At 38.4% G+C, this 144,179-nt stretch overlaps 1 protein-coding gene across 1 annotated transcript; it reads left to right on the forward strand.

Annotated features, from left to right (window-relative positions):
* The first annotated feature begins 15,927 nt into the window (after nucleotides 1–15,927).
* KHDRBS3 (KH RNA binding domain containing, signal transduction associated 3) lies at nucleotides 15,928–104,686 on the forward strand. The gene is made up of 10 exons (XM_030965945.1): nucleotides 15,928–16,423; nucleotides 42,484–42,602; nucleotides 51,788–51,904; nucleotides 53,979–54,125; nucleotides 60,302–60,441; nucleotides 69,535–69,727; nucleotides 81,762–81,844; nucleotides 96,975–97,033; nucleotides 100,342–101,927; nucleotides 103,941–104,686. Exons 1-9 carry the CDS (start codon nucleotides 16,336–16,338, stop codon nucleotides 100,431–100,433), a joined length of 1,038 nt encoding a protein of 345 aa, XP_030821805.1. The 5' UTR covers nucleotides 15,928–16,335; the 3' UTR covers nucleotides 100,434–101,927; nucleotides 103,941–104,686.
* The last annotated feature ends 39,493 nt before the right edge of the window (nucleotides 104,687–144,179 follow it).

The raw sequence follows: 144,179 nt of genomic DNA on the forward strand, positions 1-144,179 counted from the left end.
AAGGACCAGCTCACCAGGAGCCAGCAGTGAGCCCTGGCAGCCCAGAGGGCAAATCCCATCCTGGGCTGCATTAAACCATTAAACACAGCACAAGCAGCAGGAAAAAGAGAGGATTATCCTGCTGTGCTCAGGGCTGGGATCACCAGGTGAGGATGTGAAGGTTCATGACTGTATCCAGAGAGTAACAAAGATGGTGGTGGGGCTGGAAGTGATGTCCTGTGAGGAGCACCTGAGGGCTCTGGGCTTGCCTGCTTTGGAGGAGGCTCAGGGCTGACCTCATTGCTCTCTGATAGCTTCCTGAGGGGGGAAAGGGAGAGGGAGGTGCTGAGCTCTTCTCCTTGGGATCCAGTGATAGAACATGTTGGAATGGTTCAAAACTGTGCCTAGTTCAAAACTGTGCCTGTGCCTGTTTAAAAACTTAGACTGGACATTAGGAAGCATTTCTTTACTGAGAGGGTGGTCAAACAGTGGAAGAGGCTTCTTAGAGATATGGTCATTTCTCCAGACCTGTCAGTGTTTAAGGGGTATTTGGACAATACCCTTGAAACTTTAATTTTTGGTCATCTCTGAACTGGTCAGGTGGTTGGATTAGATGGTTTTGTAAGTCCCCTCCAACTGAAGTAGTCCATTTTGTTTAGTTCTATTCTTGTGATTCACAGACAGTGATTTAAAATCAGCTCTGTCCCCTCATTGTGCTGAGAGTCCCCACGAGTTTGCTCAGGAACCTGTGATGACCTCTGTGTGTGTTTTCATTCCTGTGCTAATGAGAGTTAACAATATTACAATCTATTTTAAAAGCTGCCATTTCCAACGCTGATGTCAGAGGTAACCTGCAGGTAGGAAATAGTTTCATTTGTTTTATTAAACAATTTATTTGTTCACTTAGCCTAAGCCTTCTGGGGTTACAGGTAACCAGAACAGCTTTCTTGAACAAGTTGCACCCAGAACATCATCAGAGAGCATTTATAAGGTTCTATTTCAAATGCTGTTGTTACAAATTAAGCCATTCTGGGCAGATAGTTCCAGAAAAATCTGGAATTTGACCAAATGAAATTCACCTACCTTCATTATTTGGAAGATTAATTTGTACAGGACTGAGGATTCTTTGTCCTTTTTCTTTTTCCCTAAAGGAAAATATTGTTTCTACAAGCTGGTGGGAGTAGAAAGCTATAAACAACTGCTGATAGGTTGTGAACTGAATAGAATAGTCATCATAATTAATAACTTAGTAATATTCACTACAATGTCATGATCTGGCAGAAACTTTCATCTATAATTAATTATAGTCCTCATTTTGGATAGGCTGTTTTCCTTTTGGTAGAAAAAGGCATGACAGTATTTGTGCTTATCTATTTAACTGCTAACATGAGTCTAATTTCATTAGCAGTGAAATTTTGGGTTTGATTTGCAACAATCAAAATATAGTTGCATAAGCCCTGAACATTCCCTTAAAACTAACTAAAGATTTTATTGCTTTTACCAAGGTAGAAACTTAGATTTTTTTTTCATATAAAAATAAGTTGTGAATATATGCACTTGCATACACTTATTGTCTGGAAATTGCTGACCATTTTTTCCAAGTAGATAATGTAGCTGTTAGAGCTAAAAGACAGGCTTGGAGGACATTTGTTTTAAAATTTACTCCATGGAGAGTTCCAGGATTTATATGCTTTTACATGGGAAAGGGCAAAACAAAAACAATGTTGAAAACTAGGTTATATAAATAGAGCATGCACCTAGTTATGTACTATAAATCATGCAGATGAGTATTTTTAACGGGGGAAGGAGACACAAGAACAATGAAGAAATATAGATGTTCCTTAACTCGGAGGTGATGATATTCTGTTCTGAACACACCAGAAATGCTCATAGACATTGAGCTTGCTTCTCAAAGAGACCTGATAAAGAGGAAAGGCTGTCCAAGGTGTTCCCTTAGGTTCCCTATGTTTAACAAAATCAAAAGTACTCTTCAGTAAATGCTTTTTCCTCTCATCTTTCCTCAAATAAAATGAATTATGCACAAAGATTGTTTATTTCAATTTGGATGCTTTGGAATTTCTGTTGTAATAAACAGGGCTCTGAGGACTGCTCTGTAAATGCTTTTCCTGTTTATTTATGTCATTTTTATCAACAAAAACAATTATCTCAACCCCAACATCTTATGTCCCTCCCAAAAAAAAACCCCACAAACCCAAATATTATTAGGTTGGAGGCACTGAGATATGTTTAAATTGCTGCCTCTCTGCATCTTTCCATCCACAGAACAAAATGGAACAGGAAAGTTTACCTTCCTGCAGGATTGATAGTGAGATTTCCTTTACATTCATTATATACTTAGAAAATGGATTCTCTGGCTGTTTAAGTTAATTTTATAACTAAATTAGCTGTAGGATTTAGGAATAGTCATGCACAATTAAAGAGAAAAGTGCAAATAAAAAAAAAAACAACCTGAGGATATTTCTTTATGGTAAATATGGCTTTTTTTTTCAAACAGATGTAATTCTGTCTTCTTTCCCTCACAGCCCAAAGCATGAGCTCTGTCAGGATCCAGAAAATATGTAGAGCAGTGCCTAAGATTCAGACACCCAGTCTGGAAGGTGTCTTCTGAGAACAGTTAGGAGACATATTCAGAAGGACAAAAGCTGCCAAAATACACTTGTAACTTTTTTCTTTATAAAACCTGAGCTGCAGCAGTATCTGTCATTATATTAGCCCAGTATCCACAATATTTACCCAGAAACTGTTGAGAACTAACTTGTATGCTTTGGGAAGATTTTCTCTCTTGGAAAGCTACCCTAGTCAGCAATTCACTCTTTTACATCCATTCTCCCCTTGCCATATGAATGCTTCCTCCTTTTCAACACAGGCAAACACTTTGAATGTACCCACAGGCTCCTATGTTTTGCATTCAGTAGACATTGGATTTAAACAAGAAATAATCTTGAGGGCGAGTTGAGGCTCCAGGACTCCACACTCTAAATTCAAGGCATTAAGCACTGGTGTCAAAGGATTTCTGATTGAGTGTTAGACCCGGCAGAATATTTTGCACAAGAGCATCACAATGATTTTAGCACAATTTTTTTTCCATTTTTTAGATTAGACATCATCCCTCGCAACTGGCTTTGACTCTGGACTCTCAGAAGGCTATCTAGGATGTCCTTAACAGAACTCTGTATGGTGCCTAAATTGCAAAAAGGACAGAAAAAATGATTTCTCCCACACAGAGTTTTCCACTGGAAACTGCTGAGGTACCAGCAGTGCCCTAGTGAATCTGATTGTCTCCTCAAGGGAACTAGTTCTTCCTGGAGCATTGCAGAGAAGGCATATGGTAGGCTCTGGCTTCCATTTCTTGGGACCAGGCACCTAAAAAAAAAAAACATTGGAAAAATCACTGCAGTCCTTTATCCATCTGTGTTTAGTGTACTGGTGTGAGACAATTTCACTCCAAGTTGTTCGTACTGATGGAGTCCTACTTAACTGAAGTACTGCCATAGAAAATAGCTGAGCAGATCAGCTCTTCCTCGATAACGTTGCTCACTGAAGCAGATGATAGTCATCCACAGACTTCCACAATCTTGAGAAAAGCAGGAAGACACAGAAGGTTCATTTCAGCTAAAATTTTGGTGGCTCTCTGTTCCCATTATAACTGTGCTCCTTAGAGTCCATCATAAGAGGCCGTCACATATGTTTGAAGTTAAACATCTACACAACCTTTTGCACAACAAGGTCATTGTTATTACCAGCTTTGCTGGTACTTATTTTTATCTGATCTCATCCTAGTTTGTTTATAAGAGGCTACCAAAGAACTGTAATGTCCTTAAACACCATCCAGACATGAAAAGCTTGCTGGAGAACTTCAATCCCCACAGAAAAAAAATATGGCTAAGCCACAGAGGAACAAGTAAACAAGTATTTATATTTTTTAGACATTTTTGAAATCACTAGCCTTACAGAGTAGACTTAATCTGTGAGAACAAATCATCTTATGATAGATTTGTTTGGGGTTAACATCAAGGAAACATGTTGCCATTGGATACACCTCAGCCATTTAGAGGAGAATAATTATTGTCTGAAATCCATATATTTCTGTCCTTCACTAAGATGAGAAATCCCAATCATTCCAACCATTTTTGTCTGTAAAAGGAGATGGTGTTTTTCAGGGATTTTCCATGTGCTACAAAGAAATTCTCCATGGATGGGAAAGGGTTCAATTCAGTTGTGGAAGCACAAGCACCTAGTGCTACTAAATGCTAAGGTGTATACAGCTGAATAGACATAGATAGATACGTATATATATATATATATATATATATATATATGCACCTTAGGGAGCGCATATAAATTATATGTATATATTCCATAAAGCTGGAGGTCAGGTGTGCTATTCCAGATTTGTCATGTCACATCAGACACATGTTTGGTCCCTGCCTCCCTGCCAAATGAATACTGTGTCACCTTTATGCTGAAAGAGAGCCCAGTCCTTGCTGTGCACTCAGTGCTGAAGCACAGGTGGTGACCTCGCTGCCCACCTTTACTGATGGTCAGTAATTTAAACAAAAAAGCCAGAACTACACCCATGATTGTCAGCAATTCTTACTTGCACTCTATTCTCCCTCCTTCACCTCTATGTGTTAAGATGTTAGCTAGAGGTAATTTTGTTTTCCTATACAAAATTTGAGGTATACATTTTTATTTCTCAGACACTGTTCATGCAAAACCCAGTTTAGAAATGAGTGTTTTTATTTAAACATCCATTACAAGACTCATATTGACAGCAAAAAGAATTCACTGAAAATTTCTAAAAAAAAAGTCACATTGGTGATCCTGTTAGAAAACGTAAGAGATTGCCGTTTCACAAAGTAAACAGCAAGTCTCATTTTCCTAGAAATTCTCCTCTGTTCAGATTCAACACACTAAAATTGTTCTCCAGTGGCAGAGCAGCACCTGCCTGCAGGGGCGCATTGCAGGAAGCTGACTTACATGTTGTACTAAAACCACACCCTGCAGACAACAGAGGGGTATAAACAAAAGCTGTATCACCTCACTGAATATTGAAATAATGTCATAAAACTGAGGATTCCAACTACTACTACCAAAAAAAAAAAGCAAAAACCAAAACCCACCAAACCCCCCAAAAAGCCACCTATCTTAAACAAGAACTCAACAGATGATTTATTGGATGTTGCTCTCAGACCCTATTATGAAGGAAATAATGAAACCCAAACCAAATGTTCCTACATAATGTTAACAAAAAAATGTCTTCTTTTGTTGCAGTGCAGAAAGAAATCAAAACACAGGCTCTAAACCCACCAGAAAACCCAGACCAAATGGACCACAAACAAGGTTATGGACCCTTGTTGCACTCTAAGGCTCCCTTGCTCATGCTGCAGTTGTTAACTGTAAGACACAGTTTTACCACACACTACCAACTCTTCATCTCTTTTTTCCCAGGGTGTTAATAAGGTTTAATTTGCAAACAAATGCAGTAGAACTGCATTTCCCAGAGTGGTCTTCTTTTTGCAAAGCAGTTATTTTTCAATACCTGTCAAGATCCATATAACAGAGAACTTTCTTGTTGAACCTTTGTCAGGGAATGGATTTTAAGACCCAATTGAATCAGTCAATACAATTGGTATTGTAGAGCTATTCTCAATTCAGGGTTTTCAGGTATTTGCAAATGAAGACAAAAGATTAGGTTCTAACAGGGACCCTATCTTGTCTCAGCTTACTCCACTGTTGCATCTGTACAATGTTTTATACTATAACTGATTACTTCATAACAAAATTTAAAAGAGGAATAAAATTTTCTAAGAATTTCCTCAGCTCAGGAAGTGTTAAATGACACGTGGCACAGGAAACATCTAGGGCTACATTGTGAGCTTTTTGGGGGTGCCTTAATTTTTTTTTAAAACACACAGAGGATTTTTTAATATGAGATAGTATTATTTTTCACATTTTTAATGCATATTAACATTTATTTCTTCCAAAATTTCTTACATTGGTGCTAATGCCCTTTGAATTAATTTCTGCTTCTCCAACCCACCACCTTTATTGGTGGGTTGGAGAAGCAGAAATTAATTCAAAATTTCAGGGCTTCTTTTCTCTCAATTTGGATAAAGAAACACATTATAAAAAGCAATAGCTGTGTGTGAGGCCTTAGGGTTTTGTGGGTTTTAAGGGTGGACGTTGATAGCTTTTTTTAAACCAGGTTAGAAATAATTCCAGTAAAGACTCCTGCTTTGTCAGCAGATCTGGATAAAAGTAATCAGTACAAAATGATGTATAGGTTTCTTTTCTTTAATAAAAAACCCATACCAAACCAAACAAAGCCCCAAAAGAAAACAGAAGTTGAGAGTTCAATGTAAATAAGGAAAAGCTACCTGCTGCTGCACAAATGAGTGGTCTAGGTTCCTTAAAGAATCACCAGCAAGGCATCAGCAAAAGCAGGTTGATAAAAATTTGCAAAAGCATGACAAAGTTTGATGGCAAGGTTCACTCTACTACTTACTATATAAATAAAACCCACAAATAAAAAATGGTTGAGGAGTAACCTATGAAGACTTTTGCTGAGACCAGGGACACAGATGGGTAAGGAGGGAAAAGAGTAAGGGATGCAATGGATAACAGAGATCCTCCTGTTGATTCTCAAGGTTCAGAGTGGATGCCCTTGGCAAACTTAGCCTGAGACTGGATCAGCATTTAGATCTAAAGGATTTAGCATAATGAGACTACAGAAAATATTTCCCATATATAGTGAGGGGTACTATAGAGGCAGGTAAATTTAGGCTTTTATCTTTAGTTTGCTATTAGAAAGGGTAACTAGGCACTTCTAGGTTTGAAAAATATCACATAATTGTTCACAATCTTTAGGTTGGGTGAATATTACCAAGCAAGATGCAAGATGCAGAAAATCACCCTGCATAGCATGAACAAGTGGGATAAACTTTATTGTCTTACAGCTTCAGGGCAGAATCTCAGGTTCTGCAGTGAGCTCTGTCCTGGGGCACTTGCAGCCCCCCATGCTTTACACAAAAGGAGATCTGAAAGTGCAAGGGCAGGCTGCTACTGGGGGTATTGTATCCAAGCTTTGGCATGGCAGTTTAGCAGATATTAGTGTTCCCTGGACTCTTTCCTTGGGCAAACTGTTGGATCAGATGACCTTGTGGGGTCTTTTTCACTCTCCTCTTCTTTGGTTCTGTATCATGCAGCTCCCTGTAAGATTGTGCTGTTTGTGCTGTCAAGAAAAAAATATTCATGTTGATATTTTTCCTGCATGTAAAAGACAACAGCATCTGGCAAAGCAATGTTTCATAAAGCTGCACTTGACCACTAACCTGTTATGTTAAGGACATTTGAATAGTCTTCCATATTGAAAAACCAGCAAGACTTTTAACACCACTGTAGATAAATACCATAATCTTGAAATTAAAGCATATGTTTCTTTCACACATTCCCACTTCTATGCTTTAATTTCTCCCAGCCTACCTGAAGTGTTTTTACTGAAATTAGATCTGTTACTAGTGTAAAATTATAGCTGTTCTATTTCTGTGATATAAAAAAAAAGAAATAGAAATGTATCTGGTTATACTTAGAATTGGATATTTTTAGTATTGTTTCCTAATCTTGCTGTGGAAATCTAATGCAATACAGAACATAAAAGATCACATTATTATACTTATAGCTACAATATAAGCAATCAGAAATAAAAAAAACCACAAACCCAAACAATAATGGATATTAAAAATCTAATTATTTGTGTCATTTAGAGAATAGTATTTGTTTTATAATACAACCATGAATATGACACATTTGTGTAACACATTCTGTTTATTGAAAAACAAATCCAAGATGAGATAATTTTAACTGCATATGGTATCATGGGAGCAGGAGATTTGTGGCAAAACACCAGGAAAAAAAAATCACAGTAATGAATGAAAAAATCAGTGGCTGAGAAACTTACAGCAAGGGACCCATTTGTTCTTTAGGATTGTTATGCTAATTTTTGGGACTTGCTGGAGCAGCAAAGTAGAGGTTTTAGGATGAAGGCATCAATTACCAAATACTAATGCTATAAAGATATCATTCCCTTCTCAAGGTAATTTCAAACACCCATTCATATCCTACTTTTCAAGCACTGCACTTTTACTTGAACTCTGTAAGAGGTAAAACTCTTCAAAAGACAATAAAACTTAACAGTTTTCTTATGAAAACAAAAGTGGTTTCCTTGGGAAATATGTTCTAATCCTCCACTAATTTGAAAAAAGATAATAAAATATCTAGAGGCCCCTAGATAAGACCCAGGATTGAGATATTAGACTACTGAGGTATTATTTTTAAGGAGATGTGTGCTTGGATACATTTTAAGCCTTACTAAGCACTTCTTACCTGAGTTTACATTTGGGGCTGTTCACTGCCAAAATAAGGCAGGGCATGAATAAAATTCAAACTATAGATTTTTAGTAACTTATTTTGACAAAAAATTATTTCTCAATGTAAGTCACATAACTGCATTAAGTCAGAATCCCAAATTAATAGGGGAAATGATGGGGAGGGAAATGAGGGAGGGACACTGCATCTAATGAAAATATTCCAGCAGGAGAGCAAAGATATATATTTGCCTTAACATTTCACTTTATACATTGATCTATAATGAAATAGTCCTGCTATAATGAAATTGTCCTGCTTCTTACTTTCCCTCATTTTGCAAAAACGTAATAAATAGATGGGAGTGCTGCGATACTTGGGAATGTATGGTCAGGACTATTTCCGTTTGAGTTCTAAATTAAAAATCTGAAATCAGGCCATTATCACCCATTGAATTCTCAGGCACAGTTTATAGAAACATGTGTTTGGGGGTTTTGTTGGATTTTTGTTAATTTTGTTTTGTTTTCCTAGTGACTCCTATTTTTCTTCTCACAGCCACATTTCCTTTAACATCCCCCAAAGCAACAGCTCTCCCAGCTCCTCTTGCTGTATCTTGCAGTGCCAACTCTTCTTGGGGTGTCCTGTGTAGGGCCAGGATTTGGGCTCAATGATCCCTTTGGGTCCCTTCCAACTTTGAACATTCAGTGATTCTATCATTCTGTCTATGTACTGTCTAAAGCTAAAGAACTACTAACTTAAATACATAGTTTACTTACTGCAAAAATTTCAAGTATATTTAAGTAAGTAAACATTTGATTTCAAAATATAGGACAAAACCACAATGATTAGAAGTTTCAATAGAAATTAATCTAAATTTATGTGACAGATTTAAGGAACAGATTTCTTGTGAGATAAAATTCATAAATATAGAAGGTGACAAAACTCTGATTTGCTGTCCAAGGTATTTTTTAAAATTATTAGCATTTACCAATGTATATACAGCTGAAATATTTTTTAAAAACAACTGTTTTGCATATATCTTCTACCTGGCATTGTGATATTAAAAAATTGAGCAATGAGATACATATGCAACAGTCAGATCAACATTGTGGAGATGGTATTGATGAGTAGTTTGAAAGAACTGACTTTAGAAAACATTAGACCTATTTAGAAACATTTAGACCTATTTTGTGTTATAAGTGCAAATGACACTATTTGGAGCTGGACATAAAAACACAACATCCTTCTCAGGAACTGCTGGAGAGCTGAGCAAATCTCTCATGGCAAAGACTGATGATTCTCTATGTTCCTTAACTCTTTGCATTACAAAAGATAGCAAGGACGGGATGCTGAGAACATTTTGCACTGTTTGATCCTTCCACTGTATCCTGGCAGAGTGGGTGCATGTATAAAATCCACGTTTCACAGACTGATCTGCAAGTGTGCTTTGGGTAGGAGCTGAGTCCTGCTGTCTTACCTGGTGAGTTCCTCTGTCACGTGTTGCCTTGTAGAAGGTACACAAGGAGAATGGTTCCATTTCTAAACACAAAATACTTTATGCCTTTTTTTGTTTGTTTTCTCCCCCCCTCCTCCCCCCAAAACTGCTTCTTTTGGGGGTCTCCTACAGCTGCTGCTTTGCTTCATAATCTCACTTCAAGTATGCAAGGCCGCTTAAATGCAGCATTACTTTTGTACCCACTTTGGTCTCAACATAGTCTGCAAAGTTTTCATGAACTATGTTCTGGCTCACCCTCCAGCTTTTTAAACAAGATTTTTTATTCCAAGAGAAAAATGGACATTTTACTGCTAACCCTCCTCCCTCTTAAGAGAAGCTTAAGAAACGCTTTTTCTAAGACTGCTTTACTATTACTGTGTAGAGCTAAAGTTTAAAAGTAAATACAATAAACCACCATCACCAAATGGCCTCTATTATATAATAACTTTAGTTTACTCTGACTCTCTGAGGATCTGAGCAGTCTGAACAGTGTTATTTTCTGATATATTATCAGAAGAAAAGAAACTGTGGTTTTCATGCACAATAATGAAAGAAATAGGCCATGGGTAAATCAGAAATGAAATATTACAGAAAATAGTGGTATATGAAAGATATCAAGGCAGCAGATTTATTTCAGGGTTGGAGTAGCTAATATTCTTCACCTTGGTTCCAGTCGGTAACAAGGAAAAAGGCACTGATATTTTCAAAGCTCAATTATCCAGTAAACTCATGCAAGCAGACAGGAAAACACAGATTGTAATTTTGAATTGAGTTCTGTTTCTTTTTCAAGAAAACATCACCATACAAAGATAAATGTTGGGAGCCACATCACAGTCTTACCAAGACAACAGATAACTTATGGCTGATGAAGCCTTGGTATTCAGAAAGGCAGTCTGTGAGAGACAAGCTTTTAATGGATTGAATATAAGAAGAAAAAATTAGCCACAAACAATTTCACCCTGTAAAAAGCTGTCCCAAGAACAAAAGAGAACATTCATTAGCACACAACACAATGTGCTAAAAGATGTGAAAGCAGGAAGAGGACAGGTATAACAGAGATAAGGGTGTGCTGGGTTTGGCATCACCCACGTTCAGAGCAATAAAAGAGGTATGTGGGAGGACCAGATGCATCAAGGTTTGTAATACACGTTGATTGTCCCAGCACAAGAGAAGGCAGTCACAAAGTGCTCAAAGCAAACCACTTTTGTAAGTGTACTACGCAGGAATATAGGAAATTAAAGAGTGTAAAATTTTGCAAAAACTCCTAGCAGAGGAATTTTGCAATGGTACAACATTCCTTTGTAGCTACAGTGTAAGATCAAGAAAGGATTACTAAAAAAGTATTTATATTCAAATATGATACAAGAGAAAAATACTATCTAAAAAAAGTTTTTTTGCCACGATAACGTTGATATCCTTTGCATCATTAGAACTATAGGAAATGTGTATTAGCAAGTACGTAATAGAAAATGACAAAAATCTAGATTTTTAACAAATACCTGTACAGAACAAATAATGGGCTGTAAAATCATTGCACCTTATTTAAAACAAGATTAGAAAAGATCCTTTTAATATTACAAAATGCTTCAGAGCAGAGAATACAAAGTTCCTCAAGATGCCTACAGGCACATCATATGACCAAGGCACGTGTCTGCAACTCCAGGACTACACTGCAGCTCCACTGCTACAGCTGCCATTAGCAAAATATCTACAGGAACGAAAAAAATCCTTCAGATCATGGCGTACTTGAATATAATGACAAAGGTGGTGAACTCACTGCAATGTATTGATTCAATTACTGCACTAGAAATCAGAGAGACTGCTCTGATACAGTGTATTAGACCTAGAGAGAAAGTAAAGTAGAATGATAAAATTTATCTGCTCTAGATGATGTAATTTTTTTTCTCTACAGGTCTCATACATTCTATGTACTGTGTTCTACCTTAACTTGGCTGATTACCTTGATTAGGTGTAAAAAAAAGCCTAAATTTGAATTATGAGGCAAAAGGTATAAAAGAGAAATATGAAAACAATTTGTCATGGATGTTTTGATATGACAGCACACTCATTGATTTTTTTCATATTTTGAAACACATGCAAGTTAAAAAAAAAAGAAAAGAAAAAAGCCACAGGAATATTGGAGAAAGGAATGCAATGGTACTTTCATCACGCCTAATAGAAATTGGCAAGTAACAGACTGCAATATTAAGGAAGCCAGAACCCACTTAGCAACATGCTAGTCAGAACTGTGGTGAGCCACATCAATCACTAAATGTGGTATTTGTGACAAACCATTTATCCAAACAGACCCTGCTTCTACAGGTCTTCAGCTGTTTGCACTTTAGCGAGTTGAAGTCTAAAATAAATAATGATTCTGTAACAGTCTGTTGTGGCCTGAGATTTAAATCAGGAACTCAGGAGTTAATCAGAGGCAAGGACTACATTAGAGGCATGTAAAGTCTGCCACAGAATTGAAAATTCTGTCACCCTAGCAGGGTGACAGCCTGTGGGTGCAGTGCCTTCTGTATCTGAGTGAGGGCGCTGCAACAGGCCCCCCTTGATCAGGTGCCTTGTAGCAGATCCCAATCACAAGGTTGATTTTGTCTAAATTACTGCCCACTATGTTCGGTTTCTCTCCTGTGACAAGTGCTCCATCTATTCAATGGTCACACCAAGCTGCCACTGACTGCTGTGCTCAAATCCCACAGAGCCAACCCTGTCCTGGGCAGCTCAGTGACAGAGGTGACTCTGCCCCTCTGCTCTGCTCTCATGAGACCCCACCTGCAGTGCTGCATCCAGCTCTGGGGTCCTCAGGACAGGAAAGATATGGATCTATTGCAGCAGGTCTAGAGGAGGCCACCAAGATGGTCAGAAGTCTGGAACACCTGCCCTGTGAAGACAAGGCTGAGTGAGTTGGGACAGTTCAGCCTGCAGAAGAGATGGTTCTGGGGAGACCTTATAGTATTTTAGCACTTAAAGGGGGCTTATAAGAAAGATCAGAACAAACATTTTAGCAGGACCTGTTGTGGTAGGACAAAGGGTAATGTTTTTTAAGTAGAAGATGGTAGACACAGGTTAGATATAAAGAAATTCTTTACAATGAGCATGGTGAAACACTAGACCAGGCTGTCCAGAGAGATGATAGATGCCCCATCCCTGAAAACATTCAAGGTCAGTTCTGATGGGGTTCTGAGCAACCTGATCTACTTGAAGATGTCTCTGCTCATTGCAGGAGCAGAGTTGGACTAAATGACCTTTCCAACCCAAAGCATTCAATGATTCCAAGGAAATGACAAATATTTAGTTGTACTTGCAATATTTAGAACAAAGACTTTGGTGAAATTACTGCTTGTAATCACTGCTTGTTATGCTGATCCAACAAATAAAGAAAATGTAAGTGGATTAATTTGTACAGAACCCGCATTTCAGAGAGAGGATACAGCTCATTTCTGCCTCTTTACACATGGTCCCCTCACATCCTGCTGGTACAAGAAAGTGAATCTCCTGAGAGGGAAGATACCAACACATCCTAATGCTTCTAGCACATATGAGTATTAATTTTGGCACCTACAGTTTTAGCTTATAGATAGACATACTGTCAGGTCAGATAACTGGTGCTAAAAAGGGAGCAATGTATATTAGTCTGACATGGTTCCTGATTGATGTCCACCTACCAAACTAACTTCCTGAGACTACCACATGCAATAAAGAGGAAAGTAGATGTGTATTGTTAGAGAGAAAACACATTTAAGTCATGAGTTTTAGAAGTTTGGACTCATGGCTTTTCAATATTCATGAATCCCACAGCTAATACTTACTGGGCAGCTCCTTGAGCAAGGCTGCTTTTCAAGCTCTGCATAGATTTCAGCAGTAAAAAAGCAATCAATGCTTAAGAAGATGGTGTTTCCTGCCTTTCCTGGACAGTAAAAGTGATGCTCAGCAGGCTTTTCCCAGCTAACCACATACCGGGCTGCTTTCTAGGGCCCAAGGCTTGTAATTTACCAACCTTTCTGCCCTTGTCTTATTTTATTGCATTCTAGTGAATTTCATTGGAGAAAATAATATCCTATATTTGTACGTGCAGGTTTGAGTTTGAACAATAGGGTACAACATGGATAATTTTATAATTCCTATATTATTACAGACCTGGAGAGAACCAAGTCTTCAGACTTCCAGTAAGTCTTTCTTTGTTGGAAGCCAGAGGGAATTGGTATAATATGGGAAGAAATACTGTGGTTTCTTGAAACACCAAATGTTTGTTTAATCAGTTACCAGGGAGAATAAGACTCTTTCCAAGAAAGGTGCATTGTTTTTTACACAATTTGTAATAACTACCTTTCTGTTTGAGGTCCTGCATGCTTTAGCACAACTTTAAGTACATTTAGGCTTAACTGGAAAAATAAGGATTTTTTTGCTCCAGGTCACTCAATAAAGATTACACTCCTACATATTGTTCTGTGTCAAGAGTTGTATGTGCCTGCCTGCTTCACAACAGATGGCTGCATTTCAGTACTTTCATATAGAAGATGTATATGGAAGGTTGAAAAAAACATTCATTTTAATTCAAATTCTTCCAGCTGCTTGTATGCTTTAGTTCTATCCATTGAGCTTGATGTCATGCAAAAGAATTTTTTAAATAGAACTTTGCAAATTTGCTCCTGTTCATTTTGGATCAAGATTTATTTGGAATGGTTGTACAGAGAGTATAAATCAAGTATGCTTCATGTTGTAACATACCAGACATTTTTTCATGGGGCATTGCAATCTGTGAAATGCAACAAAGGATAAGATACCTTAAAATACAGACTTCTGGTTTTCAGGGTCAAAGAGCACTCACAGTTCTGAGAAGGGAGACTTAACCTCTGCTTCCAAGCTTTGAGTGAGCATTTCTCATGCTGGTTTACTTTTACAGAGCTTTCTTCTTCCCTGTATTGCAAGGATATGAGTAAGATATATCACAGATTTTTTTTTTAAATGAAATACAGAAGTAAACATATGGTTACTTAATTCACAGACATAAGAGTATTTTTTCGTGGTCTTTTAAGTCTAGATCATCGAAGTCCCTTATTGGCTTATCCAGTAAACACCGATTTAAAATGCTACTTTATGGGTTTGGCTTCAGTGATTTAGTAATTTTCCTCTGCTTTGCCCTTGTGCTCTGTGACAGAGAAGAGCTGGCCTGGCTTCCTCCGGGGTTTTGTCACCCAAGATTCATTGATGAGACACCTAAGGACTAATAAGGAAGCGATGTAAAGCCTCAAAGATAAAAAACAGAGCCAATCATGACCTAGTACATAACATGCATCCTCTGAAAAAGGTATTTTTAAGGTCGTAAAGGTCTCGCAAGGTCTTTTAAACTTTGTTTGTCTCTCCTGGTTTAGAACAGGGTGAACCGCAAACCCACTTAGAGCCGCACATCTGGGCATCAGAGATACGGCGTTTTGGCTGGTATTTATGAAGTGGTTTGTATTACTAGAGGCAAAAGCATAGAACGCTGGATAGAGGATACACTGTTTGTGAAGGGGGAAAAAGAAAATAAAATCGCGTTTGCACTACTTTCAACACATAGATCTGCCCTTCTCCGTAAATGTGACGGGGACGGAAAGGACGCCGTCCTGGATCCCCGACCCCCCTCACAGATCCTACGGCCCCGGAGAGGGCCCCGAAGGGGACCCCTGTGTCGGAAGGGCCGCTGTGGGGTCTGAGGGGGCTCTGTGAGTCTCGCTAGTGCAGACATTGCCCCCCTCCCATCCCACTCCCGCTCGGCTCGCCGTGCGGAGCCAGTCTGGCAGCGCCCCGCAGCACCGGCCCCTCACCGACTGCGGGGAGGCGGGGCCAGCAGCAGCGACAAATGAGAAGCGGCGGCTCGTTTCTGACTGACAGGTCACTCCATCCAATAGGAGCCTTCACTTGAGCAAGGCGGGGACACTTGGGGGGCTCTGCTATCCCCGCCCATTGGAAGGAGCAGGGGCGAGGCATCGCCCCTGGGCGGGGCTAAAGGCCTCGAGGGGGCGTGGTCTAGGGCGGTATATAAAGCTGGCGCGGCGCGTTTTCCCGGCTCAGTGGGCGAAGTGTTGTCGGTGGTGCGGTTTGTCGTGTTGGTCTGTACGCAGCGTCTGCCGCCGCCTAACAGTCTCTTTTATTGTGTGCGCGGCTCCCGTCTTGCCTGGGTCAGCGGCTCCCGGGGCGCGTCTCTTTCCCTTCTTTTCCCTTGTGCTCTTCCGTAGAGCGATTTGTCCGCGCCCCTTGTCCGCTGAGGGGGGCGTCCCCCCAGCCCGCGCCCCTTTTCTCCCCCTCCTGGCCGGGGGCTTGCGGCGCTTCCTTCTGGATGCGTCCCCGCAGCCCCGGGCGGGAGGCGGCCAGGGGGAAGCGCTGCCTCCGAGGATTTACCGCTGCCTGGGACTCGGACCCGCTCCTTCCCCGCGGGCGCCCCCGGCGCCCCGGCTCCGCTGCCGCTCCGGGCCACCGCCGCTGCCATGGACGAGAAGTACCTGCCCGAGCTGATGGCGGAGAAGGACTCGCTGGACCCGTCCTTCACCCACGCCTTGCGGCTCGTCAACCAAGGTGAGGAGCGGCGGGGCGGAGCGGGGCTCCTTGTCCCGCCGTGGGGACGGGCCGGAGTGAGCGGCGGCCGCCGCAGATGCTTTGCCCGAGGTTCTCCTTTCCTTATTGCACCGCCTGGAGAGGTTTGTTGTGTTCCGGCTCCCGGTGACGTTCTCGGTGTGGGGCTCACCCTTGCCTGGCACCGCCTGGGGGGGGTTTGTTGTGTTCAGGCTGTCGGTGTTTGCCGGCTCTGGGCGCCTGCCCCTGCCGGGCAGCATCGCCCGGGCAGCCGCGCACGCTGGGTGCCCGCCCGCATTGCTCCTCTTCCATTTCTATTTTCTCTGCCGTCGCTCCCTACTCGAGTTATAGATTATTCCGAGTTGAATGGCCGTGTCTGCTGTGCTCTGCTCGGGCTGCATGTCAATTAAAACCCCAGAAGGTTTTCTTATTTTACCCCGTTTGTGAACAATGAACAGCCAGCCGATTGTTTACGTGTGTGTGAGCCTTCGTAAGAACGAGCCTGCTGCCGATGGCCTTTCCTATAAACTTTGGGCTCTGCTACATTTTAGTAAACCTTTATAGAAATACAACGCATATTTTGTTTTGCAATTATATAACTCTAGATAATAAATTACTCCCATCCCTTCTGCATCTGTCAAGTCAGATGTGCTTTAAAGTGCTAGCTTTTTGTTTCAGTGATGCAGTACTGACTAGAAAAGTAATTCTGTGTGAATTAAAGTATGATTTAATGTACATTTGGACATAGTGTATAATTAGCAGGCGACTTTCAAGGACAGCTCTGGAGAGACAAATGCTTGATCTAGTGCTTAGGATGCTCAAGTGAAATAAGCTATGAACTGATCCTCTAACACACCAAAGATAGTGAGAGCCAGCGTGATTTTGGCTTAAATTGCAATGATTACAAAGCCGTGCTTGGTGTGCTTTGCATTCTATAAGAGGAACAAGTTTAAGTTGATGTGAGTTCTTCTAATATGTTGTAGATTTTGATGTGTAGTAGATGCAAATGCCTGTCTCAGAATCAGAATGAGAATTGCTGTTGTCTGAAATACTCTGGAGTTAGGGGTAGCTGTCAGTTTCAACTGAGGAATGCATATGCTAAGTGAATTGAAGGTCCATGTCCATGGCTGGTTGGTATATTGCATATTTCTCCAAACTTTGAATCTGTAAAAATGTCCCTGTTGATTGTGGGAAAAGGAGAGTTATGTTAAAAAAGCAGTTATTTGCTCTGTTTGCTGTAAATGAAAAAACTTGTAAAAATTAAACTTGATGGCTATAAATTATTGAAGTTCCTCAATAGTAGTAGGTAGTGAAGAATCTTTTTGCATGTGTAAATTATTCCAGGGAGTTACAGAACCATGTGATTTACTATTTTGTAAACAGTGTTAAAGAAAGTTAATCTGTCCTTTTGGCTGAGTTTATGATATTTTTTGAGGTTCACATTGAAATGATAAATTGGAGGATGGAAACTTTTGCCTTTCATCACGGTATCTGCATGCATATATTCAGCTCCAGAAAAAGAACCTATATTTTCAGTGTAAAAATGTAGATATATGTGCATCCAACCTCTGTAATCTAGTAGGTGTCTTGATTTTTTGTTTACTTTGAAAGTGAAGTCTTGGATTATATCTGAAGTGTTCCACACATTAGAGGTGGAGAAAAGAGAGATTGAGGGTGACTAATCAACTGGTTAACTCCAGTTTAAAATGGAAATTTGTATAATGTCTATGTATAATAGTTTAATTGTAGAATCACCAAAGAGCCAGATCAGATGAAGTCCCTGTATAATACAGATGGGAAATAGGACTTCAGGAGGGGATGTTTTACAAACCCATCCTGCCATGACATTAACTTTATCAGGGATTGTTTTTTTCTCAATTGTAGTAATTCTATGCACTTAAATGAATGACAATTATTAGTGCAAATGTATATGTAGTGGTTTTGGCTTGGATTTTGTATGCCAGGTCTACTGAGTATTTTCTATATTAGTTCATGGGGAGGTAAATGAAATAGCATGTCTAATTTTTTAACTGGGTTTATCTTTTAAGTTTAGAATGAAACAGGTTTCTAAGTTTGGCTTCTTTTGGGTATCTGTGAGCAAATGTCTTAGCAAGGGTTTTAAGTGCTTTAAATAACCAGCTTAATTATGTAATAGCATTTTGGTGTCTTAGTGGCATTAAATTTGCTATCTGTATTTACTTAAACTGAAATACTGTACATCAGCTGGCTTTCTACAGAAACTCAAGAGTAATTAGTAAGAGTTGTATGGATGAAGTAGAATCCTTTTGAGATGCTGAAGTAATTGAGGTATGTTTGCTGCTTAGACAGAAAAGCCAAATGGCTAACAAATTTCCAGTCATGTTGAAATTTGGTTTCTAGGGAAAATCCTGGGTCTAGACTTCTGAAATGTGGTAATTACAGTTTTCAAATGGAAGTGGATGAATTTGCATATTATGCTTATAGTTACGCATTATAATTTGTGTACACACAAATTACATAATTTTATATTTAAAAGGTGAAGCTTGACCTGCTTCAAGTTCCTGGGTAACATTTAAGTTAAAAAAGATCAATGTGGAAATAGCTAAGATTCTGTAAGAATATTTTCGTGGGCAGTGTTATTAATCTGTCTTTCTGAATTAAGATATGAGAGGAGTTTCTCTGCCTTGAAACCCTGTTTTGAAAGCGCTAAAATCAAATATTAGTATCCTTCAATGTTCCTGCATAGCAAGTCCTGATTTTTCTTGTTGAGAACTCTGTTCAAGGATTCGATGCCACGTTTCCTTGGGACACAAATACAATACTTATTGCTTAAATTTTTTTTAAATAGTCACTGAAACATTTAGCTGCTGCTTAAATTTTAGAGCAGTGGGAGTCTTTTCCAGTAGACTAGACTTTATCCCTTGTTCTAATTAAGAAGATGTATTTGTATACTTGAACATTAAGCCATCCTAAAAAGAGGAATTTTTTGCCCATAAACCCTTAAGCATGTTATAGATTGGAAATGGACTTATTTGCATGTGTGGTAAGATGACCATGCTACTAGGATTAATTTGCAGCTGGTATCAGACACTGGGAACTGGAATTTTGTCCAGTTATTAGTTTATAGTAAGCTCTATAAATGAGGAACCTGGGGAAAGATGGGCTTCTATGAAGAAACAAGAGCTTAGTACTTTTGTGTTTTCCTATTTTCAACTCTCATGTGCTCATCTTTATGTGAAATCTGAAAAATATTTGTCTGTGGGAGTGATGGTAGTTCTGAAATCAAGCCTTATTTCGAAGGCTGTCTTTGCAGTTGTGGTTGTTTGTAAATGTTGGTAAATGTGCAAGTGTAGTGTTGATTCTCATAACTTGGTTCATGAGCGATGCTCTAAAAATACTGAAGATCCATGACAGAAAAGTTGCTTTACCTTCTTTCACGTTTATTTATAGTAGGGATTCAAGACGAGCAGTTAGTGAATGTTGAATAAAGTATGTGAAACTGCAGATGGAAGAAGCAAACTGTAAATAAAACATGGTGATACCAGACACATTTCCAACAGGGGAGATGTGAAAATGGGTGCTTGGCAGTTGTTCGGTTTGTGTGGCTAATTAAATGTGTACATAACGAAAGTTAGAGTTACTTCCATTGCTGAAAGACAACTCTCTTGTGCAGACTGGACCTCTGGAATATTTCCTTATAAGCTCATTTTAGCTGCTTTGAGACTTGTAGTATCTGAAGTTGGCAAAGCTTCCTTTAGAATGTCGATGAGATGATGTACAGGAATACCAAGCCTTCCTATCAGTAGATGGCTGTATGTGCTAACTGTGTTGAATGGCTTCCCTGAGCCACGTGGCTAGTGGTGATCAGCAGGGGCTTGCTGTTTCTTGTGTCAATTTTGCTTGGGACTTCAGTAATCAGATATGCACCTCCCTAAATATCAGGGAAAATGGACTGTGAGGGAATGTACTCACTTTCTGCTTTGTGGAGGATATTAGTGGTCTAATTTTTTTTTTCTTTTTAGCAGAGATGGATTTGTAAAAATGGTTGAAGTAGGAGCTAAGCAATAAATTAAGGTTCCATATATATTACTGATTTTTGTTGTGGTTTAAGCTCAGTTTGCTTGGTAGGTACTGTGCAGCCACACACTGCTTTTATCCCGGTGGAATCAGGGAGAATTGAAAAAAGGTACAACTTGTGGGTTTAATGACTGAAATAAAGTAAAATATAGTAATTATACTGGAAACTAAAAAGAGGACTGAAACCCAAGAGAAACAAATCGTGCATAATACAGTTGTTTTCCATCTGCTGACTGATGCCCAGGCTGTCCCTGAGTAGCAATCAGTGGCTCTGAGTCAACTCCCCCCAGTTTATATACTGGACATCCATCCTGTGCTGTGGAATATTCCTTTGTCCAGCTCAGGTCACCTCTCCTGGCCGTGCTCCCTCTGGGCTACTTGTGCACCTGCTGCCCAGCAGAGTGAGACATTGCAAAGCCCTTGATTTAGAGCAAGCACTACTAAGTAACAACCAAAACATCACTGTGTTGTCAGCTCATACTGAATCTGAATCACAGTACTGTACCAGGCACTAGGAAGAAAATGAACTCTATCCCAGCCAAAACCAAGATAACTTTCAATAAATCTGTCTAAGCTTGTGAGGGATTTTGTGCTTTTCTTTAATTTGTCAATAATAAATGTGATTGTGGAGTGACATACCTGTGTTGTAATGTAAGTAATCAGTTTGCCACTGAAGCATCCACTTTCCTGTTTTGTGGCATGGCACAGACACATGGTGCTGCTCATTCAGTCACTAATGGTGTTGAATAACCATCAGTGTAACCCCAAACTCTCCTTTTTGTCATTATTGTATCAATCACAGAAACAATACTTGTTTCAAGTGTCCTACTCTTTGAGGATTTCAGAGCACTTCATGAAGGTTATTTTGAAAATGAGATATGGCTGTAGAAAGCTGACTGTGTTTTAAAATTACTCGGAGCATCGTATGAAATGTAGTAAGTTTTGTGCTCCTTAGATTTTTTTCAGACTGCTGGTCACTTTTAGTTGCTATTCTTAGAAGTTAACCAGAAATAAACTCTTCTGGGTTTAGTCTGATTACTAGAAGACAATAGTCTAAGCAAAATGTTTAGGTGGAATTGGATATTTTCCAGGCCAAGTGTGATGAGAAATTCAAGTGGCAGTAACAGGAATGGATATGATGTAATGGTTGCACCATGAAACTAGGAAGGCTGACTTGGGGTCTATTTCTGTTTTCTTAAAGCAGCATGAAAAGTAGTAAGTCTTGGGGGGCAGAAGGGATATTTCAGAATCTCAGCTCTCTCAGTCTCTCATCTCAGCTATCTGTATTTGGTAAAACTTCAGAAGTTCACATTTTTGTTATGGTCGCTCTTTGCTTTTACTACAGTGAAACTGTATTGGAGCAGTCAAAGGGCTTCCTAAAAGTTAGATTTCAATCTTGCTCTCTTAAAAGGCTGTGGAAGTGGTTTATCAGATATTCCAGTCATGTTAACAGGGCTTCTGCAAAATGCAGCTGAAGATAATCATACTTTCTTCACCCCTGGGCTCATATGTTCTGAAGCCTGACTGAGCCGAGAGCCACTCACTGCAATCACAGTTAGTGTAAGACTGACTCCTAATTCACTTGCACACTCACTTTGGCAGTCAATGAGAGAGATTGAATTTAAAGGTTTCAAATGCAGGCTGACATGGTTTGTCACTTTCAATCCTTTTTGACACCAGCCATGCAAATTAAAGCTGTAACCTTCTGAGTACTTATTTACTGGGGAAATCAGAAAGAAGGTCACAGCACTGTTCCTCTGGCCTGTGGCTTGTTTGACTTTTCTTGCATATACTTAAAATCTATATATGCGACCTTTCTGCCCTCTGACTTCAAGTATAATTAAGAAACAAAAGAATTTAGGATGCACTTTTGTTTGAAAGAATCAGGTATCAAAGTTCAGAGTTGAGAAGAGTCTGTAAAGTATTTAGTGTGGTACTGCATGACTTTTTAATTAGTATTTAGCAGGGTTCAGTAAAAAGCATGTTTAAATAGATTAACTGGTAACTGACACACCTAATATTTTATGGTGAATTAACTGACTGTTCTTAGCTGAGCTCTGCAGGAATCTTGCAAGCTTAATGTTTACATTATTAATACTGTTTTTCAAATAGAAGATAACAAAGGACAGGGCTTCTATACTGGGCATATGGAATATCTTGATAAAGCGGAGTTGTCTATCTCTGGGTCCTGGGAAGGCAAGTCTCACCCATGCCATGGGAACTGTTCGATAGGGGTGGTGATAGTTCTGGGAATTATTTTAGAGCCATGTATTTCTAGCCAAGTGTGATTTTTTTCCAAGTGTAGCAGTAGCTAGAAAATGAATATCTTTATGGCCTTAAGCTAAGGCCATAAGGGGCATATGGACTTGGGAATTTAATTTTCGTCTGACATTCAAGTAAATTAGAAGTCCATATGTCTTAATCTTTGAGGAAATCATGGAAAAATACAATGCTTTGCAAGTTTGAGAAGGTCTGTAGGCCTCTTGCTAGTCTGATTGGTGTGTGAAAGGGATCTTTGACCTGTGCTTTGAGAGCCTGACTGCCTTCAGGAGTGAATAAAGGTGCAAAGAGGCCCTGAAAGCTGATGGTGAAATGTCTGGCCAAGAAGTGAAATGAAAAAATGCACAACTCTTTAACGATAGATGATTAACTCTTAAACCAGATAAAAGGACTGGTAGATTTTGTGTGTCTTGACATCTTTGCCTCAGAATGAGTTGCATTTATGGATATTTGATCCCTGCTAAATTAAGCTCTTTGAACTGTCAATGACTTGGGCTGTACAGTAGCTGCAGGTAGGCTGTTTATGCCAAGGAGCAAATCAAAGAGCAGTAACTGGAGAGAGAGCATGAAGAAGCATTGTTAGACTGACTGATGTATTTTGTACCTCCACAGCTGAGCAGTGCATGTTTTATTCTTTGTGTGTTTATCCTATCTTAAAATTTTCCTTTGCCTAAACTTGCCTTTGTCATATTTATCACTTATGGTTCTTTTATGTTGTGTTGTTGTTTTTCAGCATTTTTCCTTATTGTCAAGGCAAACTTATTAAGAAACTAGGCAGTTAAATGGATTTCCTTTCTGTTTTCCATCTCCAGTTGCTATTTGCTGGATGCCTTTCATTTCTTATTTGAATGTGTTTATCAGACTTTTGGCTGCAGATAGCAACACAACTTCAGCAAAGTTGCAAGGCAGCAAAAAAATGTCAGTTTAATTCTTGTAGATGGTAAATCTTTCACTTTTTTGGCTTGTATAGGTGTTCTTTTATAGGTCTTTATTTTCTAGGAAGAATTTGTTGACAAAGTAATTGGAAACCTAAAAGATTAGAAATCATTTCGGTAAACCCATTGTATTTGATCCAACAGAAAATTTGTTATAACAGCTGCTGCTGTACTGATCTTGGTATAATACAGTGTCAGTGAAAACCTGAAGTTGCAAATCCTTTGAGGATTTACTGATTTTCTTTGGCTTTAATAATCCATCAGGATTGTTCAAAATGAGCAGTCTGAGTAAGATGCCTTTATGTGGACAAGACAAAGAGTATAGGAAAGTGTCTTAAGTACTGTGTGCAGTTTCAGACCCAAAATATAAATCACAATATAGCAAAGATGTAACACTAGTAAAGGGTGTTCAGAGGAGGACTATGAAGATGAGTGGTCTGGAGGAGAAGCCATCTGAGATGTGGCTGAGGTCACTTGGTCTGTTCAGCCTGGAGAAGAAGGGACTGAGGGGAGACCTCATTGCAGTCTGCAACATCCTCATGAGGGGAAAAGGAGGGGCTGGCACTGATCTCTTCTCTCTGGGGTCCAGTGACAGGACCTGAGGGAAAGGCCTGAAACTCTGTTAGGGGAGGTTTAGGTTGGATATTGAGAAAATGTTCTTCACCCAGAGGGAGTTTGGGCGCTGGAACAGGTTCCCCAGGGAAGTGGTCACAGCACCAAGCCTGACAGAGCTCAAGAAATACTTGAACAAAGCTTTCAGCCACATAGTGGGATTCTTGAGCTGGTCTTGTGCAGGGCCAGCAGTTGGACTTCAGTCCTTGTGGGTCCCTTCCAAGTCAGGATATTCTATGATTCTTTAAATTGCTTCTGCTCTCACTGCTGCTGCATTTGTTGAATGCTTGGAGAAGAAATGTGTCTGTAGCCTTTTATTGCCTCAAACCATTCAGTAGCAGTACTCTGGGAAGCAGATGTGTTTGAAAGCAAAAGGTTTTAGATGTTGTCAGCCAATTTTTCCTACTGCTTTGGGATAAAAATGATGATTTTTCAGATGTAGAAATGGAAGGACTGCTTCTAATGTGGTCATTCTTCCTTTCATGCATCTTTTTCTGTTTGCTGGTAGTGGACAAAGGTTTTTGTTACTGGCTCATTTTGATCCATGTCCTAATTAACTAGAGGTGGTCAATACCAATCCTGATGTGCCCCTGGTAAGAAGCCCAGTTTCTGCTCCCTGCAGTATTTGGGGGTTAAGGAGATTTTTGTTGCCTTTCTTCTGCTGTTAAGCAGAAACGTTGTGGTGCCCTCTATGCTGACTTCAGTGATACAGCTCCATGGGGCAAAGCAGTGAAGTAAAAAAAAATCACCCTTTCTTTCTCTGTCCACCTCCAGGCTAATGCTAAATGATAAATTTCACTTCTGTTAAAGGGAAAGGCACTATGGTTTTCATATCTCTTTGGTTATTTGACATTTTATGGTGTTGAACTATACCCCATCTCCCTTCCTGAGCTTGAAGGAAAGCAGATTTTTCTCAACTATAGAAGCACAGTTTGAGTATCATGTCCTTGATCCATTTGTAGAGTCATGAAAGTTCAGAAAGCATTTTTTCACTTTATTAAGTATCCAACTGCTTCATGACCACTTCCAGCCTATTATTTTAGGCTCAAGAAGTCCTAATTTTGAAGAAACTTGCTCACAGATCAGTTTTCTGCCTTCCTTTAAAGGATTCCCCAAAATCTTTGTGGTAGTTGGAGAGGTTTCTCAGAGGAAAAGTGTTTGTTCTTAATGATTGTTTCAGTTTCTCCATTTAAAGCCTGGTGTGTCTGGAGGAGCTAAGGTGTTTCACAGCAGATGGGCTGCAGTGATACCTTTAGCCCTTGTTAACTCTTGTTCCCTATGTAGAGTTATCCCAGTAATATCCTAGGCTGGACAGTCTGCAAGGTGAAATGCAGCACCTTGGTACTAGATCTTAAACACTGGAAAAGGCTCTTGTGGTCCAATTTGTCTTGTGTTACACAGATTAGTCTTAAAGATTCTTTTTGCTTATCATATACCCTTGACCTTTTTATTACACCATGCATCCATGGTCTGGAAAAGTGATTAGGTTTTTATTGGCCTACTGTATAAAAGCATACAACGAAAGATTTACCATGTTTTTAAGGCTTGCTTTATCTGTTCTTTAGACCCTTTTGTTTCTGCAGACCCCTGAGTCTTCACAGAAGCCTGTTAATACCATGTGAAACAAATGCTGGGAATGATATAAGTGTAGTCATAAAGTGCTTGTGAGAGATGTGGTAGTTTTGGCCAGGGTTAATTTTTTTTCCCGGTAGCCAGTGTGGGGTTGTTTTGGATTTGTGATGAAAACAGTGTTGATAACACAGGGATGTTTTCATTACTGCTTAGCAGAGCTTACACAGAGGCCTTTTCTGCTCATTCAAGGCCTTTTCTGCTCCTCACCCGGCTGGCGAGGAGGCTGGGGGGGAACAAGGAGTGAGGTAAGACACAGCTGGGACAGCTGACCCCAGGACCCAAGAGATGTTCCAGACCGTATGGCATCGTGCCCAGCATATAAAGCTGGGGGGAAGAAGGAAGAGAGAAGTTTGGAGCAATGGTGTTTGCTTTCCCAAGTCACCATTATGTGTGATGGAGCCCTGCTTTCCTGGGAATGCCTGAGCACCTGCCTGGCCATGGCAAGGGGTGGATGAGTTGTTTTGCTTTGCTCATGTGCATGGATTTTGCTTTACCTACTATTAAACTGTCTTTATCTCGACCCATATAGTGTATTGTCTTTACCCTTGTGATTTTCTCCCCATCCTCTTGAGGTGAAGGGAGCACATATGTGGGGCTTAGCTGCTAGCTGGGGCTAAACCATGAGAGAGGATTAGTGACCTCTGAAGAATTTTTCCAGCCTTATATCATCTGTGAATTTTAGGATCTTGGGCGATTGCGAACTATTAATATGAGCACACTTTGGAAAGAGCAGAAGCATTCCAGTGGGTTTTCCTACAAGATTCTAATACGGCACCTTACATGTAGTGATGCAGAGCTATTGAAGATGCAGCTTTTGTAGAACGATTTTTGAATGCATCTTTGCCAGGCAACTCCATTACGATTAAGGCACTAGTTACTAGAGAAGGCATTGTCTATGTTTCATTTTTGGGAGAGCCGTTTCGGGAATTATTTCTGGAGCGGTGCCAGGAGGGGGCGACAGCGGCCTGGCCCTGCGGGGCTGCCGGGATCGGGTGGGATCCCCCGGAGAGGCGGGATCGGGGCTGTGGGATCGGCTGTGATCCCCAGGAGGTCCGGGAATCGGGGCTGTGGGTGGGCTGTGATCCCCGGGAGGGCCGGGATCGAGGCTGTGGGATCAGGTGTGATCGCCGGGAGAGCCGGGATCGGGACTGTACGAATGAGTGTGATCTCCCGGAGAGCCGGGATCAGGGCTCTAGAATCGGGTGTGATCCCCGGGAGAGCGGGAATCGGGGCTGTAGGATCGGGTGTGATCCCCCAGGAGAGCCGGGAATGGGTCTGATCCCCTGGAGAGCTGGATCGGTGCTGTGGAATCGGATGTGATCCCCCGGGAGAGGCGGGACTGGGGCTCCCAGGATCGGGTGTGAGCCCCTCGGGAGGTCCGGGCTCGGGTGTCATCCCCCCGGGGGAGCCGGGATCGGGTGCCAGCCCCTCTGGAGAGCGGGATCGGGGCTGTAGGAACGGGTGTGATCCCCGGGAGAGGCGGGATTGGGATCGGGTGCCAGCCCCTCGGGAGGGCGGGTTCGGGGCCTGGCGGGTGCCGGTGCCATCGGTGTTCGTCTGTCGCAGCAGCTCTCGCAGCCAGATGTGTCCTGTCTGTCCCTGTCCTGCTGTAACCCCAGCCCCTGCGAGGGAATGGGGGCGGGAATCGGAAGAGTAAAAACTACAAAACTCTGGGCTGAGAGAGGATACTTTTATAAGCGAGGTACAAGATGCGCACGCAAGCAGATGAAAACAAGGAGTCTATTCTCTGCTTCCCATGAGCTGGCAGGTGTTCAGCCATCTCCAGGAAGGCAGGATTCCATCACACCTGACTGTGGCTCCAGGAGACAAATGTTTCCACCTGAAACATCCTCCCCCTTCCTTATTCCTCCCACTCCAAGTGTTCACCACTTCCTTCTGCCCCTCTCTTTATATATTGATGATGACACCATATCGTACACAGGTATGGTTTTAAACTAGAGGAGGAGAAATTTGGATTATATATTAGGAAGAAATTCTTCTCTGTGTGCTGAGGCACTGGTATAGGTTGCCCAGAGAAGCTGTGGAAGCCCCATCCCTTGGAGTGTGTTCCAGGTCAGGTTGGATGGGGCTCTGAGCAGCCTGGTCTCAGGAAGATGTCCTTGCCCATGGCAGGGGGTATGGAACTAGATGAAATTATGGTCACTTCCACCCCAAACCCTTCTATGATCTGAAGTAGCTTTGACCTGTGTTGCTTTCTTCATGTATGCTTGAGCTATTAAGACTGCCATCAGTCCAATTTGAAAAATCTTGAATAAAATTTTAAAAGAAACTTTTCCAGACTGCTAAATTTTAAGCTCTTAAAATATTCCTTTATTATCAGCTGATTAAATGGAGAGTACAGGGAAATTACCATGATGGTATTTATAAATTATTTATTTATAGATGCACTTATATAGTTTCCAGACCTGAAATAATAGGCCTTGTTTGAAACCCTAAGTAACAGTTCACATAGTTCAGTATAACATTAATTAAAAATGCTGGTGTGTATTTCATTACCACAGAGGTGGCAAGTAGCTGGCTGTGGGATCAGGTCTATAAAGAACTCTAAGCGAATTATCCTTTAGATTAATGCCCTGATAGTGGGAAATGGATGTAATTTACTTTATTAACTTTTAGATTATAGTTTAGACTTCACCGATGTGCTGAGCATTGGGCTAACATAATGTATTTTCTGCCTCTGAGTGGGTTGTAGCTCCTGAAGGTACCAATCCCTTATTCCTGTTCCTGTGTTCAAAGCAATGACCAAAGCTTCCAGTGACTGCCTGGGCTAGGAGGCTGCTTGCTCTGATGCCTTGCATGAGACTGATGCTGAGTATTTATTTAGGTACTCTAGGCAATAGCTGAAGTACTCAACTTGCTGGATAGCCTCCTGCTTGGTAATTTTTCTGGGGAAAGCAGTGAAATAGATAGGAAAAAAAAAACCTGAATCAAAAGTACTTTTTTTTCCCCCACTTGGATAAAGTATAAGGTAAAACTGTAGGTTTAATTTTTTGCTGTTATGTCAGACTATTTTGCTGAACTTTGTATTATTGCACTAGAGTAGTAGTAACTGGCTAGAGCTCAACCCTGTAGCTTGTATTTCAGTAAGTGTTTTAGCGCTGACTTCATTATTTCTAAGTCTGTGCAAATGATGCTAATCACATAAGTATGTCTTGTCAGCATCTGTATGAGGTATTTTTTGGCTTCTCGTTTGGAAAGATTTCATTGCTGTTATCAAAGGTGAGATTTGAAACTTTTCTGCAGAGTCATTGGAAAAGAGCTGAGTGGAGGGAATGCAGAAAGCAAATGTAGTTCCTTTATTCAGTTTGGTGCCTTAAACATGGCTGTGCATACTGTTAGTAATGGATGTCAAGCTGTGCTGTAATAAAACAAATGTTAGCATTATTTTTCTTTCATTTTATTGATGACTAATCAGCTGTTTGAGCTGTATCAATAATAGTCAATAAACTTTTTGTAATAACACCTTTTCCCCTTACAGTACTTCATCCTCGAAACAGCCATCCTGACATGGGAGAAATTTTACATGTACCTAATTGAAATCCTAACAGAATGGTGAATTCAATTTCAATTTAAGCCACAAAAATGAAGAAATAAGAGCAGATGGCCCCTTCAGAAAAATAGATTAAACAGAATAGATATTCCTGGCCAGCTACATAGTTAATCTCATGCTTCTTGTCAAGGGGTACTGCCAATATATAGTTATTATGCAGGGATAAAGTCAAAGCTGTATGAATTTAGTGATAAAAGCTTTCTTGTATTCCCAGCTCTTTCTGATAATTTAGTGTTATGTTCATATTTTTAAAGTTACAGTTATAGCAAGTATCAGTAGTAATCTATTAAATTAGTTGTGTCTTGCTTTAGAAAGGGATCTGTCAAAAAGAGCAGCTCTGGGAATGTAGCTCCATTTATGATCTATGAAAATTCATGGTAGCATTTCTGGTATTTTCTGGCTCTGTGACACACTGATGATTGAGTCTTTAAACCTACATGTCAGATTTGGTAGAGGGATTTGTGAGTGTGTCTCTCCTGTTGGCATGAGAAAGAGTTTTTATTCCCTGTGGTTGTGTTCTTTTCAGACCTATTAGTGGACAGTCAGATTTTTGGTTTCAGTGAAGCACCAACACATTCCAGCCCCTTTAGGTGGTTATTCTGTATGTGACTGGACATGTTATTCCTGCCCTTGCTCTAAGGTCAATGAATGGAGAGGGGGAAGTGAGATTGGAAACTCAGGAACACATGACCTTTTCTCTAGGAAGACTTCAGGGGTGCACCCATTGCAACTGAGTTTCTTCCCAAATTCTCTTTTTTTCTTTGTTTCTCTCAAGTAGCAAGGAGCAATAGAAAAGTCTACCCTTTTAATTGGTTATTGCTGTCTCAGCTGTCCTTCATCTTTTAGGTACCCAGACTCTAAATTTCTTAAGCTATTGTATTTTTTAAAAATTCATTCTCTTTGTCCTCTGCCACATCTAGAAGATAACTTCATTCTGTGCTTTTGGAAAATGAGCATCAACATTTTCTTTCCCATATAAAAGCAATTTAAGCATCACTGAATCAAGAAGTAATGGCACCTCAGGTAGTTTGCGTTGGCACTTTTCTTATTGTTTCTTGGCAGACAGAAGTGATGAAGGAGCAGAAACTTGAATATATGGGCCTGTGAAAGCAGGTGGGGGACAGGCAGGGCAGGTGTCTGGTTAGAAGCAGCTTCTGCAGGTTCCCAGCATGACTGTTAAAAATATGACTGGTTTTGTTTTTGCTGTCTCACCTTGAATGTAGGTGAACTTCCCTGGCTGTGAATTGTTCTACTGCACTTAAAGGTGTCAGCTGTTTTGTGCCTGTGACACTTTGTAGTAGTTGATTTTCATTGTATAATCTGTAGAAATGTACTGAAATATGCTATTTAAACTATTGAATATAGGAATTACTCCCCTAAGAACCCACGTGCTCATTACTGGGAGAAAGTGTTCAGTGAAAGTTTGCATTCTGAAATTAGCTGGATGAAAACTAAAACAGTAACATGTCTAAAGTTAATTTATCAAATAACTTCATGACATAATTTGGCTGCAGTAAAACTCTGGCATCACATTTTAGATTTCTATATAAGCATTTGATTTTAAACTGTCTTCAAAACAAACCATTAAGACAAATGAATTTGCAATGTCTTGACTGCTGAGTCGTTGCACAGAACATGCAGTTTTCCTGATTCTTACAGTTATACCATAACCATGTCTGTTGGAAAGAAACTTAGACCTTTAAAAATACTTTTTACTGAAGAAAGATGCTTTTTGTAAACAAATTTACTAGGTCAAATATAACTTAACCAGAGCTAACTGCTTAGTTACATTAAAGGTAAACATGAAGATAATTTCTTTAGAGAAAGATTTTGAGTCAGAACTGTTTCTTACCACAAGTAAACCCACACCATAATTGCTACTAAAACTGTAGTGTATTTTAGCTTTGTAAGGTGTGTTTCAGCAAAAGCTTACTGGCATAATTTGGTAGTTACTTCAGATATTTATGCAGGTATAAAACATGGTTTGTTTCAGATTTTCTTAAATTTGGAAAGATGCATAATGTTCTACTAGGTCAATGCTAGAAATACTAGTTTAAGAAAAAAAAAACACCTTTTCTTCACAGATGCCATGAAAGTTGGAAGATTGCCTTCCTCAGGGAAGGTGCTGCATGGACAGGCACATGGTCCTACAGAGGCAGAGATTTATTGCAGCTGTAGATGTGGCTGCTTTCCTGCAAAGACTGGTCTGTTGAAAGATCTTTGGTCCTTTCCTTAAGATCTGCAGCTGGATTGAGTCCCTAAGATGGACTTTCAAGTTTTATAACACTTATAGGGGAGTCTGATCTTGTTCTACAATTCTGCAAAGTGATTCAAGTGATTTCATGAAAATAAGTTTAATAGCATAATATTTGGAAAAAAAATTTGAATGTGGCAGCAATATGCATTATTCTGTGTAATATGTCTTCATACACAGAAAATAATTTGGATTTGTCTGCTATTGAGCACGTGAAAGGGATTGTAATTAATGTTTTCCCTCTGCTAGTTAATATTTAACTTGGATGTTTGAAGTTTTTAACATCCAATTTATGTTGAAGCTCATACAAAAAATTACCACACAAATTTCTTTAAGCTGCACCTTCCCGTAGGAGAGTAGATGTGCAAGCTGCCTTTTCCTGCCAAGTTACATTACTGCAGCCCAGGACTGTATTGGGTGACGAAAAATAAAAGTACTGCCTACAATAATTTTGTCAAAAGTGGTTCTTTACCTCTTTTATCTGCTGGCAGTGGAAGTCATGACCTTCTGAAGGAACCATGAAATGGTTTGGGTTGGAAGGACCTTAAAGGTCATCTGGTTATAATCCCTCCTGCCATGGGCAAGGACACCTTCCACATACAAGGACCAGCTTGTTTAAAGCCCAAAGCCCATCCAACCTGGCTTTGAGGTTAGAGAATGAGGGTTGTGTTAACCTAATCCAGGAAGGTGTGTTGGAATTAGCCCCTTCTCTTTTACATGTGCCAACTACAGTCCGTGGGTTTGTTTCCTACATCTGTGGGTCAGAATGCACAAATTCTTTAGGATGCTTTTGGCTGTTAACCTTTTTCATAAATATTATGAAAGCATTTTTAAAATTTGTGATTTTTTTTGTTGTTTTGCAGAGTAAAATATGCAACTCATCTATTTTATAACCCAAGACATAGACATGTTTTTGTGGTTTTGTGTTCTTTCTATACAAGATTACTTTTTCACAGCTTACTTTCACATCAATAGTTTGTGCTTTAGTGAACAAAGTTTCAGACATGTAATTTCTCAGGATTCTGAGAAATTTACATCAAAGGAGCAGGAAGCTTGTGTTAAAATCAGCAGTATGAGAAAATTACAAACAGTAGGTTGAAATAAGATTATACATGAAGATTACTCCAGCCTATACTGTTTTCAGTGGTTCATCTTTTAGAGGCTCTAAGCAGTGATTGCATTCACTTTCTGAGTTCACTCAATTACTGCAATGCCACTGAATATATAGGTATTTTTTATCAATTCTGTAGTAAAGTTGAGGTTATACTTGTTGGTAGAGTTATGTAGGATCAGTGGGTGTGAGTTTAAGTCATAGCAGTGTCTGGTGCTAACTCTGAATTTCACTGAATTAAATATAAGAATTTAAAAGCACTACAGATACTTGCAATAGCTTTATCTCTGTTCCTTTCCCTAACCTTGTGTGAAATATGGACAGTGACAAGTTTTTATTGGACAGAAAATGCATTTTTGACAATATTGCATTCTGGGAAGGAAGCAGTGGGAAGAGCTGCATGCTGTGTGTATTTTCAGCCATGCACAATGGAGAGGGAAAACAATGGGCTGCTGTACCGTGGGTCTGTCCATATCTGTTTCTCTGGACTGTTTTAGCATTTCTATGATGAACAAATAACATTGATTTCTACCATGCTTTCAGGTAACAAATCATGGCTTTCTATGTTCCAGTATGTCATGAGAAATAAATCTTGGGCTGGGGTAAGGATTTATTAGAACTAGTGGTTTTTTTAAATACCAAAAATGGAACAAATCTTTCCTCCAAAAAGTAATTTCAAAACTCTTCAACAAAACAGCAGAAATTAAGACACTTGCTAAAACTTGCATGGGAGGAAGGATCACCACTTCCACAGTGCTGGCAGCGCTGTTCTGGTGCAGCCCAGGTGCTGGTGGCCTTTGCAAGTGCGCCTTCCTGGCTGGTGCTCAGCTTGTTTGAGCTTCAGGTCCTCTTCTGCAAAGCTTCTTCTGGTGTTTGGTTTCCAGGCATGGGGTTCTCTTGCATGGGGTTGTTCCTCCACAGGCACAGGACTTTGCCCTTCCCTTTGAGCTGCGTAGGATTGCTGCCTATTCCTCCACCTCTTCCAGGCACTCTTGAGTGTCATCACAGCCCTCTGGTGTTGGGATCACTCCTGGTTTTCTGTTGTGTAAAGCTGCTGAAACTGCACTCTGTGCCATCAGCCAGGTCACTGATGAACATGTTAAATATCATTGACCCTCAGAGCTCACCACTGCTGTCTGGCCTCTGGCTGGCCTGGTTGTGATGCCCCTGTCAGAGTCCTTTGAGCCAGGCAGGTCAGTTTTCAGTTCTCAGTCTGCCTCATGTCTCTGTCCTGTGCCTCATCAGTCCACTTGAGGGGTGTGGGAAGCCTATCAAAAGCCCTACTAAGATGAGGTGGACACATCAGCTCTTGTCTCATCTCACATTGTTCATAGTGTTGTTTAGTGCACATGACTTCCCTGCCATAAATACGTGCAAACTGCTCTCATCTTGGCCTTCTGTGCTTGGAAATGGTTTTCAAGAGCTGTTTACTACATCAGCTTCCAAGAGATCAAGGTGAGTCTTACCTTACTGTGGTGTCCCAGATCCTCCTCTCTGCTCTTGAAGATAGGACTGCTTTGCCTCAGGCATCAGTGACATTCCCTGATGACCATGACCTTACAAAGCAGTGGCCTGTTGATGGCATCAGCCAGACCGCTCAGTATTTGGGCATGTTTCCTGAAACTTCTGCTGTAGTGATGGTTTCGAGTAAATCGTGACTTACGGAAGCTGTAAGTTGTGTTTTACTGATATTTATCAGTGGGATATGACACGTTCCTGAATTAAGGATTGCCAGAGTGTGAGGCTCTACCCTGGCCTTCTGTCATTGAGATGGAGGCTCCTGGCAAAGCTCTAGTTGCTTAAAAATGATTTTTAGAGAAGTAGAAGATAACACTTCTTGGTCTTGCTGATGGCTACATAAGTCTTGCATAATGCTAAGTAAACAGCTGTACACTTGTGTAACTATCAATCATACAAAACACTGGTATCACTATAGGACACGAAAGAACACAAGCACACACTACTGTTCTCAAGGTGAGGAAAAAAGGGCAGTTTATTTTCTGACTCTTAACATTTATAGTTTTCTAAAAGTGACAGCGGATTGGAGGGTGGCAGTGATACCTCTCCAATGACACTGGTCAAACTAACAGTTCATCAACTCTCTCTTCTTCTATAAGGGAATACAAAACAATGAGTTATTTACCGAAAGTGTGTGAGAAAGTTCACTGCAAGAATGTCAACGTCAGAAGGCTTAGAAAATCTTAAAAAACCAGGGTGACACACACGGATGTGTTTTGTTAGCATAGCTATCTTCTGGTATTAAATATGGCTTGTTTGAATCTGCTGGCAGATTTTTAGACTGCAGTCTTTGTCAGTGCCTTAAAGTGTGGTCTTAATAGTGCTCAAGTCAATCTGTTTCAAGGGTCAACAACTGGATGTGCTATGGCTACTACTTCACCTTGGCAATAGTTTAAAATGTGATATTTGCGTATTGAGAGCTCCAGGTTGTGTCCATTTTTCAGCTGAGATCTGATTTACACCTTTTCTTGAAAGTTGTCAGAGGAGTCACAGAAAGTTTGTAGTACTCTGCAGTGCTACATACATGATAAGGAAGATTATAGACCCTTCTTGATGTCTCACCAAAATGTCAAGTGAAATCTTGTGTAAGAGCTACCTGGCTGTGTTCAGATGCTGAAATGAAAAAGGGGGAACAGCTGCTTATAAGGACTCTTGATACAGAATATTAATTTCATTTTGCCTGGGTCCTATGCACCAAGTAGTGTTAAGATGCTCTGAACATTGGATTTTATTTTTAAGTTAAAGAACAAATGAGTTGACTTTTTGTGGTTGGTGAATGCCGAACCTTGCAAATTTAGAAATATTCATGCTTAAAGAAAGATCTGCAGTAGTTTAATGTACAGGAGGTACAGTGGGTAAATCATGCAGCTGATTTTAGCATTTTGTTACAAGTTGTCTTCTCATGAGATAAATAATTTTCAGTGGAGTAGGTTGAGGATATGGGACTGATGTCTACATCTTGTTTTCTTCCTGAGCAAGACTGATTAAACATCTGTTAATACCTTATAGATGATTTTGACAGTTCCTACTGTGGTACTTCCTCCCTTACTGCTAATATTAATCAACTCAAACAGATTTTAGTGGAGTCATTTTTGATGTGAAGGTAATAGGTGTTCATTTAGTTTTGAATTGCTTAAATAAAAAAGGCGCCTTCAAAATATTTGTCATATTGGTGACTGAAATGTATTTTCAGATCAGTGCAGATAGTAGTACCTAGACTGTAAAATAGAACTTATAATGCCTGTGAATGCAATTTAAATAAAGATTGGTTTGAGTCCTTCAACAGGGATATTATTATTATTAATTTGAGGATTCTGAATGCTGTAGACATCATTCTGGCATGAACTGCTTATTTTATTGTAAATTGAAATTAGATTCATTGTCAGTTGCTTTTACAAAATTAAGGTGACATATGAAAGACAGTTATTTGGAATTCAACTATTGTAATAATGAGCATTAGTTGAAACAAATTAGTGTGGTTTTTTATGCACAATTCATACTCTTAATGCATTACTTTCTCTGCCAGTTCAGAATTAGGACCTATTATAGATGCAAAACTTGCGATTTTTGAAAGGACTTTTTAAAGGATTAAAATGTTGGCTGAGGAGATTAGGTGAAGTTTTCTGAGGCTTTTTAAAGGAATGGGGGTGGGTACATTAATAGAAAAAACAGCATTAAAAATTGAAAATTCTGTTGAATTTTTTGTGTTTTAGACCCATTCAGGATGAGTCTAAATGTTGCCATTCCACATATATTTAGTTTCCTTATTTTATTTTGATTTTCCCTGTTTCCCTAATTTTCCCTCTTTTTTTTTTTTTATGAAGACACACTAATTAGTATTTACTTCGGAAACATCCTAGAGGGTAGAAAAAGGAATATTTGTCTAAGCATTTACTCATATCAGAAAATGTTTAGTTGCTGAACTTAATTGTGTGTTTTTCTGGGGTATTGGGATGCCATATACAGTTGAAATTGGGAAATTCTGCATTTTTTTTGTGTCTACACAGGGAGACTGCTTTGAAGCAAACTAGACTATACTAGACATGTTTTAAGATACTCAAAAGTAGGAGGCTAAGGTTGCCTCTTTAGTGCAGAAATTGGGAAGGTTGTGCATCTTCATGCTGATCAAGAGGACAGGGAATGAGTAGTAGGTCTCTTAGAGGCTGATGTAAGGAAGTCTATGAGGTTTATTTTAGCAAGCCTTTTGGAATGTATTAAAGACTTGGTGTGGTGATTCTAGTTCAAGTTGGTGCTGGGCAGTGCTGTTTTCAGCTCAAAAGATGAGGTATTAGTTGGAGAGGTGCTGATTCAAAGAACTTCTAATTATCCTCTACTAGGACAGAGAATAAAGGAGTCCAGGGTAAAAGATGTATAATCTAAAGCACAATCAAGACTATTTTACTACAACAATAATGAGATTAAGCTCTCATTAATTTAATTAAACTTAGAATTGTAATTGGGTTCACCATCATGTGTACTCTGGGTTTACAGAACTCCTGGAAGGTCTGTGGGCAATTAGTCAGCAAGCATCCAGCACAGCAGACTTCTATGACTTGGCTTTGTTGGGAAAGTTTTCATAATTTTTTTAAGAATAGGTATTCTTAAAATGTGTCTTCTTGGATAAATTACGGGTTTTGCCACAGTGAAAATTTCCAAATAAACAGTATGGAATGCTGATACTGTCAGGTTTTTTTTTCCATTAAGGAAAAACTATATTTTTTTTTCTGAAATTCCTCTACAACTGACTTGGAGCCCCCTTTTCCTCTGGGAGCTTGTCTCTTACCAGAGCTTAACTGTGTTCCTTAAAGGGGGTCTTCATAAAATGCAAACTACTAAGTTAAGATCTGTTTTTTGTAGTACCGTCAGTTTGATTTGTTTCTGATGTGAAACCAAAAGGAATAATGCTGCCAGGGGAAATGGCCATCGAGCTCAGTGTTCTGTCTCCATCAATGGGCAAAAGCAATGAATTTTCAAGAGCTAAAAGGACAGGGGAAATATGTAAAGATACTTAGCCTTCAGTTTGACTTGAGCTTTCTGAATTGAGGAGGGTGTGACTTTTCTAAGTCAGCTGTGAAGTTGTGAGAATTCACTGAGAAATCTATTGCTGTTGGGCTATGCTTCAGTAGTTGTACAACATGCTTGATTGAGTCAGTCTAAATTTTGATGTTTCCTTTTCTTAGATACAAGGCAATAAAATTTTCCAAATAAAGCAAAATCTATTGCTTCTATTGTATAATGTTAGTAATTTTCAAACCCACTTGATTTAGGAGTATTTTTAAAGGATAATGTAATTCTTAGAATATTTTCACTTTCAAAATGAATGTGGAAACTACTTCTAGTGCAATTGCAGTGCAGTTCCATCAATGCCCTGTTCTCTTAAGCTGTGATCGTGTGGCTATCCTTGAATGAGCTTTGCATTTTTCACTTTTTCTTCCATCCAAAGCAAGAAAAAGTTACTACAAAATTATTTGGATGTAATGGCGTGTTTGGTAAGACATCTGAATCTCAGGAAATAAAGTAGAAACTTTCTTAAGGATTTGCAGGCAAATTGACCTGGTTTCTGTTTCTCCTGATCTTGTGTAAAGGAAATATTGCCTTAAGGACAAATGCAGTAAACATTTCTGTTTACTTTGAGGTTGACATTAGTTCTTATATTTATTATATTGATTTAGTACAGACAAATAGGGCATCACTTTGCTCAGCATTAAACACAAGTATTTATATTGGCTTAGCTGAGGGAGCTGGAATCCTGGATTGTACTTCTGCCGCAGGAAGATTAATTCTAATTGAAGAATAATATGAAACAATTCTACTTTGTCATTATCTGATGTATCTACCACTGTTGTTTGGTGAATTAACTGAGGACTAATCATTGCTTAGATGTCTGCTATGATTAAATCTAAAGAAAAAATCCATCCATGCAGTTGTTACTGCATGCAGTTAAATTCCTGTTGCATTAGCTGCATCCTTGGTCTGAGAACATGAGATTTTAATCTCTAGTATTATGGGAAGCTTTAATCACATGTTTATTTACTGTTTGTGATCTAGGAAATGGCATTGCTTCATATAGCAAAGCAGTGCAGAATGTAATCTAAGGATTAAGAAAAGGCAAATCTTCCTATCCATTTGACCTTGAAAATCTGATTGGATTTCCTGTGTGATCTGGCATGATTTTTCCCTAATTATCTAAAGCTTGATGTATGTGAATGATATTTCAAGAGCTGTGCAGATATGGATAAAATTATAATGCTTAGCTGTATTTCCTGTTCATTTTAGATTTCAAGTGCAAAGAAAAAAAGTAAAATCTGAGATAAAATGTGATCAGTGGACTGGACTTTGTTCATACAAAACTGAAGTCTTTTACAACAGCAATGAAGAGGCAGAAAGTCTTAAATCAGTTTGATTAACATTAGACCATAGCAGTAAAAAATTACTTAATCTTACTTTGTACTGCTTTGGCAATGGGCTATGGCTGTTTGTTAGTAATTTGTCTTTAAAACAAATGGGGAAAATTGTGATCCATTTTGCTGAGAGCTGATTTGCAGCCTCTTAATGGGTTTCAGTAGTGTCTTCAAGCAAAAAAAAAGTTGTTTAAACAGTGCAAGTAAAAGAATAAAGGGTTTTTGCTTAAAATGATCAATAAAGTGTGTAGATACTTGGGGTAGGAAAACTGATTTAAGGAGTAAGTAATGTGTTTCTTTTAATAATTACTTTAGTGACTTGAAGTTCAGTATCTACTAGAGCAAGAAGAGAATGGTGTTTTTATGTTTTTTATCAGTTCAAAGTAGTCCCATATTATGAGCATATTTAGCATTAATCACATTGTTGCAGCCAAGTCCTTCAAATACCAATTCAAATAACTTTTCTGAGCTAAAGTATTTAGGAAATACAATTAGCACTGTATTGATCTCTTAAGGGATTTATGCAGCTGGCTCAGCTGAAGAATGTTACTGAGGTAGAACTCTGTGCTTAACTCTTCAACCACATTTTAAGTGCATCTGAGGTGTCTGAAACAACTCATTTCCAGGTGTAATATTTTTTTGGCAATTTCCAGGAAGTTCCTTAAGCCACTGCTGATTCATAAAGTTGTGATTCTCACTTTCAGGTGGGCAGGGGGATTGCAGTGTATGCCATGCTGTGCATTTGGAGATAACAGCATATGGCTCAACATGAGAAAACAAATTTTTAACTTTACCAGCTCATGAAAACTTGGTGGGTTTTGATGTTGAAGGTATTTTATTTTTGTAAGTTTAGATTCTTCAGGAAAAAGTCCTTTACTGTAACAGTAATTACAGTGACTGAGAACTCATAAATATCTTGCATCAGACTGGGATCAGTTGAACTACCTGGGAGGTCTTGGTGCACTGCTCTGTCACAAAAAAATACAGCAAAATGCATTAATTGAATTTAATATTTAATGGAATTTAACTGTGCTTTTCTGACTTAGAAAAAATTTTAGTCCCAACATTTAAAATCAATACTAATTCAAATCATATCAAATTTTGTTGCAACTGCATTTGCTTCAGTATTACAAATGGATGTATTTTTATTACATTTTAAAAATCAGCATTTCATGGTGTAGAATATTGCTAAAGGTTAGCAAATTTCTGTCAGTTTTAAGCTTTGAATGTTTATACTAACAGAGTAGTAACAACAGCAGCCTTAAAATTTAGTGTTGTGTTTCTGCTTGTATAACATAAAAGCTTCTAAGTACCTAATCTTGTTTTTCAAGAGAAATCAAAGAGCTTTGTCACTGCTGCCCTTTTTATATGAGGAAAGAGCAGTGTTAGAGGTACATCTGCATTTGAATGCTGTGACAGTATTATGCTTTTACACCTGAATGTGATATTTGGAAACTTTGACTTCTAAATGGTACCAGTCATCTGATTCCTGAGTGGAAACATCACACTAATCACACTATAAAATTTTAGTCTTCATTTCACCTGGAAATGAGTTCCAAATTAAATTTGTTTAATCGCCCATAATTCCCTAGTCTGTAATGTGGCATTTCCAAATTTCCATTTTTACCTAAATTTTGAATATTGAAATATTTTTGAATATTGAATATTCTTCAGTTGTTGTTAGCTGGTGGGATAGTGGTGCTGGCGACTTTATTTTTTTTATTGAGCATGGTGAAACAAAGGACATGCTGGAGTAAGGTTGCTTTGATAGGGCTTCTCCAGAATTCTTACATTCCTACAATCCACAGGAATCAAAAACTTCATAGAAACTTGACAAGAAGTTTTGAAAGTGCAGCTGGGGAATTCTTTTCCTTCAAGAAGCCTTCAGATAGTCTCAGGCTGGTTTGACTTTCTTAGTTTTCAGGGACTGAACAGTAACTTAAATTGTTTATTTCCTCTTTTGTTTTAGTGAAGTTAAAACTTGCATGGAAGATAAGTTTCAGTTATTAAAAAGACGTTGGTATGTTAATTCTGTAGTGGTAAATTGAAATGGTCTGGTATTCGTTAAACAAATCTGCTAATAATGCCTGGATTTTTTTCCATAGTTAGAAATGTGTTGGTTTATTCTGTTTTTCATTGGACCTAATTTCAAACCAGACTGTCTTTGAAAGTGTATTAAAGTCTGGTTTGTCCTATATTTTTGATTGGTTTCTTTGCATTCAAGTTTTCGTTACAGTCTCCTCTCAGCCTACGATCACATTCCCCTTAAAGGCACTGCAGGGTCTTGATTGAATGTCCTTAATTTCTAGTGGTCCAGTAGAGTAGAAGGGTGTTTCTTGTTGTAACAGATGAACAAGATATATGGAGATACTTGTGGAGGACAAGTGCTAGATTCCCACAGGACAACTTCTCTGGCACTTGTGACATGTTTTGGGTTTTGGTGTGGGCTAACATCTTTAATGCTGCAGCATGATGGATCCAACCCAGCAAAACTGCTTCACTTCATCTCCCTGTATGCTCCTCATGAATCCTCTCTAATGAAATGAAATCTGCAGTTTTTCATTAGCACACTGGAGAGTCAATATTTGGAGAAAAGTATAATCAAGAGTCAGTTTTTTGTGTGCCTCTGGAATGAATTGAGTCATGCAAGCCAGGGTTTGAACTTCTAAATCCCATTCCTAATAATGTCATTGTTGGTATAACACTAATCTCGGATTTTTGGGTACGATCTGTGTACCTCAATTACATTTCTGAAATTCCAAAAGATTAACTTGACATTTGTTCCTAAGTCCACTGTAGAAAGCCACCATTAAAACTGATTCTTTATTTATAGAAGAAGAATAAAATTGTTGAATATTAAACTATGCTATGTTTTTTAATTTATACATGCTCAAAGGTATCTAGGAATAGTTTTCACTAATTGAGCCATGTAAAAAAATGTATCCTAAGTGTTAAGTGAGTACAGTGTTTGCAATGCTAATTCAAGGTGCTGGTATGAACATGAATGTACCAAAAAGGGAAACATGCTTTATCCTATTGGCCTTGTATAACCAATTACATGTATTGATTACGCAATATGTCATAAGTATGCCATACAGTATTAGCTTTGAAATTTATTCATACTGAATTTGAAGATTTTTGGCTTTTAGATTGTTGCATTAAACTAAAAAAACCCAACTTTTTTCTTTAACAGAAATTGAAAAATTCCAAAAAGGGGAAGGAAAGGAAGAAGAAAAGTATATTGATGTAGTCATCAATAAGAATATGAAGTTGGGACAAAAAGTTCTGATTCCAGTAAAACAATTCCCTAAGGTAAGCCCAGTTTTCATATTTGATAAATTTTAGTTCTTATGAAAGATATTTCACTAGTATCTTAACTATTCTTTAATGTAACATTTGAAACTATTACCAGTCACTACTGTTACTCTTCTGCAATCTGTTCTGTAAGAGCTCTAAGGTAGAAGTGATTCTACCTTAGAGCTCCTACATTCTTCATTTGTTGGAATAAATGTGCAGGAAAGTGGTGGTGGTCACACAAAATAGTATATTGAGAGCAATAATTGAACCATATTTTTGGGATAGCAGGATCCTCCTCTTCCAAATATCAAAAGGAAAAACAAGTTTTGAAATTGAATCCGATGCCAGACTTTGAAACTTTCTTACTGTAGCTGGAAGTGCAGCTTAAAATGTACCATTAAGGAACTAATTGTGAAAATTTTCTTCTCATCCTCTTAAGTTTCAGCCATTGTTATTCTTGAATGAATTATAGCTTGACTGCTAAATTATGCAGTCTGTTCTGGAGGGGTAGAGACTGCTTCATTAATATCTTTGCCCACCATGAATTCTTAACACTTCTTTACTGCCAAGTATTACCCTGCACTAAAATATTGCTGCCTGGAAGCATTTATGCAACATTCAGTAGGCTGTGGAACTTTATTATTTTGGTGCTGCTTAAAATTTTAAGGTTAATGTTATGACAATCAGATTAGCATTTTTTAATTTGTTTGAAATGGCTTTTTCTTCCTACTAGAAATTTCAAGACTATCTGTTCATGGAGGAAAAAAAATCACTATTCCTCCCTCCTGTTTAGGAAAACCTTTTATTTTTTTTTTCCTGCACATTATCAGTGTTTTTCTCACAGGCCTGTGCAGGATAACTTGCAGGGATTTCTTTGCTGCTGTTCAAAATTTCATTATATATTCCTTGAGTTAGTGCAAGGCTGCACATCATGTGGGCATCTCTTTGGAACTCTGACTTAAGTCATCTTTATGACTAAGTAGAGCTGTATACAAGCATGCAGAAACATGAGGATGGGAAGGTCAAATATGGGAACCCCTTATTCCATGGTCAGTGTTTGCAAACAGGATGTTTTTCTTCTAAATGTTGAGATGTAGGTACTTGGGCTCAGGGACAAGAAAGGCAAACTGGCTATTAAAAAGGGAAACACTGCCTGCTGAAAGACACTTCTGCTTCTTTATCTAATGTCAACTTTCCTTATAGGACTAAACACTGAAATTATTTAGGATAGCTAGCAGGAAAGCCCTTGCCATATTTTGAATGGCTAGAGATGCTCTGCTGTTTGTTTCTGACCCATAAATACACTGAGCTGGAATAAGGCCTGGTGTGTGCTATGGAAGGAAGCCTGAACTTATGTCCAGGCAGGTCCAGGGCTACAAAATAAAACAGCTGTGCAGAACAGACATGTCATGTGAGTTCCTGCATCTCTACTAGGACTGCTCCACAGAAAGGAAAATATCTCTATTTGCATAAATCTACCTTCCGCCTGAGTGGATAAAATCCTAGATACTTAATGTTTGAGAATATTTTTACCCCAATATTTGGGGGCTCAACTACTCTCAGAAATTTCCATTTTATTGCATATAGATGGATTTTTGATAGAGGTTGCTCATTAAAGGTTCTGTATAGTCAAAATGAACAAAAATTTCTCACTGTATAGGGAGTATCAGTTCAGAATTATGATAGGTACTCCTGATACTTCTGAAAAGCGCCTGCCCTAAACCACAATGAGTCACTGCAATTTGCTATCACTTGGTATTAGAACCAGGCTTGTGGTTTTATTTTTGAGATTTAATTAATTATGATACAATGTATGAAGTGACATAGCTTCAACATGGCAAGCAAAGAACCTTATCCTGGGATACTGTGGTCTGCAGTAAGTGGCATGAGTTTTAGATGCCTGAACATGGGAGAACAAAGGCTTTTTGCACTAATAAATTTTTGAAGTGCTAATCCTGTTTCTATTTTATATGTTTAGAGGAGGGATCAGGAGTTAGAGATGCTTTTTCAGGATTTTTGGCATAGATATAGGGTTGTTCCAATCATCCTGGTTTCCCTGAACTGTATATGGAGTGCATGTGTTGGAATTTATCCATGTTGGCTGATTGGTGACAGCCAAGGTGGCTTCACTAAGGACAAGCTGTGCATGACAAAACCGGTGAACTCCTTTGACAGAGTTGGTAGATAATTATTCCTTTGTTTATATATGCCAGGGATGACTCTGGGAAAGAAAGATGCCTCTGCTATTTATGTATATTGATATTTAATTAATCCTATCCTAATTTTTTGTTATAAAAGATGTCTGTGAACCAAAACAACCCATCAGTGCCCTGCCCCCGAACAAGACAGCTTGCTAGACCTGAAATGTATATTACATTGCCTTTTCCTTCTTTAAAACTTTTCTGTAACTCTGATTCCTTGAATAAATCATAATAGCCTCAACACAGGTCAGGCAGTGCAGGCTCTGATCAGATCCGCCTGGCATGGTAATGCTTGCTCACATTTCCTGTCCTGTCAGATCCATTCTCATGAGCCCATGGCTGGGTCCTGTGCAATTACCTCTGACAGCCCTGCAAGGTGACAGGTTAAGTGCAGCAGAAGCTCTTCAACTAAAGTGCAGAGCAGCTGGGTTTCTGTTGGAAAAGAAACTGGTAGACCTCTCATTCAAAAGTGTGTATTGCACTTTTTTGGGCATCTCTGCTCACCCTGACAAATTATGAGTTTTTGGTCTTTTGCTTAGTGCACAAATAGTTGAGTGTTTCTGATGATGTGGTTGATTGGCCTCCTGCCTAAGAGATCTTGGTTCTTTCTGTAATACTCTGTAATTAAATTTAACTTTAACTGGGAACCTTTGTCTTACTCAACCTTTGGCAGTGTTAGTTAACATGCTTAATCCTATGCTGCTGATAGTTGGTCTAAATGGAATTTTTCTTGCCTTGATGGAAGGTGATGGAATAATCAAGACATGAATTTTTTCTGTGCTATGAAATAACTCAAGATTGTTAGTCCCAGGAGCTATGTTCAGTTTCTCCTTGAAGCTGGTTGTGCATTTGAATAAATTTCCTTGTGTTATTTACAGACTCCTGTAAAAAAGTCCCTGATTTCTTATGTCTTGATATGGTAACAGATAGTCTTACCTGGTAAGAGAAAACCTTGTGGAAACTCCTCTATAGATTGCAGGCCCAGTCACATCTTTTTCAAAATGTGGTTGGGCAGGGTCTTAGAGTTTTTTTGTTTGGTTCAGGTCTGCAGATGCCTCCAAGAGGCCTGAAGAGCTGTGATACAGAAATTAATGTGAGGTATTTAGGGGAAGCTTAAATAAGCTTTGATAATGCTATCTGCAATCCTGTTGTAACTGGGGCATCTTCTACAAGTAAGGATTAGAGAGGCTGGGCTTTTATGCAACCTTATAGGAAAAGAGCCAACTTTTTGAGGTAGAACAGATTTCTAAATCAAGTTACCTATAGAAAGGAGTCCATATGCATGCTGGGTGTTGAAACTGCAGGTAGTGGAATGAGATCTTGTCAGCTTAGGGCATTGAGGTTAGAATGACTTATCTTTGATCTGCTGAATACTTCAACTGACTCTGTGTTGTTTGTGAGAAGGTGATGCTTAAACCTGTATTTCTGTTGAAAATAATCTTCAAACTTTCACAGACTTAAAGGCATGTGAAAGCTCACCCTAAAAGGTGAGCTGGCCACTCAAGAAAGGTCCTGATGCTGTTGTGGAGGGACTCTGGATCTGTCCCAACTCTGCTATGAAGAGCCATCACGTGTGAAAGGTGTTTTAGAGCTTGTTGTGTACTTGTGAGGCAGGAAGGTGTTACCCTCCCCCATACATTTAATGAATATGCATTGTGAAGTAGTTTAGTCTCAGACCCCTGATTTTGCATTGACAGTTTGCTGAACTTGGGTGTTCTGAATTAGGTGAAAAACATAGCTTCTATGGATGGTAAATGGAATCATGATGGTTTTCCATGAGATGGATCAAAACTGTGGGGAATAGTTATTTCCATTTTGACAGGCTACCATTTTAAAAATTGCCCATAGATCTACACTTAAATACTGGGTAAATCTCAGAAGTTAGGAAGAAATGGTCTGTTGTTCCCCGAAGTGATACTTTAAATGTATTTTCTCAAAAGTTACTGACTTGTGGAACTGGTATCCATTTAAGCCTTTTAGCTCAACTTTTGAATTGAAAATACGTGTTTTAAAATATCATTGTCATATACAATATATCTGTCATTGTTATGTAAAGTCATGGAGAGATTAATATTTTAATCACATGACTAGTTAGAAAGCAATTTTTCATAATAGCTCATTTCTTAAAGAGGAAATGAGAAAATGTCATTGCATAACCAGAAGTAATGTGGAGGAACAAGCATCAATAGTAATAGCAGAGATAACTTTTGAGCAACTTTATAGCAAAATTGACCAAGCTTTCTGCTATGAATAAATGTTTAAAGACCTATTACCATGTTACATGAAGGAGAGTAGTTTGTGGTGTAACATTGATGCTTGAAGTACTTACCTTTCTATAAAAACTTTATCTTTCTGAAATGAATAGGAAAAACCTTGAAGCTTGCCTTGTTTCAGGTCATTCTAGGGGAAAGTGCTCTGAATCTTAACTTTTTTTTTTCTAGTGACCCTGTCACAGAGAAACCATTGCAGAAAACTAATATGTGAAGAAAGCTTTCCATGGCTTTAATAACAATGGAGTGCTTAAAGCTTTACAGGAAAGCATTTGGTCAAGCATTTATACTTTCACTAAGTGTTTTAAGCTGGATGAACCATTCTTAGCAGACTTGCCTTGGTTGGGGATAAACAAGGATTACTTTTTCTATTATATCCCCTTTTCTGTAATATATACATTTTAAAATGCTGTAGCACTGGCATTAGTTTTTTTTTGTGGTTTTTTTGTTATAATTAATATAGTAGATCAAATGGTTCTGAAGAGAATATCATGTTCTTTCAATGTTCTTTGTAACTGTGTTTCTCCAGAAATGTTTTCAGGGAATAGTTTCAAGCAGTGCTGTGGTAAGGAAGCAAATCTCTAGACAACTGTTCAACTCCTGTTTTGATTTGGTGATTCTGAGGAAATGGGTGCTACAAAGTGATGCCCATAATCTCCATTGTATGATAACTGAAAAAATCCTTCTTAAAATGAGGATTTATGAACAGTTAAGAAAGGAGACAATTTTGAAGCAAAAACCTTATGTATTTTTTTCGTTGCTTCCATTGTGAAAGATGTTTTATATTTAAGATGTATTTTAAATTGGAGATTTTTGTTATAGATTTTAGGATAATCTGTAAAAGGGAAACAGTTGCACTCCTTCAGTACAGTTAACCAGTGTTTGCCAGCTAATGGACACCATGGTCAAGAGAAAAATCCAATGTCCCAGGAATTTGAGGAAGAGCTGTTACACTGCATGGTGTATCTTTACCCACCAAGTAAACCAGTTCTCAGATTTTAGGAATAAGAACACCTCTCAAATCTTGCATCCTTTTGCTCAAACAAATATATTATCCGGTGACATTTTGTTCAGAGGGTACCATTTTTCAACAGCAGAATATTATTTCGTTAGAAGTGTAACTGAGGTGCTAATTTTTCCCATTTTATCTAATTGTTTCCTCCCAGGTCTGTTAATCTGAGTCTTGATACTGTTTTTGCAAACATATCTGTAATTTTGCTTGAAATACCTATTTGCCAAATCCTTCAGATCCTTGCTCTAGAAGCAAATTTGAGTTGGGGATTTCATCTCCCTTTTATATGCCATTGTCCATAGTTTACTGGAACTTACCTAATACATTAGAAGCTGTCTTAGTGCATAGGCAATTCCTGATTTGACAGAGGTGATCCAGTGTAGAGTGATATTTATGGTTCTCTTAAGAATTCATCTGTCCTGTAGAACTGAAAACTTCACCAGCTTGCACTGGAATACAGTGTGACTGCTTTTATACAGTGTTAAGCTGAAGTTGGTGAAGGTGAGGACAATTTTTGGTATTTACAGCAGTTTGGAGGTGATTGTGCTGTTTGAGAGGGTTGAGTAAAGAGGGGAGTCTGGCATGTCTGATTCTGATCCAGCACTAGTGAATGTGACTGGTCTGACCCGGGCAGAACTGCTTAGGTGTCTGTTTGTTACTATCCACTGTATCTAATTCAGAGATAGTTTATAAGCTTGAGTTCAATAATAAACCTGAATTTTATTCTTTGCTCCTGTGCTGTTGGGGCAAATAAACCCTAAATGTGGAACATGGGAAGCAGCCATGCAACTTGTATGTGAGCAATCTTGTGTAAGAGCTAACCTGGATCCGCCAGGCTTACTTGCTTCTGTAACACCAGCGGATAAACAGGGTTTGTTAATTTTGTCAGTAAGATTTCTTTTACTGTGTGCTGGATTTGTACCTTTAGGTTTGAGATATTCTATTATTTGATTGAAAGCAGTGTATAAGTAATAATAGTAACTTAGTGACTGATACTTTGAGTGTTTCTGTATCTATGAAATATCTCAAACCTTTGATCAGATGTTTCCAATTTGATGTAAAAGGAAGATAAACCAATAGTTTGAACAAAATGCATTACCTGTTCAAAGTAAATAATCTGTTTTCTACTGAAAGGATTCCTTCAATATCATAAATGGGTTTTATTTATGGAATAATCAACTGAAATGTTCCAAGGCCTCTCAGTTTTGTTATGTGGGAGCAAAAATGCTTTGTGAGTGTGTTTCAAGCCATATTTTACTAACCTTTCTTTGTGCTTCTAAGCTATGCCTAGAAGCATTGTGCTTTTAAATTAGCAGAATTTCAGACTTGCAATACAAGTTTCTTATGCTTCAGACTTGTCAAATCAAATATTTGGAGCCTCAGTGCACAGAAAAGAATAGTTCAGTGGATCTCAGGATGCAGACAATACATTTTTATGTTCATTAAATGTGTCTAGAACATATCATCTGTGCAGTCCTTGTATAGCTTCTGTAGCGTCTGACTTTGGCACTAGAGATTTCATGGTTTTTAAAAGATGACAACTTTTAGAAGTATTTAAGTTTGGTATGTCAAGTTTTAGATTTACACAACATTAAACTACTTGGTTTTAACTGAAAGAATATAGCTGCAGTAAAGAGTAAGGGTTTATTTTTGTTCCCAGTAGCTTAAAAGGCTACTATAAGTAGACATAAGTAATCTTAAGTAATGCTTGAAAAACTGAGGTGGTGTTCCTCTACATGAAAGCTTTACTTTGAGCTGAACTGTGAGCTTCCTTTAAGGAAACTCTTGATAAGGAGTAATTGACATCTTGAGGTTCAAATTTGATACAAATTGTTTCAATTGGTTTGCTTTCCTTAGTTCTATCTTCAGAAACAATAAAATCAGAAGTCCAAGTTAAAGGGAATCTCCAGAGAACATCTGTGCCTTCAGATGTTCAACCTTCTGTTGAAATAATGATTGTAAATTAAATTGCATAGGACCCCATCAGTGGCCTTGAGTCCTGAATATTCTCAGCAAGGGAAATTTCTGCCTGTATCTGTTCAATCTTTCTGATTAATATTTTTATTGACTGTATCTTAGGACCTATATGAAAAAAATGGACAACTCTAATAAAAAAAAAAATCCCTGAGAATTTTTTGATGTGACCTGATAATTTCAGAAAAGACTGGTTCATACAAGGCCTTAAATTTAATAAGCTCTATGGACTTTAGTAATCTGTAAGCCATTTTCTCAATAGTATTGTGTCAAATCTACATTGGGAACTGAATTTTCAACTAGTAAGGGTAATAAACTTATATTTCCATATTTAGTTGATCTTTAATACTTGTTTTCCTTTTTGTCTAAAGCTGAAAGAAATAAACTGGAGCTATAGACTTGCTGCATTGTAGGCTGAGTGCAGCTGGGCCTTTGTTCCATCAGCACTTCCAGTGCAGCAGTAAGAGATTTGGGACTGCCATTGCCCCGTTGTTAGGTCCTTCCAAGTAACTCCAGATGAACAGGGAGATCAGTGCAGCCCATCTGAGCTCTTCAGTGACATGGTGGTAGAGGGACAAGCAAAGTACTTCCAAACTGTTTCATAAATTTAAGGCCATAAGGCTGAAGCTTGTTTGCTGTTCAGCATCACTATATTTTATTTCTGCCTAAAACTGTCTTTTTAATATAATTGTATCTCTTCAGTTCTTGAGTACCTCAACCTTATCTGTTGTAACCAGTTTTCCAGCATCGTTTATCAGGGCAAAGGGGGAACAATACCTTCTTTACCCTTCCTTTTCTGGGTAGGACATCTGGAGAAGCCCTTTCTGTTGCTCTTTGTGTCTTTTGCCAGATTCAGTTTCAGCTGTGCTTGGGCCTTCCTCACCCCATCTCTACACAACCAGGCTTCATCTCTATACTCTTCTCAGGTCACCTGTCTTAACTTCCCACTGTCTGTGTATTTATTTCTTGCACTTTAGTTGGACCAGCCTGTCCCTACTCAGCCACGTGGGTCTCTTGCCTGAATTCTTGCTGCTGGGAATCACCAACTCTTGTGTTCAATAGAAGACTTGCTTAAAGATCTGCAAGCTCTGTTCCACTCCCTCATCCCTGAGGGTGCTCTCTCAGGGGATCCCACTGACTAGCTCCCCAAAGAGCTGGAAGTCTGCTTCCCTAAAATTCATGAGCCCAGCTTTACTCTAACCTTATCCACATCCAATGCACTCCAATCCTGGTGTCCCCATTGAGCTCGTTTGCCTTGGTGACCAGCAGATCCCATAATGCCTCCCCTCTGGTAGGTCTGTCTGTTACCTGGGTCAGGAAATTGTCCCACATGCATTCCAGGAGTCTCCAGGGTTGCCTGGGGCTCACCTTGCCGCTTTTCCAGCAGGTGTTGGGGTGGTTGGAGGCCCTCAGCAGGACAGAAGCCTTGGGCATGATGCCTCCTGTTAGCTGGAGCAAGAGGGCTTTGTCAACAGGCTCCTCTTGACCTCGCAGCCTGTATTGGACACCAGGTTACCCTTGAGTTCAGATACTTCTGTGTTGCTGGAGCCACTGACATTCTATTAATTGTACTATGTGATTGTACTTAGTATTTTTTAATTTATGATCTAATCATTTGCACCTATGACCAAAAGCTGTTTCAGCAAGATATCCCTTTTAATTTACTCATTGCTCATTAATTTACAATTAAAAATCCAACAAGGTTAATGTGTTGTTTTGTCGGCTTTTTTTGTTTTCTTACAGTTCAACTTTGTGGGAAAACTTTTGGGTCCACGTGGTAATTCTCTAAAGCGTTTACAGGAAGAAACACTGACAAAAATGTCTATTTTGGGAAAAGGTTCCATGAGGGACAAGACAAAGGTAAGGCCTGACTATATCAGTGGAGTTTTGATACTTAACCTTAAATTTTTGAGGAGGGGAACAAACCTTGTAATGAAAATTGGAACAAATAAAAAGCATAGGAGATCCTAATATTATTGATTATTGGTTAATGTCTCTCTTTGGCCAGTCAAGCCAAGATTCCACATGCAGTGGAATCAAGCCAATAGATATCACATAATGGAAGGCAGAGATTTTATGGGAGCTAAATTGCTGTCAAAGAGGGATACTGGAATGGGAACAAGTTGTGGCTTTTGTGTTGATCTTCATGGGAAATGAAAAAACTCCTGAAATGCATAATGTGTTCCCAAGGTTGTGAGATGTAGGCAGTGAGTGAGTGAGCTCATTTTCATTTGTGTGCTGTTATAAGAGTTTTAGCGTGTAGTATTTTCATGGAATTACAGAATGTCCTGAGCTAGAAGGTGCCAACATGGATCATCAAAGTCCAACTTCTGGCCTTGCAAGTAATGAAGAAATGGAAGCATTGCCAAGTCATGTTACAGAACTAAAATAAAATACAATAATAAAGTGAACTTAGCTAAAAAAGCACAGAGTGACCTTAAAAGTTTCATTATGGGAATGATCTAAAAAAACCTGCATTGAAATTCTGTATGTTTTGGTGAAGGTGCTGATTAAAATGCTTTTTTACCAGATCCTATGCAGAAAATGGTGACTCTTCTATTGCTTATTGCTTTTATCAGCCAACTTGATTGATAAACAGAGGAAGGAAGTTTCTTAGCACTCTGTTTTTTCTGCACAAACTAACTGCACAGTGATTTTTTTTCCACTTTAGGAGAAAAGGACAGGGAACGTGTGGTGCAAGTATATACTAAAAACCAGTATATGGGGAACTCCACTATCTTCCAGGGCTAGTGACTCATATGTTTTGAGTAACTGTGCTTAAAGTATGTAATTGAGAAGCAGTTCCTGTTAAAACTAAATATTTGAGCTGTGATGTTTACATTGGGTTACTTTCTAGTTTTATGACCTCTTATTTTTATTGACAAAATAATGATTTTACTGACGGAGTCTAATCCTGCTGAGTGACCTCTTAATATTCTTGGTCTGGGTGCTCTAACAGTGATCTAGACTGGTTTTTTTTTGTTATTTTTCCTGTTTTAAACATCTTCATAGTTAAACACAAATCATGTTGATAAGAATGTTATTCATGAGGAGCAGAAATGGATTGTCACATATAAATTTCAGCCCCTAATTAGGGTTGTGCAGGGGAGATTTCAGCTATCATTGCAACTAACAATTTCAGTAATCTTAAGGGTGAGGTGCTTACCTGGTGCTTGCCAAATACAGGAAGCTGCAGGGGAGTGTTAGTTTTTTAGTCAACAGAAGTGCTAATTATTTGATATAATGTTATCTGGTAAAGCAATGAAACTATTTTTAGTCCTGGTTTTATCCCTTTGGAACAGTCAAGTACACACAGGTGAAGGGCAGCCTGAAAAAAGCAAGTGCTGCCCTTTTGGTCTGTGAATATTTTGCATGTGAATGTCAGTATTTGAGAACTGAGCTCTGCTTTACTCCATTGAACTTAGCTTTGCAGTCAGGCTGAAGGAAGATGAAAGAAATAAGCTTGCTACTGGAATAGCTGGTGAACTCTTTTTGCTAATGTTCTCTTCCCTCATTTCATATGCTGTTAGCTTTATGTCCAAATAGCACAGTTCTGTGAAGGATGCACTCATTGGATAAAAACTTCAGTGAGAACAGCACAGTAATACTGAGATTGAAATAATATTCGTAAAAGAAGCTTGCTTTTGTGGAATATTAGGTCAAACCTGTTTCTGTAGACTTTACTTTCAAGAAAAAAGTGTCTTCTTCATGAAACTGGTGCACCTGGGAAAACTCTTGGAAGCATTCCTCCTTGTGCTACAGTTTCTGTACCTGGGCAGAAGTTGCCGGCTGTTATTTCGTGTTACTTTTTTGTTTGCTGACATCTGAACATGAGTGAACAGTGTCTGCAAATTCCTCTGGAGAAACTTCAACACTTGCATTACAATGTTTCAAACACGAATGTGTAAAAACAATCTTTTTTCTTATCTCCTAGGAGGAAGAGTTGAGAAAAAGTGGAGAGGCAAAGTATTTCCACCTCAATGATGACCTACATGTTTTAATTGAAGTATTTGCTCCACCTGCAGAAGCATATGCCAGAATGGGACATGCATTAGAAGAAATCAAGAAGTTCCTCATCCCTGTTAGTATTTTTTTTTAATGAGAATCCTGGTAGTCTTGAGTGAGAAATGTTATCTCTAAAACTGAGTAAGCTGGTCTAGCAAAGGTATCCCTGGACATTGCAGGGGGTTGGAACTAGATGATGTTTAAGGTGCCTTCCAACCCAAACTGTTCTATCATTCTGAACAGTGCACAATATTGGTCAGGTCATGTTGCTTGATTTCCTTTGTGAAAGAACTGATGATTGTCAAATACTTTGCATTTTGATACAGGCAGTTAGTGAGGGAATCTGTAGCTGTCCACACAAATCTCATTACTTGACCTACAATAGAAGAGAAACTTATTCTTGTTTAACTAGTTATATGCAAAGTATCAAAGATACAAATAATTGTAAAAATCTGTAAAATGTGTGCCTTTAATGTTTTCTTGGTACATGTGAAGCATCAGTTCTGTTTAAGAATTAATACATTTGGAGCTTTAGTATTTCTCTCACCTGTAATCCTGGTTTAGTGTTGAGTGCTGAGAATCAATACAGGTTTATCTTGTATCTTCATTTTTATCACAATACTAGTGATGCATGAGCTATACTTGTTCTCTGCTGTATACTTGAGCTTCCATTGTATGAGTGTATAAAATGACATCTGGTTTCCAGTACAATTTTGTACTCCAGGTTTGGGATATATCTAGTTAATTGATTTCTGTCTTCTATAAGAAGATAGCTGCATCTGCTCCTCATGTAAGAAGCAACCTTACTTCTTTTCAATCTTAAACAGCTTAAAAAAATCCAGCCTCTCTTAGGAAGTTCTGGAGCACTTGAGGTGATGTTTCTCTGTGTGAAGTTCCCAACTGTTTTAGCTCTTAAGGGAACATTTCTTCAGTGTTTATTGGTGATCAAAGGAATAGTATAGAAAGCAAAGCATTCTCAAGGCGCATTGACTTCTGTTTATTTTTACTGCTGAAAATGTTACCCGAGTGTTAGTGTTTATTAGTGTCAGATCTGGGAATTGTGGGGACCTGGCCAAGGAAAGTTTCCTGAGGCATGTGTCTGACTGACAGCAGCTTGGAAATGTCTGAGTGGAGCCAGAGTGGCTGTATCGGGGACCAGCGGGGGTTGTCTCTTGTACAGTTGGTGCTGGTGACTTAACAGTGCTCCTGTGTGTATTTTGGGAGTTACAGTTTGTACCAAACCTAGTCCACATCTGTGTAACCACCCAGAGAGTGGTTGAGCACCAGAACAGGCTTCCCAGGGAAATGGTCATGGCACCAAACATGACAGAGTTCAAGAAATGGACAATACTCTCAGGCAATGGTGGAATTCTAGAGTTGTCCTATGTAGGGCCAGGGTTTGGACTTAAATGATCCCTCTTGCTCCTTTCCAACTCAAGCTATTTTATGAAACTAAGTCTCCAGGTGACTGGAGGTGTGTGCTCCTTGAGTGTTTCTTCTGACTGAAGTGAGTTCATGTGCCCCAATACTACACTGTGGTATGAACCAAAGGATGATAAATGACAATTGTCAGCAAGTTCAGTAGGAATATGTCCTGATGTGAAATAACCCTAATGTAGGTGCACTTTAGGATGGTTAAAAAGCAAAGATCTCCTGGGTGTTATATTCTAATCTTATAAAAAAATCAAGCTTCGCATTGTATATTTGTCTGCGGGTTCCAAATTGCTTTTTTCTGGTTGCATATGAAAAGAGGTGAACGTGCATACTACTGTTCAGACATCCTAACACATCAGACAGGGGATACTCAACAGAATATTTGTAGGAATGCTGGGCTGTCATAATGTCAAAGGTTACTCTATTTACACGATTCATGATTTAATGGTGTGGAGAGATAAGGAAGAATTAAATTCTTGGCTATTCTAGACAGCAAACAGCTGTCTTTTTTAGATAGAAATATGTTTAATTTGGTAAATGCTTCTTGCACGTGCTGGAAGGAAGGATATGCCTGATCCCCATGCCCCCTTCATCAGAGGTCTTATTTTTCTTCATTGAGCTTGATTTCCCTAATGTTACCATAAATGAAGTGAGCTTATCAAAACCTGGTCATTAGTGTGTTAAGCCAGTAGAATTACAGACTGATAATGAGCAATTCCATTGACTGGTGCTTATAAAAAGTTTCCATCTTTATTTTTTGATCATTGCATCTTTATTATACAGAGCTGAACTGATGCTACATAATCTTTCCTGAACTGTGGGATCAAGCCAACACTGTCTTAATTTCCCTTTGGCTTTTCAAATGTAAGCTTATAAGAATTGCTCTAAATGCCTTAATCTCTTTTGCCTGCCCCCCCTTACAGCAGCCACTGAAGGAATAAGGAGCAGCTTTTTCTTCTCTAGAACAACTGTTTGGTTCACTGCTGCCAAATGCAACTCGGATTTTAATATTTTTTTTGTCCAAGTTCTGTTGTAGCTTTCTTAAGAAATTACCTATTTTATTTCAGGAAGGATGTCCTGCTATGAGTATATATGATTATGATAATAATTTGCATTCTCCTTACAATGTAGGGTCACTCTGACTCCCTACAGTTTTAGATGCTGGACCCAGTTTATGAATATGGTTATTGTTTATCTTTCAGATCAGTGCTGAACATAACATCATGTTTGGTGCTAGAATGCAGAATATCCTTGTGGTAGCTGGCTATAGCAAAAGTGCCTCAGTCACTCTTATTGGATTTTTGGATCCATGGGCATGCATCCTTGCATTGAAATTTAACCTCAAGCAGCTGCCGTGTTGTAATTTTATTTAAACTATTGATATGACTCAATGCAAAACATAGAAACTGGTTTTGAGGGTATTTTTGGCTGTGCTTGTGTTGCCTTGAGTCTTACCTTTCTTCTGCAGTTGGAATTGCAACTTCTGACTTCAAGTATATTCTTTTACCTTCTTTTAAATTATCCTGACCCTTTAGTTCTTCCCTTTATTCTGGCCAGATTCTTTGGTCAGCACTCCTGTTTGCGTATTAGATTGGTGGGTGTTGTCCTTGATACTGGTTATCTCAGAATTACTTCTGTCAGGTCAAAAAGCCAGGTACTTTCAACCTCACCTGCCTCTGTATTATACCAGGGTTTCAAGGCCAGCCTGGATGGAGCCCTGAGCATCCTGGTCTAGTGGAAGGTGTCCCTGCCCATGGCTGGAGAGTTGGAATGAAATGGTCTTTAAGGCCCTTTCCATCCCAAACCATTCTGTGATTCTATGGCTATGGCAGTTTTGGCCATTAGAACTTAGCCTGTTTTGCTTAATTTTTGAGCAGTGGCAGTCATTTGTCTTCTGACAGATGCAGTGCTAATTACCTACCCTTTGCCTTTGGTTACCAGAGATTCTTGTTTTCCTTGTCTTTAAAGCCAAGTATAGAAATGTCTTTGAGAGAACAATCTATACCAGTTATACGACAATGTGAGCAGGATTCACAACCTTTTCCTGTAGCCTGTCCTACTTTTTGCATATTTGGTTTGTAAGATGTGGTGATGAAATAGCTTTTAATGGCATTTTGAGGAGTCTGGTGGCCTTTGGAAGCTTTCACAGACTTTTCCTTAAGTAAGCTGGCAAGTAACTGTAAGGTGTAAAAAGGTGGCTGGAAACCTGATAATTATTGATTGCTCACTGTCAGGATAAAGATCTACTTGAGTGCTTTGCAAAGCTACAAAGGGTTTTTTAGAGACCTGTCCTAACATGATATAAATAAATAGCGTAGCTAATGGTTTGAGTGATAAATTGAAATAAAGTCTTAAGCTAGAGTGATCCCAAGAAGAGCTGCTGCCAATGTGTTGATCTGGCTGGGTGAAAATCATAGATACAATTTTAAAGAAGGTTTAGTTAGATCATGTAAGTATGGGGACCTGTGGGATGAAAATCTCTTTCATGGATCTTGGTGTAAATGCACCCTCCATGGTTGGATAAGACTACAGTTAGTCAAGGTAGGCAGTTTATTCATAAAGTGAGAGTACATCTGTTCAGTTGAAATTCAGCAACTTTTAACTGAAATTCAAGTGCTGCCACTGCCTAAGCTGTTCAGAGGAGGGATGCAGTCTAAAGGGTTTCCATGTCTATCTTCTAGGTGAGGAAAAGATTATTGTCTGCTTAATTTGACTTGAAGTGCACTGTTTCCAGCAGTGAGTATTCATAAATTGACCATCTGCTACTTTTAATTGAGGAATCCATTTCAGAGTCTAATGGATTAACACTGCTGCTTATCGTGGCTGCCTTGTACTGCCCCTTCACTTGGCATCCTCCTGCTGCCTCTGGCATCTGTGATAAGGGCCATGTTTTCTGTTCTGTGCTGTGCACAGTGGAGCCCTTTTCTGTGACCTAAGGCTGCTGCTGTGTCTGGTAATATGCTGCAGGAAAGTGAGAAAGCATCAGGGAGAAAAGAAAAAGGGACCCAACACACACAGTGGCAACCCGAGCACATCTTTGCTAAGGGATTAAATTAATTGAATATAAAATGATCAAAGGCATTTTTCCAGGGGCACAGTTCTGAAAAAGATGTTTTGTGAAGAAATTATAAAGGGCATCTGATACAGGCTGTCAGAACTTTGATACTGTATGTTGGTGGTACAGTGTCTTGGTGTTTTGTTCTATACAGGACATAGAATTTTGCATTTGTAGCCAGCTCTGATCCAGCAACAAACAAAAAATACAAAGTGGGTTTCTGTACAGTAGCTGGCCAGAACAATGTTCAGTTTCCTGTTTTTAGTCTACTCCCTGTGATGGATTGGTTATGTATTGCGTCCTGGCCATTTAATAATGGAGTCTGTTTCTCAAAAGCTTCAATTATGCGATTTGAAACAGTTATTTCAGTCTTTTAGACCTTTTTCATATTTTCTATTTTGTTTCTGATGATAAATTGAGGATGATCTCAGGTGGGCAGTTGGGAGTTAAATTTCAGAACCTATTTAAGGCAATTTGGACAAAATGCTGTTATGGTGCTTCTTTTAACACAAGTAAGTTCCTTTAGCAATGGCATATAAAGGACGGCTTTTTTATTTCCATTTATAGAAGTCTAGGAGAAGCAGAATGCTTCAAGGATAATTGAGAGATTTGAATTCATGGAAGTTTTAATCTCCTTTCAATGCAGGGTTATGTTTCAGAGTCTTTAAGACTGCCTGGCAATCTTTTGGTCCTTGTCTAGTGAATAAATGTAATAAACTCAGATTTGCAGTGAGATGCAGATTCTTTGTTTTGTCATTGAATTGCAAAATGGGTGGTGTTAGAACAAGCCTTCCTTCTTGAAATGGGAGGATTTGCAGAAGAGCTGTTGTACCAGAAGTATCCCTTTGTTCCTATGGGAGCATTTTGATTCTCAGTTAGTACAGATGCACCTTGGGTAAAATAGTTATCTTTAATTCACCTTTATGGCTGCATTCTGCTTGGCTCACTTTAAGTGGAGGAGAAATGATAGAAAAATACTTGTATCTCCAGAGTTCAGTGCTGGGTCTGTTTTATTCCTGTGTGCTCTGCTTGTTTCGCAGGTTGACTCAAGGTCCCTGAAAAGTGTGCTTGAGAAGTACCATTTTAATTCTGTGTGTAAAAACCTGAGCTTTCCTTTTACTAGACCTTGAGAGTAGAGGATTTGTGCAGACAGAAATAAGCCATATGTCCTTGGCATTTTTACCATTGCATATTATAGAATTTAATTTTTTGAGCTCTTCTTATTAGATAACAGTGTGTGTGTGTGTATTGAATGAATTCCTGTGTTCATTCTATAACTGACTGACTTTTAAAGTGTAGATTCCTAATCTATTCCTTCATTTTCATGTGCAGTTCTCAACAGTGTATTTATTCTCTACTTCTTTGCAACTCTCTCTCTCTCCTCTTTTTCCTGCTTTTAGCACACAGTCATGCTACAGCTGGAGCTACAAACTAGATCTCAGTTCAGAATATGGGATCTTGATTTTTTTTTCCCAGTTTCCTCCTATCTCTGCAGCATTTTAACTTTGCCATTTTAATTGGTAAAGCTACATAAAAATTTATGCAAATGAAAGAAAAACATGCCTGAGCAAAAAAATGGAAGTTATTATGTAGAATTCTCTGATAATATTTGGACTGGATATTATTCCTATCTTATTATGTATATTAAACTTTTTCAGTGGAATGTCCAGCTTTTTAAGAGGAGACTTTCAGGAGCAGTGTTTGCTGAGAGTGGTGGGTAAACAATTAGATTTTTGTCTCACTCTGCCTCTCCCTTGTTTTAGGACTATAATGATGAAATCAGACAGGCACAGCTTCAAGAATTAACGTATTTAAATGGTGGCTCAGAAACTGCAGAAGTTCCAGTTGTCCGTGGAAAAGCATCGATTCGAGCAAGAGGAGTGCCTGTTCCTGCTCTGTCCAGGTATGTGGAATTTCATTGGAATGTATGCATTTCAAGCTTTTCTCTTGAAACACAGTTTCTCCCCCAAGCAGAACATGAAGGATTCCCAAAAGAAGAGCAAAAGATGGGGAAACAACCTTCATTTATTGATGGAAGTTTAATTCATTTGGACTGAATTAACAATGGTCTTGTGGAACTTGAATGCTGCCTTCGTAAAGAAGTAGTGCACAGCATAGGAGATGTTCAGTCCTACTGTGAGTACCTTGATTTCTAGGTGCTCACATTTCTAGGAGCAACTCAACTAGCCTTGAGCTGCTCCTTAGCTGCAGTCTGTGTTTGAGCCCTATGGAGTTGACAGCAGTGAATCTCTTACCTCCATTGATGTGAATTTCAGGCAGTATCTCCAATTTATGCAGTATCTCCAATTTACACAGTATACTTTTCTTTTTTTATGATACTACTAAGTTTTCATAGTCATGATGAAAGGATACAGAGGTGCTCTGGAAGTAGAATTTGGATTTTCTTGTTTGAGTGGCACTTTGTGAAAAGTGGCTTTTGCTTGATTTGGGAGTAGGCAAAGTCCACTGCTTTTGCTGTTTGTCACAGGAGATGTGTTGTTTTTACTCTAGCATCCCCCATCTTCACTGCAGTACTGTGATGGCAGTTGAAACTCCTTCAAGTTCTGAAGTGTGAAAACAAAACCTAAATAAAATTCATAACTGTTTATGTTACAGAATACAGGGATTGTGGCTGCAGCACCTAAGTGTGACTGTTAACTGTGTGGTAATCTTTTCTTCTGTTTTGTGTACAGTTCTTGTCAATGCAACTTGAAACTTGCATTTCTGAATGCAAGTTATCAACTAATTTCTTGTTTCAATGTATTTCTTGTGAACTAATTTCTTAATAATACCCTGAAGCATTTTACCTCAGATGATGAAGGATATTAGAAGAAGCAGCACTAAGGAAATATTCCATATATATAGATCTGCTTAGTTACATGTATCCTGAAAATGATTCAAATGCAATGCAGAGTGAATCTTAATTTAAAGAAATTATTCTTACTGTAGGTTGTGTGCTGGGAGAAAAAGTTCTCTCAATCATCAAATTGTTGTTCTTGTGTTTTGTAATATTGTGTAAATATATATACTGCTTTTCTTGATTTTAATGTTCTGAGTAATGTTAATTATATACCGAGATTCACCTGTTGGTTTTGTAATCTTGTAATCATCAGCCATACCAGAGTTCTTTCAAATTGGATACCTCATTTGGTCTTGGAGGGTTTTTTGGGTTTTTTTTTTTTTGGTGGTCTTTTTTGGTTTGGTTTGGTTTTTTGTTCTTTTAAATAGCTGTTTGTAACTTTGCCACAGTTGCCTGTAATGATTCTGCTACAGACTCAGGGTATGGATAAATTTTCAAGTACTATTTAAAGTTTATTTCATTTTCCATGTCCTTCAGATAATATTTCTGGGATACAGAAGCTATTGTTTGGTCATTTCCTGTCACCAAAACTTGATAACTAATTTACCTTGTTGGTACCTAGTATGCGCATATGTAAATAGTTTTTTAGAGTACTACATTTCTAACATCACAAGTTCTGTCCTCTGGATTTTGTTTTCAAATTATGTTTTCAAATCTGCATTTTGTGCAAGAGATACTCTGTTACAGAGCTTACAGAATCCTTCAGAGTTGGTCTACAACTATTAAAGTGTCTTCAGGGTAAATTTAAATGCTATTAGTGTTGGATTTGGAGATGACAGTAAAAGATCGTGGTTTCGTCATCACCATTTTTCGCATATATTCTAAAGGAAAGTTAAAGTGTGTCTGTTTGACTTGTCCTTACTTCAGGGCTTATCCTAAACTCCAAGACACTTTTCTCTCAAATTGAAGTGCTCTGTTAGCATATTCCTTAAGTGAAGTTCAATTCTGTTGCTACTGAGATTCTACAGCCATTGAGGTGAAGATCTCAAACTCAGTTTTAAAGCTCTGATTCTTTTTGAACAGAAATGGATTTCAATGAATAATACTTTTGTTGAAGCAAAGCTTTAAAGGCTTTGTCTCAGAGTTGGATAAAACAGTTTCAATAGGCAGCATCCCTGAGATATCCAGGAGAAATTGAAGCAAAGCCTCAGAAGACTTGCAAAATGAAGTTTAAAACCTTGATCCTAACCTTTCTTTGTAATCTGCAGAATGGTGTTATGATACCAGCCTTTATACATGAAACATCCTGTTGAGTTTAAGTTCCCACTTTTGAAACCTTTATTACTCCTGAACAGTTTCAGTTAAAAAAAAAAGTACTAATTTATGCCTTTTTTGCTCCTTGTCAGGCATGTGAGAACTGGATATAATGCATCTTATTAAATCTATTTTTGGCTCCATAACAAAATTTTATTTTGTGGAAAACACAAAATACATTTGTGTTTGCATACAAAAATTCTAGTTCATATACAGACATTCCTGTGTGTGGTAAGTAATTTCCTAATGGTTGTGGTTTGGAAACCCTGTATTCTTTTTTCTGGATTGTTCCCAATTTTCTTGACTGAATTTTTATGACTCTAGAGCCAAGCAAGGTTTTGTGGGTGGCTGGATGGAATTTGTTCTGTGTTGTGAGCTTTACATTCAGGAATGTTCTTTTCTCATCATTGATCTCAGAGGATACAGCTGACTCCTATAGATATTTCCTTTGCCCCCACCTTGCCCCAAGTTTTTGTCCCTAATACTGTTAAAGATGACCTTCAGATGTAATCACAGCACTTCTGTTTTCTGTAGTGTTCATGCTGAGCACTTTAACTATGTTGACATAACCCCTCTTCTGTACAACAAGAAGGGAAAGTGGTGAAAGCCTGGTTTTTATTCCTTTGTTTTTATTATGATCTTAAATTTTTTTCTGGAGGCAACTGTATAGAATGATCATACAAGTTGCTTTTTAATTTATTGTGAGAGAAAGCTTAGAAAGATCCATGGTGTTTAATGTGATGCTGTTAAGGTGTGAAACCAGAAAATGTAACTCTTTAGGAATCAATGTTCCTTTAGTGCATGTGTATTCCCATCCTGAAACAGGGCTTTATAAATGATAGCAACAAAAATGTGAATTTTGATTTCTGATTAACTAAAGAGTTAAAATGCACATATTAACATTCTAGTGGAAGGTGTCCCTGCCCATGGAAGCAGAGTTGGAATTTGGTGATCGTTAAGGTCTCTTCCAACCCAAACCTTTCTATGACTCTATACACGTTAGTGTACACCTCTAAGGAGGTTTTGCAACTCAAGCAGAATTTCTCTCTAAAACTTCACACTATTTTAAGAATAAAAATAAGATTCAAGGATCACTCATTTGTGACTCCAATTGAGATGTTTTAGAAAAGTTAAATTCTAGAGGATGATAGTTATAAGTCTAAGAATTTGGCTAAAAGTTCCTTGATACCTTGGGGTGGCATGGGGGGAACCATTTCATGTCACTTATGGCTAGAAAACAGTGCTAGAATCACAGAATAGTTTGGGTTGGATGGGACCCTTACTGACCATCTCATCTCACCCCCTGCCATGGGCAGGACACCTTCCCCTAGACCAGGTTGCTTCAAGTCCCACCCTGGCCTTGAACACTTCCAGAATTGGGGCATCTGCAACTTCTCTGGGCAACCTCTTCCAGTGTTGTCTCACCACCCTCAACATAAATTTTTTCATTTCCAATCTCAACCTGCCCTCTTCAACTGAAAGCTGTTGTTCCTCATCCTATCAGTAGGGACCCTGATAAAATTACTCTCTTTTTCTTATAAGCAGCTTCACTTAGTTATTGAAAGGCCACAATAAGGTAGAGCTGGCTGAGTTCACACCCCAGATTAAGAGAGATTGTATTTGAAAACAATAGTCTCATTAAATAAATGGCAGATTTCTGATTTATGCTTTCAAGAGGGTGTGGAGGGTTTTTTTACTTTTCTATTTATTATTCACATTTCAGTCTGTTCATGGCTGGGTCCTAATGGTTTAATGACTGTCACTGTCTGGGGAAAAATAAAACTTATACAGAAGTTGTGAGTTAGAACTTGGTGTCTTACGTGTTAGAAGATGAGCTGATGTGGATCACTGTGCAGTGTGTTCACAACTTCCAGCTGCTTTTCTGCCATGTCTGGAATGAACTGGTTTCTTTTTTTGAAGAATCACTTTTTTCTTGAGAACATGTAGGTAGTGAAGTGCAAAAGATTCTGTAGCACAAAATAAATATTTGACAAAGCCAGCTCAGGATCTAGGCCAAAGGCAGATATTATTAGTGTTCACTGTGTTTTGCTTTAGTTTTGTGATCTCCCATTTTCCACAAAATTTAAACATAAACATATGTATTAATGTTTTGAAATATAAATATGAAAAAAAAAATTGTAAGAGTGTTAACTCAATGGTGGCACTTTTTTTTCAAACAGGATGAAAGGTCAGGAATTTGAGTTCTGAGTTGTATCTGGGTATCAGTGTTTTAGTATTTTAAAATGTCAGCACCGAAATAACAGGTCTGTTATTTTTCCGATGTCTAATATAAAACAAATATATTTACTGTTTGAGGAACACTGAATGTAGCTGTCTGTGCTCAAATTAAGATAATATATCCACATCTGGTAACCAAATTTGTTAGATCTATTTATTGAACAGTGTAAATCCCTGCAGATATATAGAACTATGAATGCTAAAATTAAAGAATTTCAAGTGTTTCCTCACTGAATAATGTAGTGTTCAAGAACTGTCCTAAATTTTGCAAGTATTTTTATTTTAAACTTATTCTTCCATTTAATGTTTCTGGGGGGAGATAGTGACAGTTAATGGTATATCTAGGAGATAGATATACCATTAACTGTTCCAATTTTTTGTTTCAATAAAAGTGAAGGAAAGCTCTGAACTGACTCTAGTTGGGGTTTCATGATCAGAATAATTTTACTAACTCAGCCATCCAGTGATAGGCTAAACTGGAAATAAAAATCTGTGTGATTCTAGAGCAGAGAAAGTGCTAAATGAAATGATGGAAGTGGCTGTTGCTGAGGGCAACTGGAGATGAGTGTGAGATGCTGTGCCTGCTACCGTGGGCAAGGGCAGTAAGTTAGTTTGCTGGAAATAAATCCTAGAAACACTGTGGGACCACTAGAAAGTAGAAATGTCAAAAATTATTGCTAACAAAGGCCAAAGAGGAAGTGTATAAGTTAGTAAAATACTATTTCAGTGGGAATCAATTATTAGATCAGTACTTTTAAATTCCTTCTGAACATTCACAAATGTTTTGAGTCTAACATTGTGTAGCATAGTTCTAAGTGGCATTAGATTTTGGTGTTAGATTTTCTTGAAAATGTTTTTACTTAAACAATAAATTCAGGATTCAAACAATGAGATGTTAATCACAAAATTCAATACTTCAGTAATGCTGGAAGTGGACACAGTAAGGTAGACGTTTCATTTGCACATTTTTAGACATTAACCATCGTCTATCATTGCTCCACAGTGTTTGCAAATCACTTTAGCAGCTTCTGACACTTTTGTTTGAGGTTTTTTCTCCCCTTCTCTAGCGTGTTTATGGTTTTATAGAAATTGTGCTTCACTTTGTATTTTCTTTTTCTTCATACACTGAATTGCAAGTGTAAGTAGTGAAATAATATCATGAGAGGAGAGTCAGATTCCAACAAAAACAGCTTTCATGACAGTATCTTCAACGGATGATGTGGTATGTGAGTTAGATTAGATTATTCAACCCATTTTGCTGTGAAATAAAAGATATTAAATGAGCTACTGAGATTTGCTTTATTTAGTCTATTCGACCCAGATATAAAAGCCTTTTTTTAATGCAGACCCATCAGATAAGCCTCAGTTGTCATTGGTGGTATGAAGTGTTTTAATCTACTTAATTGTTCCTGATGTGTGAGCAGTTCTAGACTGTTTGTCATCTTTGACACAGTTTCTGATGCACTTCCAGTTGTTTTATGTTTGGTTTTTTTTTTTAATTAGGAAATAAGCTGATTCAGGAAACAAGTCTGTGAATACACACAATTGAGTAGTGAAGTTTTATGTGTACTCTTTTGTTTTCTAACAAAATCTCAGGACCAATCTTAGTTCTAGATATCCTGTAGGCAGTTATAGTGCAGAACCTATTGGCTTGTGTAATGGTAGGATATATAAATTTATATGTGTGTAGGTCTTAACTCCCAAATGTCCCCTCCTGTAACTTTGATTTTTTTTTTAGCAATTTTCTTTTTTAAAACATTCAGGTTGGGATTCAATACAAATTGGAGTAGGCATCTGAACCTCTGTTGCAGTTTATTGAAAAATAGTGCATGTATTTTTATTTGTTCCTTTTGTTCTATAATTTGTCCATAAACCATTGGCAGCACTATCCAGTGGATTGCTGTAAGAAAAACTCTACCATGAGAAACTTCTTCAGTTATTCTTGATTGTGTAGCAAAACCTTAATGTACATGTGCATGTAGACATTCAAATATATGAATTGATCTGCTCTGCTGATTGAGGCTTGCTCTGAGAGGTTTCCTGATTCTGGGACAATTGAAGGACTTCACTTATCTTGGACCTGCTTTTCTGAGTATTTTGTTTTGTTAGGATTCTTCCTTTGAGGTTAGAGTTGGGTTCAGCCTTCCAAGTGATACCTCTTTTAAAACCTGTTCTAGCCTTACTGAGCTCCTTTTTCCCTTTCTCAAGTGCTCTCTTTTTTGATAGTTGTTCTGTATTTGATCTGACTTTCCACAGAATTGCTGTCCCCCAATATCATATATGCACATGTTACTCTTTTAAGCTTTTTAAATATAATTTGTGTAGCTACCTTTTTCAAATTAAGCAATACCTGAACAGATCTGTTGTTTTTGCAAAGGTGTGCAAAGGTTCCTGTTCAAATGGTTCCTCTATATTTTGAGTCTGTTCATTGTAAATGTCCATCAAGCTTCTTTAGTTCTTCTATAACTTCTTTAAAAATAATAATTTTTAAATTAAAAGGATTTACAATTTACAAACCTCTATACAAGTTAAAAGAAATAACAATTTACAGTTTCTAAAAATTGCCTCTTAGCATCATAACCTGATACAACTCCAATCTGTGTGGTGCTGATTGAACTCTCCAGTCACTGGGTTTTTTGTCTTGGTGCTTTTCCAGTCTCCTCCAGCCTGGTACAGTAACCATGAGAACCATACAACTCAGGTTAAGGGGTCCTGTAGGAGGAATGAACACAGTTATGAAAAGTTAAGATCATAAATTGTCTCATAATACAAGAGAAGTATTATTTCCCACCCATCACCATTCCAATCCTATTAACTGGTTTTTTTTTTGAAATGCAGAAAAGACCGCATCACATGGATCTGATTTTCTAATTATTTCTCAAGAATAAATCTATGGTAGCTTGAAAAACTGTACCTTTTTTCTTCCCTTTAATGTTTTTCCATGTTTTTCAGCCTATCTCATTTCCTGCTTTCACTTGCAACCTGCCTGAAGGATGCTGTCATGATTATGCCTAATGATTCTTGAATCTTTTTACTGACAGTTTTCTCTTTTGTTTGACTTGATATTGACTATATTCTGTGCCACTAGGTTCATTTCCCTTTCTCTGGCTTCTCCTGGAAAGTGTTACATTTGCTATTTCTTTATATTACTTCAGCAGGCTGTGTCTGGAAACTTCACTGCTCACGCCTGCCCCCACTACAATGAGTCAAATAAGCAGCTGGTACCCTGTCTTGAGGAGGCATTCTACCCATTAGCTAGAACCAAGTAACAAGGACAGTTTTAAATCATTTACTCTCTAGGCTTGTTTAAAATACTTTGTGACTGTGTTTTGATCAGTAATAAAATTAATAAAATCTATCCTGGTTGTACCTTTATATTTTTTGCATTCCTCATGCAGTGATGCAGTTTTTGAAATACTATTTATTTGTGGGAAAATGATTCTATTGTTTTCTGATTCATTTATTGATGTGAAATTACATGATTTGTATGAAATGGGATAGGAAATCATAAGGCCAAATCTGGGTCTTTGTCATACTGTTCTACTGAAATCAGGACATTTTTACTCAATTACTGGTCTTGAGATTGATTAGATAATGGCTTGGTAGGTAGAAAGATAGGGTAGAGCTTGTGCCTTGTTTCCTTCTATGTATCTGTTAGAGTGTATGATAAGGGTCTGACTTTTTTGGAGCAATTCTATTTCCAACAGCAGTCATTCAGACTCAATTATAGCTCATGGGTTGAAATTATCTCCTTAAAAAGGAGATGTCTATTAGCAATGTTTTAGATTTCTTGTTTAAAAGGGTAATTGATGAAAATTTCTCACAGATTGTACCTCTAAGTCTCTGCCTTTACTACAGGGAGGTAGGAGGAAAAGCCAATTCTAAATGGATCAAATGTTTTTTTGAAAACTGGTTCAACTGAAGTCTCAAATTTTTCATTCATGTTAAGTGTCCAAAGTAATGGAACGCAAGTTAGTGCCTATCATGCTTTCAGAATTTTTAGACCAAATATACTGTTATTTAGTATTCTTAAATACATGTAGGTCATCAGGTTATATCCTATAATCACCCTGCAAGTTTTATTACATTTGGATGTTTCCTGAAACAGGTGGAAATCTCTTCAGAAGCAGAAGAAAATGTACTTTTGGTGATGCACTCAGTGTCTCACAACCAGTGTGATTTTTGGCTTGTGTTCAGAAGGTTTCATGGAATCAGAAGGGAGAAGCTTTCATGGGATCAGAAGGGAGTGGCACAGATTCCTTTGTGCAGGGTTTGAGTATGATATTGCCTGACACCTTCCAATGAAGCTGTTACTCTGTGCTTGTGATTCCACATACTAGAAGTCAAATTCCAGTGAAGTTGACTGATTCCAGCAGATTGTTTTGGGTGTGCCTGAGTGTGTGAGACTTGACTCAAGTCAGTGCAAGGTTCATCACTGAATTCCATGTCTAGTTTGTATGTTCCAGAATTTTTTGCATAACGCGCATAATCGGATTTAAGCCTACAGAGAAGGACAAACTCTAAATCTCTTCTAGACTTTTTCTGGCTGTAGCAAAGCAAAACTGCCATGATGTGGGGGAGGGAGGTGCTGGAAGGGAGGCCCTGGGTATAGTGTTTAATGGTCAGTGATCCGTGTGTTTGCAGGGGCCGTGGGGGAGTGCCTCCACCACCAGCAGGAGTGCCCAGAGGGGCACCAGCTCCCCGGGGAGTCCCTCCAAGCAGAGGACCAGTCAGTCGGAGCCGGGGACTTCTGGCACCCAGAGCACGAGGAGTTCCTCCCCCGGCAGGGTACCGGCCCCTGCCGCCACCCCCGGCACAGGAGACCTACGGGGAATATGTAAGTGGAGCTGTGGATGTGCTGTGCATGGAGGCTGTGTTGTTCTGGAGAGGGCAGATCCTTTCAGAACTCTGTGCAATCTCTGTAATTGGCACCTACTATACCCAACATCCCTGACAAATGTGGTCATCTCTCTTTATCACTTCAAGCTTGAGCTGTTTAATTTAAAAAAAAAAATCGGATTATATGTATACACCATCATAAAGACATTTACAGTGCATTTGGCAGAAGAGTTACGTGCCTCTTCAGTGTTTAATATTAGGTTTCTGCTTTCCAAAAAATCTGAAAAAATCACGATTGTTGTAGACTTTTAATTCTCAACTAAAACAGAATAATATTCTAATCTTCCATCCTAAGCCTATCTTTGTGGTCATATAGTGGTTTAATGATCAGACATGTAAAGTATTTTTATGAAACCTTCAGAACTAATCCTAAAATTTTAACATTGTACAGTGTATCTCAATAAGCCATACATACTCATCTTGATTTTATTGTATTAAACATTAGAATCATATAAAAATACTTTTTATGTTGTATATGACAAAATTATGCAGTTATGAATTGTTAAGGAAAACTTAAATTGAACTTACAGGGCAGTAAGATAGAGAAAAAAGATCATTAAGTCTAAACTATAGTGATAAAAATGAATTTAGTCTTATAGAAAAATAATACCTTCAAGGACAATGCTTTTAATAGTAAAGGTTTTAGTGTGCCCTCTTTACAGCCAAGTGTGTCTGGACTTCATTGTTTAGACTAGCAAAAAAGGAGATTCTGTGTTCCTGAAAATTTGCTATTTAGATATTTTTTGCTTTTCTCTAATACTTTCTTTCACCTACCTTCACCTCTCTTCTTCCAAAGATCCCCACCAAAACCATCTAAATCAAATACCAGGTTTTCTCCCTTTGGGCAGAAAACCAGTTTTCTATATAACACTTGTAGCTCCATAAGGGAAGAAGTTCAATGTTGTTAATGTAAACATGTATGAATATAACTTAAAAAAATCAGAAGAAGTTAATGTAGTTCATTAATTTTGAGGAAGAATACTTTAACAACGTGCCTAAATTTCCCCTGACTATACTTGACTAGTCGAAGTGGGCACTGCAAATTAGTGGTTCTTTCACAATGCTTTCCAAGGAATCAGTCCTCATTGTACACCTGTTTCCAGGACATATATTCTAGAACACATAGAGAGATGGTAGAATAGAAACCTCTTTGAGTAACTTCATATTTCTTTATGATCTGCTATTTATAGAATGTGTCTATAGAAGGGATGTGGAAGTAACAGCTGCTTGTCTCAGTATCCTGAAGTATGCTTCACTTCTGGGAGAATAATTAGAAAATATCACTGTACAGAAAAATAGTGCTGCACTAAATAACTTCTAAAAAGAATTTTCTTTAGAACTGGATCACTTATCTACCAAAAAAGATACCTTAGCAGGGATAGATATAGTTAGATAGTTAGATAGATAGATGTAGTACTTAAAGCTGTAGTTGAAAAAGCAATCCTAGATGGTCTGTTTTTCCTTAGAAGAATGTTTAGCAGGGACATAAGCCATTGGTGTGCTGCATGTTCAGTGTTAAATTCGATGCTTGGTATTTTTTACCTGTCCATTTGCAGTACATTATCTAAATGCCTTATCTCTGTCTTTTACCGGTTAAGGGAGCATGGTATGAGTCTTTAGTAGTATTTCTGTGCCTTCTTTACTAAATCTTGCTTAGTTATATCTAATACTAAAGCATTAGTTTGCCAGCCTGAGCAGAATAAGCTCTTGTTGATTGAGAAGTGTCTGTAGAGTGAGAACATCAGAAACACTGAGGGGTGTATCAAAAACTATTTTAATCACCATCAAAGCTTTGGAGACTGAGATATCCAGAGAAGTTACAGAGAAACCTTTAGAAGTGTATTGGGTTTTTGTGACCAGGTTTTGGTAGCAGATGGGTGCAGTGGTGGTTTCTGTGAGATGCTTCTGGAAACTTCTGCTGTGCTCAGCAGAGCCAGTGCCAGCCAGCTCCAAGGTGGTCCTGCTGATGGCCAAGCCAAAGCCCAGCAATGGCGGTGCTACCTCTGGGATAATGTATTTAAAGGAGGGAAAAATTCCCAGTCTGGAGCAGTCTGTTCCTAAAGGACTTCACCCCATGCAAGGTTCCTACACTGGAACAGTTCATGATGAACTGCAGCCCAGGGGAAGGGCTCACACTGGAGAAGTTTGTGTTGGACTGTCTCGGTGGGAGGGATCTGATGCTGGAGCTGGTGAAGAGTGGGAGGTGTCCTGTCCCTGAGGAGGAACAAGCAGGGACAAGGTGTGGTGAGTTCACCACAGCCCCCATTCCCATCCCCTGCATTGCTGTGAGGGAACGAGCAGAGAATTTTGGAGTGAAGTTGAGACTGGGAAAGAAGGGAAGAGTGCTGTGGAAGGTGTTGCTCAATTGAGTTTTTATTTCTCATCATCCTACTCTGATTTCATTGGTAATAAGTGAATTTACCCTAGTCGGGTCTGTTTTGCCTGTGACAGTAACTGGTGAGTGATCTTGAACCGTGAGACTTTTATGTCCACCTGAGGATGGGAGTGACAGAGTGGCTTTGGTGGGCACCTGGTGTTCAGTCAGGGTCAACCCACCACAAGAGGACTTTCTATTGAGGATTGCAAAGTCCTGAGGATTCATGAAGCTTTTCTTTCCTTAGGCTTACAAGCTTTTGCTTTGTACCCATTAAACTAATGTGCTTTGTACCCATTAAACTGTGCAAGTCTAGGAGGAAGCAAACTGTGTGTGGATGGAAGCTTTGAACCCTCACTACTGTAACTGAATATCTCAAAGGTGATTTAGGGCTTTCAGTATGTAAAGTCCTTGCCCATTTCCTCTGTTGAGTGCTATTAAATCTACCTTGTTACAGACAATGAATTACAGCTTCATTTTTTCCTTCACTCCCTTTGCTAACTCTGTGTAGTCCTTGAAACCAGTGAATTTTGAACATCTGTGATGAACTCAGTTTTGCCTCCTGCTTATCCTGATATCTCTCCTTCCTCTACTTGATTAAGTAGCTGGTTTTTTTATAAATAGTTATTTTCCAAATAGGAAAGAGAATGCCTATTTCATTCCAAAAAACTGCAAGGTTTACTTCTGGAGGAAGTATTTCACATAGGAAAAATATCACAGGCAAAAAGTTGTTCATTTGAGATGCATTTTAATGTAAGAGCAAGAAAACTGGGAACACTGCTGACCGCAGGGAAGTGTTCCAGAATCTTGCCCGTTACAGAAAGCTCTGCTCAGAGTGAGCTGCCTCTGTCTTCTGTCAGCTTTCTGGGGTCTGTGCATTGGTGGCCTTTGAATGCTTTGGCTTTCTCTGCAGAAGTCACACAATGTTCTGGGCTAGCAGCAATAGTGGCATGTCTTTCCAGTTCAATATAAGCACTTTTCCCACTCCACTGTTGCCAGTCTCATTTATGTATGAGTCTCAGCTGCAGGACTCATTCCTCCTGAGACCCCACCACACTGTTAGTACCATGATGAAGCTCTTGAAGCCACTAAATGACAATTCCTTATCATTTTCTCTGAAGACTGACTCTTTAATAGCTGTAGCATCAGCTTATATAGGAAAAATTCCAGCCTCTACAGCCAGCCAGCTTTATAACTCACTGCTCTGGTTGCTGTGATAAACTTTCTCTGAAGACTAGCAGGACTCTCATTTTTTTTGCTCAGCTGCTTAGGTCAGGAGAAAGCATGTTGTGATGTGTGAAGCATGGCCAGGGTTATTTTTGTAACAGTTGGATGAGGGAAACCGGGTGGATGCTGCATTTGTTGAAGAACTTACAGATGGTTTCAGGAACATTTTTCTCTTAATTAAATGGGATTTTTTTTCTCTATTCATTGAACTATACTGTGCAATAGAGAAAAAAATATTTTTATGAATTTTTAAGCTGACAACTTATTCCATTATGATAAGAAATAGAAACTGTATTTAAGTACTAGCTGTAAATTTTAAGCTTTTCTACAATTTTCCAAGAAGCAGGAAATTAGTAGCGGTGTAAGGTCAATTCCTTACCAAATGTTGAGTCAAACATGGGTTAGAACAGAACTGCTCAGTCTCAGTTACTGCCTCATCACATTTGTTGCTCTTGGCCTCGTCCTGCTGTTGTCTTCTTCTCAGCTTCCAACCTTTGAGGCTTTTTTCCAAATTAGCAACACGGCAGTGGGACTGAAGCTTTTTAAGACTAGATTTTTAGTTGATGCTGTTTTCATTTTACAAAGGCAAATATTTTGCAAATATTCTGCCAGTCTTTCACTTCTGTACTTTGCATGAATATATTTGTGATGATGCTGTGTCAAGTCCTGTTTTGGCTGCTTAATTGTGTTAAATGCAAAGTGAGTTTTATCTGAGTTCATAATCACACTTTTAGGCATTAAGAACTTTAAACATGGATTTAAAACCTGTTGCACTGGCAGTATGGAATGTCTACATTAAAAAAATAACTCATCAGTCCAGCATGTTGTGACCAAGACTTGCTTTAATACTACTTTGGAAGGCTGTCAGATCTGAATATTCCTCCCTGTTCTGGGGAAAATTTGTGTCAGAGCTTTATTTCTGATTTTGGCCAATTTATATATGTTTCCTTGTGTTCAGAAAAGGGTTAACTCAGGGGCAGAGTTTTCTGATGTACTGACCACATATGTAATTTCTAGCAGCTAAAGCTCCAATGACATTGCTTTGTGTATTAAGAAATGGAACCAGGATGGCATGTCTATCAATAGGAGACCAAGGGAGGCTTTCTAATGTTAAGTAAATTGTAACTTAAAAAAGAGCATTGTGAATTATTTCTAATTAGATATCAAAATTATTTTAACTTGGATACAGATACAGGCCACTCGAAAGGATGTACGGAACAGTTGGATACAAAAAAGTTACTGATAGCAAGAAACTTCAAACCTACTCTTTAAAATCTACATTTAGTTATTTCTTCTTTCTGCAAAACCATAAAGGTTAGGGATTTTTGTAAGATTTATAGTTCCTGAAACATTCATATGTGGTATTTCCAGAAATACGTGGCTTTAACTGATGAACAAAGCACACCTCAGACTCAAGATTGTAGTTCTCACACTAGGTCTGTGTTGTGGGACTGTAATTAGCACTGTATGTGCACTGTGAAGAACATGTGTATTACAGATATTACAATACTATGAGACTGTTCTTGTCCTGTTTCCCATGAGAAATGGGGAAGACCCAAAACATTACCATAACCCGCTGTCTAACAAAATCTCACCCAAAATAATGAGCAGATGGTGTGTTGCTCTGTCTCTCTTCGTAAGAAAAATCTCAGTATTTTTCTGGTACTGGAAGGCCTGTGGTTCAAGTTCCTGTTACAGGTATTCATATTCCCTTGGGTCTCTCTGGAGATGATGTGCTGCCCACTAGGATACTGTCCCAGCTTACACAGCACTTTTCTGTCCTTTTGGTTTGGCAGGAAATCCTACAAATTTGGTAAGCCTCGTGGAAAGTTGATTCACAAATAATATTTGTCTGGATGGCTAAGAAATTAATTTCATGATCCAGTCTGTATTACAAAACATGAATGTAGGTGTCCATTAGATAAAAGAATAATTGCAGTCTTACTGTTTACAGGGGAGAGCCCATTCCATTGAAAAACCTATATCCTGTTATTTAGTTCACTTCCTTAGAAAACCAGTGCAAATTCTGTTTTAATCTCCAGCCTTAAGCTTGAATTCTGTGTTTCCCTATTGAGATCATAATTAATTTAGATTTTGAAAAACATTAGGATTAATGTGGAAGCAGTTTCTTGGAGCTATTAATACACTGCTGATTTTGAGTGGTGAACTGTTTTTAAAGTAGAGTTTTCTCATTAACATTCACTTGCTGTTTGGGGTTGAAGAAGGTAAGATCTGTAGGAAAAAAAAAGAGAAAAATCTCTGTATGCCATATTAAAAAAAACCAAACATTTTTTTATTTACAAATAAAGACTTCTTGAAGTTGAGGTAGTAAATATTAGTGAAAATAAGGGCTAGTCCAGATGGCATAAGACTTTGAAAAGAATTTAAATTCTCGAATGGAGTTCAATTATAATTTCAGTGTCACTTTGCAAGATTTACACCATGTTTTAATTTACCTTGGTTTTGTGAATGTTGATAGGTTCCTGATGATGTGCAGCATTTTAAATCAGTGAGTTTATCTGCTTAGTAGTTTGAATATGAAGCTTTTTGTTTGGGTTCCTGGAAAGGGCTTGAATTAGCTTCAGTCTCTAAAAAGCAGAGAAATTATCATTTGTCCATTCTGTCCCTGTTCCCCTTTGTGGATAATGTTGTGGTTTCCATTTAGGTATTGTGGCATTTTCTAAGCAGTTTATTCGCTGAGTTCTGGCTTTTTAGAAGTGCTAACACTGTTCTTTAATTCAGGGGGAATTTGTGTAAGACTTTTGGAAAGCAAGTTCATAACATGGCTTTTTCTGGCTTTTTCTTCCTGATACAATGTTCTTTTTCATAGTAAATAGGACAAGCAAGAAGAAATGAAGGCGGGGGGGGGAAGGTTTTATATTTTAAGCCCTTCAAATAACTGGTTTGTTTCATTTCAAATCTTGTATCTTCTCTGGGGTTTTCAGGATGAGATGGAGAGAGAATGCAAAATGTTTCCATTTTCCCAGGAACTTGGGGTGACATTGGCTGTGGAAAAAGTGGGGTGATTTGGAGAAAAGGCTGAACAGCTTTTCCCATTGCCTAACTCAATGTTCACCTATAAAAAGTTCCCATAAAATTCCTTTCTAAGTATTTTAGTTTAAGCTGCTTATCTGAAACTTGTTATTATTGAATGAGTCCTCCTGATTCTGGCACTGCTCCCTGCTGTTGTGTATAGGAAACCAGACTTGTTTTGGTCTGATAGTAATTTGGTTTAAATGTTGCTGTCTATATTCATTAGCAACTCCTCAGGGTTTTTTTGAGGTGCATGAAAAACAATCCACTCCTGCATTTCTCGTTCTATGAAAACCTTATTTGTTCTGGTTGGATATGCACTAGGCTCCTTCTGGATGAAAACAGATGAAAATCTCCAAAACAAGAGCTTACAGTCTGTGCATGTTTGCTTCTAATGTCCTTGATGTTGGTGCTCAGACTAAAGATTGTTGTAGCTACCCATATTTGTTCTGATTGCCTCATATTCCCTGTTGATTAAATGAGGGGGGGGATGTTATTCCCATGTAACAAAACGGCTGTTCCTTCCCTTTACAGTTCTAATTTGCCAAAAGGAGTTCATTGCACTGATGTTGTTTTGTGTTGTCTCCTTCAAGTTAATCTCTGCAAAAACTTTTTTTTTTCTTTTAATTTGATAGTTTTTATCTAAAAGAAATATGTGAATGTGCTCCTCCAGTGTTCTGGGATAGTATAGTAGTGTAAGTATTAATTTCAGAGAATGATGAGGAAAAGAAACAGTGTAAAAAGAAAACATTTTAGCTGTAGTGGTAGTGTCCTTATTTTTTTCCCTTGGATGGATTTCCTTAGATGGGAACAGCTGGAAAATTGATTTCTTATTGATTTCGTGATCTTTTTTTGCAGCTCTGCAAATGGCCTTTCTGTTAAAAGCCACTTTTACCCTCTTCTTTCTTTCTGTTTCTCTGTCTTGTTCTTTGAAACATTGTTCATTTTCCTTAAAGAGGTTCCAAACAGTAGTCTGTCATTGTCACTGCCAACAGATTCCAATTTAAAACCACCATTTCCTATTCTCCACTTGCAAGGGTTTGTTCAGAGTACTATTTTAATTAAAAAGCACTGATGAGCAAGGCTTAGCATGATTTATAATGTTTTGGGGAGTGCAGAGGTTGTGGCAAAGATTGCTTTTATCATTTTTTGACCCATGATAGTAACTTAATATATTCAAATGTTGCATATTTACACATTGCCTTTGATTCTATTAATGAATAATGTCTGTTCTTTACACGGAGCAATTACAGCTACCAGTGCTGCTCTTTGGATTTATTTCACCTGTGGGCACTATCACTGAGACCACTGCAGGCAGAAGCTCTCTTTAAGTGGAAACACTTATAGGTTGGCTTAATAAAGGACTTTATTATTAAGCTTTGAGATTTTACAGAGTAATTTTCATATTATTTTCAGATGATCTTTGTTGTAACTCTAGCTTTTCTGTTACTTTGGGAGAAGATTCTTAAGCCTGAAGTCAAGGCAGTTGCTCTTGATACCTTCCTGATGGATACTTCAAATGTTGGGTGATAAATACCTGTAGTTTAAAAGGACTTCAGCATTTTCAGCTCTTTTTCCCCACATTTCTGTTGTAAGCACAGACTGTTCAGCACACTGGCTGTCTTTTGATCAGACTAATCTGATAAGAGTTAAGTTTTCTGGGTGTCCTGAAAAGCAGAATAATGAATAACAATGGAAAGGCTTCTGTTCATGGCATGAAGACATGATCTGGTGTGGGCTTTTGGGTTTTGAAGTGGGAGATGGAATATGGGTTCACCAGTAAACTTTCTGATATCTGAGTACATTTAGGAAAAGCTATTCATAGACAGATGTAGTATGAATAGAGAGGGAAGTCCATTGTATTACATTTCATAGATTGAAGGAATACAGACACTGTCATCCATGCGAAGAAGAATAATGGCTTTAAATATGAAAGTGAATGCTTTTATAAGTACCTGAAAGATGCCCAAAAATCAGCAGGAAAAATGTAATGAGAAGGTTCTTATGAAAGTATAATTCTTTTGTTATTACATAGAAAGAAATCTGTATAGCAATGCTTGGGCTTAGTAGAATGTACTTAGTACAAAGGTGTACTTCAGTACAGGCTTTCTGTGTGTGTAAGTTCATTTCTGTCCATTTTTATTATATATGTGTAAAAATGGTAGTTACTTTCATTTAAGTTAGCATGGTATTTTATAGCACTGAAATATGCCAGATGGCCAGGGATATTTCACCTAAACACTAAATAAAGTTAAGGAAAGCATTCACTGAAGCCACTAGAGGTCTGATTCAGAAAGAAAATACTCAAGTAGCATGAATTTAAATTAAAATTTTAAAAATTCTGTCTTGGTTGACCTTGTTTGTAACCTCCTGAAAGAGAAAGTTTTCAAATACTGCATGACTAAGAGCAAATACTGTCAGACCTAGTTCAGGGAAAGCTCTGAAACATATTCCAGCTTCTCCTGCCTAATTGCTACTTCAAAGGAATTGTGCAGAGCCAACACATATTTTGGAATTTGAATATCTTATTTCTTAACAGAACAAGCTATTGAGAGCAAACGTATTTTATTTTTGGATCATGTTGCACATATTTATCTTGTTTTTAGTGTAAACTTTGTGGTTAATAACTGTAAATATTAGGAAAAAAATCTTTCCTGTGAGGGTGGTGAGGCTCTGGCACAGGCTGCCCAGAGAAGTTGTGGCTGCCCCATCCCTGGAAGTGTTCAAGGCCAAGTTGGATGGGACTCTGAGCAACTTGGTCTAGTCTGGTCCCATACCCTGTCATGTCCCTGTCCATGACAGGGGATGGGACAAGATGATCATTAATATCCCTTCCAATCCAAACCATTCAGTGATTCTATAAAATACATCAATAAAAGATAATAGATCTATTTAAGTAGATTATAGTAATCTCAAAAGCCCAGGTTGACAATTTTACTTCTAACAGAAGTCCCACGTATAAACCACAAACCAGATATCTTTCCATACAAGGCTTCTAAGAACCACCATCAGCAATATCATAATGCAAGGCTTAATTTCAGCAGTTGCCAGCTTATTAACACATGGAGTGGTGAACAGTGATGAATCCTGGGCAAAAATTCTCTGGAAGACAAGAGCTAATGAACGAAGTAGTTCAGTCTGATACAGAATGGACCTCACCCAAATTTTCCTTTTGTTCTACTGAACGTCTTATGAAGAATCTTCTCTTTTCAAATTTATTTTGTTCCTCCATTTTCAAGAAGTCATAGAAACACCATAACTTCAAAGCAGTCTCTTACCATCTTTCTTTCATGATCTATTTTTTCAGTAAAATAGTTAACATAAATGTGAAAGAGAGGACTGATTGCTCAAGAGGTCTCTAATGATTCTTCAGGGGCAAAGCTTTCCTAACACATTAAAAGGTTAATTTCAGTCCTCCACTTTTATTTGTTTCCACTGCTGGATGTGCCCGGTTTGAACTTTGAAAGGGATGTGGAAGGGATTTGGAAGTTTAAGGGATGGCTAGTTCACATTTGGGAGAGTCTATGAGAGGAGACCAAATATCATGTAAATGTTCTGGAACAGAGCAAAGAAATTGGCTCAAGGCAGCTTCTGCTGTTGGTCAGGGTCTGTATTGTTAACAGATGTCTGTGTATTGCATCAATAAGTAATAAAATGCCTGTTTGGAATAACTGCCAGGAGGCAATGGGGTTGGGGTTTAGTCTGTGGCTTATCAAGAAAAGCCTTATCTGATGGGCAAGAAAATCCTAAGAGTCTGTTTTAATTTTTAGTTTCAGGGCAGTGAATTACTGAAAGACAAAATGCATTTCCTTTTTTGAGTGACTGTTTATTCATGGATCCCCATGCAACTGACAGTTGAACGAATCCTAGTTTCTTCTTCCAAACCTGTAAATAAACTCACTCAACTGTGCTGGCAAATGTTCACAGACACCCTTCTCCTAATCACTTCTGGGAAACAATCATGTGCACTGATCTAGCAGTGCTGAAACCCTATTGATAGGCAGGTTGCCTGTTTTCCATAAAAGCATTTTCAAAAGACTGGGAAACTTGCTAAAAACTCATAGGAAATTAGGTTTTCTGTCGGTTGTTTTGAGGATGTCACTGCCTTCTGCTATAGCAAGCTGTCAGATTCCCTTCATTGGAGATGTTTTCTACTAGAGTTAGACAATCCATCATTTGTCGTTCTGACCTAAATTGATTGATACTGATTGTTGGTTTTGTTCTCTGTCACTGCTGAAAGATTCTTAAACATTCCATTTGTGAAAATGTTTGTTCTTTCATGAGGCTTTATCCTTTAATTGCCAGAGCTGGATACACACTTATTCAGAAAACACAATTTTTATTTTTATATGTATATACACATACACACACACACACATATATATGTATATGAAGAATGATCCCCCAGTCTTCAAAGTGTCTTCTCATTAGGTGATTCCCATCTGGCAACATATTCCTGAATATCCTCTGAGGTCTTTGTCATATTTAGAGAGGATTGAGTATTAGGATATTCTAGGAATCAGTGCAGTAGATGTGCCATTTCTGCTTTTCCTATGTTTAGCTCACTTAGGTGTCTTATTGGACAAAACAGTAAATTGATGACAGTTCTTCAGATTTGTATAGCTCATCCTTCTCTGTGAAAACACATAATCACTGTTGTTTTTATCTTGAACTTCTGTATGGCTGGGGTCAGTAGTTTCTTCAAGTTCTTCAAATTGAGCACTGTTTTGAGAAGAGTGTTGCATTGTATACTTAAATTGTGTGACTAATGTGGAGAGAAGTAAGAAATCCTTACTTATAGTTTCTTCTTCAGTGCTAAACTCCCACAAGTTGAAATGTATTCAGAGGGCATTCAGAGTAGTAAAATTATCATTCTTGCTAGTCTTATCTCTAGGGAAGTCCTTTCCTATCCAGAATTACATAGAATTGAATTTATTGTCCATAAATAAGTCAGCTACCTAAGTCAATTGTACAATATTTATTCAGATGTTCTGACTCCTGAGATGCCTCCCAGAGCTTTCTTGAAGATCAGTAGCTCACTCAAACTCAAGAACATGGAGACATGAAATGCTTTTACTGTCATCTGCACAAGCCCATGTTAACTGAAAAACAAATGTTTCCAAAGCACATTGCCAATAGCTTAAGATACCTTTAAAGAAATAATGATCTAAGATGTATAGGTAGGAGTAATCTCAATATTCAGATTTTTCCATTTCATGTTGTACATATTTTATACATACATTTCAGGAGAGTGTTGCCTTTGACACGTAGAACTGGGTTACTGCTCTGTTTCTGGAGTGTGCTTGAAGTTAATATTGCATCTTTTGTGTCATTCCAGGAGTATGATGATGGCTATGGAGCTGCTTATGATGAACAAAGCTATGATTCCTATGATAACAGCTATAGCACTCAAGCACAAAGGTAAGCCTCCAAATCAACTGCATTTGAAAAATTCTGTGGTTGGCCAGTTAATTTTACTTAGAATTTTTAAATTTCATCTTAAGCAGTAAAAATTTTATGAGAGGATTTTAGAAATAACCCCCAAGTTACTTGTCTTTAACATCACATAAGTATAAAAGGTAAATTTTGAGAGGCTGAAAAGAAACAGAACTGAAAACTTGTACTAGTTTTAGTGATGCCAAATCCTAAATCAAAGTTTTCAAAAGTTCAGGAAATTCAGGGAAATTTAATTCAAATTCATTGTGGGAGGGAGGAGTGGGTAAGGAGGTGAGAGGAGAAAAAAGACAACTTTATAGAAGATATAAAATTTTGTGAAACACAACTGGTTACATTTTCTTACACCTTTATGAAGTTATATTCAAGTATTTTACCTATATTTAACTGTAAGAGAAATGCACTTGTCAGTTTATTTTACTCCACTGTGGAACTCCTTGTGACAAATTTGAAGCTCTTGCTATTTGTTTTCCTTCTCCCACTTCATTGTCAGCAATATTTTTAAGCACTTTTGATTTTTTTTTTTTAATTTTGCTTTCTTAAAGGAGTCATTATTTTGCAATTCCATGAATAACAATGTGACCCAACGATGGGAAACATGCTGTGAAGTAAAACTACTTCTTTTATGTGGTTTGAACTTCATGGCAAAAATCTCATTACAAATATAGCAGCTTGGATGATCATCTCCACTTCTGGAAACAGAACTTCTGTCCACCTTTTACTGAGCTGTAATTTATTTTCATTCTTTTTATTTTCATTCTCTCAGACCAAGCATTCATAATTTGCTCAGTAGTAGATGTTTTAATGGCTTTGACAATGTCCTGGAATTCTATGGCAAAGTTATGACTTGCCTCTGAGGTAGGGTTACTGAGGTTCTTGTTGATAAATCCCTTGTAGTGAATTAAACTGAAAAGTGTATTTGATGCAGATTTCTTTTACCTTCTGCTAAATATGTAAGATTTATAATGCAGCTTTATCTGAAATAGTACAGAATTGTTCATAGCAAAGTTGAGAACAAAGCTGTTTACACCTGGCATCTGCTCTGCTGTAGTGTTGTCACACCCAACTTCAGTTTTGTTGTGTAAATGAATATTTTTCTGTACTCAACAACTTCGTCGATATGAAAAAGCATAGTGGAAAGTTCAAGTGTCATTATTGTTGAGAACTAAAATAATCAAATTACCTTTGTGTGTGATACTTGGCTCCTACAGACTCTAAGCTTGATAAAAATATGACTTAAGAAATCTGCAGTGTAGAAACTTCAAAATATGAGACTCTATAGAGTGTTACATTTCAAGAACAGTTGCTGGTAATGGATTTTTTCCCCAAAAGACAATTGCCATAGTCTTCAACTTTTATGTTGGCAATTCTGTTCTGCCTTCTTGCTTGTGCTGTAGGTAAATGGGTTTATTGCACACAAACATTTGGACTTCATTACAAAGTCATTTGCCTGATTCAAAATTAAACATTTCTTGGATTTGATTTTTTTCCCCCACATTAAGAAGATTTTCACTGAGATTTTCTTCCTTTGAACTAAAATTAGGAAAAAAGTAAATCTCCCCAGGAATGAAATTGCTCTTGTAAAGGATTAATACATAAGAATATGTATAATATTCTTAGATATATTTGCACATGCTTACCTGTCTAGAAGGAGATATTTCATAAAATGATTGCTTTACTGTATATTTTACCCATAGTTTCACAAAACATATGTTGTTAGATTATAACAAATTTGTTACCTTCTTAATGATTATTTGACATTTTCTCCCTAATTCTATTTAGTGCTCTGTGTAAAAAGAAAACAAGAAATTTTTCACTTGCACTTTTCTCACAGGATATCAACACTCATTTTCTGGCATATTTTCTGGCTTGGCAGAAAGATTTTTAGGATGGTATTGGCAGGCAAAAAATAATAACTATAAACAGCCATCTGAGTTACCTAGACCAGCATTCCTATCTTTAATCTGAATATCAAGTGGTAGCCCATATTGCAAAATATCATTCTGTAACCACAATGAGATACTTATCATATTTAAGAGCATTACAAAGCCCCTACTATGAAGGAAATCAGGGCAAAGTGCGTTGTTTTCATAGTTTAGCCTTTTTTATTCTTGATTTTTTGCCCTCAGAAATCATGGAAAGAAACTGCATTTGCACATGGAGAGCAGTGATGTGTTTAAAATGCATAATTTGGTGACCAGCATGTGGAAATAACTTACTCTTTCCTTTTCTAAGCTGAAAATAGTTTGAAGTAATAGTATTTCTAGTATTTCTAGTATTTCTTCTGATACTGATTCCTCTAGAAATACTGTGACATTATTGATACTGTGTATTAAAGAGGAAATCTGAGAAATAGGTAGTAAACTGAAAATGAGTTCTCTGATTAAATTACTTGCAGTAGTTTTTAGTACATGACTAATTTTGAGTGCTTAATGCTCACAAGTGTACAATGATGATATGTGATATGGCAGTAACTGCTAAAATTTTCATTTTTGTTTTAAATATTTGGCTTATTTAGTGATTCCTCTGTTAAAGATAGAAAATTGCAATAGATTCCAAAATATCTTGAGGAATTTTGGAGATTTCTAAGAGGTTGTATGACAGCAAATCTTTTGCTGTAGGTGCACAGGAGTGCATGCTCCAAATTCAGTCTTCAGCACGACACAGTGTGACTCTCCTTTATTGCTCTTTTAATCTGGACATTGCAAGGGTATTTCCCATAAATGACCAAATCTGAGTTAGATTAGGATGAGTGACATGTTTAGATATGAAGATTAGGAAAATGTGTATTTCTTTGTGCATTAAGGTGGTTGAGACTTTGTTCTGCAAATAAAGTATTCCATTCTGTGTACTAACTTCTTGCTGCGAGCAGTTTAATGGTATTTTATTTGACATTGTGTGAATCCTTCCTTGTGCCTGGCAAGCTGAAGTTCGAGTTAAAACCTGCCACATCACTAACAAGAGAGAAACATGAGAATTTTGAGTTATCTATCTTAATGCCTTGTAATCCTATAAAAAACGTTGTTTTCCTTTAGAACATTTTATTATCCACTGTTGCTTGTTCATGGAACAAAGCCCCAAATAGTGCTTCAGGATGTCCTTTAACAGAATTATTTTTGATGGTGGAAAAGATTTAAAGCATCCCTTGAAGCTGTACTGTGCTTTACTAGATATCTAATTGATTTTTAGAAGATTAAATTACATGTATAGTTTTTTGCAGAGCGATTGTTAGATAATTTTATCACTATAAACTGGTATGTTTAATAAACTGGATTGTTTAGTCTTGTTATAAAAAACTGAAACGATCTAAATTTAAAAAAAAAATGCACTTTCTGGAAATCAGAGTAGCAAATTCTTCATAGAATCATAGAATAGTTTGGGTTGGAAAGGACCTCAAAGATCTTTTAGTTCCAACCCTCTGCCATGGACAGGAACAACTTCCAGTAGACCAGGGTGCTCCAAGCTCCATCCAACCTGGTCTTAAGCAGCCTTTGCCAGTGCCTCACCATCCTCACAGTAAGGAATTTCATTCTAATATCTAATCTAAATCTCTCCTCTTTTAGTTTAAAGCCATATCCTCTTATATCACTTCATGCCCAATATGCAGTGAGTCTTTAGGGTTACATGATATGCAGTAAAGGGCACATTATGTAATCAGGAATTCCTTCATAAAATTTCTCCTACATATATATTTATTAATTTCATGTGTGCAGTTTATACCAAAAGCCTTGTCAGAATCTTATGGTAAAATATGAATCGGAGTTGTGAAAGCCAAACTGTGACTCCTGGTGCTGATATTTGCCTACATCAGACACATGTAGACTGGTCACCACCATGTATGCATGCTTACACAACTTAGGTCACTCTTAAAGGACTTCCCAAGCCTGTCTAGAGCTGTAATTATTTACTTGGATTTATTTCAGAAAGTTGGAGGTGCTTTAATGGCCTGGTGTTAATGCTAGAACAAATTTCTTATGAAAATTCAGCTAATAGTATTGTGGAGGAATCAAGAGGATTTAGTTGAATCTTCATTTAAAACTGTAGCTTAAACATTTTCAGCATGAAAAAAACCTAGTTATTTTAAATCTCTGAAATAGGCTTCAAATTGAGCCAAAGTGCTTTTGGTCCCTTGGTGACTCCGTACATGATCTGCACAAGTGTTTGCCAGGACTATAAGGAAATGCGAGGCAAAGGGAAATGGATGCTAATAAATCAATTGTCTCTGTCAGCTCCCTGTTTAATGTTCTCTAGAATACATAAGATTTATCACTGAGGAATTGTAGAATAATGGTGGTGTATGGAAACAAAGTCCACCAGGGAGATGTACTACATCATTTGGATTTAGCGCTGCCATCTGCTTAATGGCATGGAGATGACTACAGAGGTACTTATGATCAACCATTCATAGCAGTGACAGATGCTGCAGAGAGTTAACATGCCAGGGAATGAGGTTTGGTGCTGAAATCCAGATTATGTGGCAAGGTTGCTGAGAAAGGGGGGCTGGGTTTCTTACCTCTCCAGTGGCATTAGAGAGTTTACTGTGTGATTTTACATTTACTGTCAAGAGAGGATGGCTAATACAGTTACTGTAGTGCAAAAAAGAATGTGTACAAACCCCATCTGTCTGCTTTATGCACTCAGAAGTTTCAAAGAACTTCTTCAGGCTTGTCTGCTAGCATTTAAAATGGGATACTTTTCCTAGGGAAAAAAAAATAGGTTTTTCTAGATTTTATTTTCAGCCTACAACAGAGATCAGAAGCCTAAACTATAAGAGGAACACTCTATGTACCTGTATGCCAGTGTCTGGTGAGGGACAAGAATGATTCATTTATGTAGCAATGTCATTTTGTGTTATAATTCATAATTTTAAAAGTATTTTAGATCTTCAGTCGAGGTGATCTCACCTTCACTCTGTTGCAGAATTTAATCTAAACACACACATAAAAATGGGGAAATTTGGACGTGGAGAAATTGCTGGATTTGTTTAGTTTTCTGCATTGTTCTATGGTTTCCACATTTACCTAATACTGCTATAGATTTCTCTTGGCAGCAACCATTTTGCCATTGACTTAAACAGTGTTTCTCAACTGCTCTTTGTGCATATCTGACAATAATTACTATCACTTCCAATCATACCAAAATGTGATAAATTCAAATCCCTGCAAGTTGCCTGTGAGCCTTGGAGCCAGACAGTTAACCTAATCTGAGCTGAGGAAACTGGCAAATTCTTTTTAGTATACCTAAGTTTATTCAGTGCCACTAAATCGTTCTGTGGTTATTGCTGATGTGTTGGGAAGTAAGAATTACGCGCTGCAGCTTTGTTAGATCATTTGCTTAAATGCCTCTATGGTAAGCCCTAGGCATGATAAAGTGTGTCATAAGGTGTTATGAATTATATAATTGTTCAGGTTGGAAAAGACCTCCAAGATCAAATAAAATTGCCCAGCACTACCATGTTCACCACCAAACCATGTCCCAGGTGCCACACTCACACTTTTCAGATTTTCACTCTTTCTTGGGCAGCCTGTTTTAGTGCCTGACCACCCTTTCAGTGAAGGAATTTTTCCCAGTATCCAGTGTTTCTCACAGGGCAGAAGACCTTTCCACAGCCTCCTTTCAGGGAGTTGTAGGGAGTGATAAGATCCCCCCTGAGCCTCCTTTATCATCCATTACCTTATTTACCATTTATTTCAAAAGTGACTAATTCAAGACAAAAAATTTCTCTGTAATAGGGAAGACCATGCACAAAAACCCTGTGGTGTGAAAGGTTTAAGGAATTTTGTGTTTGGTAGCCTATGATAGTTAGCTAACAATGAGGAAACTGGATGTTGAGTTGAAAAGGACTTAGAAAAACACCTTGAAATCCAGCAGTGGCCATTGTTCAACTGATGCTTGAAGAATACAACTAAACTGGTCTGCTAAAATCCTTCAAATCCCTAAGTAGTGCTTTTTATATTATTCTAGAGGCACTTTAGTTACAAGAGAAGCTGATTCCTGGTATGTAGCTCTTGGAAATACCCTCCTCATTTCCCACTAGGAGCTCAAATTTTCAGGTGTTTTTTGAAACTATGCTTAGTAGTTATACAAAAGATGATGACATTCCTGTATAATAGGAGGATTTTCATGAAGAGCTGAGCATATGGATTTGAAATTGGCTTATGGAGATGTTGCTATTGGTATTTGAAAGTTAATTGCTAACAGTTTGTTTGTGATGCTCAGTGTTTTAAATTTACATTGTTGAGTTTGTCAGCAATCATGCATTTCCAGGATGTATAAATATGCATTATATGCAAATGAGTGTCTGTTAGTGTAGTTTTCCAAGATGTAATTCTCTCCATTTTAATGCTTGTAGCTGTTTGTATTTCATGCTTTGACTTATAAATCAAATCAGTCTGCAGGAGTTTGATTTCTGGGGATTGTGCAAAGGGTTGGCATTCTGTGTTGCTGTTGTTTATGAACACCTGGTATGTACCAGAGTGTACTGGAGGTTATAATTCTGTAAAATAAAGCCTTAAAGCATTAGCATAAATAAGCTAATGTAGCTTTTGAATGAAAATCCTGGCATGTAGTTTCCTTCTTAATTTTTGCTCTTACATTATTGAAAGAGATTATTTACTGCAGTTTTTCAGATCTAATTTTTCAGGTTTAGATAGATGTTTTCCTTTTCCTTCACATGTTAAGATGTGACAAGGTAAACTATTCAGAAGTGCCTTAGTAGCATAGATAGTTTGAATTGTGAATCTAGTGTATTTTAATTTTTCTTGAATTGATTTATAGAAGTCTGGTCTGAAATGCCAGTAAAAAGGAATATGACTAAGATGATTCAGCTGTAGTGATGGGAAAAACACAAGCATATCTCATGGTGCACTAATAAAACTGGAAAAGGTTTTTTGAATCCTCACGGTGATAGTGGTAGATGGCTTCACTGTTTAATAAATGTTAGGATTACTCCTCATCTGTACTAATTATAAAAAAATTAATTCATTTGGGTTTTTTCCCTGATTTTGCCATTAAATTTAAATGTGTTTGTGCCTCCTTATTTAGGAAACAAGTAAAAATGCATTTGGAAATAAATGTAGAAAACTGCTAGAAAAACTAATATGCAGGTGTTAAAGTAGTAAAAAAAACAGTAACATCAAATTACAAGTATTGAGGAATCAAGAAAAGTCATTATTTAATAAAAGTGTATTAATTTTGCATGATTGGTTTAATTTTACTTCGGTGATTTTACAGCATCTTAAACTTGGTGATTTAATTCCTCAATACAATTAAATAGGATTAGTAGTTGGTAGGATTTTGAATTTTTTTCCTTGACTGATTACAGAAGTGAAAACATGAGGAAGGGAAAGGTCAAAGTGGATCTTCCAAATCCAAAATAGGAAAAAAAAAATCATTTACAGGGAATATTTTGTAAACCTGAAGTGCTGTGTTGTACATGTTAGTGTAGCTAGTGGAATCAGTTATAGTTTAAAAAAATCTTAATTAAAGGAAGGCTTCAAATTAATTACAGTTTGTTTTAACAACAAGGTTCTTTAAGCTTGTAGGATGGAGGTAACAAAGAGAAAGGGAGAATACCCAGTTGCCAGGCATCAGCAGGATGCTGTAGAACTGTGCTGGATATATGGGCTTTGGAGACAGAACACGGATAATCAATCTTACAAATTAAAGTTATTCATTTAGAAAGGACTTCTCAAACATCTCACATTATAATTAACTTTCCAGCAGTTTGATTAAGAGATACAAACATTAGGAAAAGAGACTACATATTCTCTACAGACTAGAGAAAGGTCATCTTAAATTTACATTTGCAGACTAGAGAATGACATAAAGATATATAGATATATATATAAGGAAGACTTTCTTATTTCCCTGGTGTGGGGTGAAGCAGGAGCTTCCTTAGAAACTCACACTGGGAAGCCAGTGCCTATTAGCTGAATGAGAATTCAGGCTGCATCAGCTCAGAACATATTTTTATCACAGACGTGTTTTTGTAGATGAAAATTTGACACTGTTTTGCTGGTTGACAGTCAACACACTTTGGCTGCTTACTAGCAGTAATTGAAAGTTGCAGTTTTCTCTCTGAGTACCCTGTTGTATTCAGTTTGCTTTTCAAGGGAAGAAAAATCTTCCTCCTTCCTGTTGGTAAGGAAATACCTACCTAATTGGGCAACTAAAAATTGGAGATGGTTGCAGGAAAACTTTATAATGGTCTTAATTTCAGTAGAAATATTGAGGGCTGTAAATTGTGCTTTTAAGCATGAGTTTGATACAGTTCAGGTATAGATGGTGAAAAATAATGTATTACTAACCATCACAACCACATTTATCTTGGTGTGATGGTATCATGAGTGCTGTATGTAAAGCACCTGAAACATGAGTATGGATAGAAGTAAGGGAGCTCACATGTGGCCAAGTAATGAGTCCTTGCACTTAAATGGATTGAATTGTCCTCAGGAGGAAGAATCCTGCCTTACTGTACTTGGAGAGGCAAGGTTTGGACCCTGCTGGTGCAGAGGATATTGGGGAAATCTTGGAAAGATCTTGAATATGGTAAAGCTTATGCTTATGCAGCCCTGAAAACAATTAAACCTAAACTTTCTTTTATCACATGAATTCCTTGATGGCGCTTTCATTATTTTTGAATTTTATAAAACCATGATGGAATGATACCTTCTCTCTCAAATGTTCTTCAATTTCAACTTGTAAGGCCCCAAATTTTTAGAAAGGTGTTGAAAATTGTACTGTTCCTTCAGTAAATTAAAAGTATAAGAAGGTATGATGGGTATCTTCTGGAGGAGTATTTGTGCTGATGGAATGGTGACAAACCACCTGTGCCCTTTTTGAGGACAGTGTGTTAGAGGCAGTGTTGTCTTGTACTCCAGTCTGTGACAAGTGACATCATTTTGGAACTCTGACAACAACATATGCAGATTTTGGGGGATAACCAAGAATTACCTGGAATAATACCCCAGATCTTTCCAGTATTGCAGTGAATAGTCTAAGGAATTTTTGGCTGATTACTCCTAGCTTTTCACTGGGCTGCTTCCACTGCCCACAGTAATTTGTCTTTTTGGAGAGAGAGGGAAGAAAACATCTTTTTCTGATGTTAATGTTGTGTCATGTCTTTTTCTCCATTTAGCAGCTGAAATATGATTGGTACACACCTGGATAGTTAAAGACTTCAAGTTTAGCTACCTATGGTAGTATTTCACACCCTGCTTTGCAAAGTAGACAGATGAGGTGTAGGGTGTCTGGAGGTTGGTTCTAATTCACCAGCCAAACCAAAATGCTGAATTTATGCAACCTGAGTTTTTAGTTTTTCTGATGGTACTTTCTTATTTAATGTAGTGAATTTTTGACATTAATTTGGTTAACATTTCTAATGTTCAGGGATGTTTTGTTACTTTGTTCTATTAGTAGTTTCAAGGTAAAGCTGTAGCTCCTGCTGCTGCTGTTCTTGGGAACCCTTATTTGTACCACATGCTTCAGTCACCTCTTTTAATTGCCATTTTCCTTTCCTCTCTTGAGAAGTGGCATGAGAATGCAGCGAGGAAAGACTAATTGAGTTGAGACAGCTATAAGTGGACATTTCAGATGGTAAAACTGCCCTAGGCAACTGTGTAGAGTTCTGCTAGAAATACCTAATAGATCTGTGCCTGGTAGGTAGCACCAGAATGCAGATGCCTCTGAGGATGTTTCACTATTCAAAAGTGAAATTTTTCATTTCTGCCATATAAAGTAATTCCTAAATAGTGATGGCTAAGGGGATCATTGAGTGGGCACTCTGGTCACCTTTTAGGATTACAGGTAACAGTTCTGCTGTTTGTGTGATCCATTTGAGAGTACAATAGGCTATAATTCAAGGAAGATTGTGTCATTTTTCTGTATTTTAGAAAACGTTCATATAGGGGTCTCAGTTGTTTTCTAAGATGATTATCTGTTTGACAGATATAAACTGAGCTGCAGGGATAAAAATATGTACTAGAGAAATCTCTACTAAGTAGCAGCAGAACTGAAGATTAACTAAAAATTTATCTACAAGATGCAAGAAATCTTTCAGAAATCTTGATACTCTGGACTGCTGCTGTCCTGCTGTAAGATGGGTTCCAGAATGGGATATTCTAGTGGTCTGCAGAAGCACTGAGAACAGCTACCCAACGTTCAAGACATTACAGAGTTGTGAGAGGCCTCACTGCAGTGATTGTTGTCTTGGGTGCTCTTCCTGTTTGCTGTTGACAGATGCTTTTTTGCTATCAGAAGTAGCTGGGCATGGAGATCTGACAGGAATGATGGAAAGAGGCTTATCCTTATGGAAGAGTTCTCTTCAGATGTGATCATTTCAGTCAGGATCTATCATGTAAGAACCATTGCTAGAGAGATCTTCATTTGCTTTTTCTGCTTTGTTGTTCTGTGCAACTCTGGGTGGAAGCACAAAGGATGATGCTTATGGGAGCTTCCCTTGGCACAAAAGAAAACCTTGGTGTTTGCAAGGGTTTTATTGTCACTTTCTGAAACTGTCCTGGTTTCTGCCTAAAGGGATCAAAATTATTTCTGATACTCATGTGAAAAAGCCAAAATTTTGGTCAGTTTTTCCCTAATAAGCATTAGTGGAAGCTGAACTTGTGGCCAAGGCTGTTTTTCATCAGAAGCCAAAGAAAGTTTCAGATCACTTGGTGCTTAAACCAGGCTTGTCAGTGCTTAAGTCTGGGATTTTCCAGTAAACTAGGAGCTTTCAGTCAGAGACCTTTTAATCTTCCCTTAGCAAGCAGGCTCCCTACCACACTGCTTCTCTTTCAAACACAGAAATGTCACAATGCCCATTCTAAAAGATGCCTGTGTCAAATGTAAAGAGCTGTGGCAATCACATTAATTAAGTCATTTTGTAATCAAGTACACTTGGACTATGTGGTTGATCTGCCTGTTTTAGACTTGTCCCAAAAATAACCTAGTGACCTCTTCTGGTATGGAATCACAGGATCATTGAGGTTGGAAAAGACCTCCCAAGATGAGTCCAAACTTTGACCAAACACCATAATGTCAACTAAACCACAGCACTCAGTGCCACATCCAGACATTTCTTGAACCCTTTCAGGGATGGTGGCTCCACCACCTCCCTCAGCAGTTCATTCCAATGCCTGACCACCCTTTCAGTGAAGAAATTATAACTGATGTCCAGTCTGAGTCTCCCTGGTATATCTTGAGGCCATTTCCTCTCATCCTGTCTCTAGTTGCCTGGGAGAAGAGACTGACTCCCCAGGAAACCAATCTCTTTACAGGAGCAATAAGGCTCAGGCTCTCCCCTGAGCCTCATTTTCTCCAGGCTTGTGGCTAAACACACCCATCTCCCTGAGCTGCCCCTCACAGGACTGACTTTCCAGACCCTTCCCGGCTCTGCTTTCCTTCTCTAGACGCACTCTGGTGTCTCAATGTCTGTCTTGTACTGAGGGACCCATGAGAGTTGGGTTAAAACTTCTGCTGATATCTGTCCTAAGAAAATATTCCAATGTCCCTAGGCAGAATAGCCTAATAGTTAATAAAGTATAAAAGGTAAAGTTCCTTAAGACTTCACCATCATGTCGAGAGCAGTTACTCCTATTTGGTTTTTGTAAACATTTGTTCTATGATGGTTCATCAAGATATTTTCAGAAACAAATCAGCTTAGTAGAAAAGCCAGAGAAATTGAGGTCATTTTTCATAGGGCCTTTGAAGGCTTATGTTGAATACCTCTAAATTAAAGTATTTTAAGATACTTCTCATAGTGATTCTAGAGAGATGGCAGGAAGCTTCCCAGTCCTCTTTACTAAATAAAGCCATGGAGAAGCACTTCTGTTTCATCAGCACTGCTGTGCTAGGATCTGAGCTTGCTCCTTTCTGTCTGAAGCTTTTTCTCTTAACACAGAAAACAGGCTCTTCCCCTGGCCTCACTTACACTCTTTAAGCCTCATTTCACACTTCCTCTGAACATTGTAGGATTACTGCCCAGCCCTCAGCAATTAGAAACAACATACTTAAATTTATTGTTGTTTTCTAATCCTTCCATAGCATAAAGTGGTTTCAAGTTTTTATGCTGACATGGAAAATCAAAGCAATTTTTCTTTGCCATCTCTGTCTTCTCTCTTGTCAGCCCAAAGCCATTATGCTGGAATGGGAATACAAAAGAAGTTAAAAAGAGGGGATGTAAGCAAAAGGTCTGTGTGTACAAAAGATCTGAATCACGGCTGATACTCCAGTGCGAATTGCACTTGTACCATTTACTTGGTGGTTAGGAAGATGCTTGACAACTGAGCTGGATATAGCATGTAATCCAATTAGTTACCTAAAAAAGTAGATGTATAGGAAATGAGGAAAAATAAAGTGGTTTCATGAGGACAATTCACATATGAAAACAAAAGAACTCCAAGCAGAGTCCATGTATAGTTGTGTTGAGTTCAAAAGGGAATAATCCATGTCATGTTTTCTCCTTTTTTTTTGTGAAAAAAGGGAGTCACTTGAGATAAAGAAGAAAATTAACTGAGTTTGTGGATTTTTGGTTTTTTTACATTTCTATGAGACAAAATGAAAGGACGAGGAGCAACCTGACCTACCTGGTAGTGGAAGTTGTCCCTGCCAGTGGAATTAGGTGATGTTTGTGGTCCCTTCCAACCCAAGCCTTTCTGTGATGCTGTGAAAAGGCCTTTCCTTGCAGAATAAGTCCATTAAGGGAAATAAAAGCCTTAATATTCTTCAGTCAGACTGCTAAGATGTCAGAGAATATAGATATAAAATAGTCTAAATGTAAGGGATTATTTTAACGCAAAAATGTATATCATATCTTCTGTCCACAGGAAGAATTATTTAATGTAGCTACTGAAGTCTTTTCAGCAGAAATGACCTCAACAATCTCAGTTATCTCAGTTAATGAGTTAAAATGTACAATTAGAAGGTTAGTATTGCTTTAGGGTGCTTTGAATAAGCTTGCTTTTTGCAGGCAGTTGCTTTGAAACAAAATACAATTCTATAAGCTTTGAGTACATACACAGTACTAGAATATTCTGTAATTCTAAAAAAAACTAAAAAAAAACCAACATTATCATCAGTCTTGGTTGTGAACATCATGGAATATTTATTCAGATTCTTTACAAATTATTTTTTTTTCTGTTTATTTTTCTTTTTTTTTTCTTTCCCCACCCAGCTTCTGTCTGAAGCTTTGGGCTTGTTTAACAGAGAGCCAACTGGAGAATGTTGGCATTATTCATAGAACATGAATGAAGTAGAGCAGGAAGTACTGAATTGCACTGGACAAGTTTCCTTCCCATTGTGCCTTGTATTTTTCAAACAGATTATTAATTTTGAAGGGTTTGTCTGTTAATAAAGATGAGCTGTATATATATTTTCAGTATAAGTGAAAGGTCCTTCCTTTCTGATGTTTATTTGTTTTGCAGTTTGTGTGCTGTAAAGTGAGTCTTTTTTTTTTTGTTTAATAGATGTATTAGATCTATGAAATGAGACTCCACAAAGTCATTCTGACAGGATTGACAGATACAGGGATGGAGCTCAGCTGCTTTAGGCTTCTAAACTAGATCACAGTCTGAAAATAAATAAGTTCTATGTGGAAGGATAGTGAATGTCAGTTTTCAGTTCATTGTCAGAATAAAGACTTATATTACTAGCTGCTGCAGGGCAAAAATATTTCTTATTCAAATTTTACCCTTATTCTGGGGTCCTCCTCAGCTGAGAAACCATAGAGAAAAGGTTTTGTGGGGTAATTCTTTGTGGGTCTTCAAAGTGCAGTTGGTTAAGTTTTTGTTTAGGAAGCATTATACCAGCAGTAAAAAATACTGATCCAGGCTTTTTAGATATGCATTTTATGCATTTGCACACACCAAAACGGTATTTTTTTTTTCTCTCCTGGTTATTTTGAGGAGTTTAAAATGTTTGGTTTAAGGAAAAAAAAAACCACAAACAAACTCAAGCACAACAAAGTCTTTTGTCAGCTCAGAAGTAATTGTGATGTGTTGTTTGTTTTATATAAATGCTTTACTTGCTAATTCATGTTAAGGCTATAAATTGTTTATTTTCACTCTGGTGTTTATTTTGTTAGCAATCAATCTAATGTTAGGAACATTTTGTCAATATTAGTAATTACTTGCTAGTGATCATATATTAGTGATTTCCTTCTCACTCAGGAGGTGATTCTATGAAAAGGTCTTTCCTTGCAGAATAAATCCATTAAGAGAAATAAAAAGTTTAAGGGTCTACTGATCTGGTAGCATCATCTCATAGAGTATTTTCCAAATATTGTCAGCCCTGAGTCTGGCTGTGAAAGGAAAGAAAGAAAAGGAAAAGAACTATTTAGGCACTTGTTATTCATATCCTACAAACTGTATTAAAGACTACACGTAGGTAGACTTGGATGAAATACAAAAGTGTAATGGAATGATGTGTAATAAGGGCTGTTCTTCAGTTTCTGTTCAGGGGTCTTAATACAAATATAAAAATCATTATGAAAAGGAGGACTGTTTTAGGCCATGATTATGGTATTCATCCACACTTTTGAATCCTAACAACAACAGATTTCATCTTTTAACATATTTCCTATTGCCATTTCTTCCTGTTAAAATGATAGCCTTTATATTTGTGTTCTGCTGTCTTGTTTTGAAGACACTGGAACTTGTACACACACAGCAGCTGTATAACCTTCCAATCACCACATATTTGCCTTTTATTGCATTCTTATCAGTGAATTTGAAGATATAAAAGCAAACTACTAGTAAGTGATGACAAGGAATTTATAAGATGAATGAATTGGTTCAGTACCTACATCTCCATTTTTTTCATTAACACTTGTAAGATCTTTCCCTTTCCCAACTATAGTTTTAAATGGAAGACCCCCACAATGTGGACGAGTAGCCAAGTGATGGAAAAAAATCCTGAATGAAATTAAATATAGTTTCTAATCAATAAACAAGCAGGACCTCAGTTGTCACTGCCACATGGATACTTAGCTTTCTTAGGGCATGTGCTATATCTTTCAAGCTTTCTTTTCAGAGGTAGAATGTGTAATTATTTCTTCTCATGTTTTCCTCCCTGCTCTCTCCATGCCCCTCCTGCCCTGCAGTGGAGCAGATTATTACGACTATGGCCACGGACTGAGTGAAGACACCTACGACTCCTATGGTGAGTGGCTTTATCAGCTCAATCACTGCAGCAACAGGTCTTGGAAAAAAAAATCATAATGAAAGGATAATTTCTGTGAGGCAAGGCTTAGTCTTGCAGCAGACAATGGCTGCTCAGGGATTCCTGAGATGTCACAGAGCTCCTCGTGTGCTTATTGAGAAAAATGCCCTCTGTGGTCTGTTAGCTAAAGCAGTCATGGGAAACTAAAACCAACGATGTAGAGAAAATAAAACTTAAATCACGATGCATGCTGCCTTTTCATGTCACATTCAGTAAGATTTAAGAAAAAAAATGGGGGTGGAGGACCTTTTTCCAGGAACTTTTGGCTGCCAAAAGCAAATGCTTGTGGTGTGGCACAGCTTGCATTGAGACTTGGTACAAGGTAGGAATCTGCTGAAGCTCCCAGCTGAATTAGAGCCTAATTGAGTGGGGTTTAGCCTTGTATGGTCCTTTTGTTTTAATTCATTTTCATGCATCAGTCCTGGGAAATCAAGCAGGGAGTCGTTATGTAAAGGTTAGGGAAGTATTTTAGGTAGCTAATAGACAGGAGGGCAGGGGGCTACTCTGTATAGAGACAAAACAATGTGTAATGAAGCAAAAAGAAACATATGCCAGTTGTAAAGATCACTTTTTTCTTTTTTCTTTTTTTTTTATATACAAATGTGATAGTGACAGGTTTAATTAAAGAAATCTGTTACGGGTTAGAAGCATAAAGCATTTTAAAAGGCACCTTTGATTAGGGGATAAATGTTAAGTCTCTGGCTAGAGATCAGAGAAATACAATTTAGGTCTCTCAAATCTCAAACATTTGAGGGTTGTTAGTAACCTGTGTAAAAGATGTGATTCTGAGTAATGAAGCTTCAATGACTTCAGAGCTCTACTTGAAATTTTCTGAGGTCTATTTCTTTAACTCCCTGTGGAAGTGCTTCCTGCTTGGAACTAAAATGATATTAACTAAGTTGTGATAAATGCACCTAATGCAGTAGTTTGTCCAATATACCTGCTTAAACTAATTCTTTTGCTTAAGGAGAAAGTTTATCAAAAGAGGAGGTCACTTGAAATTCCTCTGTCCTCCAGCACTTTCAGTTGGTATTGATAGATATATAGCTTAAATCTTTATTTCAGCATTAAAATAAACTGTTTGCCATTATAAACCTGACATTTCTAAGACTATTTCAGTAATGCAAAATTGGCGGGGGAAAAATGTATCAAACTGCTTAATGTAGATAGACTGATGGGGAGAGATATTGATTGCAATATTTAAGGTTGAAAATATGGATTTTGCATTTCTTTTGCATTTAAAATTGGTTTTCTATTTATCAAAGCACAGCCACTCAGAATATTAAGTGATGTATTTATTCAAGTTGAAAGAAAGACTATAAATACCTTGAAGAATGATTATGGGTTGCAGCCGCTGTAGTTTTTGCACATATAAATAGTTACACGCTTTATTTCATAAGTATATCCCTTAAAAACAGAGTTACATATTAATAACCATCTTCACTATATGTAAAGAACATTAGATGCCTCAAAATAAGTAACACTGCCTAGTGAGCAGGTAGTTGTCTAGTGCTGGCTGGGAGGAAACTCAGATTCCCAGGTTAAATCTCAGTTTTTCCTTTGAGAAACTGAGGTGACAATCCAGAGGATGTAGGAAGAATATCAGTTTTTTTAGGATTTGGAGCCCTGAACAGCACCAAAATGAAAACTGAGAAACAGTAAGATAACTCTTTACCCTGCTGATTTGATCAATGGCTTGAGAAAGAGCAAGTGTTCCCCTTAAACTGTAACCAAGACTTGTCTTATAATTTCATCAGTTCTTGCAGCAGTGTTTAAAAGCTAGGATATTTTTAATTCCTGCCTCTCAGTCAGCTGCCAGTACTATTATGCTCAGGGTATTTTTTAATGTAAATCTTGCCTTCTGTGTGATGAAGAAGCACAAGAGGTTGTTACCAGATGCCCCTGGAAATCGCCTGAGGTGAAAGTTTAATTCTTTCAGCCTTACACCAAATTTGAACTTGTTCATTTTACCTCCTAGGCAAATGTCCTGACCACCTGGGTATGATTTATAGCCTGGACTCTGCAGGCAGCCACCTACCCACCTACATTATTAAAAAGTAGTTAGGATGAGGCTTCTGCAAAGGGATTGTGAAACTGAACCCTTGACATATGGGATCCTTGTCATCTAATTTCAGATATCTCATGTCAGAGCAAGTTACCTCAGCCTTCAAATTACAGGGGTTCTTTGAGTTCTTTTTTTTTTGTTCTTTTTTTTTTTTTTTAAGACAAAGTGATGTCTGTGTTTATTCTGCCATACATTTGGATTCTGCCTTTAGTTTCTGGATTGCATTGGGTTCACTGGAGCACCTCTCTGTTTAGGACAGGGCAGTTCAGCAAAAATAAGTATGGAAACACTGTTTTAATGTGTGTTTTCTTTTGGGGATTTTCTTTAGTGCTGCCTTTTTATTTTTGATCTTGCAGGTATTTCATAGTACTCTGATTTGTTTACATCATTAAACTGTATCTAAGTACTGTTTCCTTATACTCTGTGTTTAATTCTATGTTTTCCCATTTGCAACTGCCTGGCATAGTAGATCTGACTCTCATTTAAGATAATAATTTTTGCTACTTTTAAAAATATTTATTACCACTAAAAGGTGGTAGGATTATGAATCATTAAATACAGCACAAGCTTTCTTTTACAAACTTATTTTATAGCCAAAATTCAAGCAACCAGTGTTACTTGTCCTTTTAATATATTTTTTTTAAATCTGCCCTCCTACTTCTTGCATTTCAGAGGAGGTGTGTGTTTACCTCCAGAGAAATGGAATATTGGCCCAAGCATGTTAAAAGCCACAGGTGTTTGTAGTGATACTTGAGGCTTGGTTTGCATGTTTGAATTAGGCCTAAATTGGCACTGATGCAGAGAAACTTATTTCTGAGGGCAGCTTATTTCCTCATACATAATTCATACCTTCCATTCATTTCATCCCATTGCAATTATTGGTGTGTCTGCTATGAGAACTGACATTTCTGTGCATTTACAACAAGCAGGTCCAGCTGAATTTCCACAGCTGTCAATATTTTGACCATTATCCTCTCATGTTCCCTGCTCCTGTGTGCTGAGAGATCACTGTGGGATAGCTCAGATAGGTGTGCTGTACTCAGATTTCTTGTTTCAAGCGTTAGACTTGTGCACCTTGGTTTCTGTCAACAGAATGTGGCTCTTTGATTCACAGATAAGAAAAATTACATTCAGCACCTGAGACTGTTGGAAGGGCTCTGACCATATTTTCTTTTCCTTGTAGGGCAAGAAGAATGGACCAACTCACGACACAAGACACCTTCTGCAAGGACAACAAAAGGAGTCTACAGAGACCAGCCATATGCCAGATACTGATTGTACTGTCTGATGTTGTGAAATATCCAATCTCCACCAGTCCTGTATACTGTTCAAAGTAATTTTTTCTATGAACAATCCCTTTTTATTAACTCAAAGTGCATAAAATTCTGAATGGATGGACTGAACTTTAAACATTTTGTTGAAAGAACAACCTGGACAGAAAGATATGTAAAACAAGGAACTTTGTTATTTCCAAACTGTGTTTGAAAAAATAGGTGATCAAAAAAATAACCTTTGATTAACTAGTGTTAAACAAAAAATAGGTTTACTAAATACGTTAGTCCATTCTTTTTAACATAAGTGTAACCTTTTATTTTAAAGGTTTTCAACTATTTAGTTTTTAGCTTTTATTTTCAGCCATTTGCTAGATTTTCTCTTTGCAAACATGCGTAAAAAGGGAAGCAAACTACAAATGCGAATAATGTGGTATTTTGTAACTCAAGTCTTGAAATGTTCTGTAGTGTTAAGCAAAGTTTTACCCTTGCTTGATACTAAATAAACTTTTGAAAGAAAATCAGTGTGTGTGAGATTAATTTTATGCTTTATCTTATAATAAAACTTCATAAATAGTAGTAAACAGGGAGAAGTGTTTAACAGTGATCAGCATAAAAGGCTCATATTAAACATTGTGCAACTTCTTTTAAAACAAAATGGTTTAAACCTAAATGTATCTCTCTATATACTCATGGTAGATATAAATGCTGTTTAAAATATCCAAATGGTATGGATCTGCTTGAGTGCCACATTAAATCAAAATACTTTTGTTTAAAAATGGTTTAAAATAGCTAATGAATTTTCTGGAAAAAGATGTGACTAGTTTTCACCTTGTTGAGCATTTTTTCACTAGTGCAACTTTGGAATTTTTATGAGAATTTTGGTACCTTAATGACCACCTCGCTCCGTGCTGGAAGCAATAAACACAAAGCTTTTAAAGACTTTCTGACTTGACTAATTGAGGTCGCTTTCGTCAGAGGCAGAGGATGTGTAACCCTTAAAACGGTCTTCATTTGCAAAGGTAAATAAATCAAATAAGATTTTAATCTCACTTAAGTTATCTTAATATAACCAATAAAAACAGGGAGGCTACAACTTAGAAAGTTTCATTTTAGAATGTAGGAAAGACTTGTGAGGACACCTAAATTCTCATTTTAAAACGTTTAGTTTGTGTTAGTCATCTAAAAAGCCTTAGCTTAGCTAGTTAAATTTGGACAAACTATTCCCTATTAAACAACTGTAAAACCTCATAACCAATAGTTTGTAATATATTATTTTTCCATAAATTCTAGTAACTTAAACATTGCAGATGTTATCTAATGCCTTTTTTTAAGCATTGTTTCTATTAATTACAGTTTGATTTACATCGCTTTCTTTAGTTTTTATTTAAAATTCTTTGAAATTTAGTAAAAACATCCTTTTTTTTTTCTCTCTTGTCAGGAAAATCACCTCCTTGGACAGCCAAGAGAACAAAAACCCTAATCTTCTGATGCTTTGGTAGGTATCTTTGCTCATCTCTGAAATTATTCGATAGATAATGGAACTTTTGATCAGGTCCTTAGTTCTGCACAAAGCTTTAAGTTATGTGTCACTGTCCGAGTTCAATTCTGGTAGGAAAAGTAATAGTTTTAAACTTCATTAATGAGGACCTAAAGCTGTCACAGTGTGTGGACACTTCCCTGGCAGTTTATTGCAGGGTGTGCGTAGCTTTGGCAGCATCTCAGACAATTAAGTCTTTGATTGGACAGTGGAAGCTGAAGAAACCAAATGTAATTTGATGCTTGTAGTTTTCAAATAGGCATTTAAAACTCTAATCTGGTCAACAAACATGTCTAAAATATGAAAAATACATTTTGTAAACTGATTTTCAAAGCAGGCATTTCTGCACAAGTAGCAGACTGATTTCTGGAATTAATTAAAGGAGAAAAATCCATTGAGAAACATTAGCTGAAGAATAGCTGGCTCTACTGTTTCTGGTCAATTCAATATACAAAGTAAGAAATAATTTAACTGTATTTATGCTCAGATGGTGTATATTTTAAATAAAACAGATTTTTTTTTACTTGGACTGATAATTCTTCCTGCTAACCTCATGATCTCAGTGTTTTTATTTGACAAGGCTCAGATAAATAGAGCTTTATACTGTGAAATATTGCATGAGTTGCACTGCCTCTGTGTACTGCAGTAAATTTAAGAGGCTGCTGTCATAGGCTAAAGGAACCTTTTGTTCATACAAAATGGCTTTAGAACTGTTTTGAGTGTTTTAAGGGCTTAAATCAAAGGACTCTAAGAGTAGCAGAGCTTGAAGAAGATTTCTCCCCTTTGGGGCTCAGAGGGGAAAGATTTAATACCAGCTGCTAGAATTGCTATGGCAAAACTGAATATATAAATATCTTCTAAAAATTTTTATAAAAATTGGCACAATCTCTCCTTCTGGTCACATATTAAATCACATAATATGATGAATTACATAGGAAGTGTTCATCTGCAAACATCATGTATTATTTTAAATAAACAGAATGAAACTTCAGGGATTGAAACTAAAATACCTAGTAGCAATGGTGGCTAGTAGATAAATAAGTGAATCAGGAGTGGATTCAGTGTTCTGTATTATTTTTCCAACTCTCTTTTATTTAATGCAATATTTTCTTATTGCCTCCAGTATGGAGGATGAATGGGTGATCAGGATGTGTGATTTCTTCCACTTCTCTGCTACTCTGCCCTGAAGTCCTAGAGAACCTTAAATTGTTTTAGGTTCCCTTCAGAGTGGAAAAAAGTGTTTCCCTGAAAATAGAGGCTCCAAGTGTACCATTGAATGATTACCATGTGAATGAAGTCTTCCTTCTTCCAATGATCTGCATCTTATTTCTACTAAGAAAATGTGTTTCCATGCCTCTTCAAAAAAAAGAAAAAGTATCAATTCTCATGTCCTATGTGTGCACAATAAACTACATCAGTTCAAACAAATGGTATTGGATATTCTTCAAAACTATATTTTTGCAGTGCAAAACTTACCTTGGCATTTCCTCAAATAACATGCACTAACATTGTTCTGCTATTGCATTTCTCTTGTGGGTATTTTTTTTTCTGTGGAGTAATCTCTTAAATTAAATCAATTTGATTTTGAGCAGAGGGAAAAATAATCTAAAAGGTCTCTACATGAAAGAAAACCAATGTAGAAGACAGCCTTTTTTCCACTGTGACAAACTCAAAGGTGTGTTTTCATTCTAGTAGTTTTGCACTCTGACACTGGCCTGTTGCTGTATGATACTGGTCAAAAAAGTAATGTTAATGGTCATAATATCAATAATTTGCCTTTATTGAATCTTCTTATAAAATTTCCACCGAATTTCAATGATAGCAGTTTCTGCAATGCTTGCCTAGATCCACATACATTTATTATATGCAGAATAGTCTGATTCCTCTACTTGCAGTCTGACAGGCTTCAGATAATATATGATCTCTAGTTTCAAGATATATTCAAATAAAGTGTATTTTGCTCTTTTTCAGGAACTTCTGCCACGTTAATTATGGACTGCTTAGAGCACTGTACTTACCAGTATGCTCAGACACTGACAAGACCGAGTATGAAAATCCTGCTCAGCATTTCTTGTATGAAAGCCTTAAAGTGTATAACAGCATACACTTTTTAAAAAAAATTGTATATTGAAACTCTTAACTGTATAGTGATGCAAACAATGTTTTATTTGGAGCTAAATAAAGAATTTCCATCTAAGTTCCTGTTACAAAGCAATAACGCGACCTCCTTTTCTTTAGTGACTCTTTTTAGCCTTATGCAGCAAGTGTGAGAGAGTGTGTGAAGTCTCATGACTAGAACTTAAATGCTTCTGGAAATAGCTTGTCTAATGTATGAACAACATGGATAACTTAAAATGAAGATTGGTGTTTTCTGCTGAAGCTTTTTTAATAGCTAATTGTAAACAAGTCTGCTCCAGACAAGATTCTTGGGTAGAAATAATGCTCCAACTTCCATTTCCTTCAAAAACTTGTATAACAAGAAGGTGTTTAATCCCTGTCAATTATACTATGCTGCTTATTCTCTTTCACTTGGTGTTTGATGCATAGAAATCTTTTCTCTAATACACAGTCACAGGTTTTCTAGTAGTAGAGTCTTGGATGAGGCTTTTACACCTTGATAAATCTTGTATCCAACAGTCATGTTTCCTCAGTGCTTTCTGTTTTATATTAATTGTGATTGTGGTAATTTGTAACAGAAATAAAGTTCTGATCATTTATTTTCTTTTGTTCTTTTTCATAAATACTGCTTGCAGAGCACGTGTGCCCCATTCATCAATTATGGTTCCATCAGATGCATTTTTCTTCACTGAATCTCAATTTATTGCCGACAAAAGTATAATTTGGTTGTGTTGTTGCTGTTTTGAACATAAACAATACCACTTGATAGTTTCACACCAAAATGCTGCCTCTTCAACAGGTTTTCATAACTTCTAACTCCATATACTGACTACTGAAAAATAGCTTTGAAGATGTGGGGTTGTGGATAAAAATAAGATTTCCTATTAACTGTGGCACCAATCAAATTATCTTGAGTAAGGCAGTTTTTAATAGACTTAGAAAACTGACCATTAAAGTCTGTATGTTTAACCTCTGAATATTTAAGGTGATTTTGTCAGTTAATCTCACCATCTGGAGAGGTTTTCCCTGCCTTCATCTCTCACTGTGCTAAAACTGCATTTCTAAACTGTTTTCTACAGCCAGGAATATTAATTATTTAAATAAGTGAAAGCAAAATCAAGGAAAAAACTTCTTTGAATGAGCACAAGAGATGTATAAAAATGATTCCTTCAGACTGACAGGCAGGAGCCTCTGGTGTGGAACAGCGCCTGACATTTTAAATGCAGGCCAAGTATAAAAACTGTATATAGATATACTGTGTGGGGAATTTAGATAAGCAGAATGAAATGTCACTTTCTGTAATTTGGACACCAGGATTGCCAGCACAAGCTCATTTGAGGAGTGCTATGAACTACTCAAAGACTGCAGTATCACCTTCCACTCTGGAGACATGGGCTGTTTAAGGGCAATACTAAAATATTTTTGGCTAGTATGACTTACGTGACTGTCAGGGCTATCTAGCAAATGTGGCTTTCCTGGGGTCTTGTCTGATTGCTGAGTGGCCTAAGAGGAGCCACTGGGGTCCGGTCAAAGTGGACTCCCTGTGGCCATCCAGCTTTTGGGGTTATAAGTACTTTGCTTTGTTTCACTGAGAATTTAAGGACTGTCTGTCTCTGGCCTGGGCTTTCCAACCCAAACCATTCTCTGAGACTGTGGCTCCATTTCTGCTGGGTATTATCATCATTAGGTAAAAATTAAGGTTTTGTGATTGTGTTTTGAGTGAAATCTGGGTCTCATTTGTCACTCACTTCAGGAGCACACATGCAGCCTTGTGCTGCCTCAGTGATGTTGCACTGTGGGACAGTCCTGATGCTCTGTTCCCAGAGGGGGGACATCAGTTCAAAGGTTTTGAGGAAGGATGTGAGCCTGCTACTTCAAATGAGTTGTCCAGTCTGTCGGACATCGTTCTAAGAACACAAATTTCATGCTGGAACCTCATCTTTCTGGTAACAAAGGAACTGAAAATTTAAAAATCAGGATGCAAAGCTCAACTTAAAATGTATATATAATGATTTGGTATAAATAAAATCAAATCTGTTCTTGAGTGGTTCTGCTCCAATTTCCCCGCACAGAATTTTGCAATCTTTAAAAAACTATTTTAGCTATTACAATTGTATTTCTGTAGTAAGATCACAAATGTGTGCTAAAAGGCCAAATTTTTAGAAGAATTTCCAGGTTGACAATGTCCAAGAACACCAGCATTGTTGGCAGCTGAAGTAAATACACACCAAGAATCCAAATATCTTTGACTTTATAACTTTATGAAAAAGACTAATTGGATGAAGGGGCTGAGAATTACATTCACAAGCTCAGCAGTTTTGTCTGAGATGGCTGCATTTGTTTAATGGGGAGAAAAACCCCTTTGGTAATGGAAATTATTGAAGGTATTTAGTATTAAAGCAGACATTGTGAAGATAAATGTTTGTGCAGCCTCAGATACTTCATTGTGCATTGACCCTTGTCTTCAGGCAGGCTTTCCACATGACTGCAAGTCAAGAGAACATCTCTGGCAAACCTGGATTTTAAAGATATTTAAGCTGTAGCCAGGGGGCCAAAATAAAGCTGCTTTGCTGCATAGTTCTTTTTTAGGTCTTTTTTTCCCATCAGTGGGAAGGTATTTAAAAAAGTGTGAGATGTGAACACTCCTGAAAATAGGACATTAGGAAATAGGCTTAATGGACACTTTCACTTTTTGGTCAAAGATGTACTTGACAAATATGAAATTAAAATAACTTATATTTTATGGCAAATTTTATCAGGAATCTATATATCCAGTAATCAAAAAAAATCATTTTCTTCCAAGATAGCCACTGAGCCAGAAGTCCTGACTAAACAAGATTCTGATCTTATTATGCAGAGAAAAATCAAATATAAATCAGTCCCTGGAGTATAGTTTCTGCTTTTGCAAAACTAAATACTAAACCCCTTCTTTATGCTTAGAACCATTTGGCATGAAATAGCATAAATAATTTTATCTTTATGTTCCTACTGAAATTTAGAATAAAAAAACAGTTTTCAACCAAAGTGAAATTCCAGACCCTTTGTGAAGATAATGGGAAGTTGTGGTTTTTTTCTGACATCCAGAGAGTGATATTTTTTCTCCCTTAGACGAAACATAGTAAATGCTCCAAATGCTTACTCAAGCAGAAGCCCAGGAACTCAATTTTTTTGTCTTCAGTGGCAAAAGAGTTGGTGGTAACTTGTGCTCTTGTTGATCTGGTTATGAAGATGAACACAAAGATCCTGATGTCCTAAATATCTCAGGAGGATTAAACACTTTTTATTCATTTCAATACCTGCCTTATTTTTTTTGTTCCTCTGTTAAAAGTTGAAATTTCTTAATGTGGAGGTTGCTGTTGTCTTTCTTACTGAAAGAAGATATGTAGGCTCCATTTCAGAATTAACTACTATTATTATGATATTTAAAAAAAGAAAAAAAAAAAGGAAAATATATTTTCCTTGAGTTAATTCTTCTGATAGTGCAATTACCAGTTCAGAAATCCATGGATGAAGATGCTCTTACTTCAGATAGTGAGACTGCTAAACCTGCATTCACGGACTCTGGGCTTTTGCTAAACCATTTTGCAACAATTATGTTATAATATAAATATTTACTATTTAGAAAATTCGATAGACCTTTCAGGATAGTTAACTACAATTTGAAATCAAGTGAGAAGACTGTATAGACTTCTGCCTGCATGCATACTGGAAATCATCTGACTAATGTTGATTATCAGAATTCTCCACATGTGATAGTTGACCTTAATCTTTTTAGTAGAAGTTTATAGATTCACAGAAGGAGTTGGAAGAGACCCACAATGATCATCAGGTCCAGCAATTACAGGGACTGACCCCACAACCTTGGTGTTACCAGCACCAAGGTGCTCTGACCAACTGAGCCAATCTCAATTATAAGCAATGAATAAGACAGGACAAACCTGCTTTCAAAATTCAAAATTAGAGCATATACCATGCATAGTTTCATTATTTTACAGCACTTGAGGCTCTAACTTCAAATGGTTTGAATAGAAAATTCCCTTAGATATTTAAAATACTCCAGTGATGATTTTCTCATACAGCTTACTAATAAGAAAAGTGTGTGTGGTTTGTTCATTATTCATTTTAAGACTATATATTTTTTTTACATCAGAAATAGGATCACTCTAAGACTGACAGAATTAATAAGTCAAGAAAGCAGAGCTGATCCTCAGGCAATTTTCCTGAACAAGCTACAGGATGAATGCATAAGGGATAGTGGCAAAGTTTTGTGGTGTGTTTGATGGTGGTGACCATGAAATGCATTTACCTTATTAGACTCATTACAGGCTTGAGGAAATGAAAATGTAAAAAATAATACAAACATATTACATGAAAGGAAACTGAGAAGTGGTTGTTAAAAAGAAGCCTAAATGCTAAAAGACAATTTGGATTTCAAAATCTGGAACTGAAGAGGAAAATCACCATGTTCCAGAACATATCTTCCCTAAGCTAGCTTGGGAAGTCATGCAATAGCTGCTAATCTTTTTTTTTTCCTTTTATTTTTTTTTCTTTTTTTTTTTCTGTTTAGGTTATTCCATCTATTTTTCACTGAAGCTCACTCTCAGTTTAAAGGTATTTGATGTTAGGAAGTTGAAGTGATATATCATAGTCCAATGGAGCAAGATAAACACGGGTCACAGTTATGGCCTGTGATAACCAACTTTTTTCAAATTTTTCTGCCTATAAGTAATTGGGCTGGCATTGAAATTCGTCCCCTAGTAGGAACAGCAGCACAAATTTTTGATGATACACTTCAAAAATATAAGCATATAACTTTCGTAAATACCACAATCAATATTCCTTTGAAAGGTCACTTTGTGTACTGAATAATATTTATAGGCATGAGTACATAATTTAACGGTTTTGGTAAGGGCCCTTCAGAAGAATAATTCAAAGGACAGAAGGTGATATCTTACTGTGAGAGACTTAAAAAGTTTGATTATGGTTTATAATTGCTCGCACAGGGAGAAAATAACAAGTACTAAATTACTCTAATCTAGTAGTGAAAAAAGTAAGAATTAATGCTGAGTAAAAACCCTGCAGTCTTAAATAGGAAATTAGGCTCAAATGAGAGTGATTAACCACAGCAGCAAGCTACATGAAAAGAATGGGTTTCTCTTTGTTTTCCTGCGTAGCAGCGAGATTGGATGATCTCATAACTGTGTCTGAGCTTGAGTCATGGATCAATGATTATTGTATAATAATTCTCACTGCTGTTTTCTTTAACTGATTTTCAGACTAATATGTGAGAGTTAAGATTATCAAAATTCCTTTTATTCACAGGGGTGAATTCTCCATTTCTGTCCATGTGATCTGTGTACTGCACATCCTACTGTCTTTGCAAACTGAAGGGGGGATCAGTTGGTATTTCCTGATGTGACACACCAACACAACTCTTGTTCCTCATTCAGGCTGCACTTAAAAGTTCTGGGTATTGCTGTGGTAACCTCACGAATTACACTTTTTAAATTACACTATCTACTTTTTGAATTAACAGAAGGCTTTTAATTTTGTTAAAGAAATAGGCTGGATTTTTTTTTTGTTTTGACATATGCATGTACAAATCAGATGACAAACTCTCGACTGTTTGCCCAGGCTCCCCTTATCATCGACCAAGAGAAACAATTTCAAAGGATAAATCAACTTTTTGAGAGAGAAATGGATTGAGTTTAGGGGGCTGACTCACCCTCTGGAAGAACCTGGCTCTTCCCCCTTGACTCATGTGGGTGATTAAACTTATCTGGATGTTTAAACCTTAGATGTCTGAAGTAAAGAATGATGAATCTCACTCATATTTCTATTCCAAAACCACCTTTGCTGATACCTTTAAAACAACAGCAAGGAGCAAAGAAAGGCAGACTCTATTTTGATGGCTTCTGCTCCAAATATTTCTCTATCAACCTTCTCAGTATATGCATTGATCAGGAGGTTTTCATGCTCAGTATTTATTTCCAGAGCCTTCTGTTAAACACAGCCACATGCTTTTGGTTGTAAGCATCTTAAATCTCAGGATTAGGTTGAACATTGGCTGAGAGCACTTGTACAAGAGGGAATTTCCCTTCCAATTCAGGATATTCTCTGAATCTGTATTCTTGGGGCTATCCTGTGCAGGGACAGGAGGTGGACTTCGGTGATCCTTGTGATTCTCTCCCAGCTGTGGATATTCAGTGATTCTATGAATTTATGGTTATGCTGTAGATGTTAGTCTCTGTTTAAGAGAAAGCTTTAAAATCTGAAGGAAAGCCTCAAGACCAGAAAAAGCAAGTGAATTTCTGTGCATAAATACTTAGAACAATGTGAAGTAAAAGTTTTCCTCTTTCAGTCTAGTGTTTGAAATATTAGTATCCAGTCCACACTAATAACCATTAGATGTTACACAGAAGGAAAATAAAAACCTCCAGTGTACTTATCCAGTTATCCAGAGCAGTTTAAATAACATTATCTATCCTTTGGAATATGTGCAGGGTATCTTTTAACTAGGAAACAGAAAATATGCAGCACTTGTGCTAATGAAAATCTAAGACTTTATACCTCTGTGGCTCATAACACTTAAGGAATTCACTAACTTTCAAACACTGTTCTGTTAAGGGAGTGGTGATGCAGGTAGATAATTTTTGCACTATACAGAAAAAGACCTGAAGCAAGCCTGAAGTTTAGCATTGGTGAAATATTCCTTGGAAGCTGAAATTTTCCCAGAAAAACATGGGTCTGCAGGAAAAAAAAGGATTGGGAACAGAGTTACTGTTTAATTTTAAAATATCTTATTTAAAAATTTATTTTCAAAAAATGTATCTTTTTAAAGGATGACTTTCTTTGAGGGCAGTGTACTGGTTAGCATTTACTCAACACCCAAATTTAGGTGCTTAAGAAGAACCCAAACTGACACAGGTCTTTCTTTCTTCTGCTTCTGTAAAAAAAATTCATGAGAAAGAGGTTAAAAATACTTAGCATGCTTTCCTGCTGTTATTTTTTCTTCTGAAATCCATCAAGGTAAAATAAAGATGTGTGCAAATCTTTACTTCTCCCTCAGCCAGCAGGCCTTAGGACCATTACAACTTTTATTCAATAGTTTGGAAGCATCTGCACAGTATCATTGTCTATTGAGTTTTATGTATTTCGGGTATGTGAGACCCAGATAATGTGACCCTAAGGCTGGCCTGTAGAGACTTTATAGACAGTTGTGCTATAAAGCCATTGAAGAGAGTGGGGAGCATTTGGTTACCCTGGGAGACCAAAATCAGGAGCTCTGCTCCTAGGCTGAGAGCCTCATTTGGTTGCCTCAGGTTATCTCACACCTCCTTACTGACTCAGGGAAATGGCTTTTGAAATAATTGCAGTTGTTAATAGAGTTAAAGAAATAATTTAATAATGAATAAACACACTAAATATGAAGTTGGTGCTTCCTACTTTGTCTTCTGTACTGTGTAAACACAGACTTTAAGTGAGCTGATTAGAAATAAGTTTACAGCAATCAGCATATCTAAGTTTACAGTGTTCAGTATATGTCAGCAGGAAAGTGTTTATTTCCTTGTGCTACTTCCCCACCAGTCCTGTTATTGTCCTTCACTGCTGAAACCTTGTTCTGCTCATTCCAGTGAAGGACTGTGCAAGTGGAAATACTGTTAATCAGATGGTGCTTGAGGAACAGTGCTACAGATTAATTATCCCTGCAGATCTTTTGTTCTACTACAGGTACATCTAGAGAACAAGGCAGAATTTTCATAATATATGCAGGCAATTATTTTTCAAGGAGCTTCTCAGTATTAAAGCATCAGAATATCTAGCAGACTGCAATATATTATTTATTTTCTTCTCAGCACCTAGTGAGTATTTCTGGTCTAGTGAGCAGAACACAGCTCTGCATTAGTACATTTAGCTGTGAATGTCTTTTTTCTACCAGCTCCATGTAAGGCACATTAAAATTTAAAAAGCCCAAAATTAAAAATTAGGATATGCCTCATGATGTATAGGTATATTTCAAAAGAAAAATCAGAATTTTAATTCCCTGGCCACACTATATTTAGCTAGAATGGAGACAGGCTGGAAAGATTTACAGCTTTGATTTAGACAGCTCATCATCAGAGCACAAGTTGCTGACCTTTAGGCAAATTTCAAAATTTTTAATAAGGTACATATTTGCAAATCAGGGCTGAAAAGAATAGAAATCTTGAAAAAGAGAGAAGAAAAGTAGAATAAACACTCTGGAAAAAAGATATTATCAAATCAAATGCAATTGGAAAAAAAAAAAGCACAGAAATTTGCCAAAATTATTCCCATTGAATTCTCAAAATCAGGAAAGAAAGGTAAACAAAAAGACAGGAGTAGTAATTGAAGAAATTAAATGCTCCAAAAGGATGAGAGAAAATTCTGAAAAAAAAGTGAAAACAAGAAAAGTGGATGAGATTACATGAAATGCACAAAAATGGCCCAAACCTTCTCCAACTGATCTTCATTGAAATCACAAGATTTCATTTCCTTTCCTGCCCATTAAGCTACTCTTTTAGTCTTCTTCCTAAATTGTCAGGGAAGAAAATATAATTAAAGTCTCATTTGTGTGTGGAGATGTGGGTAGGGAGTGGTCACTCAGCAATCACTATCACAGTGTTAATTGAGGTTGATAAGCACTACTTACCACGGAAATTTCCAGACTGATGGTTTGAATGCCTCATTGGTTTGGGTTGTTGTACCCTGTGTCCATCTGCAGTGAATGGGAAGAGCAGAACTGACTCATAAATTGTTGGAAATGGTTGGGGTTTTTTGGTACAGATGAGGTCCCCAGTGGGATTTGACAGCATTTGCTCAGCTGTGTCTCCATCCTTCACTCAAACCTTAAGTGGATATTAGGAACATTTCTTCACTGGTGGTCAAGCATTGGAACAGTCTGTGCAGGGAAGTGATGGGACCCCTGTCCTTGGAGGTGCTCAGAAAATGCGTCAGTGTGGGGACATGGTTTGGTTCTGGACCTGGCAGTGCTGGGTGAATGTTTGGCCTCAATTTTCCAACCTTTATGGTTTCAATGACTCTTGCTCCCCTGCCCAGGCCTGTAGGTCAGTTGCAGTGTGCCACACTCCTCCCATCCAGGCTGCTCAGGCAAAGGCTGTTTGTGCCAAACTCTGGTGACATGTCAAATCACCTCCCCTCCTCCTGGTTAGAGCACTGGTCCATGAGCCCCGCAAGAACTGCCTCAGTGTTCCTTCTCTGGGTGCCTTTTACTTTTACAAACGCTTTAATTAGGTGTAGCAAAATTCTTTTATGGGTAAATCCATCTCCACCTCCTAAGCCTCTGGTGAAGCTTGTTATTTGTCTCTTAGATATCCAGCAAAAGTGTTAATTTTCATCCTGCACTTTCCTCTTTAATAAGTGAGTAAAGCACATTGATGCACATCTAATATTCATCCAGAGCCAGGTATTTATTATCTCATTTCAGTTTCCTGTTGATTCAGTAGGTGGTACAGCTTTTGACTCATGTTTGGATTGCTGTCTTTCCATTTTTTCAGGGTTTTTTTTCCTGTATTTTTTCTTCCTTTTTTCTTTTCCTTGTTTTCCCCCACCCCCTTTTGAAAGCAGCCAAAGTTATTTGCACCAGCAAAGTCTGTCTGTAACCAAGAGATTGCTTGTGAGTGAATTTGTATATGCTGTTGTGGCATCAGAACAGCACTTGCAGCAGCAGCAGCAGCAGAGCAAAAGGCCCTGTGAGGTGGTGGTTGCCAGGCTTCAAATAAGATATCAGACTTCAGACTGTGCCACAGAGGAGTGTTTAAGGGCCCTGTGCTACAGGAAGCCTAATTTCCATCTCTGTCCCAAAAATCTGAAAGGGTAATTACTGCACAGTTTGTCTAGTGAAGTTCCTGGTGCTGCTGTGCTTTCACGTGCAATTTTTCCTTTCCTGTCAAGTTCCTGTGTGGCATCACTATGTGTTATTACACAGCTGCTTCTCTTTACCCCAGAGAGAGTGGCATTTCAGCAGAAGACAAAGCAATTGCTGTTCTTCAAGCATGTGAAATTCCCTGGGAGTAAAGAGCTCCTAATCTTCTACCTTATTTGACTTTAAAATCTTTTTCAAACATCTGCAGATTTAAAATCCCATATTGGTAGGGATGCAACCTTAAATTATTATATCCTTGCAGATGATTACTTCTTTTTACCTCCCTCCACACAGAAGAGAAACAGAATAGTCTTTTAGGCTTACCAAATCAGACTAAATAGTTGTAATTAAATACCGGTGTACTAGAGGTCATTTGGTTTTGAAATGAAAAAATGGCCTTAAAATCCTACCAGATGTGCTCCTTCTGCCTTTTCTTGGAATGAGTTATATTTAATTTGAGTTTGTGTTTATTCCTACTGTAGTTTTTCAGTTGACTTCCTCCATTTATACCAGAAGATCTGACATAAGTGTTTTGGTAAAATTAGATAATAAGTAAACAATCTATTATGCAAAAAAGATGTTAAAAACCCAACCAACCAACCAACCATCCAAAGAAACAAACAAACCGCAAAACACATCCATGCACCTAGTACCTATTTTTCTTTTAAAAAGGAAGATGTATCATCTTGGCAATTTCACATAACACAGAATGAGGACTGTGAAGTGACCTCAATGCAGCTCGTTCAGATTAGCCATGTGGGGTGTGCAAGCTCCTTCCTGTCACAGAGAAAAGTCTAGTCATGAGCTGTTTCTGGTTTTCAGGACTGGCCAAGCTAAGCTTAGAAATAGCTCCTGCAAAATTCAAGGATGCTAATTTTTCCAAACCTTCAGGATTGGTCTTTGTGTACAGCTCACCTAAAAATAGTCTTCACACAAAGATTCTCTGTGCATATATGAAATTCACTTTCCCGCTGTGCAAGCTCCATAGCTTGCCTTCATTTCAGCAATTTTACCTTTTTTAAAGTAGAGGGTTGAAAGAATTTCCACAATGTAGAATAGGAATTTGACATGGTAGAAGGGTTGTGTCTCATGAACACAAGTCATGGGACATGTGTCCCATGTGTCTCATGGGACAAGTCATGGTCACGACTGGGTTGGATGATGAGTTGGAGTGCTGCCCTAAATGATGGATATCAGATAACAAATCCAAATGTAGCAAAGACATATATTTAAATAGTTTAATTAAAAGTCATTCAGTTTACTGTGACATTCTCTGATTCATAGAATGATAAAATTGTTTGGATTGCAAGGTACCTTAAACATCATCTCATTCCACCCCCCCTGCCATGGCCAGGAACACCTTCCGCTATCCCAGGCTGTTATGAGCCCCATCCACCCTGGCCTTGGACATTTCCAGGGATGGGGCATCCACAACTACTCTGGGCAAAAGAGCAGAACAGGCTGTAAGAAGTGGTGAAAGGAGGCAGGAGTTTCCATGTAGGTATCTAACAAAGTTTCTTTTGGTTTACAATGGAGGATTCTACAAATGTCAATTTCATATCTGGAAATCAGCTGCTAAAACTCAGTGAGGTGGTGCCTGGTTTGGACACTGAGCTTGGCTTTTGGGTATTTTAGCTGGGATGGTTTAACAGTGACAAACAAAGCCAATTGTTTTTATCCCTCAGCACTCCCATCCTATTTCCCACCTCTTACATTACCTGTGTTGCTATGGGACGTGCTAATGAATGTGTATTCCTGCAAAATGTACAGAGACACATATCCTGCATTTATTTCCTCTGTAACAAAAGTTGAAAAGGTCATTCTTACTCCCATTTGAACCAACAGTAATTGCAGTTTGCTCATCAAGCAAACTGGAGGGAAGGGCCACACCGAGTGGGGCACAGATTACCTGAATTTGATGGGCTTTTCCTTCGTATTTTATGAATGTAATGAAATCCTTCTGGAAATTACAAGTGATAACCTGATAACATTAACTGGTACTGCAAGAAATTATTAAGCTTTAGCTAAATTATTGTGCTATGATTGCACTGAGTGCAGCACAAGGAATCCCAGTTCTGCTGCTGGTGCTTGTATTCATTCAGCAGAATAGGCTCAAATGTCTTTTACCCCTCAAAAAATGCAAATTCAACAATTCTTTTCAAAGCTGGATAAAAGAATCTCAAACCTTGTTTAAAAGACCACAGAAGACATTGCCTGTCCTTCCTTTCCTTGTGTAAGCATTGTGCTTACTCCAGCTTTTAACATTATGTCTAGGGTATCATCACTAATTTTAAAGTTGAATGTTTTTATTCTCTGGCTTCCAGCTCTTGTTAACAATGCCAAAATAAATATTAGGGTGTTTATATGCAATCCTATGGAGTGAATTAGCTCAGACTTGCTACCAAGTATTTTTTATTTTACACTAGAAAAGTGTAGGTGATGAGAATATTACATTCTGTTTGACTAGGAGAGGCAAGTCTAGAAGGTGGCACAGTGACAATTTTCTAAAATTTCATAGCATGTCACTTCACAAGTGCCAGAACTGACACAGCAGAGAAGGTCTGAGGAAGTCAAGTAGAATCTGTCCCCAACAACACAAACACCACAGGGAGGATAGCTATTAGGAGAATAAACTGTTGGGATAATACACAGGAAGGCTTCAGGGGGAAAAAAACCCAAACAAGGTCAAAACCTCCAAACAAAAAACTATCAAAAACCAGAGTGTGATATTCAGATAAAAGCTGTCTTGGAGTGTAAAATTCCCTGCCTTGTTCATTAGCCAGCACGTTCACAGAGCTGGCTGTGCAGGCAGATGCAAATGCTGTGCTCCATCACAGAGAACACCACAGGGAAAGAGGGAGCAGCTCCACTGCTCTGGTGGGACTGGGAGCTCTGCTTAGCAAAGCCAGAGCTTTTGGTCTTTTTAATAAAATGACAGTAATTTGATAGTAATGAACATCAGGCTGTCACCGTAACGTAGCAGTTTGCAAATAATGTTGACATTATCTTATGCTTCATGTCAGAATGTGAGTCTGCTTCATCAGCTGATTAATGGGGAAATTGGATGAAATTCTTTAAATCTGACAAAAGGAGCTCGGATTGCACTGGGAATAAATTTTGTTTTCACCTATTCCTTTTAAGCCCTGGTAGTGCTTTTTCATCTGCTTTTGTTGTTTGGGTTTTTTCTTTTGTTGTTGTTTTTTCTTTTTCCTAATTTTGAGCATTTGTGCAAAGCTGTGACAAGTTCTGCATAAATGATAGTGTTGGCTTAACTACTGGACGTGTCATTTAAAGAGGTTCTGGAGCTGTTTTTTTCTATAAGTACACAGTTATGAAACAGGGAAGTTTTGCTTTTTGTAGTGAGGTGTTTTTGGGGATTAGGTTGGTTGGTTGATTGGTTGGTTGGTTGGATTTTATTCGTTGGTTTCTGTGGTTTGGTTTTTTGTTAAAGTGCATCATTAACTTCTGTCTCCCTGCTGCCACAGATTGCTGCTGTTGCTACACAGTAATGATCTAATACAAATGATGATCAGCCTTCCAGAATTCATTTTAGAACTGGGAGAATTATGGGCATAGAAATTTCCCAATGCCTTGCCAGAGATTCCCTTGTCATTGCAGCCCAACATTGTGAGCCAGAAAATCTGTCACACCACAGCCCTTCCAACCACATTTTTCCAAATCTTAAACTTGACTTTCAGAATTTCCTAGAAATGCGTCTGACTCTAACTGACAGGCACCAGGAAGATTTGAATTTTGCATTCATTTTATAACTGTGTGTACAATTCAAATGCATTTCTTGCCACTGAAGATGAGGGTCAGGAGTAGGCTGCTGGACATTTATAGAGATGCCAGACAGATTCCTCAATTTTATTCTTTTCAGAAGGCAAAGTATCACCATGTAGTATCCCCCTTCAGAGGTGTTTGAACTTTGTGCTGGAAGCACACCTGGCTCACACTGGTTGCTGTGTGTGCTGAGTGTGGAGAGTGATGGATATTCCCATCTGTCCATTCTCCCAGCAGCCTCACACAAATGGGGTATCCAGCACCAACGTGCCCATTTCATGGGCTCAACAGGGGTTCAGGTTTAACGGGAACCCAGGAGACCTCTATTGAAACTTCCTTCTCTAAACAAGGTCAGCTATGGGATCCTGTAACATGGCTCTGTTTGATCCATTTGGGTCTTGAAAAGCTCTAAAGATTAGAAGGCACAATGTAGCTGGGCAATCTGCTCCACTGCCTGGCCACCCTCATAGGGAAAAAAACCTCTTTCCATTCAGTGTGAGACTCTGATATCCTCCCACCACACACCACAGGGAAAAGCCTGGCTCCATCTTCCTGAGGACTTTGCCATGGCAGCTGCTGTGAGGTCCCCCAAGGCCACCTCCTCTCCATGCTGAACCCTGCCCATCCCTCAGCCTCTCCTCCGGGGCATTCCAGCCCTGATCACCTCAGAGTCCTCCTCAGGACTTGTTCTGGATTGTTGATATATTTTCTGTATTGATTCTGTATTTAATTCTTAATTAAGTCAGTTGAAATACAAATTAATCACTTAAATCCCTGTAGACCTGGCACCAAGTGCTCAGACCTGTTCTGTAAATGGTGATAACCTGCACTTTCCATCTCTGAATCCCATGGGCAACAGGACAGGATTATCTTTCAGAATTAGAGATTCAAACATATTACCCAAGTTGGACAGAGGTGTTTTAGTCATTCAGGGACAGAGTGTCCTGTTTGAAACCATGACACGGAGTCACTTAGTCTTTTCCCAGCTTTGCTGGACTGGACCTCAAAAATCCATTTGTTTTTGCTGGCATGGGATGACAATGATGATTGAATTTGCAATGAGTGTCAGTAAGTACTCCCAAGAGGCACTTGACACCCTCTACAGGAAAGTCAGCAGCCAGTATTAAAAATCAATTAGCATTTTCACAGCACAACCTTTGCTATACAATGTACAATGACCTTTATAGGCCAGAGAAGAGTCAGTTTAATGTACTTACTATATAATGCCAGGTGGTAATGTCTTCCCTCACTTAGGTGGCTCATGATTAAACTCAATTATCTCAGCTACCAATTGACCTTTATCCATCTCTCACTATTTAGTGGATGGAAGTTGGTAAAAGCTAGCAGGGTAGATACATCATGTTATGACAATGTCTTCTTACAAGTGGGAATGAGACCTTTCTGATATGCAATTGTATCAAGCAAATTTTGTATTCTTCCAGATAAAAGACAATTTGTTGAGATGCAACCAGGTTACTTTTGTGTCCTAAGTGTACATTTTCCTTTCCTCTTTTTACTGTCGTGCATAGTTGGAGGTGTTCAGTAGATAAATATTTTCCATTTAACAAGAGTAGGAAGAGACCTTTATCATACCCAGCTGGTGGTCCAGTAAACAAGGAGGGAATTTACCCTCCTTATTCACCTTTGGAGGCTTTATTCAAAGTACATCCAGTAGTTGATACTATGCAGAGCCACAGCGCAAGAAATGGCCTTTGCAGTAGTTGTTTATCTCCTTGCTGATGCAGTAGCTTCCCATGATCCAAATATTTGCTAGCCCTGAGGTCTGACAAAAAATGTTCTGAGGTCAGTAGTAAAATGAAGTATCACAGTGCAGTCTCCTCTCATGTGCAACTAGATTACTTCATCTCACGTACCCCATTTTTAAATCCTAGCCAGGGGAAGACTAGTTGATATTTCTAAAACACATATAATTTTTCAACCTCTTCAGTTCAACATGAAGAGGAGATTACCATTTACAATTGCATTTTCATTGGGAAAGTTTGGATTTTACAAGGCTCCAGCATGTACATGGCACATGTGCTCATCCTAAGACTTCTTGACAAAGTGCTTCTGTTTCTTGTAAATGTAGCTCACATCACTGTGTCCAGGATACCCGAGTTTGAAATCTGGTTTAAATGAAAGCTGATTTGGGTTCTCCCTGTGGAACGGGCTGTGGTTAACTCTTCACTACAGCAAAGCAAACACAGCATTTATAGAGTATTTTTTTTTAATGAAACAGCACAACTTTGTAAATAGAGTATTTTGCTTTTTTGGTTCTTCACCATGTTTTCTTTCTATTGAAATACTCTGGAAGCAAAGGGAGGGCAGTTTTATCATGCCCTGTTTCTATGGGCTCATCTGTTCTTCTCTTGTTGATTTTCACTCTGCTCACAATTTGTTGATGCCTAATATTTTTTCCCCTATTGCAATTGTCACCTGGAGCCCTCATTTGGTAAAGCTCTCCTTAAGATGTTTTCATTTCCTCTCCAGGCTCCAAAGATGCCAGCATATGGCCATGGAACACCGTCACTGAATTACTGTCTCTTTTCATGGTAATTAGTTTAGACTTTTGGACCACATCTATCCTGGTTAATTGAATGGCACCAGGGAACATTCCCAGCAATGGGAACTTGATAGAATGTCCTGTTAAATGGCTCCTGCTATGATTTTGGCCCCATCCAGCTGGCACTCTCCCAAATGCATCCTGGACACAACCGGGGAGTCAGCACAGACCCAGGACCATTCCCAGAAACCAGTTTGGATGCCCACCCTGTTTCCAAGGCTGGGAGAGTTTAACAGTACAGATAGAGGCAAATCTGTGCCAAGGAATGATCCCAGACACATGTAGCATAATTATCTAGCCATATTGTAACCCAAAAGCAGGTTTGGATTCTCCCTTTTCCTCTTTAACTAGAAAGAATCACGATTACTGACATTAAAAAACCCAACAACTATGTGCTTTTTAAACATGTATAACATATATATTGGGAATCACTATAATTTTTTGTGACAGCTGAATGGGTGCTGTTCATTCCAGCCATTGATTGTACAAATACTTGCACATATTGCATCTGTGTATGGGACCTGCTCCACAGATGGATCAAGACTAAGCAGTGAAAGGGCTCCACTGCCCAGGAATGTGTCTTGTGGCAGCAGTGAGGTGTTATGTGATGGATAAGAAAGAGAATATGGGGCTGGAAATGAGAATTTCTTGCTGATCATGGTTGAGTACTGAACTGAAGAACTAGATACTATCCCTCCACCCAGTGCAGAACTCCCAACAGATGCTCCAAGAGAGGCTCAGAGCCAGTAGTATAGCCCAAGGTGGAAATTTCTATTTTTGACGCTTTAGAAGAGTGGCCATTGTCTGTATCTGCTGGTTGTAGACAAATTCAGAGGGAGCTATGAAGGGGCAACCATGACTCATTGTCTTCCTTAGTCAAAAACTGTGGAGGAAAGAGAGGCAGGAGTTATGTCTTTGTGAAACAATCATATGTGGCTGTATCTATGTTAATTTTTTGGAGTGTTCAAGTAGTTCCTGGGGTATTTTCTGACTAATCAGATGGCAGATGTTTTCATGCTTTTCCTTCTCTCAGAAGACCTCAAGGTATCTCCTTTCCCATGGTTACAGCTCCACATATCAGCTTTTCAGGTGACCACATACTTCCTTGAATAGGGATTTCTTGCAGGGAAAGCCTTCCTGGGGTGTGCATCAACCACACATTTATAGACATGTTGTGGCCTTGACACTAAAAGTTGGTGTTGGCTTGGAATGATCTTAACCTGATTGTGAATATCCCAGCTGCAGTGACCTGACAGGAAATTTGCAGCAAAACCTAGAATTTCGCATCAGAATTAGAAAGATCTTGCAAATAATTTGCATTTCATGGAATGTGCAGTTCTCTTTTACATCAAATGAGGAGAAATTCTTCTCTCATTAAAATAGAACAAAAATAGTTTTTCAATTCAGCCCGCTGTTAATATTAAAACCTTGTAAAATCAACCCTGTGCTCCAGAGATGTACAATTCAATGTCCCCAGAATGTAATATCAAGGATAGCAGGCATTATTGATTAATTTCATTATACAGGGTACAGTATTCACTTTGGAGAGCCACTCAATACTAGTTATCAAAATATATGCAGAGGACAGGGAAAGGTTATGAAACTGCCAGGAGAACAGAGCTAACAAAGTGAACTCTCAGCTGTGAGTCCTGTGCATGACTTAGTACTGCTAATAGTGAGAGTTTGTGCATATTAGAAGCCCTATTGATCATCAGGAGCTACACTTCAAGTCAGAAATAACAAAGGTAGTAAGACAAACACAGAAAATAATGGCCCATTAATCTGGGTAACAGAAGCAAACTGTGAAGTTTGAAAGTCCTTGGAAGAACAGTTTTATTCTACTCAGGAAGTAGCTAAAGAGTAGAGGACAAGGAAAAGTGGTGTCTTTCCTCTATGTCTGAAATTGGTACTGCAACAGGTACAAAAGCAAACCCACATATTTACTTTTTAATGCTGTTATTATTGTTTCCAATGTCCTTAACATCTCTACATATATAGGTTTGTTTTCACCAATTGGCAGTAGCTTCCACTAAAAGCAATTTACTATCTAGAGGGCAAATATAAGGGTCCTTTCCCTGAAACAAAAATGCTCTAAAACCACAGGCCATTTGATTAATCCTTCTCTGCTTTTACCACCTTTCCTTTGCATTATAAACATTTATCTGTAATGGCTACTTACCTCATCTTGTTCGAACTGATCCTCCCACTACAGCTGCAAGATGTAATGCTTTATGGTAATACAAATGAATAATAGCTCTTACATACCAAATAAAAATTTAAGATTAACTTCCACTTCGGTAGAAACCAAACCCCTCCCTTAACAAACAACAAATAAATAAACAACAAAAAACACCCCTTCCCTAAAAAATCTTACCGTCAGTTCTTAATTTTAGAGTTTCACACTTTTGAAACTGCACAGAAAAATCAGACTATCTGGAAACTTTTTTATACATGATAATTTTAATCTAAACTATAGCAATTTCACTCACTTTACACGGCCATTTCCAGTTATTTGAGGTGACAGGGACAGTGAGGGAAGTGAGCTGTGTCACCTGGCTGGTGAATGTGTTGGACATCATTCAAGTTTCCTCTTGCCAGATGAAATGAGGATCCTCTCCTCTCCCCATATGGTTGTGGTCAGCCAGCCACCTGCAGTTGGGGGCTGTTACACCCACCCAATCACAGCAACCTGCACTGCCCATGAAGAATTAGAGTTCCATTTTTTATTGCTATAAGGAAAGATGGCCTAGGAAATGGAAATCAGCACACTGAGCTCTGTGGCCTCCTGCGTGTGACAGGCTTGCAGGTTCATTTAGCTGGTGGAAACACATGATTCACTGGATTACAGGGAGAAGATGGAAACTTGAACCCACCTGAATCCTGTAAAATTACTTTTCCTCATGATGTGGCAGCTTTGTCATCTTTTACTGTGACTTATGGGAGATAACAAACCCCCTTTACAGGGAGGCTACTCTAACTCTCCTATTGATTTTTGCCAGTCCTGTGTGCTTGTTTAATAAGAAAAATGTTGCTCAAAACTGAGTCTGATAATCTTAAATATGTTATTTACTTTTTGAAAGGTGAGTTGGATTATGATTAATATGGTAAATAGCTCAAACCTAATGGAGTCAATGCTTCTTTATATCTCACAGTGGTCCAGTCCTGGTGCAGAGAAGAAAGCTACAGTCAAGCCTGAATTAAACACTCCCAGCTTTCATGTTTGTGGTTTTGATTTATTTATTGATATCTATGTAGAGGCCTCCATTCAATCACAGGAGCTAATGTTATCCTGCTACATAGCTGGGGATGAAAAACTCAGCTGTCTGCCAGGTACAATCTTTCACACTTCCCCTGTCCTTTTCTGGGGTCAGTCAGCACTGGAAACTCTCCCTTTTGATGAGCAGCTGAGAAACTTGGTGCATGTTTTCCTGTGAGTGCATCAGACACAGCTTTTACAGGGAATATGTGACAGTTCCTGTCTCCTGTTTGCACTGTGACAGGCACCTCATGGCACCAGCATAGCCCAGGAGGAAGGGCACAGGTGACCCCCAGCAACCTGTACTGATCCCTGTCCCTCTCTCCTCTTCATTCCATCTCACTGCCCTTTTTAACTGAAATCACATCCCACCCATGTGTCAAGACCCTCAACAATGCCATTAGGAGTCACCCTAGGATGGGACCAGGCCCTCATCAAATACCTCTTGCATCCCTACCCTGGAAATGGGGGTCATTTACCAGGAGACTGAGAAGATGCAGATTCTCCTTGGCAGGGGAGGCACGATGGATGATCCCAGCCTGGCAGTCCTGCCCTTCCTTGCTGGCTCTCAGAAGGATCTCCAAGGCCCCTGTCAGCCATGAACCTGTCATAGGAGGCCTTTGTGGTGTCTTTCCTGTGGAATACACAGCAACAGGAGTTCTCCTTGCTATTGATTAGCAACAGCTCAATATAAAAATGTTTTAGGCAGCAGAGCTTTACTGGAACCGCAGTTGCTCCTGGTGCTGCTGACTCTCAAAGACAGAGCACTGCTCATTACACTCTTCCTGAGCTCATCCTCCTTTCTCTTGAGATCACTGGGTACATTTGTCATCTTGTGCAGGACCCTACAGACACCAGTGCTTGCTTTGATTTTCCCTTGGCATCCCAGCTGGGCACTGATAAGTTGTCTTGTCATGCTGAACCACTGCTTTGTTTTGATATTTTTTTTGCACAGTGATACAATATTTCCCAACATCTTACCTTGAAACTGGAGCTGGGCCTAAATGGATGGAAAAAAGCCCCCATTGGTAAAACTTTCTGGTTAAAATGGAAAAATAAATAAAAATAAGATATTGCATAAGACTTTATGTGTTAATTCTCACAATGGAATTTACCTACAATGTGGGTGTGGTTTACAGTTACAATTTTAAACTAGTGGTAACTTCTTACACTGTCAAAATGTAAGGTTCCCTACCAACTTTCATAAACCATCTGCTCAGAACAGCAAAATTTCTACCATGTTCAAAATAGGATTGGAAAGAAACTCAGTCAGTCTAAAAGACCAATCAGTATTATTTTTTCTTATTTATGCTGGGAGGAAATTCTGATGTGTTTTGTGAATTTGTACCAGCAACGTTGACTCTTCAGTCAAAATTCATTCTGCATAAGAAAACAAGCACAATTAGGTTAGTAAGACATCAATGACACTGTGTTGAAGCCATGAAGAATAATGAAAACCCCGAATAACTCATGATTACTGGTCAGCCTTCCCAGAAAACTTTGATTAAAAGCATCAGCTGCAGGGGGTTTTTTGTGTGCTTCAGTTAGCTCACTTCTCTGCTTTAAAAGGAATAAAATATACATAAGAATGGAACCAATACAAAAATTAAATTGAGGAATGTTTTAAGTAGTTGAGTATTGGTTTAGTAAGTGCTGCTGTGAGCAGTGAAATGTGAGTGGTGAGACATCTGCTCTGGCTCTCATGACAACATTATTGTTCTCATCAAGTGTGTTTCTATGGATGGAGAATCCATACCATGTCCCCTCCATATGGATTATTTGGTGCCTAAAGTATAGCTGAAGTTGAGGTTCCTTGGGGATGACACTAGCTTGGGTCTTCCTCTATGTATTTCATCACAGCAAAAAGAAATTTGGTAATTTAAATTTAGGTTACTTCCACCAATAGAAAATTTTAATCCACTTCCCTACTCTGTCTTTTCTTGCATCAGTGACTCTCCCATCTTGCAAATATCTATTTACCTTGACCTATCTGCTCCTTTATTTCACATATCTTCAAAGAAAAAAAGGAAAATAAAAATAAAATATAAATAAACATTAAAAATGTTATTTTCCTTCTCAATTTTCCTGCTCCTTGTCCATCTCCTGCTCTTATTAATATTGCTGGCTAAAATCATAATCTGAAATTATTTACTGCAGATAATCCCAAGGTTCTGTTGAACTTTCAGTTCCTCAGCAGTGTTCAAATTTAAATCTCACTCTTTCCCAATTAAAGCCTTTTGTAGCCACTCTGACATTCCTGCCCAGCTTTTGATCAGCTCTTGTTTTCATAAGCAAGAAGCTTGCCTGTCACCCTGCCCTGTGCAAGCTGACCTTCCTCTTCTGTGTTAGTCACTGCTGTCTCCCAGCCTACTGAGCCCACATCATCCCACCGTGACGTCCCTCTGTGCTTCCCTCAGGAATCTCTTTTCTTATTACAAGAAAACCAAAACAAAGCACCTATTTGCCTGAAGTGAACCAAATGAACTGAACTGAACCATCTCCCCAGCCTCTTTCAATCAGTATCACAGTGTCAGCTCCTGCCTCTGCTCCACCCACGATCTGCCAGCTTCCACTAGTTGCCCTCTCCCTTAATGCCATTTGTTTCCCATAACAAATGGCAAAATTCATGGCCTTATCCTCCTTAAATACCCTCAAAGTCCATCCTCATCATGAGCCCTACAAAGAATTTGACACTATGCAGCCACCCCCTCTGCAACCTGGAGTTTTGCCTTTGTTTTCCCACTTCTACCCAGGTGTTCAGTTTCGACTTCACTGGAAGCAGTTTTGGGGTAGAGCCTTCATTGGCTGCCTGGTTGGAAAGCAGTCTTGACTTGTCAGTGTGAGAATTTTTTCCCCAAGTGTCCCAAGTCTAACTTGGTGTGGCTTTGCATTTTATATTACAATTTTTGCTGTATGATTTTAATCTCTGAACACTTAGTTTCAAACTGGATAGACTCTAAAACTTACAGTGACCCAAGAGACTGTTCTAGATGTGTAACAGAAGCAGCCCCACATTCATGTTTCTCTTGGACTCTTCCTCAAGCTCACTGGTGCTTTCCCATAACTCCCACCTTTGTGAGAAACTGCCCTGTCAAGACTCACAAGCCTTTTTCTTTTGACCTTCATTCTTTTTGTTATCAGATCCATTTAGCCAGTGCCTTTTCTTCTTATGCCTCCCTCTCTGCCTGAATGACTCATCTGTTGTATCCCTTCTGGCATTTAACTTCAGAGTTGTCTGGGCAGGGACTATGTTGCTGTGATTTAACTTTATAGCATCCGGTCCTGAGGGACTCAGATCCCCAGTGCTGGTCTCACAGCACTCCTGACTTCCCAGTGATTCTGTCTCCTACAGCAGGCTGCTGAAGAAGTACCTGAAAATATATTAAAAATATATTGATATATACAATGATGTATCCCAAAAGAATCTGATTTAAGGCCAAATCTTTGTTTTTACTGTACACTTTCTTGTTGAACAGTCCAAGTGAAGGACAAAGTGTCAGCCTAAATTTACCATCTTTGCTTATCTCCTGTCACAGTCTTCATCTTATTTGAATGCAGCTTACTTAGACATGCAAAAAATAAAGGTCATTTCCTTCTACTAAAAAGAATTTTTATTTCTTTATTTTTAAGAATGACCTTATTGCTACTGAAAAGACAGACAGACAGGCGGTTGAGTAGTCTGGAATAGTTTATTCCAGAGTTTATCAAGCAAGGTGAGAGTGCCGCTGACAGCACTCAAGCAAGTGCAGAAGGGGAAAGGCAGCTGCACCTGGTGGTTTCTTCAGAGGTGTGTCTGAGCTGAGGACATGTGCCTCTGTCTAAGGACCTGCCTTGTGAAATAAACACGGGCAGGAGACCTTTCTCCTTTTTAATACCTTTATTAAAAGTGATCAGCTCAGGTGGGGAGAACTGACACGTCCGCACTCACACTGCCGCTGCTCCCAGGAGTGGCACGGAGAAGGAGGAAGAGTGCAGCTTTGTCCACTGGGCTGTGGGCAGAGTTGGAGGATCCGCCCTCAGAAGAGCACCAGGAAATTCCCTTGGTTTTCTGTTCAATATTCAAGGTCCTCTGTCTAGCTAAGATCTTTAGGTTAGGGTGAGGGGTAAAAAGGTCTTGGCAGATACTAGATTCTCTTCTTCATCTCTAGACATTGCTTTGATTCATCAATTTTGTGTTGGCTCATTGTTTTAGGGGTTTTTGGCTAGGTTTGGTGAGGAGTCTCTCCTGCTGCATGCTGGATCTGATGTCATTTGCGTGCCAACTCGATATCCCTTCCCCTTCACCATCTGGGTGCCATCCTCTAGGAGGCAGCAGGTTGTCAATCGACAAAAGGGGGAATTCTTAACCATCCAAGACAGGTAGTTAATGAAAATGACAGGTGATTACAATAACAAACAGTTAGAACTCCACCCTGGCAGCAACTAGCCCAACCTGTGAACTCTGCAAGCTTTTAAAATAATGGGCAGCTTTTCTATTCATAACACCTTGGTTGATAAGACACAGGTTGGTGATGCAAGTGCAGATGGAGAAAGCATTGGGTTAGGAGGGATGGCTGCAGGATGTTCATGGAGACACAGCTTTGTGTTCTTGATGGTGGGAGGCTTGGACAAGGGCATGGAGTTTTGCTTTAAGAAAAGGGAATGAGGGAACAGAAGTGATGGGTTGACTCAACTTACATGTGTAAATTGTCCAGAACAGGGATCAGAATGGACCTACAGCTGTGCTGGTATCCTGACAAGCCAATGCTGGCAAACCCTTTTTTAGGTGCAATATTCCTTCAGACTACACCACAAACTGACTGTAGAGTTTGAGATAATTTATCCCCCAGCCTCTGTGTGCTGGCTTCACCAAGGTCCTGCTCTCTACCTTGCACAAGAGATGATGCTGATACACAAGAATTTGGGGGAAGGCTGCTATTTGCCCCTGTACCATCAAGGTGGCATTACATTAATTCCAGGAAGGTAAACAAGGAGAGGGGGAGCTGGCACTGGGGAATTTTAAGGCAATCTAGAGTGAAAGCTGCCTCTCACTCCTGCAGGAAGTAGTTCTTCCAAAGTGCCAGGAGAATTTAAATAAGAGTGAGACAGTACAGCTAAAATATTTAATACTAGACTTTTAAAATTAAAAATAAGGGAAAAGGTATACTGGAAGAAATGCCACGAAGGTAGACAAAAAGACAGCTATTTTAAAATATCCTTAGGAGTATGAGAGACAGTGAGTTGCATATCATGGTATCTTTCAGTGTCAAAACCAAAATGGAATGAAATAATTATGCAATATCAGGAATTACCCCTTCCATCTTAGGTTTTATTGTCTTTGAAAGCCTTTTTTAAATAGCATTTTTGAGACTATAGCCTTTCCTCCCTCTAAATCAGAGTTACATATAAAAGTCTGCTCTGCAGTTGTTCCTTTAAGCCTCAGCACTGTATCTGCATCCTGGGTCATTGTGTAATATCTGAACCATATTGAAATCAAAGTAAACCTAAGGGTGGATTAGAGAAATTTGTATCAAGGTTTTCATGTCCCCTGGGTCACCATCTGTGTGCTTGGTGACAATTTCAATGATTGCACCAGAAATGCGTCACTTGCTGTTTAATACCTTCATTATTGGCAGGGAAATTTCCTCTTTGTCTTTAGGGATTAGCCAGAATAATGGAATTACTATAATAGGATGAATCTTCACAAGACAAAGTAAGGAGTTGTTTCCCAAGTTATTAGTTTTATTAGTGGAAAATAGAAGTAGTAATAATAATAATAATAATAATAATATTTATAAGACTAACAATAAGACTCCAGTAAATTATACTAGATGTGGCTCCTTTATAAAAGGGCTCATGCAAACCTTTTTCAAAAAAAAAAACAACCCAAAAAACCACAAAAACCCCAAACAACCCAAACCCAAACAGAAGTAAAGAAAAAAACCCAATGTATTTCAAACTAATTATTCTGCAGTCAAGTGACATAGTCTGTTGAACTGAAGCCTGGAAAAGTCAGTGTAGTATGAAAAGTGACACAATTTATAAAAACAAGTGTCACAATCAAATTTCTCTGCTCTGGTCATAGGCACATTCAAATTTGTTCTACAAGATACAGTACAGGAGGTCCTGAAAAACAGAACTTCTTTCCAATTTCCATGGCATTGAACCCAGCAGACTGACAATTGAAACAAGCTATCTAGATTTCCATCTAGGTATGCAATCAGAATGTAAATGCACTGGAATTTTTTTATTCATGCTACACTGAATTTATCTCACCATGAAGACACTTTGCAATGTCCTTTTCTCAGGATTGGTGCTGAAATGTCATTCTTGCTAATGCTTTGCATAAAAAAGGGATATTCTACAAAATGTGAAGTTGGCTCTCCTAGCAGGTAAAAGAATCAGCCCTGATGGAGGATAAAGTAATAAAGGATACAACACTGGAAATATCAATAATGTCTTTTGCTTTGTGTGTGTGAAAAGGAGCGGGAGAAGCTATTTTGAATTACTTAATTAAGCATAAAGAAAATGGGCATGCTGGCAGCAACTGTGAGGCAAGGATGTCATGGATGGGATTGCCTACTAATCTTAGCTCCTGCCCATACTTTATTTGAGAACTGTTGCCTTGTAATGGCTAAGAAGATCATAGAATCACAGAATGGTTTGGGTTGGAAGGAACCTTAAAACATCACCAAGTTCCAAGCCCCTTGCCATGGGCAAGGACCTTCTACTAGAGCAGATTGCTGAAAGATTGTATCTTGTAATTGCTGCTACTGATTGGAGAAAGATTGCAACTGAAAAATATGCTAAAATTACAGCAACAGTAATACTGCTGCTAACAATACTAACAATAATACTGCTCTTTTTTTGCTTCATCTTACCCTTACCTGCCCTCTTGCAGTACTTGCAGTTACTGTTTAAGAAAAGGAGTGATATCAATCAACATAACAAAAGTACTGCAAATCCCTCCCTGGAAGGTCATGCATCAGTTTAAATCAAACTTATTTCGCATTAAGGCAGCTAGGAATAGCATCTAGAGAGATGCTAAAGCTGCTGTTTTGCAGTCCACAGAGAGCTCAATGGGAGTTTGCGCAGGCTCAGCACAATCAGGTGAGGGCGGCTGCCAGATCTGTGCAGGGGCTCCCCTCTCAGTGGTGTGGGACAGTGGTGCCTGTTGGCTACAGACCGGGGCCATTTCACCTGAGAGCTGCAATTCAGCCTGTGAAATCTCTGTTACAGGGCTGAATAAACAAACAAACGAATAAATTACACACACACACACAGACACAACACCCCCTGGTTTGGTCCAACCCACGTTATACTGTGTAGAAATGGACCTGATAGGGCAGTAATTGGAAATTAGGAAATGACCACTTATGAGACCGAGAGATGACACTTGTCTGGCAACACCAACAACAAAATGATGCCAAAATGGGGCCAAAGCTGGTTCACCCTTCCCCCAGGCTTTGGATTGAGGACTCTGGATAGGGAAGTCAGTCACTTAGGATCTGATCTGCTGAAATTTTGTTTTACTGCTTCTCAAGGGGAAAAATAACAATTGAAAATTATCTGTGACAGGGTATTGAGCCCTGACTCTGGAGCTGTGGAAACCCTGGAAAGCCTGAGAGAATGGTGGCCTGGTAGGTATCAGACAGGGAGTTTTGGCTCTTGAGGATCCATGGTGCAGCTCCATGCTCAGATCTTGTCCTGTCTGGCAGGAGAGCTGTCAGGAAACCGGGAATTATCAGAAAATTTGGTAAGATGGTGGACAAGGAAATGGGCTGAAAGGTTAGAATTAGACATACCTGTAGGGTACCTATGAGAAACCTGGAAAATTAACAGTGTCCTCAAAATTGCATAATTTTGGATAATTCCTAAATTCTGATAAGACAGAAAAATTCAGCCTTGCTTTGTTTACATTCTTTTTAATCTCTAATTCTACAGTAGGGAAAAAAAAAAGGAATTATTCTCCTTTTGTCCGGCCATTGCCAAAGAAATAATATTAAATACCATTATTGCTCAGACTGGTGTCCTTGGTATTAATGGGATAAAGCATCCATTGTCTTTAATGGAGGGAAGTTCGGACTCATCTGCCATTTTCCAGTTTCTGTTCACTGATGTATCACCCACAGGAATTGCTAAAATGTTGCTAAGAGGTAGATTAGCAGAAGGGAAATGGAGATGAGATCCCATATGGGTGAGCTTGACTCATCAGAATACATAATCAAGTGTTTATCTTCTTTTGCTGGCTCCAGAGCTATTCCTACATCTTTAAAAGGTTCATCTAGGTCCCGATTAATCAAGGTAATCAAGGAAGATAAATCAATTAATCTATCAGATTTTTGTTGATGGTGATATTAATAGAAAAGAGGAAATGAAGCCATGAGTTTTGCCAACATAATTCTAATGTGGCCATAGGTGTGTTTCAAACATCCTAGCCCTGAGAAGACACAAGAAATACTAATACTTCTTGTTATGTACAGACTCTGAAAAAAGAGCTTTTTTCTTTCCCCCTAGAGACAATATGTCTGTTTATTGACAATGAAATTTTATGGCTTTTGTTCTTTTGTTCCCCCTTGCTTTTGCATGCAGATTACAGCCAAACCTCAAGGGCATGTAGGCAGATCAAATAAAAACAGTAGAATTCCTTTTCCTTTAATGATAGGACAACATTTACATATACAATATCATAATAGAGGATATCAGAGTGCTCAATTCTTCACACCTGATTTTGAAGAAAAAGAGGGATGCATGCAGAAGTTGGTGATATTTTTTGTAGCTTTATGGACACTCTGCAGGAGGCCCCACCTCTGCTGTTAGCTACGTTCAACTTTGATGATTCTCCACATCCTCCATGTACAAGATTAATTAGTTATCCCACAGAAGGTTCCTGCTTTCTTTAATTTGGTAATACATCCATCTGTCAATGCAGACTTTCTCTGAAATCCTCTGCATCTGTGAACTGTCCATTTTCAAATAACCTTTTTAACTGTGGATTATCACTTTGTATTTTACTTCAGACAGATTAAGATCTCATATCTTCTTTTTTTTTTTTTTAATCAAGTGTGGTTAGTATAACCTAAAGACATTTTTAATCACATTTATGTTCTATAAATTTAATGCTGAGATTTCTCAGCGTTCCTGGAAATCCAAGTCACTCAGTTATAGTACCAGGATATGTTTGCATGTATATATGTATGTGCATATGTATATGTAACAACTGCTATATAATTACGACAATATTGTTGATATTTATCAAACTTGTTTAATGAAATTTGCTCACATCTCTTTAGGCTTCAGACTGGGGTGAGTCAAAGTGATCTCCTTACCCCTTCCTTTTGTCTGGAGGAGAGCTCTCGGGTAGAATTTGCTGTGCTGCCTCATCTCCCCCTGCATGGGAGGGGCTGAGGAGGCTGAGGGGCTGCTGCTGGAGGCTCTGCTCAGTGGTACCCGGCCTTCCATCTGCTCCAGGTTGTTGCTAAGGAACGTCTGCTGCAAATAACAGCAGCACCTTCCCCCACCTGCTCCCACGCCGGCTCCGAGGGCTCCGCTCTCTCTCCTTGACTCCACAGGCCAGGAAGCACCAGATGCTGCAGGATTGTGCGGAAGTTTTTCTCTCACTTTCCCCCCTGCTCCCCAGTCACTCCTTAAATCCTCCAGAGCTGAAGCACCTGCTGCCAGCCCAAGGAAGCTGCCCAGCCTGGTCCCTCCCAGCCCTGCCAGTGCCAGTCCTTACAGAGCTTTCACCTCGGGCTCCCTTCCTCACCTTCTCTTCCATGGTGTTGTGAAGCACTTCATGATTAAGGCCTTCAGACCCAAATGCTTTGTGCATGGATTTGCAGAGGAAAGGTGAGAATTCATGCAGCAAGTTCTCTCCTTTCCACAAATCTACTCCCTTACAAGAGCTGTGACTTGGATCTCATAATTCATGTGTGCTTGGAGAGAAATCAAAAAGCATGTCTCTGACTATGCTCATACTTTAATGATTACTCTCTTTGAATTAATTATACCCTTTTTGGTATTTTTTGAAAGGTCTGTGGCTGATGGTGTGAGATATGATTTTAGAAGAACAGAAGAGCCGACCACTCATGTGATTATGAAATGATATATAGTTGAGCAAATATTCTTTATCTCCATTGAGAGCTAAGAAAAAGTTCATAGGCAGAGCACCCTACTATGAATAATCTTCTTATTTCTAATGCCACCCAGCCATGCAGACTTAAAGATAAGTACAGATGAACTAAGAGAGGCTGAAGTTATTAAATGTAATGGAAATGGACTTTAAATTTGGTGAATCAAAATTTTGGATTAACTTTTTCCTTTAATACGCTTAAATTGCCACCACAGCTGTTCCATTTTCCTCATCAAATTATTTAAGTGGGAGATGAAGTGATGCAAGTTCCGATCTATCAAGGAATCACAGCCTCTGAAAAGAAACACCTGAAATATGGAAATGGCTGTTGCAAAACCAGGCCTTGTGCCAGGGTGAAATGGAGACTTTTATTCTTTGGAAATTCTTCTGAAAGGAGGTTTGTCCTTCCAGTGAAGCAGTGTTACCCACCATCATCTGACATTTCTTTTAGCTTCAAGTCCTCCAAGCCATTTTATTCATAACTTTGGGCCGTGCAAAAAGTCTTGGAGCATCCAACAGCTGGGAGAGGAAGAGGTTTGGAGAGAACGTGGTCAAAGATGTGAAACTTGTCAAAGATGTGAAACTTGATGTCAAAGTTATGTGAAGCTTCCTACAGCTGCTGATGTTTAGTGCAGCCCATTGCATGGGTGGAGCTGCTGTCATGGAGGGAGTGGGAAGGCTGGAAAGCTGCTTCTGAGGGTTTCTGGGAGACCTATGGACAACATGGATTTTGTCTGCAAAGATGGTCTTGGGAGAGCCTTTCAGGTCTCTGCTTGCCAGGGCTGGGGGGCTGCAGCTCTCTCCTGGAGCTGGTGGTCTTTGTAGCCAGGATTGTGTCCAGAGATTCACAGCTCATGGGCAGCACCACATGGAGTGAGGGGAAATGTGGAATATCCATGACTGGGATGGAAAACTCCTGATCTCTCACCTGTCTGTGACACACGTGCTTGTGAAAATACTTTTCTTTGTTTTATACAGTTTTTAGTACCTCAGCAGAAACAAAAGAAACCAAACTAAACCACACAAACTATAATCTGTTTCCAAGCAGGCATGAACTGATAACATGCAAACGGCAACGCTTCAAAATCAAATCATCTCCATAAGAGAGACTCCACTAGAGGAATCACAAAGGTTGTGGGCTTTTAAAATTTCATTCCCATTTAATTTCCTTTAACTTTCAGTAATATCTCTGTTGAAAAGATCCCAAATTAATATGAGAGTGCAAATTTAAATTATTATTGAAATCAGCAAAATTATCTGAAAGCTTTGGCCTTACATAAAAATGCTTCTTTATTTAAAATCAATTTGGTCTCATCTGCGCTGTCCAGAGTTATGATTCCATGAAAAATAAAGTGTGTGAGTAGCTTGCCTCTGGTTACTATCCTCATGAATCAGATGTCCTCATCTTTAAGCAGGTTTGGGGGCTGTAAACACTGTGGTTCTTCCCTTAATTGAATCAATGGGAGTTCTGCTAGTAATTTCAGTGGGAAATGGTTTTTCTAATGAAATGTTTCATATTTTTAGGACCTCTCCATGTCTGCATGAGGGTTCTTTTCATCTTGGGAATAGGCTGAGCCCAGCTTTAGACTTGACAGGAGTAACAAGTCACCTCTGTAAGCTTTCCCTCAAGAAAGCCAACACTGTCTAGAGCATCTCAGTTTAGCTACTAAAAAAAGAGAAACAACCCAAAGGGAAGAATTTCTGCCAAAGATTATGTCATGGGGACACCCCACCTGCCCCCAAAGGGCTGAGACAGATCAGGGCTCTGGAGAATACTGTGAAGGGACCTCCAAGCAGGTTTGTGTGGGTTGGTTTTGCATCCAGAGCAAGACACCATTTGTGGTGCTGAGCCAAAGCAATTTTGCTTCCTTGGTCTCTGCCCTATGCCATGAGGGTGCATTGCAGTCGAAGCAGCTTTCAAAACTGTGTCCTTCCTCTTGCTTTGGGAAAATCTGTGCTTACTTAGTCACTGGGGAGATGATTTTCCTTCTTTCCTGTTTTGCTTATTATAGCTTCTGTTATTTGATGGTATCAGAATATGGAGGATTGACGTGTTTGAGTTGGTTATAATTTTTTTCTTGAATTCCACTTTTTTTTTCTTTTTAGGATACATTGATTATTGATATGGGGTAAAGACTTGTCTATTTACCCATTTGTTCTTCAATTAAATTTTCAGGTGCCCAGAGATATTTGTGTCCGAGGAAAAAAGAGAATCCCAACTACAATCACACGGAAATGTGAAACTCGTAGCTAAAATATCAGTATAGGTGGATGGGGAGGGTTATTTGACTGTTCCAGCTCACACCCCACAACAAACCATGCCTCTGACTTTTGTTTCTAGTTGCTCTGATCCCTCTTGCTCTGCTGCAAAGACACAAAACAAAATAATTGTGTGTTAAGGCTGCCAGCTCCTTATTCCCTATCCCTAACTAAATCTCCCTAATATTCATGGTAAGGAACTGATTATAGGGTGTGCTGTTGGCTGGTGGTTTTTTCCCCCTTTTTACCATCTGTCTGCTGTGAATTCATCTGAAATCCCTGGCTTCACCAGCTAAAATGTTCTCAGCAATGCATTTTTTTTTCTCTTCTAATTATCCTTTTAATTTTCTTCTGCTCAACTCCCACACCTCCTCCCCCTTACCAGATTGTTTATATTTTTCCAAAGAGCTTCTGAGAATTGCTTATCCTGCTCTTTTCACCCTTTACTTGCTCCTTATTCCAGAAATTACTCTCTTGTACCCTCCCTTGCTGTGATCTTGCAGGAGTGAATATGGATCACAACCTTCACAACTGTTTCTGACAAATTGCCCCATGGAGAAGTGATCTGTGATATTAAGAGTGTTTTCCTGTTACTCAGACCTCTCTGTTCTGCATTAGCAAGTGGGACAGATTCCAGTGAATATGAAGAGGTTTGGTACAAACCAATAGGACTTTATTTGTGGAGAGAGATACTTCATCCAATTACATCACCAAGCTCCACAAGAAGCTGGTGACTGAGAATTGACTCAAAACATGGCTGTAAAGTAATATTTGAGTAGCTGGAAAAGTGCAGCCTGGAAAGAAATCATGGGGCTGGTCCTGGAAACAGTGTAGATATGGAAGATTTAGGAATGAAACTATCTGTCATCTTCCCAGCCTGGGGGCTTGATCTGGGCACAGATGCAGACAACTAGCACAAGGAATAAGTGAGACTGAGGTGTCTGGCTCTGAACTCTCATTCCCATGACGTTTTTTAGGTGGCATTCAAGACTGGTGACATCTGAACTTTCCTGCCTCTTCAAATTTCCTCGGCCTCAGCAGAGCCCTCTCTGAGCCCCTGCCTCTTGTCTGAATCTAATCAGGGAGCAGGAAGGAGGCAGCACAAGGCTGGTGTCTCCTGAGGAGCTCCATGCAGTTTTTAGATATTCCCTAACATGCAGTGACAGAACTGGGTTCCCCAAGAAGCTGTTGCTGGTGGTTTTATGTAATAGCCAACTCCATAAACACATTTGTAGATATATATAAAAAGCCTTTGCTGTAGTGTCTGCACATGAACTGCTGTGCACTTCATGCAACATATATAGAGCACAGTACATGTGAGGCATTCATAACAAATACACTGTTAGTTGTACAAAAATAACCATATTAATATAATATAATTATGTGTTTTATATAATACTGTTGTGGTTTAACCCCAGCAGGCAACTAGGTAGCACACAACCACTCACTCCAGTCCTCCCCTGCTCCCTGTGGGATGGGAAAGAGAAACAGAAGAGTAAAAGTGAGAAAAGTCGTGGGTTGAGATAAGGACACATTAATAAGTAAAGCAAAAGCCATGCACACAAGCAAAGCAGAACAAGGAATTCATTCACCTCTTCCCAAGTTCAGGCAGTTGTTCAGCAGTGCCCAGAAAAGCATCTCTCCATCACTCATACCAGATACAAACACCATCACTCCAAATTGTTCAAGATCATGGAGTCCAACCATTAACCCAGCACTGCCAAGTCCATCACTGAACCTTTTCCCCAGGTACCACATGTACAGTGATTGATTCCACCACTCCCCTGGGCCTCTCAAAAACAGTGACAAGGGCCTTGGCAATGGCATCAGCCAACCCTCAACACCCTAGTTTGTATATCCTGTGATCCCATAGACTTGAAGGTGTTCAGTTGTTTAAGTGCTTCCTACCCACATCTTCCTCTGGAGAGGTCAATGCTGCCTTCCCACAAAATCTGCTGGTGGGATCAGGGTCTTGGAGGCCAGAGAACAGACCTTTGGAGTGAACTTGGCAGAGCAGAAATGAAACTTTCCTTTTCAAGTCCATCCACCTCGCGTCCAAATATTTTATTCTAACAAACGCACAAACTATTTGATTTCAGAGATATTTCATAGAAGCACAGAATCATTAAGGTTGGAAAAAACCTCTAAGATCATTGAGTCCAATCATCAACCCAGCATCACCACCATGTTCACCACTACATCACATCCTCATGGCTCAAACCCCCAAGTATCTTGAGCACATCCAGGGGTGGAGATTCCATTGCATCCAGGGCAGTTTGTTACAGTTCTTAACAACCCTTTCCATGATTTTTTTTTCCTAATATCTAAGCTAAAACTTGTGGGGAAAAAATGCTGGGAAAACTTGAGGCCATTTCCTCTCATCGTCTCACTTGTTACCTGGGAAAAGGGACTGACACCCACATCACCACAAACTCCTTGCAGGCTTGACATTGAATTATGTCTATCTAAGCTGCTGTGGTGAATCTCAAAAAGATAGTCCAGAGCTTTTCACTCTTCCTCAGGTTGGTGTCCTCACCTCTATTCACTTTCCCTTGAGGCACCATGGTTCCCTTGATAGCTGAGCTGTCCCCGTGATTCAGTGTCATTTTTTTTTTTTTTGAACAGTAAGTTTTACCGTTTGAAAAACAGAAAGGACATAACTTTTTCAGACAGTTTTCTTTCATCAAAAACCAAACAAATCAATAGAAGTAGACCAACTCTCACTGGTGATATTTTCACTGTCCATTATGTTCAAGCTCAGGGACATTCTTGGAGGTTAAATCCATTCCTGTGAAAATGGAGCAGTGCAGCAGAGACCTTGCTCTTGGTCAGCCAGTTGGAGACAAGAGGCCACAGGAATTTTTGCAGCTCACAGGGGACAGACTGGCTTGAGCAGAAGAATGGAGGACAAGAGGGAAGCCCCCATACCTGGACTTCTTATATGAACAAAGAAACACAGCTGAGGGGAAGAGATAGGCAAGATACAAGACACCAGCTCACAGTGATGCAGATTTTATTATAGTGCAGCTACTGACCCTGAATCTTCCTGCCAGCCAGGGATGCTGCAGTATTGACTGTGCAGTCAGGTTTGCAGCCCAGCAAGGACCCTGACTGCCCAGCTGATCAAACGAGCCATCAATCTAGTGACTCACTTTGTGTACTTAAACCTCCTGCTCCAAGTCAGGTTATAATTCATACAGCTGAACACGTCCCAGAGCAGCTGCCTTAAACTTAAGGCAAGAGATGCTAAAGGAGGTAAAACAGCTGAAAAATTAAATTGACAGTTACTAATAATAAACATGAGGACTCCTTCTCCTGACCTCCTTCAAATGGCATCTCATAAAATCATAGAAATGAGGTTTTTTAACTCATTGGGGATTACCTTTATAGCAATGCAAGGAGGAACATTCAAAGATTACTGGAGTAGGAAATTGCTGACCATGCAAAGAATGGGCAATGAATATGGCTTTAAAAGGGACAGGACTAGCCAGGTGTGAAAGAGAGGCATTGTTTCCTTGTGTGACTCTGCACCAACTAAAGGCACTGGGGCTGGCTGGATCCAAGCTGGATCTCAATTTGTTTGCCTACAAACAGATTTCTAGTGCCACGTGAGATGGCTTGAGGTGTCTGAACAAGCAAGTCTGAAGTGAGACAGTACTTCACAGACTGACAGTCCTTCACAACCAGATGCTAAAAGCCAGATTGTGAGACTCTAGGAGATCTGCAATGGCACTGTCATGATCAGACATAGTGCACATCTATAGCACAGAACACTCAAGTTAGCTCAGGTGATTCCTTGCCCTTTCATAGTCTGTGGCTGGCAGAGGGGAAACCTCTGCAGCACTACCCTTGTACACAGAGCATCTGCTGGTACATTAGCTTAGGCAAATTTCCTTTAATGGAATAGGAAAGGAAATTACAGTAGCCTTGCAATTTAGATTCTGGAGTGTGATTCACGTCTGGGGCACAGACTTTGCATATAAGTCATTGCAGGGTTTCTGTGCTCACCTCCTGTTCACAAAATGGGCATAACTGCATTTTCCCTATTTGATAAAAGTGACCTGAAGTACAATGTGTTAATCAGAAGGAGAAGCTCTGACACCCAAATAGAGGGCATTGCCATAGACATGGAGCTGATGTGCAGTAATAGCTGTTTTTATCAGGTCAGCTGTGTTAGGGTCTTAAATGGAAACCAGTTATTATGAATAACACTATAACTAGTATTCAGACAGCTCCCTAATGTTACATTCAGTAGGAACAAGGAAATAATGGCTTTCTGGAAAGGGATTTTTACTTCCTTAAAAGAAAAAAGGCCTGAATGTTTTCTCCAGATATCCTTGTTTTCCAAGTTGCAAGTCTTGTTTTGGTGGAGCTGATGTGCTAAAGCACCTTAAACAGTATGAGGGGAGTATATGCCAAGGCCTCTGCAAAGGTAGCATAAGCTACTTGTTGGCAGCTCTTTAGACACCCATGTGCAGATTGGGCTAGTGGAAGAATGTGGAAAAATGTGGTCTTTATGTCCCAAAAGTGAGTATAAGGGAACAACTAGATATCAGGATGTTGGTATAAATTGTTGTACTTATATAGATTTTGAGTCAAATTGACAGAAGTAGTTTAGCTGCTGACATCACTGCAGTGAATGGTACAGAACTGAAGTGTCAGAGCATAAGTCAGACCCCATAAAATGGTCCTGACTGCTGCCCCTAGGAATGTATACCTTTGTGTCTTTCTAAAGCTAAGGCTACTGTGGACACTGATGAAGCAGATGTTTATAATTGGAACAATGTTCAAAATTTTGTTCAGTACTTAGGGACTTCTCCTCTGACATAGCATAGTCCAGGGATATTTAGGGATATCTTTGTTATTTCCTCAGAAGTCTCCTTTCCTCAAAGGATTCCTCTCTGCTACAGAGAAGGAGAAGGATTAGAATTGGGTCAGTCCTTAAGATCCCATGTCTTAGAATCATTTGGAATCATAGAATCATTTGGTTGGAAAAGCCTCCCAAAATCCAACCATCAGCACAGCACTGCCAAGCCCACCACTAAACCATGTCCCTCAGTGACACATCTTCACATCTTTTAGATATCCCCAGTTATGGTGACTCCACCACTGCTATGAGCAGCCTCTTTCAATACTTGACAACCCTTTCAGTGAAGAAAATTTCTTCATATCCAATAAAAACATTTTGAGGCTGTTTCCTCTTGCTTTTGGAACATGAAGGATTGTCTTGAGCATCTTTGTTTTGGTTCTCTGTTCAGTCACAGACTTTCCTTGTGTTCCATGAGGACAGGAGACCATTAGGAACAGGAGCTGGGAGACTGCACCTCACATATGGCTTCTCCCTTGTCTGGCCAGAGGCCCTGGTGCTGTGCAGCACCCCAAAACTTCCTGTGTGCCCTCACTGGAACCCTTTCCAGCTGTGCTGTAACACCTCCTGCCTGTAACCCTATGGCAGCACAGGCAAAATGCATAAATAAACGCAAAGGAAAGAGAGAAAAATCCATTTGCTCCCTTGGGAACTTTTATTCAAGGGAAAACAAGGCAAAGATTTTGGTGGCTCACCTCACATGATATTTTGCTCCCATACAAGAAAGGTGTCAGGAGTGCATGTCTGTTTAAAGTGTTGGCAACTATTGCTTCCAAAATAAAGTTGGCTTTTAAGTATTGGGGGTCATATCAAATCCTATCATTATGTCAACATCGGATTGACAACTACCATGAAATACTGAAACCTGGCAAAAAAGAGAACCCATCAAAATTCTCTCAATAAAATGAGTAGAGAAAATAAAATGAATATTAGTAGAGGTTTTAAGATTGTTTCAGAAAAAAAGATATTTTTTTCCCTCTTATCTGTTCTGAGTTCCTAAACTCACTTAATATTTTAGTATGTAATTTGGACTTATTGGCTTTTTAATAGTTTGTACAATAGATTCAGCAGAAATTAGTTATTTAGTGCTCCATTGTAAAGACAGGTGGGAATCCAAAATTACTTTAAGAACATAATTTCCTGATATGGAGAAGCATTTCTAATGTGCTATCTGTATTTATTGTGCTTTTATAGTACAAAGTTTTATTAAGAACAAAGTTGGGAGAGTGAAAAACAAAATGCAAATTTTCTCCCTAGTTTTGTTTTTGATGTTTGATTCTCTAGGCCAGAATTTTCTTTCTTGCTTCTGTAAGTAGATCAGCAAAACTGAGCAGAGATGCGCAGGTGTAAAGCCAGTGCAAATATTTTCTGTGTTAAGCTATGTGGTGATCCTGCCTCTCACCTCCTTTTCTTATAAAAACCCAAGATTTTGATGTAAAATCTAAAAGCTGTTCAGCAATAATTGTATTTTGCTTTTGCATCAAGGTTTCCTTAAGGTTCTTTCTGTGACAGCCTCCATTTCCTGACAGGAGAGATCTCACAGGGAGACCAAGGGATTTTTTCAGACATGCTTAGAGGAACTGAGAGCAAAATTTCTGTGGAAAGTGCACTAGTCATTTGTCCCTTGTTATTAGGAATTGCAGATCATTTTTGGAAAGGGTTTTTTTCTCTCAAATGTGAGTTCCAAGAAGCCCTTTCCTCATCAGATGGGAAAAGGGCAAATCTTTTAATGCTGTCAAAATTAGGCAGCAGCATTCCTAGAATGCTTTAAGGATGCTTTAATTCAGAATTCAGGTGAAGTAAGGAAGTTTGTTGTCTCTGCTAACAAACTGGCCATGGAGAGAGCTGGCACATTGCAGATTGTGTATGTGGGGCTGAATCCCCTTCTCCAAAACATGAGTCTACATCCAAACTGCTTCTTGGTTCACACTGCTCCCTGGACCAGCCTGACCATTTTCTGTGAAAGTGGAGAATGCAGGAAAAGAGAAGTTTGTGTTTCAAACAACACTGGGGCCCCAGTCCTGTGCTGTTCTGGTCCTGTTTATTTCATTATACAGGATGTAGCCAAAGAGACAAATTGGGAATTAAAAGCACAGACAGGGATCAGATGATTCCAATTTCATCTACTAAAATGCCAAAAAGCATTCTGAACACTGACCAGGCACCTTGTGCATAAATCAGCAGTGAAAACCTAGGAACCATTTTCAGCTAGTGGAGAATTTTTACTTTCACTCCCAGGAAAATACTCTGTTAGATGATGAAGGTATATTGGGTAAAAAAGAAAAATTCAGTGCTTGTGTGTAGTCTGAAACCCCTCCATCATGAGGAACACTGAAGCATATAAGAACAGAGTGATGCAAGACCTAGAGCAAACACAGATGCTCTGGTCCAACTCTGTTGAAGTAATCTGGATCTCAGATCAAAGCCAGACCTGCTGTAAATTCTTGGGGCTACCACAATTCTGTTACTCACACAGCAAAATAGAAAACTAAAGAAGATGGAATAATGAAATTGTAGAATCACAAAATGGTTGGAGTTGGAAAGGACCTTACAGATCATCCAATTCCAACCCCCTTCCGTGAGCAAGGACACCTTCCACTAGAATGGATTCCCCAGAGCCCCATTCAGCCTGGCCTTGGAAACCTGCAGGGATGGGAAGTCCACAGTCTCTCTGGGAAACATACTCAGAGGGATACAATCATTTACTCAGGGTCTAATCCCAAGTCACTAGCAGAGTAGAAAAAATAATTCTGATGTCCTGTTTCCAGATGATCAGGTTGCTAGCTGACTTTATTCATAGCATGCAATAGCATGCTGTTAGAGGCAGATCAAATCTCAGTGGGGAAAAAAAAAAGCCTCTGAAAGCACCATTTTTTATTCTTTGTCCAGGCAGGGGCCAAGCTACTACAACCTCGAAAGAAAAAGCTTAAAATAATCCCCAAATAATGTTTCTCAGAAATCCCCATACTTCCACCTGTGGCACATAAAGATTACAGATGTGTCTCCTGGAGAAACTGAAATTTGGCTTATAGTTAACCAATCAGTCTACAGCAGTTCTACTGCAGGTCAGTCTTTCTTCTTTTTTTTTTTTTTTTTTGTACCTACATTGTGCTGGCTTACATCTAAATTGAAGCAGCTCTTTTGGATAGTCTAAGAAATATGTGGGTTTTTTCGCCAAGCCTGATTTCACCTGGCTGTGCAACTATGGATTTCCTGTGCATGTGCTGTCTTGGTTTTCAAAAAGAATTGTCTTGTGCTGACAATGAAGCCATCTCAGAAGGTAAGCTCTCAGATAGCCTCAGGTAGGATCTTCTTGAGTCCTCTTGTATACAGACCTAAAAAATCTTTT

Source organism: Camarhynchus parvulus, chromosome 2, assembly GCF_901933205.1.
Source record: "Camarhynchus parvulus chromosome 2, STF_HiC, whole genome shotgun sequence".
Taxonomy (NCBI): Eukaryota; Metazoa; Chordata; class Aves; order Passeriformes; family Thraupidae; genus Camarhynchus; species Camarhynchus parvulus.

Bases quoted from the DNA above. Each gene is read 5' to 3' on its own strand.
- KHDRBS3 (XM_030965945.1), top strand. From the start codon at position 16,336: ATGGACGAGAAGTACCTGCCCGAGCTGATGGCGGAGAAGGACTCGCTG. The intron at 60,442-69,534 runs GTATGTGGAATT...GTGTGTTTGCAG, and splicing joins CCTGTTCCTGCTCTGTCCAG to GGGCCGTGGGGGAGTGCCTC. The intron at 81,845-96,974 runs GTAAGCCTCCAA...CCTGCCCTGCAG, and splicing joins TATAGCACTCAAGCACAAAG to TGGAGCAGATTATTACGACT.